At 42.8% G+C, this 122686-nt stretch overlaps 2 protein-coding genes across 3 annotated transcripts; both read right to left on the bottom strand.

Annotated features, from left to right (window-relative positions):
* Positions 1-3862: 3862 nt before the first annotated feature.
* GRHL1 (grainyhead like transcription factor 1) lies at positions 3863-55826 on the bottom strand. Its single transcript, XM_056343345.1, has 16 exons — positions 55723-55826; positions 43350-43536; positions 40256-40326; positions 38294-38684; positions 37400-37476; positions 36419-36575; positions 35793-35904; positions 34715-34809; positions 21677-21835; positions 15947-16034; positions 13581-13720; positions 12138-12175; positions 11947-12035; positions 10063-10148; positions 8230-8294; positions 3863-7037 (listed from the first exon to the last, which is right to left on the bottom strand). Exons 1-16 carry the CDS (start codon positions 55725-55727, stop codon positions 6923-6925), a joined length of 1875 nt encoding a protein of 624 aa, XP_056199320.1. The 5' UTR covers positions 55728-55826; the 3' UTR covers positions 3863-6922.
* On the bottom strand, positions 52918-106407 carry TAF1B (TATA-box binding protein associated factor, RNA polymerase I subunit B). Of its 2 annotated transcripts, none has more exons than XM_056343342.1 (15): positions 106313-106407; positions 105288-105386; positions 104701-104788; positions 101637-101734; positions 101253-101348; positions 100516-100645; positions 96959-97115; positions 90007-90106; positions 68354-68501; positions 66069-66246; positions 65716-65762; positions 62899-62989; positions 62379-62449; positions 60018-60243; positions 52918-55837 (listed from the first exon to the last, which is right to left on the bottom strand). In XM_056343342.1, exons 1-15 carry the CDS (start codon positions 106328-106330, stop codon positions 55645-55647), a joined length of 1740 nt encoding a protein of 579 aa, XP_056199317.1. In that variant the 5' UTR covers positions 106331-106407; the 3' UTR covers positions 52918-55644. The 2 variants fall into 2 exon arrangements, with proteins under 2 accessions (XP_056199317.1, XP_056199318.1); XM_056343343.1 differs by having other exon boundaries at positions 106273-106386.
* Between the last annotated feature and the right edge of the window lie 16279 nt (positions 106408-122686).

Raw genomic sequence — 122686 nt, 5'->3', positions numbered from 1 at the left:
TCCCAGCGCTGCTGCAGCCAGGCAGGTCTCCCCCAGCCAGCTTTCCACCCCTGCACTTTATGGCACTCACAGTCTGTCATGCTGTATTTACATCCGCCTCAGTACCGTTGTCAGGGAGCTTGAATATGCTTCCTAAAAGCCTCAAGATGTACCTTCGTAGCAAAATAACAGCGGGGTAATGGATAGATGTAATGTAGCGTGAAGAAATCCTTGAGGATCCACAGAGAGAGGGTTTTCAAGACAGGGCGATGGGGGGAAATTCTGCCAAGAAATTAAATTTTGCAAGATGTGATGGTGTTGAAGAGCAACATTAACCTGAAGCATTTAGGAATTGGAAGATGGACCTGAAGAGAAAAAAAAACAAAAAGCAAAGGAGAATGGTTAGGGTCATAATCATCTTCTTCATTTATCTTCCTCTTGAGGCATCTTCCAAATTTCTTCTGCAGTCCTGGGTGAGGGCTCAAAATCTTCCTTTGAAAAAGCAGTAAGTCAGCACAGGGTCCTGAGGGTGCTGCTGGCCATGGATGGGGCAGCACCATGGTCCCTGGCCCCACAGCACATATGGACGAGCAGGGATGAGCTGTGCCTCTGCAGAGATCTGGTGGATTTGGGCCCCTCTCTCGCCGAAACCATGGCCCCTGTGGTGCTCCGGGAAGCCAGAGGCATGCAGCATCCCCGCGGGCACAGCTCAGCCCCTGCCGAGGCCAGGCTGGGGGTCACTCGCAGGCAAAGCTCCGCACAGGACTGCCATGAGGTGCCAGCACATTTGGGAACGGCCACGTGGCACAGCAAGGGGTGATTTAAGCAGCAACAGATTCTATTTTTTCAGCTTGCTGATTTTATAACTGTCTCCTTTTGTCTCCACGCATTATCCTGACTTGAGGCTTTGTACGTGGCAAGTCTCGACCAGCCTCTTGCCTGCAACCTGGGCTCTTTTTTAAGCACACAGAGCAGAAGCAAGTGGGTGAGCAAAGGCTGGTTTAGGGCCCTGACACCCACAAGATGGGGGACCCAGCACCGCTGCCCCCTCAAAAGCCCTTGGGCAGCACTGGCTGACAGGCTCAAAGCAAAGTATTTCAAACAAGAAGAATCATGGAGCAGAGACTGTGGAGAACGTGACCTGCAGAGCTGACCACTGAGCAATCATTTTTATTTTATTTACTTATTAATGTTTGCAAAGCTCATGTAATCATTTACTTTAAAAAACAAACAAACAAGCAAACCTTATCACGACAGAATTAAAAGCAGCATCAAACCAAGTGCTGGCAACAACCCCAGCGCCACTGGCACAGCTGCCTGGCAGACCCAGTGCCAAGCCCTGCGCTCCTGTGCCCTTGTCCCTGGTCACCCAGTCACCCCTTCGAGCAGGAGGGGTCCCCACTGATGGCAGCCCCTCTAGCCAATGCACCTGTCCAGGCAGGGGACCGGGCTCTGCCTGGGCATGTGCTGATGGCTGGAGTGGGCAAGTTGGCCCAAGCTGAGCTGCTCAGCAGCAGTGGCAGGACTGCAGCCTCTTTGCCCTAAGCCACTGACCCCAGAGACTGTGGGTGCCGACTCAACAGGGCAGCAGGGCCAGCGCTGCCTGGCCAGGGCTCCATCCAGCTCCCCTCACCGGCAGGGCACTGAGGAACCGTGGGACTTCATTTCCCTGGTGCTGAGGAACGGATTTGCCCACCTTTCCCCTCCTCACTTCACCCCCACTCCAGATTTCACTCCAATTCACACCATCTCTTCCAGCCTGATGGCAGCCAGCCACCCACGCACCATGTTCCCTCATCCCTCGCTGCCATCGATCCCTGAGCCTGGGGCTGTCCCCACCTCCAGGTATCAAATCCCCAAGAGGGACAGATGTTTTTCTACCATGTTCCCACTCTTCCGAGCTGCTGCCAGGCTCCACCATGTACCTTTCCCCTGCCTGGCATGTGTTTCCCACCCATCGAACTGCAGCGGAGGTGACAGACCTGCCGGCCCGCGCCAGGCTTGGGATGCTGCTGGAGATGACCAGCGCTGCAGCAGGAGCATGCAAGTTCGATGCCATTGACAGTGGTCACCAGCTGGCATTTGTGCACTCATCTGCAGCCTGCAGGATGGCCATGCTGGAGAGATGACAAAATAAATAACGCTTAAGCCAGCAGGCATGCCATCCATCCACAAGCTGTGTGTGCAGGCAAACAGGTTGATGGGATAATGGAGCATTGCCCTGTGCAAACAAGGGACTGTAAGACACACCAAAACCCTGAAACCACCCCAGCCACTGAAACTAGCCAAGAAGAAAAGCCAAAATATCCCTTCTACAGTACTGTCAGCTATGCAGAGGTATCCAACAAAGAGTGCTGTGGTATGGTGGGGTAAGACTGTCCAAGGACAAACAGCAAAAGTAGTTATAAGAGCTCGTATTTTTTCACTGGACCAATTAATCTAGTTGAGGTGCGATCTAAAATCTAGTATTAATAATTTAACCATAATAATAAATCAAATCACTTAAAATACCAAAACAAAACAGAGGACCGCGTAAGCTCCTTGCTCTTGCAAAGCCTCAAGAAAAAGCTCTGGCAATGAACAAACAGACCCATCAAGAAGCTGGAGGCTGCTGCAGAAGTTGGCTTTCCCATACGAAAAAAAGATCAGGTCTTAAAAGCTTAACTAAATGTGTTATTACAGCCCTGAGTGCCGCCCCAGGGAAGCAGCATGGATCTCGCTGGAAGGCTGCCTGGCTTGGGAGCTCAAAGCTGCAGCTTCGGGATTTCACCTTCACTTTCTTTAAATTCACTTGAACAGGAAAGGGCTGACAGGGCTGCAGGAGGAGAGGGCTGGCGCAGGTGCACACGCACACCATGTAAAGGCTCAGGAAGACGAAGGTATCCCTCGGCCAGAGAGGGGGTAGCAGCCGTTTCGCAGCCAGCCCCACAGCAGATCCAGCCTCACGCCGATGTCTGCTGCGGGATGGCCACCATGCTGCAAACCAACTGTACCAGGGTCTAAACCCCGCTCAACCTTTCAGCAGGCACCAGCTTGGGTGGAGATGACACTCGGCATCCCCCAGCACCTTTGCATCACCCAGGACACACCATGACATGCCAGGTGATGCCCTGCAGCACCTTCCTACATCTGGGACACAAACTCCACAAGTGCAGCCTGTACAAGAACTAGAAATAAGAAAGCGTTACCAGCCTTTTTCTAGCACAGAAATCTGCCACCCACGCGGTTCCCCACCAAGCCCCAGGCACGCCGATGCAAGCCCAGCGACTGGGAAGGTGCCGGCACAGAAGCCGCCCCAGGGCAGCACCCTGCAACCGCTGCAGGGGCTGGGGAGCCAAAGCAAAAGCTTGTAGAGACATTTCCTGACAGGAAAAAAAAAAAAAAAAAAAACCAACCAAAAAACAAAAGACGTGAACACCGCTCCAGACATTAGAGCAACAGTGACATTAGGATTACCCTGGAGAATTAGCACGGACTTTAACCGAGTGTTTTCATCTTGGGAAAGTCAGTGCCTGCAGCTTCACCCGCTGTGCCCCACACACCGCCCAGGAAGCCCTGGTTTGGACCAGCTCCTCCTGGAAAGACACCCACCCCTCCCTGTGGCCCTGGCAGCTACTCAAAGCACCTCAGCCTTGGCAGGGCTGGAAGACCACAGCTTGTCCCCTCCACACCCACAGTGACGGGAGATCCCCACCCACCGCTGCACAGGGCACAACCCTCGAGGCTTTTGCTCGACCTCCAGCACTGACCACCAGGCATCTTATATGGAAATAAGAGCAAGGCTGGCGCTGGGATTATTTGGGGATTTTGCTTTGTAGACCCCCTGTCAAAGGAAAAATAGAAAACACATGTGCTGTGTCCCCTTTATGTAAAAGGCTCATCATTAGAAATGAACATATAAAATTTAATAGCTTGGTTTAAAATACATTTTCAATTAAAAAACAGCAGGCAAAACAACAAAAAAAAATCAGTTTCATAAAACATACATGACATTGCTGCTACTGTTACAAGACCCGTGTCCCAGAATATCTTATAGTGGAAAACAATCGTCAAGATTTAGTTCACATACTTCATTAAGCAGTAAAAAGAAATAACATTCATGTCAATCTTACCTCTACAGAGATTCTAAATCTACTTCCCTGACCCTAGACTGAGTTTCTGTAATAAAACTTCCTTTTTTGATAAAAATGTGTAAATATATATATGTATTCTATATATCAGGTTTTAAAAAAATTCCCTTGCCATAGTAACGTTATTCCTGTGACCGATGAAGGGAAGCCCAAGCGGTGTGTTGGTGTCGGCTGGGTACAAGTCCCACGGCCACGCTGCTCTGCGGCGGTGGGTTCCTGCACAGGGTGGCGTGTGTAGGTCCCAGTCTCTTCAGCAGCGTGCTCCTTCCGCACCCCCACAGCCGTGGATGCACCCACGCGGAGTTTGCTCGGCTCTGGCCACAGAGCAGAGGGGAGCAGGTGGTGCCCAGCGCGGTGGCAAAGCCTCTGTGGGGCCCCATCAGTGGAGGAGGAGGGAGGAGGGGGGAATGGAGTGGTCTATGAACCAGCTCAGGATTGGTCCCAATACAACTCCCAAAATACTCTATTTCATATAAAACATTAAAAAAATATGGTGGGGAGGGACTTCAAGTGACCACCTTGTATCAGCACCGAGGGAGAATCAACTGTATCTTTCAGTCCAGAGATGCCTTTGCCCAGAGTGGCTCTGAAGACCTCTGACATCAAGCTCCACCGCCTCCCTGGGCAGCCTGCTCTTCTCACCAGAGAAAACCACCGACACCCAACCTGAATTTCTGCAATTTACGCCCACTGCTTCTTGTTGTGCTTGTGATGGACAGGGAGAATGCTTCCATGTCACGGGAGGCTGCTCCCCTCACCCTTCCCTTCTGAAGATGACCCCTCACCAGGCAACTTATCCAGCCCCTCCTCCTCAGAAGCCACAAGCTCCAGCTGAAGGAGCAGGCGGTCTGGCCTCTCAGGACACCCGATAGGACTAGGCTCTGCTGGGAGGGCACCACGCTCCAGCGGAGGCCTCGGCCATGCCAAGTAGAGCAAAAGGCAGGCTCCTATTTCTTGCAAGCCATGCCCCTGTCTATCAACTCGACATGGCATTCGCCTCCCTCTTCCCAACAGCAGCATGACACAGCTGAACGATGTTCCGTTACAATTCGTTAACTGTTAAGTAGAATTGTTAACCATTAAGTAGAATCATATCCTACTGTTCTGGACTATTTCTCCAGCCTATCCTGATCAACCTTCATGTCCTAGGTGAGGCATGTGCAGCTTTGTGCTGCCTGAAAACACGATAAACCTCTCTCATTACCCCGATCCCTAACAAAAGCACTGACACTGGACCTGGTGCTCATGCTCATCTACTCACCCTGCAACGCAGGTTGCCACCTTCCATCCGAGTGCTGCTTAGATGTTCCTCTCTCACTTGCTGCTAACCAGAGGGTGCCTTTCCTTCATAAGCACACGCACATAAGTAAATACTGTACCATCGACTGCAGAGCAGTATTTTTGGGAGGTATCTGGCACTCCCAGCTGGGGCTAGGTTCAGGACACCTGCTACCAGCTGCCCCTGTTTGATCTCTCCGCCTCGGCAGCGGGTCAGTGCGATGTACACACACCAGGGACACCCAGCCTGCTTGCAGCCTAGTTCCTGCTAAGGCTTGGCCTGCTAAGCTGGGATGCCACCTTCCTCTCTCAAAAGCCTTGTGGCTGCACTTCCAGTTGTTAGCATCCTAGGACCTTGCAAGCTGGCTGCAACCCATGGGTATTATCTAGTCTGAGCTGCTGTTGCGGGCAGCATCCAGCTGAGCCTTAAGTACGCTGCTACAGAAAAAAAAAAATCCACCCTCCAGGAGACTGTCTTCCCAACCCCCAGAAGTGCAATTCCAAGGAAACTGCATCTGCTCAGCTCCTCTTGGGACTCAGCTCTCAGACTTGGCCCACATCACCTCCCAGGGCAGCATTACGCAGCTGTTTCAGGGCTCAAAGTGGCAGTTCATAGGAGAAGCCAGGACTGCCGTCACCTGGCTGTGCAGGACGGTTTAGGAGAGAGCCAGTACCTTTCTCTTTCCAGACAGGAAGATTCATGTTGAACAAGCAGGTCTCTTGTGCCTTCTATGAACATACAAACACGTGCTCACCTTTGGTGCGTGTTAAGGGTTTGTCTGTTTTTTAAATAGCTACGTTAAATATCTGTTTTCTCTGTATATGGCATCCTTTTAGATGGGCTTCATTGCATATATTCACGGTATATACAGAACACCATATTTATATATATTATATATCACGTGTATGTACACATTTACAAACCTTCAAAAATATATTGCACTTATATACAATATAGCTTCATCTGATGAGAGTTCACACAGTTACTAAGGCGAGTTCTTCATAAGCAAGGCAGTTTTACATTCCCTCCAAATGACACAAGTGATTTCAACAGTCTGCCCTGTTCACGAGTAAACATTATAAAGACTTTTCTCTAACCTGCACGCAATTCCTGCTAGTACCAATTAGTAGTTTTGCAGCTTTACCTAGCAGAAAACAGTCCAATAAAACGGCATTAGCTGATAACAGGCTCAAACATGGTTACCAAATAGATAAATAAGACATCACCACACTAAAAGGCCACCTTCCAGGAGTTTTCCCCTCCCTCATTTACTAGTGTTTTATACATGCTCTATATTTAATTGCTGATCTTTGCTTGCTCATTTCAAGTGCAAATAAGGTCATGAGCATTACAACGTTCTTTGTAAAGAACAGAAACACAAATGTATTAAGCAAAACCACTGCTCTGCTCCCCAGAACAAGTCACCACCTGGCTTTCTTCTGGAGAAGGTGATTAGCGTTTTGCCCAACATACTAAATTATGGGAAAATGTTCACTTGAGACCTTTGTTCAAAACCCACGGAGGATCTGTGATCTTAGATCTCAGTCAGAGTGAGCTTGTAAGATCCTCCAACTTCTTCAATTTGCAACTGGAAGGTATCTTCATTTGAATAGTGTTTCACGATGTTATCGTCCATGTTGACCAGAATTCTGGAAAAATAAAGTCAGTCAGGGACATATTACAGTTCTAAATACCCAAGACAGCAAAGGCACCCTCAAACCTCGGAGAGCCTGGGCTGTCCAGGGGTAACGCAAGATCCCCGCTCACCTATCTGACTTGTTGCTTCCCACAGCAGATCTAGCTGTCCTTACCCAAACCCTCCATCAAGGCTTGCAGCCATGTTTTTAGGATCTGAATAAAAGTGTAAGTCTGGCTCCTGGATCAGGGAAGGAGAGATATCTTGGAACCGGCAGAAAATCCTTCTGAAGATGCAGGCACCTGGGGAGCCTTGGGGCTCTGAACTGATTGGTTTGATGGTTACAAACAACCAGCACAAAACCCTACAGAGCTTGCAGGGAAGAAACCGCTGATGCTTGGCCACTCCTTTCATTTGCCAGAAAGGACAATACCTGTGTGTTTGTGCACACACACTTGCAATAGCGGTCCTCAGCAGTGGTTTAACTACCATAAATTTGAAACATTTGCAGTTATTCTGGCAGAGTAATTCTGCTCTGAGAGCACAATCCTCGAAACTACATTCCAAAGGTGATTAAAGGACCTAATTTTCTGGCCAGAAGGGCTCTGGGGAAGGGGCTGAGACAGCAAAGTGACTTTAGAGAAAAACCAAGAAAACTACTGAGAGATTAAAAGGAAAAACAAAAGCAGACAATGTTCAGGAACTCCATTATTTATGCTACAAAATAAAAGACAGTGGAGCATGGCCTCTGTGGGGAATGGGCACTTTGCAATAAAGTTCTCCTCAATTTAGCCCACAAAATGACAAGCAGGTTTAACAACTGTAACCAAATGCAGAGACAGTGAGTACAGTTAACCACCGGAACAATTTAACATGGGTTGAAGTAGGTTCTTCATCACTGGGAGTCTTTAAACAAACTGAACTCTTTTTCCTGATATGATCAACTCTGGTTCAAATGGCAATTAACTCAGAGAGGTTCTGTGACTCGTATTTACCCAGGAAGTCAAACCACATATTTCTATAGGACCCTTCCGGTCTTCAGCTCTATGAATGACATTGGAATGTGTGTACATTGCGTGAACATATCCATAAATAGCATTTGCATATGTACAGTGCATAAAGGAATTATAAAGCAGATTTGCCTTCAGGTTTGAGAGGAAAAAAGTTCATATTCTCAGACAGTTGCTGAATAGGTACATACTCACCCTTTTTTACATTTTTTGAAGATTTTTCCTATTTTATCAAAAGGAACGTCGTACTTGTCAGATATCTAGAACAAAATAAAGCAAGCGCTGGTGAAGCAAGGAGGCTGCTGGCATTGTCTTCCACTTACTATCTTACAGAAAAGAACAAAAAAAAAAATGCCTGCAGATGAGAACAACTGCTCTGCTCTATAAAAGCAATACTAAATCCTAAACTATAGCATATACCTACAGAGGAGAACCCCTCTGCAGTTTGCCAACTTCTGTGGAAAAAGTTTAATTAAGTTCTAAACCTGACTACTGACTTCCCATTCAGCAACGCTTTGCCCCCACACCAAAAAGCCCATGCATTAAAAAACCACCCCACACCCTGGTTCTCATTTTCTCGCGGCTGTCTGTTCTCTTAGCATACTGAAAAACATTTTTAAATTCAGTGCCAGAGGGATCAAGTGAAAACTAGACATCACAGTGGCTGATGCAGGAAGAAAACAGCAACAAAGTGAAGACCTCTGCTGCTAAGGTCACTAGCTGATCAGCAGTGTCCCCTTTACCCAACAGGGTGACCTCAACGTGAAACCACAGCCACTAACCATGGCACTTCACTGTACAAATCTCCAGAAAGTCACGAGGTCAGTAACCTTAAGCCAGTTTACTTTGGCAAATTGCTCTCACACACTGACAGGAACTACCAAACAATGTGCCATTTCAGTATGCAAAAGTACAGGGGTTTCATCCAGGCTACAGCTCTGGGCGCTTGCTTTAAAAAGTCCAAGTTGAACAACAAGGATGCAGCTTCACTTCAGGACCACACAAGGTAAGGGAGGACTTCCTAGCCTTCAATCCCCCTCCCCATTAGCCCCCACTTCCAGCCTGCCTGTGCTGGTAAAGCTCCACAGCCAGGAAGAGAGAGCTTCAGCTTATAGAACCATCTGTGGGTCCCAAAGCCAATGGCAAGACCCAGCTGTACAGCCCCAAAGCCTCCATCCTCTTGAGCATCGACAAAGCATAAATCACAAAGAGACAGCCAGAAACGTCGGTTTTGAGCTTGTGCCAAACATTACACCACTCCTCAGAGTTAAGCTCTGTGTTTCCTTTGCAGCACTGCAGCAGCAGGGATAGTGAAAGGCTATTTTGGAAGTCAAGCACCAGACAGCAATTTCACGCATGTGTGCACAGATATGTAAAAGTCTTCAAGCACATTCAGAGGCTGGGGCTTGGAGCTCTTCATAAGCAGGTTATGAAAGGGGAGCAGAAGCCCCCAAATAAGGCTTTGAAAGACTGAAAATAAACTCAAGCCACTAAACACATTCTGGAAATCACTACATCTTGCAATTGAAATACCCTCTCTGACAGGAGGGACATGCATAGTGGAAGTCTGTTGAGTGTTTTTTGATGTAGCTTGGAAAAGACCTACAAGGCTGCTTCTGCAACTTGGCCAAAGCAGAGCTTGCATAAGAAGGGAGCCTTCCATTCCAGTGCCTGTCATTTTGGGAGTCCTTCAGGTGTGCAGTCACCGAACTTGACACACCTGGATTTTCAGGAAGGCTCAGAAACACTTTCTCACACCCAGACCCCACAGATGGGGACTAAGGTACTTAAAAGGGAAGCTTCCTGAAGTCCCTTAATAACAAATTAAAGCATTATTTACATTCATTTCCATGTGACTGAAAGGAAGTCACTCTTACGCTTCTTATCCAGAAGTGCAGGAACACAGGGGTACAAGCTGCGACCGAGAGCCTAGCTCCTGTGACTGCCCAGTGCCTGACGACTGGCCAGCCCGGACTACACTCACTTTTTCTCAAACTGGAGGCAAGGACTGTAAAACCTATTACTTACTGCTTCCATTAGACCTTTCAGAGACGGCGTCTTTAACATTAGTGCATCAAAGACTTCCTCTGACTCTTTTCGGACATAAAGCAACACTGAAAAGCAAATTGGAGAGAGGAATTAATTGCATAATTGCTCCTCAGAGAATACCTGTATATGATAGTGGCTAAGCACACAGTAACATACACTGAGGATCTTGTGAAGAGATACACATACATACATTCAATGTGCATTGAAGACTGCATCACAAACACTCGTAGCTAGATTAGCTCAAACCATACTTTTTCACACAGAAATATGACATGCTCAAACATCTTTACTGTCAAAATACTTTTAAGTTGCTCTTACTTGATATTTTCTCTATTATTTGAAACAAGGTCATATTTGAAACACGAGAAGGAGGAACACAAAACATGGAGCTTTGAGGCTCCTGGGTCCTTCTGTATCTCACAGGTCATTTGCCGTAAGACTTCACAAAATAATAGGATTTGACAGATGCTACCACAGCAGGTGAAACCATCCTGGCCACCTCCTCATTTTTAAATGATTTGTACAGTCCTCTGTTCCTCCTACGCTGTCTCATCTCTCTTCCTACCCCCTGCCATGTTTCAGTAATACTCATACCACCACAGCTGACATACAATGCAGACTTCGTGTCCTGCTAGGAGGGGAATGAAAGAGTAAGAAACCAAATTAGGTAAGCATCCCTAGCATTCTCAAACTAGCAGAGAGTCATTGTACGTAACAACAGCCTCATTAAAAACTGCATTACGGCTGAGGAATAAGCCATGAGAGCAAGAAAGCTTGGACCTTTAACAGCTTTGCTGTCTTTAATCCATCTTCTAATGACTAGGTACTGCAGCCTGGATTATTTACAAGGGTTCATCAGCCACAGCTTTGACACACCTGCAACAGGGAACAAATACTGGCGTATCTAGTTGAAGGTGAACTCAGGACAGCACAGCACCTTGACGGATTTCTTCTGCTAAAAGCAGGTTTAAGAAAAGAAGGACTACAGATTTAAAAAACCTGACAACACCACACACACTCTCAGTTACAGCACAAGTTGGATGATACACCAAGCCAAAGGAGAAAGAATCTCATGGGTCTCATTTTATGGCATATAGCAAAGCCAAGAAGTCAGATTTCCTTTTAGAAAATCCATCCTTCCTTACCAGTTTATCCAGACTACAGAAATGTAGCCCCCATTAAGGTCAGATTCACTAGACTTAATCTTCACCGCATCACAAATTTAATCCTCCCTTTTTTAATTCTTTAAGCTTTGTGGTGGTCCTTCCACACAACAGTCGTCAGGCAGATAATCCTCTACACCATCCCCAAAGGGACCTCTCATCTCCTTCCACAACACCACAGCAACATTCAATCCCATATCAAACTGCAAAGGTTGACAACAGGTTAAAAATAAGCAGAATATTCTCTCAGTTTGGCTCTCAGCAGTGAACAGCCTTTTTTTCCAGCACCTTGAAAGATGCAACAGTTTTGTACCCAGAACAGTTCTTGGCATTCATTGCTTAATCTACTACAAAATACTTCTGAAATCTTCTCTAGGACTTTATGTGATGAATTCTCTCCCCCAATTCACCAAGGAGATTGGTAAGGTGCTCACCTCTCCGAGTCTCTTTCCTTACAGGCTCAAAGCCAATTAGTGTCCGAGTTGGCAGAAAACCGCAGGAATTTTGACATTGTAAAAGATTTGTGGAGCTAAACTACATCCTGATATACAAACTCTTTCTATTACTACTCAAATACAGAAAAATCAGGCTGAAGCATACCCCAAAATAAATTAACAAAACCCCTCTCTAACATCAGCTGCATCTCTCTATCATGATGGACAAATAAAATAATCCAGTCTCTGGAAGAAAAAAATAATACCTCTTTTTGGTTCTTCTATTCTGGCCATCTTATTCGGAGTAGCAATGAAGTCCTCTTCACTGATATAGGCTCCTCTCTTTAGGTTAGAGCTGTCATTGACAGGGCAAAAAGTCAGCAGCAGTACAATTACAGGGACCTACCCCTCTGTCTGAGGGCAGGACTTCAGCAGGCTGAAGTAGTGCAGCTCTTACCTTTCACCCTCCAGTTCTTCTGAAGCAACAGGAAGGACCTTTTAAAACAAAGGGGAGATTTTCTTGACATACACAGAAAAAAACAGGCTGAATTAGCTAGCTAGTGAGAACTTTACATAGTACTTAAAAACACTACAAAGGGCTCTAAACGCTACAAAACAAAACTGCATAAGGACAGACACATTAGCTGGTGTAACACGGTTGTATCAGCAACGCTCTCCCCATGGCTCTAAGTGCTGTGAATAGTGACTTAGCAGTAGCTCCGTCTGTGTTAGAGAGTCAGTCACTGGCACAGAACCACCACCCTGCTGCACCTGGCGTGAGCAGAGGTCCAACAGCATAAAGCTAAAGGAGAGGGAGCCTCTGAGCTGCTGCAGGAGCTGCAAGAGAGGCGGATGCTCACCCACCTGACTCGCTCACAAGCGCATCAGTACAGGACACAGGGGAAACCAAGGCTGTCAAGTAGGGAGTCAGCCACAACTACACTACTAGAAGTAAGATGCATTGGCCCAAGGAATATTGGCCTTTGTTTTAATACACAAATAATACTTGTGCGTAAGGTTGTGAAAATTTTGTCCAGAACTAGAATTCACTTTCTCTTATCTTTCAATCCTGTATCGAAACATCATTTGGCCCTATCTTCTAAAAGCCAGTGAGCACCTTTAACTTTGTCATAAAAGGGAAATGAAAGGATCTCTGATGAGAGAGACAGGAACATACAAGAGCTAACCAGCTTTCTATCTGGACTAATGCAATCTCCTGACATACCTCAGAACCAGAGCCTTTGTAGGAAAACAGGTGGAAAAGTCAGCCTTACAGATACAAGTTTAATCTCTATCCCTGCTAGGAGTTTAGGCAAGGCTCTTAAAAAGTAAGATTTAGATTACGTTAGAGCGTGCCAGAACTCCCAGCACAGCAAAGTTCAAGATTTTGAAACTTGGTTGCACTCTAGTTTTTTTTCCCTTCCAGTTTCCTGTCAGCTGGGACTTTCCAGGAATGCTGAGGCAGGGCACTCTGGCAGCGGATCACAGAGCTGACACACTTCCCAGTTCCACAGAACGGATTTTCACCCTGCAGCAACAGGCTAGAGGAGCCCGTGGTCTACAGCAGCGCCCCAGGAACTCAACGGACTTTACAAAAGACGACCAGTCTGCAGTTCATTCAATGAATTCTCAACTAGACATGCTGTGGAAAAATCCTTTCAGGTTCATGGAAACAGGAGTTCCCAGGAAAATAATTTAATGAGAAAACATCCCCATTTAACTCCAGCCAATGCATCTACAGCAACATCTCTTGCTCACACTAGACTCAGCCTGTGTTTGTTTACAGCATCACTGCAGACAGTCTGGCACTTCATATGTATATACGTACACAGAGCATCCCAGGCTTTTTGCAGATACATCCCACAGCCTCCTTATCCCCACGCCCACGAGCTTTACTTACATGAGCCCCACGCTGAAGATTTGCAAAGTGAACGTCAGGAATGAAAAGGACAGGCTGAGTGTCTAGATCCATGAAGGGCTTGAAGATGGTGATGTCCGTACGTTTGTGTGAGGGAAGCATGGGCACTTTGACATCAGAAACTGTAGAGACCAAAGATTGGAATAAAGGATAGTGAAGGCACTGACGAGGCTACGGCTCTCCTATATAACTTAAAAGGCACATACACTGTTGAATAAGAGTACTCTGTAGTCAGGGTCAAAGGGAGAAGCTCCCGCGGTGGAGGAGTTTGAACCTGGGTTGTCCACCCCAGATGAGGGTCTGGACCCTGAGAAAACAGCTTATTTCACAGAGCTATTAGAATTTTGCTCCACCTCTTCCAAGTGAGTTGCTTGATTTTGTTTATACATTAAACTGGGCTGGAGAATGGTCTGGCCATTCACCCCAACATAGGAACCTAGATCTTTCATGTACCAAACAAACCATCTGAACAGGGCAAAAGCTAGTCCAAGCCTCGCCCTTTCTCCCTATCCATTCCCTCAGAAGGTCATTGGATTTCCCATACCGGGAAGGCAGCAAGATGGCAAACAAAGAGACAACTTGCAACCCCCGTGGTTCCTGTTAGAAGCCTCTCAAAGAGACAGCAGCACAGAAGCACTTTCACACTACAGAGGTAGTACAAATACTCTTCCTTGCAAGATGCTACATGTAGAATTACATGTCAATTCCACACTTTCAGATTTTACATTTTTGTTCAACTCATTGTTCATCCTGGTCACCTCAAGCTGCCAGACCCTAATTCAACCCCCACCAGGACCCGCACTGTCTCCCACAGAGTCACGACACACCAGCTGACGTGATACAAGCCACCAAGGGGACAGATTTCACCCACAAAGACCCCCTTGGGAGACAGCGAGGCAGGAGGTGCCTTAAACTGCACTTCAGAGACGTTCGTGTCAAGCTGACCCCAACTGAAGACTTCATTTTACCAAGTGAAAACATTTCAATTTTGGGTCAAACCAACCACAAACAAAATGCTTCATTTCTCATGTCCCCAGTGGAAAATACACTTTTTTTTTTTCTTTGCAAAACTTATTATTTAAAGATTGCTCCATCCCTGTAAAAATAACTTTGACCAAAAGCCACAAACTATTTCTGCTGTTGGTGAGTCCATGCGCACATGGCATTTGTAAGCCTGGAGGTGGATATAAAAGCTTATGGCTTAAAGCAATCAAAAACTTCCCAACCAAGAACTAAACAGCAACGGATTGTACTTTCCAGGGAAATAAAGGTCACATCATCAGGCTAAGCCCAAGCCTAGGAAATTCATACTGGAAAGCAGCTTTTGTAGAATTGTAAGATGCTGGAAATCTCTGCTGAAACCATACTTTCCAGCCATTACACAAAGGGCTGCATGCAGTAATCTTCTGGGAGCTGTTGAGGCTACTGTATTTGTAAAACACTAAGTGTGCTAAACCTACCTTTCACAATGTACTTTGGGAAAAAACCCCAGCCCTTTCTGCAACTGCCCTTGAGCAAATGGATTCTCTTGTAGCTGCTCCAGCAGCCTGTACCTGCTTTGTCAGGAAAATCCTGCCCAGCAAGCTGAGGTGCATGCTTGTTGAACCAGTTGGACCATTAATAGCACAGCTCTGACAAGCACACAGAGCAGAACAAGGGAGAGCATGCACCCGCCCTGTGCAAAGGAAGACCAAGAAGATGCATTTTCCTCTAAGCAGCTCTGCTGGGGAATAACTAGTCATCCAAACGCAGAATCTGCTGCGGTCATCTGCAGCAGTTAAAGGAAAGATGCTCAGCAGGAAGAAGCTCCACAGCCTTTACATATTACAGTGCTGAGGCCTTCACATGTGCAGAAACAACTTCTATTGAAATTATTTACTAAGGACCATTTACTCTGAAAGAGTGGGTACAGGGCTGGGAGGCTGGAGGCTCAGTCCCAAGGCTGCCACTGCCTTGCTGCAGAGTTGTAAATACATTTTCAGCATACATTAAAGCCCAAGTTCAGGATCAAGCTGGAAACATTTGGAACGGCTCCAGTTCTTGCTGCTCACTGGAGCTGCAGGGGTCCAGCAGCGCCCAAGAAGCCCACACTCACCCTGTCACTTCAACTGCTAAAACCCATACCTGATTGAATACGTAGCAGCACCCCGTCTTGGACAGGAAGAACTATGTAGAAGTCCTAAGTGACCCAGTATATTGCAAAGCACAACTAATGACTCCACAAGCAATGCTTAAAACAAGTGTTATTCCATAGGGAATAAAAATTGACTTAAGGTCTACTGCACAGGCTATTTGTAGCCAAAATAAGTTCTCATATTTAAAATACTGATGGAGTAATTTCTACTTACAGGCATTCAGCTGAGAGCTGGGGTCAGTGCACTTGCCTTTTCTTTTGCTTTGCTTTCGCTCTTCATCCCTGATCTTCCTCTCTGCTCCCTGCCAGACAAGAGATAAGGGAAGGGGAGAGAGAGACAGAAGGTCTTTTTAGTTTTTTGGCTTTTTTTCAGTTGCAGGGGCAGGAACACTGATTCTTCCAGAGCTGTGTTTGTGGAGGTCAGCTCCATGGTACCTGAGCTGCTGGTTTGCCAAAATGTGCCAAACTTGAGATCTGTTTACCTTTGAGTCCAGTCACCTAATGAAATTCAACAACCATATCCAAGATACAAACACTTGGATTTTCTTTCAAGTCAGATGAAGAATATGATGACAAAAGATATCCACAGCTATTACAACTGTATGAAGTGTGAGATCAGATTATATCTGAAGTGTTCAAAACAGCAGCAACAAAAAAATTCACAAGTTCCCTCAGTTTTAAGAGTTCACTAGATCATCATCAAATCCTGATCTGTAAAAGTCACACCACACTTGTATCACCAAGTGCAAGATACCTTCCTGCACGTTGCACATCCAGTTGGCAGCAGCTATGCCAGCCTTTACTGATCTCAAGCTGCAGACATGCACCATTTTAAAGCAGGTATTGTTTCTTCTTTTTTATCAGGGCCAGGCTATGACGGAATCCACAGATACCTCACTGGGTTCATGCCCGCACAGTTCCTGGCCCTCCAAACCAAGCAGAAGTAGGGAGGGCACCATATTTTCTGCAAGGTGCAGGCCGCTATGACAGAGAGGACAGAATGTGGTTTGTATTAGAATTACATGCATTCCTCCAGCTCTGCCCAGGTGCCGTACGTGACTTGGTTAAGTCAGGGATGTCACGCTGCCAGGTGCATGAAGTCATAAGCCCATAGTAGATCCCCAGTACTCAATCCTGGTGCTACTACCAGATCACTGCCCAAACTGGTATACACAAGTTCTACCTGTCTGCCAACACCCTCCCGCAAAGCAAGGTAAAAGGTAACAGTTACCTGGCCACAGGAAGTCATTATTTCCCATTCCCACCTCTGCAAAGCTGCCAAAACATAGCCAACATCCTTGTGTAGTGCTGGGGGAAGGCTAGATTAGCTATGGCAAATGAGAAGTCAAAAAGCACGTGGCAACGAGGTGGGAAATGGTGCCTAGCATTGCATCGGAGAAGGGCAACAGCCTTCCTAACCTTCCAGTAAATTAATACCCTATAGGTGACAGGATGCCTATGCCTGCTAGGTAGCAGTGGGCACGTCTGCACTAGCAATAAAAAGGAAAATTGGCCAAGACATTTGATGTGCATTAACATACATCACCTTTTCTCCCACCTAACACAGCAGGGACACAAGCAGCTTCAGGCCACTGCTGTAAAGCAGAGAAAAAATTATACTAAAGACACAGGAATTGCCAGCTTTGCTTGCCCCCAGTAAAGCTGATACAGCCCACTACAGCGAAGACATCCTACCTAAAACTCAGCACAGCAGGACCACCATCCCTCTGCAACCTCCCTTACCAGAATAATCACATCATCTCAGCTCAACAGCAGAAAGGTCAGATTTGGCTCCAGATCTGTTTTTTACCTTTCACATGGAAATAATAAATTCTGCTAATCAAACGCTGTGCCACAGAAAAGCACCTGCTTCCTCAGGGAGAATGTGCTAATCCACCAAGAATACATCTTTTGATAAAACCTCTGCCCTCCCATACCCACAGCCAGAGAGTTCTGCTCAAAAGTCAATTTGTTCCAGGCTACAGGGGCCCAAGTAAATGCATTTCAAATCCCACATTAAAAAAAAAAAAAAAAAAAAAGGTTATGTCTTGATACCAGGCTTTTCTGCCTTGCCAGCAGAGCTCCGCCACAGCGAGGAGCAGATACTTTTGAATAGACGCTAGCAATCCTGTATTCTGCAATTAGGAATACATAAGCTTTAAGAAAAAAGTTTTCCCCAACTTCTTCATCTAATGAACAGGCTACAGGACACCCCATTCCTGCACAGCCCAAATATTGCTGGGCCAAGCCTGAACGAAGCTTGTGGTGTAACATGCTACAGGATGGCACCATCACCCCCATACTGCTTTACTCGGTTCTTGAAACCACATAGAGTTAGGTGAAAACCAAATGTCCTGGGCACCTGCAGACCCTCTTTCTGCAGAGAAAGTGTGAAGGAGAAGACAGAAACACATGAAGAAAATTGGTCTCAGAGGCAGCAGCCAAAAACTAGAAACAAGTATCAGCTCCTTCCCCTACGGGTACTATAGACTTGGTCCTCCACAAAGAAAACATGGGTAACAGCACTTGTACAGCTAAGAGTGGCCACATGAGGACAAACTCATTAAGTACTGCAACATGTGTGGATACTACAGTCAGGACGGTCCTGTAAACATTCAGGACCAGCTGACTGATTACCTAAGATTCAAAGCAGGGAAGAAAATGGGTGCTCTTCCTGAAATGCCAGTGCTCTTACAGGAACCTGGAGAAGGTGGCTTGTGCTGGGGTCTATGAGCATATGGGGTTTGCATGGCAAGGTTTTGGTAGCGGGGAGGTACAGAGGTGGCTTCCAGGAGAAGATGCCAGAAGCTTACCCTATGTCCAACAGAGGCAGAGCCAGCTGGCTCCGAGACGGACCCACTGCTGGCCAAGGCCAAGCCCATCAGTGATGGCTGGTAGCACCTCTGGGATAACACAGTTAAGAAGGGGGAAAAGTTGCTGTGTGACTGCAATTGCAGCCAGAGAGAGGAGCAAGAATATGCAAGAGGAACAGCCCTGCAGACACCCAGGTCAGTGAAGAAGGAGGGGGTGGAAGCCCAAAGGAGGCTGTGACCCTGTGGGCAGCCTGCGCTGGAGCAGCTCCTGGCAGGACTTGTGGCTCCATGGAGAGAGGAGCCCAGGCTGGAGCAGGTTTGCTGGCAGGGCTTGTGACCCCATGGGGGACCCACGCTGGAGCAGTCTGTGCCTGAAGGACTTGCACCCTGTGGAAATGACATATGGAAAGAACCCACACTGGAGCAGTCTGTGAAGAACTGCAGCCCATGGGAAGGGCCCATCTTGGAGAAGTTTGTGGAGGACTGTTTCCTGTGGGATGGACACCATTCTGGAGCAGGGCAAGAGCATGAGGAGGAAGGAGTGGCACAGGCAACATGTGATGAACTGACTGCAGCCCCCACTGCCCACCCCTCTGCACCATCTGGGGGAGGAGGTACAGAAAAATCAGGAGTGAAGGTGAGACTGGGTAGAAGGGACAGGTGGGGGAAAAGGTGTTTTAAGATTTGCTTTCTTATAACCCTATTCTGATCGGCAATAAAGTAATTTCCCCAAGCTGAATCTGTTTTGCCCATGCCCATCACCATGCCATGACTTGGTGAATGATCTCCCTGTCCTTATCTCAACCCACAAGCCTTTCATTATATTTTCCCTCCCCTGCCCAGCCAAGGCAGGCAGTGACAGAGCAGCTTTGGTGGGCACCTGGCATCCAGCTGGGGTCGACCCACCATGAGTCAGTAACTGCAGCTGTAAGGATGCAGGTCTGCTCACTGGAGCACTTGCCCAACACCTCAAACAAGCATTTGTGTACAGAGTTTAATTCAACATGGTGACAAACAGTATTCAGGTTGCTGGCCTCTGTCCCCAGCTCTCACTGCTGGACCTGGACGGGATCTGAAAGGCAGCAAACTTCAACACCATTTCTGTAAATGCATATTACAGGATCTTCACACACCAACCTCACGTTGGCTGCATGTTTACAGAATGAACAAGAGTCAGGTTAAATACAGAAAAGTAATCTTTTCTCCTTCCCTCCCTCTTAATTCAGGTACAATTCGCAAAGTATCTGAAGGAATAAAGCAGGTAAAAAGGTCAAAATCCCAGAGGAAAATAAAAAGATCCGCTGGCATTACTGTACTACTACAGATTTGCTGAAGTTTATGGTGTAGACTCAAATGGTTTCCTTTAAGCTATGTACCGACAACACATCTGCCCTTTTATTAACTGATCTGTCTCATGAGCATTGGCACAAGCCTGTCAGTAATTTTAGCACAGTATCAATAATTGACTGGGTGACTTATGAGTAAGAGAGCCCCTGCTTCCCTGCAGCAAGTCTATACTCACTGGTGTTATAGAGAATACAGGGTGATAACAAATAAGACTCCCAGACAGTGAAAGAGCTTTAGATGACACATTTGCCTCAGTCTCATTTTAGAGGAGGAAAAAGAAGAAAAAATGAAAAAAAAAAAAAAAAAAAGGCCTGAAGAAAGCCCACGAGACCCAAGCCTCTTAGGCTTACTGGCAAGTCTGTGAGATAGCTCTGGAGAGCATTCGTTAACTCCCTAGTAAATTCTTTGCAGAAATCATCACAACAGGAGCCATCTCAGGAGACACTCGAAGGAAGATGACTAAGTAGCTTTCAACTGGCAGGCAGCTCCTCCCAACCATGCAGGAAAGCAGAGGGGCCTGTTTAAAAGCATATAGACAGACAATAAAACACGGCAGGATGAATCAATGAGAAGCTACAGCAGAGGCAGACTGTAGAGGGCTCCATATATTTCAGGAGGTAAGTGGGGGCAGAGCAAGGGCACGAGATGAATCTTTGTTGCAGCATCCCAGGGGATGACAAGGCAAGATCACACAGTGTGATCTGCTCAAAGCTAGCACGGGACTCCAGAGTGGGGGTTATGAGCCCATCTCAGACCTGCAGCTCCACAGAGAGGTACTTGAAATATCTCTCACAAAAAGTCCATGCTAAGATGACAAAATCTGGATGCAAAGAATAAGAGGCCCTGATCGAGCAGGATGCTGCAAAATAAGAAATTATTTATGTGTGGTTTACAGCAATCAAAAGGAGGACCGCAGAAGCCCAGACAGCATTTATCCCAGCCTAGAAAGATCTTGGTCACTCTGGAAAGAACAACATTGCACATTAATTGCTCTGATCCTTCAAAAGACTGTTCAGGCAGAAACAGGTTACACAGATTGGGAAATGTTCTTTCTTTGCAAACTCAATTAAGCTTTTACAACTGCTTGCAGCTCAGCTCCTGCTACGTTTCTCTCACAGCTTCTGGTGAACAGCAGCTTTGGGAGAGGTGTTAATTGTCTGCATGCTAAATGCATTAGGCAGAGCAGTGAAATTACAGCACCCATCCAGCTTGTAAATGGGCTTCCTTATACTGCTGTATGTCACAGCAGTACAGTGCGAACAGGAACGTTTTCTGCTCAAAAGATGTGCAGTTCATTGTTTTGGGTTTTTTTAATAACGAATGCAGTAAGAATGCACAAAGAAATTTAAAGGGACAAACATAAAATAGCTTGAGCAAAAAGGCAAGCCACTTGCTCCAATTAATTATCAATTACAATGATTTCTCCTATTGAAGGCACTCCGAAGGACTTCCCAGTGCCTGGAATACCAACTGTCAGCCTTCTGCCACTGACTGACCTTTCTCCAAAGTCAGTGCTCAGGAGCACTTCTCAGCACTCGAGCATTTTGAGAGCAGCAAATTTATCTGAGGTCATCATATAAGCCAAGTAGAAAGGGCTGAAGTTTTTTCCTTGCAAAGTCTGAACACAGACAGGAGTTTTCAGTGGGCCAAAATAGCAAGTGGCGGAATTAGAAAAGGAAAACCAAACCATAGCAAAACCAAAACCCCAAACCAAGCTGCTAAAACATGGAACAGCCTTTCCCAAAGAGTCACTTTGGGAAAGTCGCAAATCGATCCAAGCTTACCTTGTCACAGAAGACTTTAATCTGGCAGTAGGCTCTGTGGACAGGTTTGTTACTCCTGTTATTGTAGCTGTAGGTGTCAATCTGAAGATTCAGGGGCAGGCCTTTAACTCCCTTCTGAGAGGAGAAATCGGTGCTGAGGCAGTTCACAGAAATGAAAACCTGTGGAAAAAGAAAGCAGCACCCGTCAGCAGCGACACACATGGCTGCTGAGCGAGGGACTACTCTGTAAGTGCTATGACTTAAATGCTCGTCCTCACTACTACAGGCAGGACCTTCTTTCTTCTGAGAGATCAGGTAAGATCCCCAGGGAGTGGTACAACAGTTCTCTTTGTATAAATCATTACAGGTGACAAAGCCACTTTGTCCAGAATGGATTTCAACAAACTCTCTGAACTTCATGAAGACGCCACGAAGCGTTCCCAGATATTTCTGCCCAACAGATCTCAAATGTCATTATCAAACTTTTAGCAAGGGAAATCCTCCTACATGCAATCCTCACTGCCCAGTGTTTTACCATCTCAGTAAGACCACAACCATACTTTGAAAATTTTATGTTGCAAGTTAAAACAAACCTTTCCATGAGTTTTACGTAAACTGCTATGAGCACAGATTATGCTTGAAACTACTTGGTTGGGGTTTGTGGGGTTTTTGGGCTTTTTTTTTTTGGTTTTTTTTGTAAATGATATTAAAGGCTTTTAAAAAAATATTAGGCAACACATTACCTTTAAACACAGGAATAATGCTATTATTTCAGTGAAAGAGTTTTCAGGCTGTACACTTAAGAAGATGAACACTATTTTGAATATTCCCCAGTAAGACCTACAATACCCTGTTAATGTGCAGATCAAAAGGAGAAGATAGTATTTTCATTATTCTTAAAGAAACTGAATTATGGGGAAAATTAATTAAGAGAATTTAACATATCTAATTTCATTTTCATAACTGCCTTAAGAAAACCACCAAAAAAACCCTTAACACCCCCTCAAAAAAACCCAAACACCAAACCACAAAAAACCACAACCAGATAACAAGTCCAATGCTACTTAACAGAAGGAAGAAATATTATTTTGTGTACATGAACAGACAGACCAGAGTACTCTGTACCCAGAACATGGGCTTGCTGCGTGCCAGACTCTTCTCTAGACACAGTCCTCATTACTGGCATGTGTCAGGAGAAGCTGCAACGATTAATTAGCAGGAATTTACAAGCTACCAAGACCTGCAATAGCTCCTCTCCTCTCTGCCCCAAGAATAAAGGCTGGCAACCTACTGCTTTAAAAAAAAAAAAAAAATAATCAAAGCCTTGGGAGCCAGAAGCACCTTCCCAGAGATTTTGCAGTACTAGCCCACTATCCGATAGCCTACTTCATGTGCAACTACCACAAAGACCCCATGCGACAGTCTGTGCGGTGACCTAGTGCCACCTCCCGGCGCCGTCCCGGCGCTGCAAAGCCTCAAGGTAGGTTTTGAAAAGTTTAGGGGTTTGGGGTGGATTTGTCGTTTTGCAAAATGCTTACCATGCTTCTTCGCACAGATTCTGCAACACCCGTTACTAGTTTTAACAGAAGAGGGGAAATGGAAATGCAATAACTACCACCAGAGTAGGAATGTAAGCTTTCCTTTCCCCTTCTGCATATATAGCACAGTAGTATAAAAAGCTGGGGGTGGGGGGGTGGAGAAGAGAATAAGATAGATAAGCATGTTCTCCAATAACTTGTCTGAATGTTTGAGATTCACCGGCAACTTCTCGCAGCCCTTGTGAGCACCAGCTGCCCCGGAGCGGGGAGACAGCTGCTGGCACACCAGCTTGGCAAACAGTCCCCATCCCTTCCCCTGGGTGTACGCACCATCTCACAGAGCTGGCAATGCCCCCGCTGGGTCCCGCTTGTGCAAAGGGACACGGAAACATGTGAAACGACATTAACTCACACCAGCACGGCACGCCAGCAGAGCCCCATCCCCAGCCAACCTGACCTGCGCTGCTTGTTCCATGGTGGCCCGAGCCAGGAAAACACGCAGGGACAGCAGCACCAAAGGGAAGCCAGTGCTCAATGCCTGCTCGCGCTGCAGCCTGTGTCTCAGCATCCCAAACCCACGTTGTTCCAAGATGACTTTTTTTTCAAAGCATTAAATACATCTCAAATCTCAGCCAGGAAAATTCTTTTAAAATCAGCCCTTCTCAACGTTCCCCCAAATTGACCCAAATGATGGCTTTGCTACCATTTATCCTGGTCCCCCCTTCCCCCTTTTTGCTACCTTTGACTTTACAAGGGCATTTTGCTTGCGGTGCTGGCACACCCCGGGGGGAAAGCTTCAAGGAGTTTGAAGAGCTGCTTTCACCCACTTCGGAGCTAGGTAATCAGATGTATGCACAACTTGAATAATTGTGTTCCTTGAGCAGGGGTTTTGTTTTTTAAAAGAGCCTTGACTCTGGTGTTTGCATATTTTTACATTTTTAATTTTAATTTTAAATGTATTTACCCATACTGAATATTCACACACAACTCTCATTTCTGTTTGAGGAAACGACTGCATTCTTTAAGAAAATATGCCCAAGCAGCCATGCCAGCAGGTCCAACCCAGCCCCAAAATTTCTGTGAAATACCCCATTTGAGTTTCACACAGCTAGATACCCAGTGGACCCAATGTGCAAAATCAGCCATCAGTTCCCTAGCAATTGGTGCAAATTCTGAGAATCCAGGTCCACATTTTCAGTTTTCATGGCTTGTCAGCCACACAAAGCTTACGCAGCATGCTGGGCTGAAGGTAGAGGGGTTGGTCTCAGCATGACAGATGCATGCTACTACGGTGGAGCTGCGTGGGTATCCCATGGGAATCTGGGATTGCCTATCAGATGACAAAGATTATCCTCCTACTTTAAAGTCTCCTCATTTGATTAGCTTTGGCTTAAAGCAGCTGACTTCATTTTCATGCCATTTAGGTCTTCGGGACTCTGGGCAGGAGATGACAACTAAAAACCTAATCACCTCTCTGAAGCAACAGCGAGCCAGCCTGTCTTCTGTTCATATAACACCATGTCAGTTCAAAAGGATCATCATCTTCTCCCTACCCATCCCGTAACTCCTATTCTTGAGCAACTTCAGGTTGCCTCAATTTCCACAAAAACAGATTTTTAGCAAACAGCTTTTCCACTCTGAGTGAAAACAGTTTCAGCCAGGTGCTTTTTGTTCAAGAAGAGTTGACTTGCATTAGAAAAGAAACATAAGGCCAAGTGACTATGCCAGCTACATCCCCACCCCAAAATTGCCAGAAGAAAGAAAAACGTAACCACAGAAGTTGCTCTGCGTCTTCAGCCTGCTGAGCAAGATTCCTTTTCATGTGTCCAACCTATTTTTCTAAGGGCAGTTCCGCATTCTCAGCTATATTAAGATTTGTTGTTACTTAAAAAAATATATTTCATCTCACCTCCCAAGATTCAACATAAAGACAGCATTTAAAAACAGAGCATTGTCAAGCCTGAGCACTTACAAACGTGAGTCAAGCCCTCAAAAGTTATGCAGATTTTCTTTAAAACTGAGATTTCTAAAAGGATTAGAAACCTGTTCTCCAGTTATTTCGCTTGCTTGGCAGTTAAGCCTTTAGTCTATTTCAATCATATTTCCAGGCTTTTCTCTCCAACTAAAGCCAGGTTTTATTTTCCTTTTCTTTTTGTTGATTTTTTTTTTTTTTAATTCTTGCTATTGATGAAAGCAGACATTCTCATCAAGACTAATGGCTCCACAATGGCAAGGTTTCAGATAAAACACTGAACAGCGTGAAACCCATGAGCTGGTATGAGCTGCTAACCCCCCACCATCTGACAGTCACCCTACAGAGCCTCCTCCACCCAACAACAGGTTGGGTTTCCTGCAGCCTCTGGGGCAGATGAGCAGCAGCCCAGCCGCACACAACCAAAGACCAAAGGCAGAAGGATTAAAACACCTCCTCCAGGATCATGCTGGAAGTCAGCGTGGGAAGAAGCCAGACCTCATGACTTCCTGGTCTGCTTTAAGCACCCGACCACTTGCACCCCTCCTTGCCTAACCTGGGAGAAACACACCGTGCCTACATTCAAATCTACGAGAAACAATCTTCCATTTTAATAATGCAGAAGAAAAAAATTAATCCGGCAGCTCTGCTGTGTGCCCTCAAGGAAGGGCAGCAGAGACAGCCAAGTTCTTTCCACACAGCACCTTTTTCTAACAAGATCTGCCTTTCAAACAAACCAGGAAAAACAGGCATAATTAAAGGGCAATCAAAGCACTGCAGGAACCTCGCTGTCAGCGAGATGAAAGATGCCTTTTTTAAATGAAGGCTTGCATACCCAGATCTCTTCTCCTCAGTTTATCTTGGATACCGTGCTCTCTTGTCACACAAAAAAGCACCAGCAATTTTGATTAGTCCAAAGGCTACATATGCAGCAGCTTTAGACAAAATGTCATCTTGTACAGCCTCTTCTGACTCACTGCAAAGCAAAGCTGAAAAGGAATGATACGTAGGTACAGTTCGACAGTGTCTGGGGTTGCCATAGGTAATGGCAAGCAACTCAGATGGGTATACACCATAAACTCTGGCCAGTCCCCAGCAAATGCAAGCATGGGTGAGACTGTAATGGCCACGTAACAGATCTCACCATCGTGCAGAGTCTTGTACATCCTTCCGGGTAAGATCCTACACAGATAGACTTGGGACTATCAGTCTGCTCACCTTGCTCCACATGGCTTTAATTTCAATAGAAGACAGGCAAATTGAATTCACCTCCTCCTATTTATGCTCCATTATATTTTTGTACTTGGAGGATGAAGACATGATTCAATAATCCAAGTCCATTGGGTATTTCTTTCTCTATTGATAACTCAGACAAAAACTTCAGCTCTTTTCCAGCACTAGTAGGCAAAATTCTCTCATTTTAATGTTATATTCAACTTAAAATTGTCAGGATGCTTCTGGTTTTGGATTACTGTGTTTGTACAAAACACAGTTTGGAGTCTACAACACAGCCACCAGGGACAGGTTAAACCACAATGAACTTTTCCAGGGAATGCAGTCGGATATTGTTTTTCTTGTTGGTGGCTAAATAATTTCAGTGTTCTGCCCAAAACGCAGTAAGCAAAGGGATTCCAGTGTGTCCTAGGACCATTTCCCCAACACCAAGGCAGTGTCTCCCCTGTTACCAGTCACCACGCATCCTACTTGCGGACCAGCCTGGGGCCACACACAGCCCTTGCACAACTGGACCTGCTGGACCTACCCTGCCTCTTGCTTTGCTTTCCTTTGGATCAGCAAGGCCATTCCTGTGGTCTCTGGAGGGGAGGGCAGCAGCCACTGCGCAGCTGACTTGATCTACAAGTTATTTTCACTTTTTGCAGGACAAAGGGTCACAGAAACCCTCAACTGAACCGGCAGGAAGAGGAGCCTGTGAGGTTACAACAGCAGAATAAAAACCAGAGGAACAGATAAGGTGAAGGATCCATCAGACCTAAATAAAAGGAGTTGGGCTGGCACCAGAGGACACAAACCAGCTCCCTCCGCCTCTGCCTGCGCAGACTCCCTCAGAGAACCAAGGCATGCATCATCCAACACTAGGGAGCGGGAAGCTACACAGCTATGGCAACACCAGGACACAGCCGCTCCCCACCCCAGCTGCCAGCAGGAATTCTGGGAATGTCAATGCACAGCCCAGCAGCTCCCAGGTTGTTTGGTCTCCCACGGATGCACGTGCAATTCAGGGGTATGCAGCGCATGGTCACACACTCCTTGCTGGCTAGCTGAAGGAGCAGCCCTAGGCCCAAATTCCACAACTCATTTATCAACCCTCCACCGAAGAAAAATTATCCGGAAGTTCAAAGGCTGTTATTTCAATACTGACGGCTGAAAGCATATGGTTTCTCTAAAAGCTTGGACAAATATAAAAATAAAAGGGAAAATACAAAGGGTCTTTTCTAGAGATTTGTCCATGTGTGCTTCATTTATGCTGTGAGCTGGCTAGATGTAAATCACCTCCAGCCCAAAAGCTTTATATGTTATACCGGCCCAGCTCCAAGCCCTTGCAAGAGGCAGAGCCATCAGCCTGGGCACTGTGTTGCACTAACATAGCTACGTGGCTTCCAGGATCGGCTCTGGGTCACAGCCAGGCAGCTTGAAGTGCAGGCAGGGCAAGCACAGGTCTGTCTGTACACATCCGCAAAGGCACATCCTAAGAAAGCAGCGCTGGGAAGACTGTTCTGTCTTTAAAAGAAGAAGAAAAAAAAAAACCCTACACTTTGGTACAGATCACCTGAGAGGTGGCTAATCTCACTGCTCTCACATTCATTTCTTCACCTCCCACATGCACCGCAGGTTTTGCATCAGCAGGAGGCAAGCCAGGAAAGAGAGATTAAAAAATTGGGCAATTCATGCACCTGTGGGCTCCCCAGCCACCCTCCTGCCTTTGGGATCGGACGCTCCAAATAAGGCTTGTCTGGCAGATGCGCCACAGAGCCGCATCCGTTCCAGCTCCACTCAGCCAGACCCAGCACCATCCTGCTCACAGCCCAGGGAAGTTAGTTTGCATTCAAACTTACCAAGCCCACTTCGGGTGACTGACACAAAACACATCGCAGGGTTCCATGCCACGCCAAGGAACACCGAGTGGGAAATACGACCCAGCCCCAGATAAAAGAACAGCCTCCTAGCAAGTTCATTCCATGAACAAGACAAAAATGAATGGTAATGAAAGGAAAATACATATGCCTGCTCACAAAGAGCAGGACTAATTGTTATTCCAACCTGTTCTGAGGCAAGGAAATACAGGAATGTCTGTGCTCACAACACGTGGGAAATGTGGCTATAGAGGTTCCCAGTCCTACTGATGCTACCTCCCACCCCACACTCTGATAAGATAAAGGCCCAGGGCCAGGTGTCAGCTTTTTTTAGGTTGGTCGGAAAGAAAGTAAAAAAGAGCAGTTTGGCAAGAAAGTGGCAATATGTAAAAAAACCAAACAAAACAAATCCCACCAAAAAACCCCCACCACCACCCCCGAAACAAACAAACCAAACCCACAAAACAAACACCCCCCCCCCAAAAAAAAAAACACCTAAAAGAATTAAATCTATAAAGGCACAAAAATGGCTGAAAAGGAAGTGTTGCCATCAGATATAAAGGGAATGGAGGAAAGGGCAGGGTGCGTGTGGTGTGGCAGGGATCACCTCCTAGTTTTCTCTATAGGAAAGCTACCATCAGGAAGATTTTTCTTTCAGCTTTAGAAAAGCTCCATAGTTGGTTGGAAGACCAGACGGATGGTGGAGTTTGGCACACCAAGTTCTGAAGAAAAACTCTTGAGCTGAAAACCTGCTTCTAATTCGCAACACTTTAAATCAAAGGCAATGCATTCTTGGTTTTAAGAAAACCCAGGACAGAGTAGGGAGAAATCTGTACTAAGAGGCAGGCAAGCAATGTTTGCTATGACTTTCCTATGTCACTGCTCCAAAAGCTGTGTGTACTTGCACCTCAAAGTACTTGTGGTCTGCAGCCTTGGCTTCAAACCAATCTCTTTTCTTTAAGTATGTTTGACTCATCACATTTCATAGTTTCATTTCTAACTAGCCAAACCTGTACCTACTCAATGCTGCTGAAGGTGGCAACACCTTCTCTTAATGAGGCATATGACTGCTGTTTCATTACAATGGCATCCATATAAATGCATGCAATATTCATCAATCAAAAAAGTTGAAATTCTTCCTACAGTGAACACCAAGTGAGGATTATGCTAGAATAAACTCTTAAAATAATAAATCAGTGGTGTACACCCCAGCCTTATTTCAAGTTGTAGCAAGAGATCCACCCTCTCCAAAAACAGCTCATCTGAACAGAAAGTCCTGGCCAAGAACTTCATTCAACACTCATGAGGATCTGCCAGAAGACCACTCTCGTTGCCCGATTTGCTATTTCAAAAGGCCAACCCAAATTAGCCACAAATTACCTATATATGGAACACTTCCACATTTCTTGGACAAAAAAAAAAAAAAAAAAAAAAAAAAAGAAAGCAGCATTGTTTAGTTGCTCTGTCACTCAGGATATCACTTAAAAGATACCACAGTACCTTTCCTTTGGTGGAAAGAAAGCAGAAAGCTCTACCATGATATTCTGCAGCTCAAAATGCCTGTTACAGCCTCATCACGTATCCCTTCTTAGTAGAAAGGGTCTTTTCACACACAGCATCTGGCTTACAATGCCTTTTTTTTTTTTTTTTTTTTTTTTTTTTTTTGAGGAAAGGAGTGGGAGGACAATAGAGCCCTTAATGTACAGTGACATCATTTTTGGCTACAGTCCCACCATCCAGCCTAAAGCAAGCCAGACAGAAGACCTCCACGGGGGCCCTTCTCTGGGAGCCACTGGAAGCAACACTAGTTTCAGAAGGGACCCATGGGCAAGCATGGAAGGGGTGCCCCAAGCACAACAGCAGGGTCCTCGCACTGTTAGGACTACAAAAATGGGGCAAGGAGGCTCTTGCGATCACCGTGCAGGCGACACCTTGCCCTGTTCGGACAAGAGGTCCCAACTTTCCTGCTCCACGGGGCAGGAGCTCAGACAGGATTCCAACAAGGCAGGATCCAGCAAAGCCAGCTAACCCTGGGGAAACTGATCTGTCCAGATTGTTCAACTGCCACTGACCTGAGAGCAGGCCATGTCCCCAGGCCAGAGTTATGGGATAGAGAATTTGCTTCACAGCCTAACGGGTAACACAACAGAGGTAACAGGACAACGGACAACATTACGAAGAGTAGCCGGAAACATTTGAAAGAAATATGCATTTAACCATGCACGTAGGGGCAATTTTCATTAGAAGACCTCTAACGGGTACCAACCAAGAGAAGGAGAAATGAGTACACTGTACAGACCTGGAGAGAGATGGTTCCCAGCTTCAAAAACTCACGGCCTGAACCTATAAACGCTTCTACCGATTGACGTATGAAGGTCAAAGACATAAAAAAGGCTGCAGGGACAGGACTCCTCTTCCTTACCTTCCCTACCTTTAAAATCCCCCGATTTTAAAGATAGCCAAGCCTGCTCAATCAACAAGAAGGGGCAGAACCTCCATAGAAAACTCCATCTCAGCTCTAGACACCCCATCCCTAATGAAGTCATAGAGGCTAAAGACGATGAGCTTGCCTTCAGACATCTAAAGGCTTCTTTGCAGGAGAAGAACCCCACCTCGACTGTCTGCCCAACACTGCAGACATTTGGGACAGGGTGGGAAACTGTTTGAAGTCTCCACAAGCCTCAGGGTAACTCCAGCATTACCTGTTGCATGCAAGCAAGTATCAGCTACACATCTTTGTCAGACTCATCAGACCACGCTTCCACCCAACCAGGACGGCTCCAGACTGAGTAAGTGTACTGGCTTTCCTAAATACCCTATGCAACAACTCACCAGTTCGTCAACTGACTTCCCAGTTCAACATCTCCCCTTTTCTTCTCACAAAGCATGATTGTGTCCCCATCCAATTATTCCCCTCCCCCAGTCTGTCAGGTGGTGGGAGTCAGACTTCACCTCTAACACAGACACCTGGAAGTCCACCTGAATCCCACTTCCCCACTCCACAGTGTCTCCTGTCCACCTTTCCAACCCTGACCCCCCTCTCCTCCTGATCTCAGGGCAGTCCGCCTGTCCCTCTCGAAGCCTGGCCTTCCACTCCACCCTCAGCTCCCTTCACTGTCTCAGAACAAGGGGGCTTTGGATCCTGGTCTCTTTTCCACCTTGAACACACTCTTGCAAAGGTCAGAAAATCCTTAACCCACCACTCTTCTACGAGGTGGCCACTGCCAGCAGCTCCTGTGATGTCCCAAAGCAACAGAAGAGGGCAGAGAGGAGCTGCCAGAGAGAAACAGCATTTGCTCCAAAACCCACGGACACCGTCTGGCCCCAGAGCGGGAAATCCGTCACGCGTGAAATACTCCTGGTTTCTACACACACCGGCTCACAAACAGCACGCCAGCGCTGCCAGCTGTGCGACAATCCCGTCCGTGCAGAGCCAGACCTGCCTGCTGTGTCCAGCGTCCAAAGGCCCGGCGTTGCCCTCGGCTCTCCCGGCACAACGCGGCTGGGAAGTACGCGTTGCTGAGGGCATCTCAAACATCCTTCTGTTCCCCAACTCCGAGCTGCAAAACCCGCACATTTGCCTTGCTACAGAAGGAGCACGGGACCTGTATTGCCCAAAAGCAGCATTTCTTCACCAGAAAGCTGTGTTTTACAAAATCCCCGAAGCGCCCCAAGGGGACTGGCAGACTGGCAAAGCACTCTCTCGGGCAGGTAACACCTCCTGCACGGACAAAGCGGCAGAGGTACGATATTCCTGTGCATCCCCACGAGGGCTAGCACAAGAACGGCGAGTACCTGGTCCCAGAGCTGCTAGGGGGAACTTCTTGTGATAATATACTATTTCTATCTTAAATCTGAAACATCCCCGGAGCCCTGGGTGCCTAAATGAGGAATTACATCAGAAACTCCAGACATAAGAGCCTCGTCACCTCCCACTTCACACTGCTGCACAGGATCAAATCATTCCCACAGCAAACTGGGAGCAACAGCAAGAGGGAAACAGGAGAAGCAGCAACCCCCACAAGAATCACCTGGCTCAGGTTCAGGGCTCAGAAAGCAAATTTCTAATAATCTAATAATCAATGCTTGCTGGCTGATAAAACCTACCATCTATGCAGTACTGCTGCAATTATTACACAGAAGACACTATATTTACTACTGTGGAGGACTTTCTGCAGCATCGAAGACTCAGTGCTCTTATGCCCTGCTCTCTTCATATAATTCAAGACTGAGGGGCAGGGAGGGGGGGAAGAAAAGGAAAATAAAAGAGAGCATGCAAGGTAAATGAACCATGCAATAAAAATTGTTGAAATTGGCTCAGGCATCTACTGATAAGATCACAAGAGTTGAGAAAGAACTACAGCTCTACTGGTGAGAAATCCAATCACTGACAAAACACATCCACTCAGAGGGGAAAAAAAAAAAAGTAAAAAAAAGTAAAATAAAGTTAGACACTTAAACACACAGAGCACTTGCTAAAAATGCCAGTTCTTTGAACACTGAAGTCCAGAGTATTTTTGTCTGAATATGACTCTGATCCCAGGAGCCAACGTTTGCACTCTTGGTATCAACAGTCCCCTCTGCAGGTTCATACAAACCAATACTCAAACCGTATGGATATCACACACCGAGACTGTGAATCTGGAAGCAAATTTCCATCTAGCTACAAAACTAGTTTGGCCTCCCACATACCTCTCCATACCACCTTAGCCCAGGAAGTTCAGCCCTGAGCTGAAGGATCACCATGAGGGTATTTAGACCTTTGCAAGCTGCTATTGGCAACTTCACTATAGGTTGAAACTACTCATTTAGGGGTCTGTGGAGTACTTGGGCCATAAGCACCTGCTGCACAGGGCAGGCCTCTGTCAACTGGTGGGAAGCAATGGCTTTCCTTGGGGCAGCCACAGCGTTCTCAGCACCAGGTCTAAGCCCTGTTCCTGGGTTAGTGGCCCATCCCCACTGCTGTAGGATGGCTCAGCCAGCGGACAGGCAGCTGCAGAGCTGCTAAGTGCCTCCAACTCCTTGGGGACCTGAAATCATTGCTGTCTGCACAGTCCATCCCTGTGTGCAAATCCTAAGCCCTCGAGTACCTTGCAGACACCGTTTACCTGGGTACCTTGAACGTCAGGCTGGTTACGGCAGCAGGATAACATCTCAGGAACACTTACTGCCTCCTTTTGCAGCCCTTCTGAAGCTTCATTTGCTTGCTCACATAGCAAAGTGCTTCATGCTTCAAAAAACTCAGGTCAGCATTTTAGCATCCTCCAAGCAGGTAAGGCCCTCGCTGCCATCCCTCTCAACCCCACTGAAGCAAAATCTGGTGAACAGGGGAGGCTAGCACCCAACACCAGCCTCGCAAGTAATGTCACGCATGCTGCAAGACAGCACTTTCAGCAGCAGCAGCACACACGGCTCCTCGCTGCTGCCTGCCAAGCACCCCAAACCTCTCACAGAGCTGAAACCCAAGAGCAACCTGCACATAATCTCTCCGTGCCTCTTTTCTCCACAGCCCTTGTGCAGCAAAGAGGAAAGCTCATGGTGACAGTGAGCTCTGTGCAGTGACAACACCCCTTGTGCCTCCTGCAGAGCGTAGCAGCATGTACAGCTCCAGAGAAAGACCTTTGCTGCGAGGTCCTATGTCCCCCTAAGCTAGGCTCTCCCTAAACATGGCCATCTGCAGCATCCATAGTTTTCCCCAATTTTTAACAAAAACCCAGGCAGCAACGAAACTCTCCAAAGAAAATTCCTGTACTTTGGCTCCAGCAAGAAACCGATGGGAAATGCCTTCAGAACAGAGATGACTCCACCTGCTGTCCTTGCACCCAGAAGATGCACAAGCCTTTTTCAAAAGCTGGAGTGGCTTCAAACAGCTGCAGTTAGCTACTAGCTAGGGAAGCTGCCCATACTTATGCATCTACCGTAGTGCCCAAAGTTCTGAAAAAAGATCAAACCAGAGTTCACCAGGAGGCTGCTCTAACTTGAAATAGGTCACTGGGTATTGGGATCTGTGGTTTCAGCAATGCATGCTTTGGGAGCTCAAAGGCAGCAGCTACTCCCTCTTCTGCTAAAGGCAAGCCCATTGCCACAGCCTTAACGCCCTCAGGAGCTGCCCCCCTCCCCCCAGCCTCCCGCAGGGATCCTCCAGGAGACTGTGCTCACTGCCAAGCCTAGCTATGCTCCATCACACCTCCTGCACCACTTCATCTGCCCTGGAAATGCTCAGCGCTTCCTTTTGTCAGTACTTGTTTGTCAGGTAGGCAGTTCTGCCAAGAACCTTAAAGCAGTTGCAAAGCTCTCCACAGTTGCACATGTAAACCCTCTTAAGAAATAGCCAGAAGGTTTTGCCTAATGTTAAGAGCGTAAACAAACTTGTTACATGCTAATCACCAGGTAGGCCACACACCCTTCCCCTCCCCCAGCCCTCGAATCTACTAAAAGGGTGATCATGGTCACCTACCTTTGCTTCCTCGTTGATGTCCCAAGTGAAGGATATGGCGTTGTATGCAATCTCCTCAATGTTACTGATGGTGTTGAAGCTCTCCTTGTAGTCCGCTGTTAGAAAGAAGGATGCATGAGGGAGAGAAAGAGGCGATACCATCTGGAGTCTTTAATCACACAAAGCAGCAGAAACTGCAACTCCTCAGCAACCCCTGAGGAGCAAAGGAAGCTGAACTGTACTTAAGAACGGATCATTAAAAAGGCTGGAAATGTTGTTTTTTTCATTTTTTCCCTGAGAATCAAAGAGGAGGAAGGAGGGAAATGGGACTCGGCAGAAATTCCAAACTAGAAACTCCCGTGAAAAAGGCAGATGTCCCAAATACTGCATGTCCTGTGCCATAACCTGCTATGCCCAGGAAACTCTACCCTGTACAGCAAGGGCATAAGCTCTCAATAAAACTCCTTCAACAACAAACAAAGATTTGCATGCGCGTCTACTTTAAGTGCCAAGTGATTAATCCCTGCTTTTATTCACAGAAGGAAGGGACGAGGAGTACAACCCAGCCTTCAGCCAGAGAAGACTGGAAGCCAGCCAGCCCCAGCCTTGTCTGGAGGCAAGTGGAAATTTGCAGTGTTTTCTTTTTTTACATGTACCAAAGACCAGTTGTGAGCAAAGCTGTGGGAAGGAGGATCATTAGCGTTGAGGTATTTCTACAAGGATCTTGTGCTTTGAAGAAACACAATATTTAGGACAGCCACAGACTCTTATAAGCTGCAATTTAGCTACATGCACCAAGATATTGCAAAGCAACCATAGTCTGGAGGCAGGGGGTGTGTTAGATCTCCCAATGCAAAACTCTAAACTCAGCCTGCTCGTGAACCAAAATCCTCCAAAAACCAGCCTCCTTAAGGAATCCTAAAAACTACAGCATTAGCTCCAAGCAATCAAAAGCTCTTTCTGGGCTTTCAGTAAAGCTACGGACAGCACAGAGATGATCCATCCAAAGGTTCCTTAAAATAACAAAGCTGTAGCAGAAAACCAAATCTTGCCAAGGAATTAGGTTTGGAGTTTGACATCAGCAGTGAACGTTCCTTACCTATGTCAATGCATCTTTGTTTGGCTGTGTGCTGTCTTGAGTGCCAGTATTTCCAGTGCCTGAGCTGATCTTCCCTTGTTTTGTCTTCTGCAAATACAACCATGATGACACTCTGAAAGGACAAGGGGAGGGGGGTAAGAATAAAAAAAAACAGAAACAAAAAACCACCACCAATAAAACCCAAACCCACAAACACGTGAAAGAGGAAGGAGGCCAGAGAGTACATTTGTTTTGGACAATCTTGTTGGTATCAGGTTTTCTGCTTTAGGCTTTCCAACTTGACGCACCGCAGTGTACCTGGCACATGGCTGCCAAACAGGAAAGCAGCGCTTTCTGGGTCATAAACAGAGATGAGCAGAACTGCTCTCCTAACTGGAGTTCAAGGATCTCATTCCAGGCATTGCACCACCTTTAGACAAGTGCTGACACCACTTCTTAACAGACTGAGCCAGGATGGGTTGGTCTGGAAGTAGGTGGACAGCAAAGGAACGAACACTGACGTAAGACATCAGGTAAGCTGGCCTTAGTGCTGATGCTCTGGTTTACATTGCTGCACTTTGGGAGAGTTTAAGGCTACCACTGTAGACAGCCTCTTTCCCCAAAAAAACACAAGAGCTGCCACTCACTCGGACTTTACTGATGGGGTGATGGATTCCTTCACTGCTGCTGACTTCTTTCAGCGTGATCGGGTAGAATTGACCTTTATTCAGGTAAGTCATCGTGCTGTCCCCAGGCTTCTGTCGGAGGGACTTGGAGGCTTCCAGAGTGTATTCAAAATTATTCCTACAGAGCGAAGAGGGCAGTGATTGCTAAGGCATTTTCCTGGAAAGCCGATTAAATGTTCCACATCTTAATTTGGAGAAATTCCAAACTCTTTAGTTGACTCACTAAGCCATCAACAGGCAAGGAAGTTGGAAAACAGGATGAGCCCCTTTTTGAACCATTTCCTTCACGAATGAACATTTAAGAGAACTTCTTGGCAAGCTAAATCCCAAGACACGTCAGCAGGCAAGACTGGAAGCTCCCTATTCAGACCAAGAGCAGCAAGCTACTTTCATGGAACAGAATATCTATTAGTAATTAAATTAAATTCACAAGCTAATAAGCCATTCAGTGGCCACCGTCTTCTCCTCTTTCCTCTTGGTCAACTGCAACTAACCAAACAACTAGTTTATTCCCCTCCCTTAAGAGTTCAGATGAGTTTCATACTTCCTATTCCTGCTGTAGATCTCCAGCAGGGAGAGAGCAGTGCCAGCTGACCAGGGAGAGGGACACAGCTAGAAGCCAGCTCTGACACCACCGCAGAGCTGACAGACCACACTGCAACGTCCCATGGGACAGAGAGCTGGCACAAGGACAGCGACTACAACTGGGCAGTATTTCCAGCCCTGGAGGTAATTTCCCTTAAAGCACTTTTCCTTAAAGATACAGGTAGGATTTTCAACCGTGAAATTCAAATGAGCAGACACTGTTGCGGTTTTGAGATCCACAGCCCCTGCAGTGCCTGACAGAGACTCAGCACAGAAGGGCATGAGACGTACTGCTCACTCACGGACAACTGTGAGAGAAAGGCAAGATACGAGCAAACAGGGGCCTTAAAGCATTACCCAGAAATGCTGTCAAAAACATAATCTTCTGAATTCATGTTGGCCATCCGGAGATTCAGTTCAGTAGGAAAGAAAACCTGGGGTAGACACAAAGCAAAACAACACAACAATTAACACAGCAACAACAAGAAAAGTCAAGATTAAACAGATACTCGTTACCACAGAACCTCTGGCAGGCAAATTGATCATCAGATAACAATTGATTTTTTTGTCTGTACAAACAGGGCACTTTAGCAGAGTTTTAATCCAAACCTTTTGGGTGTCAACTAAGCACAACATCTCACAAGCTTCTGAGCCAGCTTTAGGGCAACATTTTACAAGTTTTCCCAGATCTCAAAGAACAGTCATAGCTACACAGTTCCTTGAGGTCTGGCTTAAAAATCAAAACACAGTTATGCTGGTTTTTTTCAGTTGGTACCATAAAACAAAAGAACACGGATTTTCATCCAGGTTTGACTCTTGCTCAAGGCCCCTAAATAAACTGACCATTTTTCACTGACACACACTACTCCTTGAAGCTGGCAGTAAGGAAGCTCACAGACATAGTCACCTCGCTTCAGTACCTGCAAAAGTGCCACGGAGTGCTGAACTCTTGCAAAACCTGGCCTGGTTCTGTGGATCGAGATAACTACTTCCACACTCTGCAAGCCAAAGGCTCTGTCACCAGTGAGATTAATCATTCGCTTTTGATAATGATTTCATGTTGGGAAGGTTTTATTTACCAAGTTGTACTTCTGCACCTTTGCAAAAAAAAAGTCTTTTATTCCTAAATCACTGGGCAGATATCTGGCTCACATAAGAACAACTAAAGATGGAACTGGATCTCTCCACGCAGACCAAGACACACACACACACACACACACACACACACACAGCGACTGCCTCTCTTGGTACCTCTTGCACACCCTCCTTGAAAGTCTCTGAGAAGGTGGAATCTGGCGTTCGCCTCTGGGAGTTTTGAGGTTGGGTGTTGGAACTGAACTGGTCAGGATTGAGGTTCCTGTCGAAGACCACCACCCGCTCGGGGGGCTCCGGGTGGTAGACGCTTGGTGGGATGCCCACTGCAAAGCCATGGGGCTGTGTCTCTGTTTTGATGGAGTGGGTAGGCATGGTTGCAATTGAAACGGTGACTGTTGTGTCAGGGGTTGTAAGATGCCCTCTCTTGTCCATGCCCATTTGGGGCGTGTGTGGAAGGACAATATTGAAAGGCACATTTTTCAGAACCTGGACTCTGTTTTCTCCAGCAGAAATGAGAGACTGTTCTGTCACATTTGGGATGCTGTTCCTTTAAAGGCCAAAGGAAAAAAAAGCATAAATTATACAGCTCATTTTCTCATTAAACAAGATCTAGAAATACTCAGCTTTTTGGACAAGGACAGCTGATACCAGCTCTCCTGCTTGTGCAGAACAGCTCAATCCTAACCTGAAAAGCTGAGAAACTCATTAAAAAAACCCCACCAAAAACACCCCCCCCCCCCCCCAAAAAAAAAAATCACAACCCCAACCAAACAACAAACCAAAACCTCACCCACTGCTAACAACCCCACCTTGGAGATGAATTACCCTGGAGCAAAAAGGTGAGGGTTCACAGCCCAGATCCTCACTGCTTGGAAAAGGGCAGTCCAAAACCAAGTGCTTCAAGGCCCTTCCCACCATACATCAGCACACGCAGGCTCCATAAAACTGCTCTTGGGAGATGGAGCAGGACTGAGAGCAGTTGCTGCTCCTCTGCTCTAGGACTGCACACCACCCAGGAAGCTCTAATAGGGAAATTACATCCCTCTTTCGTGCACAAACCCCCAAGAAAATCCACACCAAGACTCCCAGGAGAAGTTTGCATAACCTCCCACTCCACCACACTAATTTCTGCCAGGACAGCAATAAGATCTGTGGCTGAGCTGACTTCACGGCTAGTAGCCACCGCGTCAGTCTGCCCTCCCTTTCTCCCTCCCCACAACATGGTCCTGCCCTCTCCTTTGCACCAATTCTGACGCTCCCCCATCTCCTTCCCCCGTCTCTTTGGTGAGCCAGTTCGGCTTGTTCCACTAGGAGAAAACTAGCCACTTTTTTTCCCCCCTTGCTAGGTTATGGGTCAGTTAAAGATCAGAACTGGTACGAGGGGAGCAGTAGGAACACATGGCTGCTAACCAGACTGCTCTTCTCAACAAGTTGTTCAATCTGCTCAGCCAGACCACAAAACCTCACCTCACATCCTTAAAGCATTCTAGTTTGTCCAAAGGAAGAAGATGATAGGAGTGGAAGCCTGGGTTGAATAAACCTCACATTCATAATGTTTACCTAATTAATACCATCTTCTGCTTGGGATGCACAAGCCAGAGAGGACAAAGAGGAAGAAAGAAAGGAGTTCCAGAGGATACAAAGTAAGTCCACAAACAATACAAAACCAAATTAAATCACAAGAACTTTCAAGTTCTTCCCTATCAGCCCACGCACAAAGCAGCAATGCCACTGGTGCCCGAGAACAAAATCAGCAGTGAGGAACTGAGGTAACCGTGTGCAAAAGTAAAAGGGTCACTGGCCACCTCCACAGCCTTGGGAAGGGGTGCTTGTGCTACCAGGCTGTGCCTGGTGTTAAAGAGAGCAGTTTTTGCTATGCTGACTGTATGACAGCAGTACACGGAAAGCAGACGGATGGCAATGAGAAGCAGTTTGTGCCTCAGCTCTCCACATCATGGCCCAGTTCCCGTTCTGTTTCCTGGGGCCACACAGTAATTTGGGGCACAGCGTAAAAGCAAACAATTTCTCTCTTCCAGCACAACACTGCAGCGCAGCAAGTTACTCTCCTTCAGCAGCTTTGGTGGCAATACGCAGGCATGCAATAATGAAAACTAATACCTTTTGCTATGGTCTTGGTCAGGATGTTCTACCTCTGGTTTAGCTGTTGAAGATCTCCTCTCCCTGGGAACCTGGGAAATACAAGACACACTACAATTGCATTCTTCTTCCCATATAAAAAAAAATTATCTTCTCAAAACACAGCTATCTGATCAAATTAAGAAAGCATTGCTTTCTGATACCAGTCATTATTAGCATTGCAGCGTGACTGATGTTCACACAGCTTTGGGATGCCAGGCTCGCCCCAGGTGAGGCCCTGCAGATCCCTGTGTAGCTGACTTGTCCCACTGTGCTGGCCCTGGCTCCTGCCAGCACCACGCAGTGGGAAGACCAGTGCAGAAAACTGTCCATCCCTGGCTGGAGCACCAGCATCAGGGTGAACAGGACCAGCAGGAGATGCCCAGGGTTTGCACTGGTGGTGCAGGTTTTCTCCTCTGCAGGCTGGCAGAGTTCAGCTTGCTAAATGTGCTCATGGCTTGTGAAAGGATGCTGCTCCACAGCCCCCCCCTCAAGAACTCTTGCTCTCTAGGTCACCTCCTCAAAAACCACTCAAGGTTCTCCTTTCTCTGTGAGAATCAGGGGATTTGGGGAGGCCCAGGTCCAATAAGTGTATCGGGATGCTACAGCTCATCTCTCTGCACGGCTACATTCAACACACTGGCCCAAACTGTATTAAACCTTTTATAAACAAAAGGCAACCACCCGTGCTCTGTATTTAAGATGGCTCAATACCACTCCTCATATTTTACACCATGGACAGGATTTGTCCTGAAAACACCACATACCGTAAGGTCAGTCACACAAGCCACCTTGTCCACACACCGATACGTGCCACTTCCCTGGCTGCACTGCAAAGCCAAGGCATACGGAAGAAGCTCAACTCTTTGACCTGTGGCAGCTCATTTCACTGGAGCACCCTAACAGTTCTTGCCACTGCTGGCACAAGCCCGTGGTGCTCAGGTCGAGCACACAGCAAGTCCACGCAAGCTCCTCTGCAAGCCCACACATAGTGCCCAGGAGTTTTGTCACCCTCAACATGCGTGCTGAATGAGCAAAGCATACACCTTCTGGTGTAAGGAGCTGTAAACTCCCACCACCCTCCTTCACTGAAGCCTGCTCAGATGTGGCCCACGCTTGCCAGCTCGGGTGCAACACAGGGAACCACCACTTTGCTACTAACTCAAACGCTGATGGCATACCTGTGTGAACAGCACACTTCCATAAACTGCCCCCAGTTAAAACCTAAGTCCTGGCTCTTCTACATAACCTGGAAATCTCCAATAACACCAGAATTGTTGGATTTTCCACAATAACCACCAAAAACTGGAGAACCTCTAGCTTAAGACTGCTAGGAGGCCGACTAACTGGTCATTGAAAAACCAGGGTCTACCAAGCTACATTTGCCCAATATTCCTAAACTCTAGATTTTGTTCAAAAGTTTGTTTCCCCATAAGGCCTCATTAACCACACCTGAGCTATCACTGTAGCCCATTAATCAAATGGAAGAAAACTTGAGTTGCTTGGTTTTGTTGGTTTGCCTTTTTTTTTTAATATGAAGGTGATCTCATCGGCTGTCTTTAATATTGCAGAGGGGGCGTACTAGAAATGCCTAGACGTCGTCCCTTTAGCATTACTTCATAACAGCCCTCAATAAATCCTTCAACATCTAACCATTTTGCTTCACCAAAGTCTGCGGCATACGTGTTCTTCCACTGATTCTTCTGTACGCCCACTGACACTCAAACATAAGAGGAAACCCCAAATTAGACATTAATGTACAACAAATCCCTTCTGCTTTGCCAAGCGTGAAGGATCAGCATCAACGTTTTCTTTGTAATGTACAGGTTTAGAAATCAAAATTGATCCTGTGGATTAAAATCATTCCGGTGAAAGTGTTTTGGGTTTTTTTCCCCAAAAGCATAGCAAGCATGGGCACAAAGCAGAAAGCCAGTTTTCTCACACAACTAACTGAATAACATCCACATCAGTGAGTCTGTGGCATTTTGTCGTGTGTGTGTGGAGTGCTAATCTCCATATTAAGCATTACAAGAATATTTTGATACGTAAGACATGTTCAACTCTTAAAAGAGTAGACAAGGATTTTGTATGCACAAGGCAACTTGTCCTCATGTTTGAAGAACATACTGAGGCTGGCAATTGCACTCACTACTGTTAAGAGACACTAGCCAAAGGGTCAGGCACACGAGCAGAGTCAGCCTCCTGGCTTCCCTGCATGCTGAGCAAAGAAAAGCAGGCATCTCCACCCGGTGAGCCAGGCCACCATAATGCAGGTGTCTAATACAATCAGGATGCCTCCGTGCCTAGAAACACCTGCTGGTGTCCCCCAACTTTGACTGGAGGTAACTACCTTGACTTAGACTTCTAGTATTTAGGAAAGAAAGCTCAGCAAAATGTATTCCCCAGAAACTAGAAGGTTATCTGTTTGACTGCGTTCAGTTCACCTGTGAGCATCTAGGGAGGCTTATGTCTCCAAGCAGACTGTGAACGCTGGGGAAGACAGCAACAGTTGTCAAAGGATTAACAGATTACAGCAGTTGAAGCTCACTTGAAGGTTAGAAGAAAGCAGACAGCAACTCTTTCAGGTGGGCGCTTCCACCACACACACCACCAGAAACCTGTAGTTACAGCTTAGTATCAGCTGAGACTAAGGTAGCACATCAAAGCCCCAGCAAAAGCCAACAGTCCCACCAGAACAGGGATCAAGTGAGCAAAAGCAGCAAAGTGTCTTTCTCCGTGTGTGTACACATTCAGCCAGGGACATGCACCCAAGTCTCATTCTTCACGACTATTTCTATAATACGTTGCCTCCTGCAGAGCCTGGAGTCAACAGGCAGAGTGCTACTGAAGTTTTTGACCCATTATGTTAAGATCCAGGAGATCTTATTTTACCGAGCTAAAATTAAACTAATTTTCAGAAAAAGGAACATGGAACCTTTTCCATTTAAAAGCTACATAGTTTAAAGTCCTTGAGACCTACTCAAAGCTTCTGTAAAAATCCTCTAGCAAATGACACCTTTTCCACAGGTGGAACAAGAGCTCCGCTGGCTGCCAGAGCATACCCACGCCAATCTACCTTGTAGTAATCATAGAGCAGTCCAAGGGCCGCTGCGCTGTCTTCATCACCATTGATGCTCATCATAGCTTTGGTAGCTGCTGTAAGGGGATTTTCAAGAAAGGTTTTCCAGGCCTCATCTTCACTGGTGTAAGGACGTCTCTGAGAGTAGAGAGAGTCATTCTGAAGAACCAACACGGGTCTTTTACTTGAATCATAAAAAAAAAGAAGAAAGGGAAAAAAGCCACCTGTTAGAACGCATGAAAAACATTCCTGAAGTTCTTCAAAATTAGCTGCCCCAGTTTCACAGGGTTCATATTCTGATTCAGTGCGCTGGAAGGATTAGTCAACACAAAAAGCCCAGAAACTTAATTCTGATCTCACTCATGCTCAGTGTAAATCAGGATTAATTTAACCAAACTCAGCTGGATTACACCAGCCTATATAAAGGGGCTAAGCTGTTCAAGAGCAGAACTGACCTCCTCACGCTCTGAATCCAACCCAGAAAGTTACACGCACCCACTGGCCTACCACCTACAAAACCTTTATTACACCCTATGTAATACTACCAAGCCACAACCTGCTCCAGTTCCCGCATGGAACTAGATACATGTGAATTAACAAAATATCTCTTTCCCCATACGTATCAGAGCGTATCTAAAAGCGCCACCTAGAAGCTGCCCATTAGTTACAGACTAGACAAGGAAATTGGTCAAAGGGGCCTCAAATCAATTTGGCAGTGAATTTTTCTGAGGAGGGAAGCCTAAAGACTTACTGCCTGGTTACTGCTGAAGTAAGTGGTGGCACTAGTTTGTAACACCCTCAACAAATGGGGGGGGAGGAGAGGAGGCAAAAAAATAAAAAGGGGGGGGGGAGAGAAAAACTGGAGTTTTCCCCTTTATGTTGTAGTACATAAATATTAAAAAAATATATTTTGCTGGGACCAAGAGAGCTCCAAGACTACTTGGACCTTCTGCTCACAAGAGAAAATCGGACATCTGTAAAAAATGTTATCCTACCAGCTTAGACAACTTAATAGATTTTGGTTCTATTGGTAAAATACACACTTCATCTTTCAAGTCAATTCAAGCTCATGTTGTTTAAATCTGAATGTTAAACTAGTTCAAATAGTTTTATTTTCAGTGCAAGTGTTACTACAGATTGGTGAGGAGAGAAGGGGTGTTTATTTTCTTAAATAATCCAAAACTCAGCATTTGTTAATTAATTGATAAGAGCTTAAAATAAATAAGTATTTTTTTTAAAAAAGACACCAACCAAACAAGAAAAGCCCACAAAAAGCAGTTTCCCACCACCTTCCCTCTGTAGATAAGCATTCTTTTCATTTATCCAGATGCATTCAGAGATCAAAATATACTACAAATACAAAAAGTTGTGAAATACTCTAATCAGCTTAACAATATCCTACATTTATCACCACCTTCTACCAAAAAGATTGCGAAGCACTTTGCAAATTACACGTTTTACACGTTCGATCCTTTATCATTTACACAAGTAGTCTAGAGCTTCAATAGAACAGCTTGGCTGAACTGAAGACACTTCAAGCGAGTGGGAGTTTCCAGGACTTGTAAGAGCACTTTGTGGCTATAAATCAGTATTATACAGTTGGAAAAAAAGCTAACGACGACAAAAAACAGACAAGCCCTTGCACCAAGCCCTTTCTTTAAGTCTTCCTACATATTTGCGTACACACTGGCACAGATACCGAAACGCAGTCACCTCAGGTATTGAGGACATCCATTTTCTATCCAAATGTGGCAAGCAGCAGAAGACAATGCGGAATTTTCTTTAGCGACATGGTACAAGCTCCCATTCTTACACAATGCAATAAAAGAAACCTTGAATATCCATAGCAGATGGGTAAATCCTCCAGTTAAAGACACTCGTGAAGAAAAAGGCAACTGAAATAACCTGGGTACGGTTCACTTGATCCATCCCTGCCAGGCTACAGGGCTAAGTCAGCCCCGCTGGAGCTCACAAGACCACTAAGCCGATTCCGTCCAGCAGCAGCACAATGTTCACAAGGAACGAGAGAACCAAGGGAGAATCAAGAACATCGAGGACTAAAGCAGCCACCAACCAGAAACGTAGCGAATGCAAAAACTTTGTATTTTACTGTGATTTCTTTGTCATTGCAACACCTAAGTGTAATGCGCGTTGCCCTACAGGTAACCTACCACCCTAAAAGCAGCGTGGAAAGAATTATCTGCAGTTAGCGAGAGAAGCGCCGGGCTTGGCAGTAACTCGATCCCTGAACAGAACCACAGTTGTGTTTGTGGTTTGTTTGGGTTTTTTTGTTGGTTTTTTTTTCCCCCCAGAAAAATGAGAAGATATTCATAAAAGGAGGTAAACGTTTATTTTCCATAAGCTTTAGGTCTCCAGATTACCAGCATGTGGATCTGCTCGCAGAGTAGTAGGTGTGTCCAGCAAAGGCTGGAAATAAGTTTCCTACTGCAGCGTTAGTAACTTCTGAACTCCACGTCCTACATGGCCAAAGCTGCAGAGAAACGTTACAAAAAGCAGACAGTCTTTCTCTCTTCGCCTGCAAAAACCCCACAACGTCCTGCGCTGACATGGCAGAATCTACTCCCACGCTCACAGCCCCCCACCCCCACCCCGTCATCCCCCCGCGGCGCCGCGGGACCCCGGCCCGCCCCGCGCACCCACCGCGCCGGGGCAGCGCTCCTGCCGCCGCCTCCGACGTGCCACGACCGGACCTGCTACGGCCTCATCCGTTCGGTGTCATCGGAGGGAAAAACGCGTATGAAACGTCCTAATCACAGGGTGACAGCCAGCGGCTGCCTTCGCGTCCTCTTGCCAGAAGAATCAGCGTGTTACGAAAAAAACCGCTCCGGTAAGAACGCTGTGCTTTCGCTAGGAACGGGGCGCATCCCAGTCACCGGCCGTTCAAGACAACGTAATTTTGTGATCGGGTCCTCAAACCGCTCCGCATACCCCGTTTTCTATCCCCCTACGCCGCCCGCAGCCGCCGTCCCGGAGGGGCGCGGTGACACCGACCACCGCGCGGGGTCCGGCCGCCGCCGCCCGCTCGTCCCGCAGCGACCGACATCGCGCGCGGCTTTAACTCGTGGCACCGGCCCCGCGCCGTGCGGGGCAGCTGCGGCCGCGCTCACCGGCCGACCCCTCGGCCGCCGGCGGGGCGGGGGTGGCCGCGGCCGCCCCCTTACCTGCCGAAGTCCACCTTGCCGGAAGGGTGCGCCTCGTAGAAATCCATGGGGGCCGCTCCGGCCGCCGGGCAGCGGCGCGGGGCTCCGGCGGGGGCGGGGGACACAGCCCACCGCTGCGGCTCCGCCCGCCTCCCTCAGCCCGCCGGAGAGGGGCAGCCCGGCGCTGCGGCGGCGCCCGCTCCTCCCGACGGCGCGGCCCGCTGGCCGCCGCCGCCCGCATTTAAGGCGCGGCGCGGCGGGGCGGGGGGCGGACGGCGACGGCGCTGACCCACGCCTCGCTGCCGGTGTCGGGTTTCAAAGCCGGCCCTGCCTCGCCGCTCGCCGCCGGGCCCCTCCGCCCCCCGGGGGCTCGCCCTCCCCCCCGCCATTTCGCACCGCCCCGCCGCAGCCACCGGTCACTCCTCGGAGAAGATGGAGAGCGGCGGGTGGCCGGGGAGAGCGGCTCCCCCCCCCGGCCCGGCCCCGCAGGAGATCGGGCCCCGGGCGGCGAGCCCCTCTCGCCGCAGCCCCCCCGGGGGGGCGGCAGCACCGGTCGGACCGGACCCGCTCCCCACCCCGTCACTCACTTGTCGTACTCTTGTGTCATGTCTGGCGGAGGCAGCGGGCGGCAGAACTGGCCCGGCTGGTCGGGAGGGCGAGGCGGGGGCGAGCGGAGAGAGCAGCGCGCAGCCCGCCGCACCGACGGGTTTTGTCGGCTTTTCTCGCCCGCTCAGGTGGCTCCCGCAGCCGCAGGTGGACGGGCGCCGCGCGACGCCTCCCATTGGCTGCCGCAGGCCGCGGGGCGGAGCTGCCGCGCCCCCATTGGGCGGCCGGGCGGGGAGGGGCGGTGCCCCGTGCCCGTGCGGGGCTCGGCGGGGGCCGGGGGGCGGCGGCTGAGGCAGGGCTGGGGCGGCCCGTGGGGCCGGGCCGGGCAGCGGGCGATACCCGCCGCGTTACAGCGCGGGTGACGGCGCCAGTCCGGGAGAGTAAAACCTCGCGGGGCAGGTGCTCCCCCGCGCTTGGGGGCCTCCCTGGGGCCCGGCGGCGCACCCCGCTGTCACAGGCCGCTTTCCTGAGGGAAACCCCCTCTTCCCCCGGTTTACCCCCGTCCCCCCTGCACGTATTGCGCTCACGGGGGCCAGGCGCTGGCACCGGAGCCCCCGGTGCTCATCGCCCGGCCGCGGCAGGCGGGGGCTCCCCGCTGGGGCGCGGGGGCCCGGCCCTGGGCGAGGGGGCCCGGCCCTGGGCGAGGGACTCACCCTGGCATCTCTTCCGCGCTAAAAACGCGGTTCCCTTCGCCCTCTCCCGCACTACGTGACCTCCTTTCTTCTTCCTCTGCTCAACGCGTTTTTAGCGAAGTCTGACACCGACACCGGGCGGGTTAGTTCGCCCCAGCACTGCGATACCAAAGCACTGCGGGTCCCGGCGTCCTTCCGCGCCTCAGAGGTGCGCCTGGGCGTACAACCGAGTTACTGCTGGAAACGCACCTAAATCCTCTGGTTTAACAGCAGCAGCAACATTACAAATACACTGGGTATCTCCAAAGTGGCATGGATTGATTTAAATCAGAAAAAATCTTAAAAGTTTCTCCTTGAGAAATAAGGGTGGGAGGTTGCTTGTTTAAGTAACAAGTTGAATCAAACCCATATAGCAACAACGCTCTCTATCATATGTCAAGATGCTTCAGATAGCTACTGTAATTTAAAAGTATGTACGCTAATAAGAGGTCTCTCCTTCTAGGTCAGAATCTCTTCCCCATTTGTTCAGGATATACTCCAGTGCAAAATTATAGAAGGACAATTCAAGCAGCCAACCGAAGGAAACGTGAAACTAAAAGGAACAAACTTTCACTAAGGGTCTAATCCTCGAAGTTGCTTAATATCCTCTGACTGGATTACAACTAGTGTTCTAGAAAAAAAATGTTTTGTTTGGATCTGCAGACGTTGCCACTAGGATGGCAAAAGATAAATATCAATACCGAAGTAGAATCTTGCCCTACAAAGTGAACTGATGTAAATCGTCCTTCATTATATGCAATAAAGGTATTCTGTATTTTTAACCCATTTTAAATCTAATTCGAGATTACACAAAGAAAATTTCTTATCTGTTCTCTCATACAACCCCCCCCCCCCCCCCCGTAATCCAATAAAGATGTCAGAAAGTTAAATTTTTCCAAGCAAGTGTAACTTGCTTCGTTTCTGATACAAGTTACAAAGCCAGCTCAAAATGGGAAGTACTGGGAAGGACTGCTAACTTTCTCAGGTGTCATTCACTCCTCACACTCCCTGCTTCTGTTCATAGAATTCTAGGATGTGCAGACACAATCTCTGCATTTTGGCACACATGCACACTTTTCATTAACAATATAATACTACCCTGTAGCTGTAAGTGACCCAGATGCAGTATGTGCTGCAGTTCAGTCACATGTTTACATTGCACCCAAACTGCTAAAATCTTAGTAATGTGCCACGCTTGGTATTTCTACTGAACTAGAATTTACCATGTTTTTATTCCAAATATGTCAAAACTGTTGCCTCTGCAAAAGGGATGGCTTTTCTTAACAGCCTGATCCGCTGATGAAAACTTAGTTATCGACATAGCGATCACTTCCACATTCAGGAGACAATGATATAAACACCGGATTGTGACACCACTGACTAATCTGCCGGTCACAATCTAGACTCTGTAACACCACTTGTAGGTGTATTTCTGTGATGTCACTATCTGGGTTGCATCATCGCTGAATAAAATCAGGCAAGAAGCGCAAAGGGATTTAGGAGAGCTTTGGCTCAGGCATAAAGCTATGCCAGCCTCGTGTGGCAGCGCTCTGGCAGGGCTTCCCTTGCCATGCGCCGACTGGCGTTCCTTCCACTTCTTCCCTCATTCAGCCCTTTCACCCTGATGTCACTGCTCTCCCCCACCTCTCATGCCCTTCCCTTTACCTTTCGCTCTGCCTCAGGCCTGCCTGCAGTATTCTCCTTCCCTTCTCCTATTCGTTTTCCCTTTTGAATGGATTCCACTTGAAACACGCAAGGAACCCCACCGAACTCACGCGCCATTTGCAACCATCTGGCCGAGCGCTGTCTCAACATGCTTGCACCTCTCCCCAGTCTGTCTTTTGACATCGCTATCTAGAGAACCTGGGATTTATTCTGGACAAGGATTAGCTACTGTTATGACTTACCTAACAAATAAGGTTTTAAAATCTCATACCCGATAATTATCATCTACATGCACTGGCCATTCACACCTGTGTAATAAACAAACAAGTTGCATCATGTTTGTAACAGTACTTTTTGATTTCACAAAATGCAGCAGGGAGTCAAAACAAAATACTTTGCACTTAATCTGAACCCCTGAGATGGAAGGGCCAGGTGACAGAGCTGGCTGTGAAGAGCAGTGAATCTTCTACACTCGCCATTACAGAGCACACCAGACGAGCTTTTCTTTCCAGCAGCAGGCCTGTGGTCCACTAATGACAGAGCTGGAAAAGAAAGCCTGAAGCTGATCACTGACCCCCACAGAACAAGCCTGAAGGCATCAAAGGGCTGAAAAAAAAAAAAAAAAAAAAAGCCCAGGCAGGGGTTCATGAACTCCCTAGGAAGTGAGGTGAAAGCAGGCACAGTGGGAAGAAATGGAAAGACAACCGACAGTGGAAAAGGGGGCTGGAATGGGAAGATGGAAAAAGCTGGGGGGGGAAGGGTAAATAAACAAATGAAAGCATAACGAGTGAAATACAGAATGGGGAAATTAAATAAAGAGTTCGCTTTTCACATCAGTCACATCCCTATACGCAACATTGCAGGCAATCCTTAAAGCTTCCCCTTTTGATTCTGCATTTTGCACTAAAGATAACGTAGGCACTGTTGAGAGCACACAGATTATTCAGAGGCAGGACAGTAGCTCCATCAGCCTGACTGAGGACATAAAACATAAATTAACCAGTTTTGCAGCACCCTGTGTATTAAAAGTCAGCATGAAACCTTGAAATTTATCGATGATAAAATCTTTAGCATGTTATCCAGTCTCACTGAGCATTTATCATCTCTACTCAATATTGCGCTTCCTCTGGGTTTGACTTCTGCGTACACAGGTCCTGCCACACAGGCTGATAGCAGTGCAGCAAGAGAACAGCGCGTGCAGCATTTTCACTGCGTGCTGTTCTCTGCCTAATCTGCTTTGCTCCACAGCACGGAAGCCACCCAGCTGCCCGCTTAGGAGTTACGAACACCACAGACCTCAGTTCAGTAAACAAAAATGTTTTGTCACAGTTTTGTATCAAACGTAAGCACAACTTACTGTGTGGATGAGATCCAGGGCCAGGTGGATTGCTTCACACCCTAGCGTCAGAGCAAACTGCAAGCGGCGGTCACAGCGAGCCCTGCTGCACTGAGCTGCGGGACCATGGTCGAAGTCACGCTCAGAGAAGCACGGGACCCAGCCTGCCTTCGGACGTGAAGCCTGTCTAGCTTGTGAGGAGCTGACAGCTCATCAGGAACTCACTAGCTCTGCAGTTCAATATCTAGACCTTGAGAGCCAGGGCACTTGGACATAGTTTTAGGACGCTCTTCCCTGGGCCTGTAAGGAGGTGCTGTCTTCACCCTTGTCTCTTGCAGCAGCCTCTGCTCCGCACCCCTCAGGCAGCCCTGTCAGAGTGCCATTGCAGGCGTCCGCCATGAAAAGGCAGCACAGAAGCAGCCCAGGATCGAGACCAAGCTACTGGATCACAGCATACACACCAAACACACTCGGTGGCATTCTGATGAGGCAACGGCAGGGTCTGAGCAAAGCCACTGCTAGAACAACAGGGTGGTCTGTGAGCAGACACAGAATATTCCTACGATGCAGAGCAGCCATGCGAGATTATCAGAGGAGCGTGCTTGTATTTCCTTTTAAAACTACCTGATGTCAACTGCTGGAGGCAGAGCGTAACGCTGAGGATCGGGGAGGAGTATTGTGGCTCTGGAAATGCTGCCATTAGCAGTTGTACAAGGGCAGCTACACCCTCACGTGAGAACACAAGCATTCATCATCTCCCGTTCTGCCAATCCTTACTCTCTTGTTCACTGTTTCAGCATCACAAGCAGCAGCGAGGAAAACTCTTTCACGTATGCCTGTTTCCACATCTTGGCATCCCCTTTATGCTGTCCCTCATCTAATCTGGCCAAGAACAAAGGAGCTTCACATGTGAGGAGCAACAAGGCCAGTAACCCCCGAGGAGGTACTGGAAAGCAAGCATTTTGCATTTAGAGCATGAGCAAATGCAGCAAGAGATACTGCTTTGACCAATCTACATACTAACATACTCAGCCAGGAAGTAAGTATGATCATATGTGCTAGGAAGCCCATCTCATTTTGGGTCAAAATACAAGATTCATTAAGCAGAACTATCCTGACTCTTTCCACCTATGAAGCAGCATAAAACTTCACCAGATATGGGGAAAGGACAGATGAACTAGGGAGAAGACACCTTATTCAGGGACTTAACATTTTCAGACTTATCCCAAAATCCCCGTGGGTCCTGGCTCTTTTACTTCCAGCCCTGCAAAAGCACCCTCTTGACAACTTACCACAAATACCCTGAAATAATTTTTCAGGACCATCGACAAAAGTCTTGTTTGTCCATAAAGAGAGAAAAGTCATTTTAAGGAAGGAAGCTTTGAGATTTCCAAGTTATGAGAAAGAGAGTTATTCATTCTGTTGCCTGCAACATCGCACAAAGCTTTCTCAAATCTTCCAACCGTTTCAGGGGTCATGCTAAAAATGGGTTAGGAAGATGTAATGACAGTGAAGCCCGTACAACACACTATGGCCAATAAATTAGACTACCATCGCTTGCAGGCATTGGGCTTTGCTGATTCTCATTGCCTGGTTAAATCGGGTTCAGGGTCCTCACACTCCATGTTAAGAGGTTAAGGGGAAAGTCAAACATCTCTCCTTCGTATCTGGAAAACAGTAAAACCTTTAAAAAGAAAAATGTATTAAAAAGAAAAAAAGACTGAGTCTAAGCTGATACTGACAATGCAGTCACACTGCAGTAGTGAAAAACTAGTAAGGTTTACTAGTAAGGTAAAACATCGATTCTGCTGAAGGCTGTATCTTTCAAAAGAGAATGAGATATCTGCCATATTTCTCCACTGAAACAACAGAAAGGTTGCATTAATTAGGAGAATTCATAAAGCAAGGTTACTAAGAAAAAAACCCGGTGTGTTAAAATATAACACACAAACTAGGAGAAAGCCTAAATTCACTTAAGAAGGCACATCAAGGTCTCAGAATAACTGACTTGCTATTGTCTAACTTAATTGTTTAACTATTCTAAGTCTTCTCAAAATATACTGTTTTAAAAGTTCAATCTAAAAAAAAACCCACTTGCCTTTATACTTAAGAACTCTCATTCAACATTTAAAGCAAGAAAACCCCCCAAACTGATTCTCTTTATTTAAAATTTTCATGGGAAGAGGTACAAAAAAGTAGCTATCAGAAAGCTGAGCTTTATTTGGGCATTTTCAGCAAATACTCACAGAAAGGAGCTGTAACTTAAAAGTAGATAGAAGAGGTGGTTGGAACTGCTGAATTGCAGCAGACACCCTAGCCTTCAGCTATCTGCCGGTAGCTGTCTGTTCAACCAGTGTGGCTCCACCTCAGGGTTGTATTAACTGGACCCAAAGTAGTTGTCCCAAGAGAGCTCTCAACCACACTTCGCTGAAGATAAGGCACTCTTTGTGGCTCGTCAGCTTCTTAAACATCATTACTCCAACATAAGTGTTGATTGATTAAACTGGATAGAACTAACATTAAGTATTTTAGGGGCACACCCTTTACTTTTAAATCTGACTCTTAACCTATGTGTCCAGAAGGCACATGGCTCTTGATGATTAACTGCAAGCTTTACTCCAGTTTATTAAAGTACATCCTTAATTTATTCTAACATCTAAGGGAGCTTTGTTACGTTTGTAACAATGTAACAATGAGCCCAGTATTTTTAATTTATGAAGCTGAGATTTTACTAGTACAGTACTTTTAAAAGAAAGGTGTACCTATAATTAAGTGCATAAGTCTTTCAAATAAAGACTTCTGAATTAAATGAAACCTTTATGTCTAACAGGGTGTCTTTTAGATAGTTAATTCAAAACTTTACCAGATATTGTTGGAAAAAGAATAAGACACTTTCAGTTGCTTAAGCAAGCATTGTTGAAAACAGTGACAATGTGTATTACACTTTTGTAGATTTTTAACTGATACAAATACTAATCCAGAACAAGAATGAATAATTTTACCAAATATTTACAAACTTTAGTAATTCACTCAGGTAAGGTCAAACATAATAGATGGTAGCTAATTTTAAAACACAAACACTAGACACAAGATGAGATTCAAATTGTTGTATTCCGAGTCCATTAACGTAAACATCAGTTCAAGACACGTCGTCAAAGTCTGTTGTCATGTTGTGCTAGATACCTCAGATTTAGACATACTGAACTATAGCTACTTATGAAATCTCGAAAAAAATAGAACACTTAACAACTCAGTCTGCTCTTTCCTCTTCCCCCATCAAGCACAGTTTAGCTCTGTATGGCTAAAACTATGCCTTCTCATTTGCATGTTACAATCACACTATAGGACCATTGCTCTCAATACCTGTTCTACCATAACTACTTAAAATACCTGAAAAAGTAAAAACTCCCACCTGAAGTGTGTCTTCTTTATCACCTTAGATCAGGACACCATGCTTAATTACCTCCTGCCTCTGCTGAGCCAGTGAAGCCTCCTGGTTTGCCAGTATTTCCAATTGACTATTACAATTTACCTTTAATAGTCCTGTCTGCTCTACCCATGCTCGAAACACTACTTTATCACTTTGCTCCAGAGAGGTATAGCAGCATTTCTCCTCCCCTATTAATTCACCTGTTTCAAATTTTTAGACAACCCTTCCATCACACTCAGAGTCTACTCGTTGGACTGATTACCTTCCCAGATTACACCTCACTGAAGCCCTTGCTCAGGAAGGAAGGTATTACTCTTTTATGTCTGCAGACACCATTTTTTCTTGTTTATAATAAAGCTTAGAAACAACTGTTGATTTTGGCTTTGATCAAATATATTTGGCAACTTCTGTACTCCATACTGATGGTCGGAATCACTGAATTTTATTTAATTCAACTGAAAGCAGCATTATTCATCTGGCTATCTACTCAACATCTCTGTTCAACATATGTATATGTTATGGTGTCTTTAATGTAGTGGCAGCACCCAACTTCATTTACACGTTGTCTGGGATAGCTGAAAACACAGTGCATAAATAAGATTGAACATGAGAAACTGGCAGAATGGCTGAGGCACAAGCTACTGAAGATGCTGGATTATAAAGCAGTCAGAAGAAATTCAAATGACAGTAGCCTTGCAAAAGAAGAATGGCAGGAAAACCTGGCAGTCACCGTTGCACAAGAAATAGGATGGGCAGTCCCAGGTATAAAAGTAGCTGCAAAATCTGTGAAGCCTGAAGTGGAACATGGACCTGAAAAGTGTTAACTTGAATGAGAGGCTCAGACATAAAAAGGAGACTGGGAGATACACAAGATGCTAGCAAATTTAGAAAACAGTGCCAGAGTTGCTCCAGAACAGTCTGTTTAGAAACAATGACTAAAAAACTCACTGCAGTGAAAACATCAACCAACTGCTCCTTGTACTTGTTAACACACTATTTCACAACAAAGTAAACATAACTTTCTCAAAATATATTTGCTGCCATACAACAGTAGGTAAAAAAATAGATAATATTTTAATTGCAAAGTCTCACAGTGTAATTAGATCTTAATGTGCTGTCCACAATATATACAATTATACCAAAAAATGGCAAATTTCATAGCTTCCTGTTGGCGCTCACGCAAAGTGAGGAAATAAATTGTGATAAACTGTTACCTTGGTAACTTTCCCAGCTGAAGACCGGTGACTTAAAATACAGATAAAATGACACTACAAGTTAAGTACAGTAGTAGAGCTCAGCGCTACTATCCTAACAAAGAACTTCCATGCAGGCAAAAGGATCAGTGTAGGTTTAGACGTAATACCGTGGCTTGGGATCCAACCAACTAATTTACAAGGGTTTAATACTGTTATTTTTAGTCTTTTTACTTCCTTATACCTGCACTATATTTTGGCTTTTTAAAGACTTTTTTATTAAAAAGTTTCTGTTCTATAGCACAGACCTCATCGTGGATATAAGAGGGTTGTATCCTCAGAAGAAAGGAGAATAATTTTAGTACAAAATGGTAACTCTGGGGGAAGTCCACTTCTCTGTAATGAGCCAGATGACCACACAATCTGAAAAGAAAGAGGGGGAAAAAATGCACCCGAAATTACAAGTGTATTTAGTATTTAGCTAGCATTCATATTTTCGATTGTAATTACAGGAAAATTCTACATGTTTCCAACAACATAAATCACAATTCTGGCCTACAATGTCGATTCTGTGAAGTGATCTCCTCCTGCAAAACCCTCAAGTAGAGGATTGGACCAAGACATGTTCAGAGGTGGTGCAGACACAGTAAGAAGGAAAAGCCTGTAGAGCTTCTTGCACTATGAATCAGGATCACACTCAACCAGTTCAATACATTCTTTGCCTTTCAGGACCAAAATGAACCAGTGTTTGTTCTGCCAGCTTTTAGCAAGCGTAGCAAAGTGTGAAAATGGCTACCTTACTCTATTTTTAAAGTTCCTAAGACTATCCAATGAAGACATCCAGGCTCTTTTCTGTGTTCTTTGCCCACACTCTCCACAGGGTCCCTTCTCTTCTTCTTGACACTATGCCATGAGATTATAACCCATCTGTTTCTTGTCCATTGCCTTTGTGTGCTAAATATAAACTACCTGTCTAAAAACGAAAGAGAAAAGCTAAGTTCAGGTCAGTAGAGTAACACAGGAAACACTGGGGCAAACAATGACCAGGTCGACAGAAAGTAATGAGTGCCATTAGCAGCCTTCTGCTTAATTATTTTGTAGCTCTCATGGTGAAGATATTAATGAAAACGATGAGGTCATTTTATTGATGAAGTATACAATGAAAACAGCAAACTGGACTTGCTGGTAACAAGTGTCAGACTGAACAAAAGATGACACAGAGGACAGACTGCAGAGAGAGCTCTGTAAACATTAAGTTCAGCGACTTAGGTTGTAAAAACACCCTGTTCTGGGTTAGCATCAAATTTGGTTTTATTATTAGTGGGAAGTTTAAAATAGTAGAAGTTCCAGCTGTTTCAATTTTTAAAAAAATCTTTTACATTGATATGGGGATTCAGGTGCTATTCATCCCAAGTCCTATGCATCTTCCAGCTTACTAGGTACTGCCCTGGCATGTGGAGCGGCAGAGTTTAAAGTTTCCCCTCTGTCTGATTCAGAGCAGCAGTCTTAAATATTCACCAGAACAAGGACTAGAATCTGTCTGTCCCAATTTATGGGCAAGTGTGCTAATTACTAGACTATAGAATCATTTGCTTGCTCCCTCTGGCCCAACAAATATTTACATTTTACCTCAAACTGGAGGCACAGACAGACCCGCCTTGGAGTGCCATGCAAGCCACGCTTTGGGGAGCAGAGTCTTCATTTAAAGCCTCCCAAAATCTGGCAGACTGGAAATTTAAAACTAGGTCTCTCACGTCTTACATCCCATCCTCTGCCCTACCTTATGTTCCCTGAAAGCTGCCAGCTACTTCCTAGAAAAACTAAATTAAATCGGACATTTCACAGGCATCAGAATGAACTAGCTGACCCCACAACCCAATGTGCTGGCTAAATTCAAACTTCATTGAGAAACGTTGGCTGCATCAAATCTTAATTTTTGGGTTAAATAAGACACCTTGCTATGTTCTAGTCAACCCTGAGATTCAGCAGTTACAGCTCTTATAACAATTTAGGTGTCAAATCTCAGTTTCCACTGGGAGGGCAGGGGACTGATGATGTATATTCTGAGGCAAATGCTTAATTACATCAATACGGTAAAGCACCTATTTGATTAGCTGGAATTACACTTTTCACAAAAGCACCTAAACACACACATTTTTGCCCCTTCTTGTGCTATTTTTGTGCTATTTTGTACCCTAAAAGCATCTCTGAAGAGCCAAAAAAAAAATTCCAGGCTATTTTAAATTTAATTTAATTTAATTTAAATATTAAGGGAAATCCATTTTTCCTCAACATCTTGCACACATTGTAATACCTCATCATACACAGAATCATTTAGGTTGGAAAAGACCTTTAAGATTATCATGTCCAACCGTAAAATGCCTATCGCCTAATCTTCTATACCAAATCAATTTAGAATCCAGTTTGAAACTGAAAGTTTTAAAATAAAAGAAAATGTAAAAGCATTTCACTATTTGGCTGATCTCAGCTTTGCCAACACTGAAATCATACTTTAGTCCTAGAATTAAAGCATTTCAGCAGTCCCAGTTAAGCTACGCTTATTTTTAGAGAAAGAGAATCTGTACGTTTGTTTTTAGTTCTATTATACATACACACTTGCACAGGATAAACCCTCATATCTGAGGGAGTAGATGTTGTTTTCCAAAGTTAAACAAGTGTCAGATGTATAATTAACTACTTGCATTGCAAATGATATAATGGGAAATTTAACCGGTAAGAATTTAAATTCAAATCTTGTTCCATGGATGCTGTGACAGTTTGCCATTAACATTTTAATATATTACATATGAAAATGTAGGCTTAAAAACAGACTTTGCATGAAAGATTATTCACACAAACATACAGCAAAATATCCACTCATTCAGTGTGTACATAAGATTTACGCAAATTTGTGGTAAAAGGATTATTACCTCTCCTCCCTTCAAAAAAAAAAAAAAAAAAAAAAGGTTCTTATTCATACAAAAGAATGAATCCACACAGCCAAAGCTCTTGTAATATAACACTGTGCTTACATTATTCCAGCCCATTTCTGTCATGGTGGATATGTGAAAGGTAATGTGAAAAAGAAAATAAGGATAAGCAAACAAATCTACTGAGAGACAGAAAAGACTGCGTACATGTAAAAGCCAGTTACTTTCATGGGGAATGTTTAATGTTTAAAAAATCAGGAATGTATCACTAAGACTCTGTAGGGGCTATTCTCTCTTCAGCATGCCCATAAATCTTCATGTTACATACTTCTGAATATCTAAGATGTTAGTCAATGCACTAATGAAATCTCATTTCACTTTTAACGTAACCCAGCCTCCCTTCTGAAAAACATGCTCCAATTGCACACATGAGAAACTCAGGAAAATCCAAGCCATCTGCAAAGTCCCCCTTTTTCACTGATACTCACCGTACATACCTCTTCTGGATTAGGGTTTCATGATACAACCAATGGCAGAACCAAAGGCTGGTGTGTGACCCAGAAGCTGTATCTACACCACCCACTACTCATCTAAACTAGGGAGTTTATGAGAAACACTAATTTAGGTATTTCCTACTCCTTGGACTAACTGCTGCCTAACACCCTACGCTCACTCAGCAGGGCTTTTGCTTTCTGTGTCTGGCCATGGTTGTCTGCCAGCACCCACCAACTAGAAAACTCACCAGTTTCTGCAGAATTTGACACAAGAGGAGTAGGTATCAAAGGAAGAGTGAGAGTTAGAAACAAATCAGGCAAATAGTTAAATATCCATATAACTTTGTACAAGGCTGGATTAGCTGGACTCTCATTCTCCTTGCTACTTAGGTCCTTTAAAGAAAATAATTTTACTAACAAATAGCACAACTGTTTTGATATACCCATAATTGGGGGAAAAGAAATAAATTCCTTTTCAATTGGGAACGGTTCTCCAGTAAAGACACTAAAATTCCTTAGTAGCAAAAAATCTTTTCCCATATTTCTTTTACTTTTCTAGTAAAATACATCTTTTACTTTTCTGCTTGCAAAAAATACAACTGTTGATTGGCGATATGCTTAGAGAAATAGTATTAAAGTCCTTTTCACTTGTAATTTTTTTTGTAAAAAATATGTTCTGGAGGCATTAATTGCCTGCTTATTTGAACTCTGACTGCTAATTTTAACTTTAATTTTGATCAAGGCCACCACAAAAGCAGTATAAGGATTTAGAAAATTCATTTCCTATGTTTTGTGGGGGGTCAGGAAGAAAGCAAATAGAACCATTTTCCCATTGTCTGGAGAGCTGTGGCGCAAGTTTTTTCCAAAATACTGTGAAGAAGGAAGTAAACTGAGTATTTGTATCTAGCTGCTACTCCTGCCATGTGACTCTAGTTGTTAATTTTGTCTCATCTCCTCTCTTCTCAAAAGCTCACTTTGATCACTCTTCATATTACAATTTGTCTACTCCCAATCCAAGATGAACCATTCCCACACACCTCTTTCTACAAATGATTTTAACTATATCTGAATACATAGCTGTGTACACCCCCCCATACCTGTCATTTGTAAAAAATACATATATGGCTCTTTACTTTCAGAACTTTCCAAAATGTATTTAACAAAAATTTGAATACTTACTTCTCAGTACATAGTTTCAGTGTACACAGCCAATAGTCAGAGTTCATGGCTGTAAGTACACCACATTTTTCTTGCAAAATTCCCTTCAGGCTATGCCCGTGAAAACAGCTCCCATCTGTGTTTTCTTCAGACCAACTTAACTGAAAACTTGAAGGATTTGGCTTTTCAGCAGGTTGCACTGAACCAGACAGCTTGCCAAACTGATTTTGTAGATTCACAACCATTTCTGTACAAACAACAACAAAAAAAAAAACACCAAGGCAAAAGTATTAAGTATTAGAATATTTTTTAGAGGTGATTAATACAGGAAGAAAACAGGGTATTTGTGTCTTCCCTCCCCCCCCTTCTTTCTGTTTCTTTTTTTCTTTAAACCTCTGCGTTGAATACTGAGAAACCTTAAAGGTCTGTATGTTCTCTCCCCCATTTAAAGCTCAACTCTGTCACATGTTTTAGGGAAAGATTTTTAAAGATAATTCAAAATGCCATGTCTTTCATACCTAATGACATTAACACTGGGGCACTCCAAAACCATTCCCCCAAGTAAAACCTGTGCAATCCATTTGATACTGCCTGTATTTTTATGCTGATAGAAAACACATGCCAGGATGCCTTTTGCTGTATTTACCTGGTTGTATGCTATCTCTCAGACCTGCTAAGATTTTTTAAGTAGTTTCCTGTGTATCAGAATTAAGGAAGCTTGGTTTCGTACACATCCAGACTTAAGGTTAAGCTTTTCATAGTGAAATTTTTGCTGCAGAAAACTATTTTGTTGGAAAAAAAACAACAGAACTACTCCACCTTTCCCCACTACTAGTGAAAGAATGACAAACTTTCAGAAGTTACTGAGGCTAAGAAGGCAAAGAAGGTGTGATGATAGATGAACACACACAATATGACCACCTAAGACTTGTTCTCCTAGGATAAAAAGCAGTTTAAAAAACACTGCTGTTGGAACTCCAATTTCTTTTTATGAACTGTACCTGAGCAAACTCATTCATAAACTGGTAAAAAAGCAGAGAAGACATCCTGAAGTAATCCAAGGACTGGGAAGCTTATCTTTCAAGAGGACACTAAGATCTACAATCAAAAACAAAGGCTGAGGAAGGTTTCTGAAAACCTGTATCTGGCACATAAGTGTTCTAAGGCCCTCTCTGTCTCTGCTATTTTAAATTTGGTTTAAGATTAGTATCGCCCAGCTACAATGGCATTATGTGATGTTCCTGCTTGCAATAGCCAGTGGTAAAGCTCTGTAATCTAGAGTGGTCCTCTTCTAGCTCAAAGAGAAGCAGAGCCTGAAGAGGAACCTAGAGTGCCAGAAAGTGACTAACAAAAATAATTATTATTTTTTTCTTATAAATACAGGAATTAATGGGCATCTGAGCAAATGATCAGCTTGAAATAAACAAAGATAAACATGTTTTTCCATGGAACATGACTTGACTGCAGGATGACCTCTATCAAATTTTGAAGATTAAGAATATTCAAAAAAATCCCAATTGCATCCTTGAAAGAGAAAACCAACATGAGTTATTCAAACCAAATAAAATTATACAACTTGTTTAGAAGTGCCTGAACCAGTCACTTCCAGAAAATGGAAGAGTACGTAAAGGGAAAAAAACATCACCTGCCACACTGAACACCTCTCTCCAAATATCTGTTACTTAATAGATACTATTAAATGCAGAACGAGGCACTTCAGATCTAATTTGGTTAAATAAAATTCTGGTTTCCTGTATTTCCACAGATAAGTGGGTTTCTGTTGTTTTTCTGTTTGCTTTTATGTCAACCTAAACCCCAGTAATTTCTTCTAAGTACTTCTAGAGCTACTGAAATAGATGTACCTGCATTCTGACCACATATAGCTAGCTATTCAAGTAAAGTCATGTTCAGACAAGCCTTCCTCATTTTCTGTAGAAGACTGCAAGGAGGAGTGGGAGAGAACAGGGACATGCAAGGTCAACTGAAGGATATACTGGGATATCCATACCAAGGAAGTAAAGGAGAAAAGGGACAGGAAAGCTATGGAAAACCAACAACAATTCATGAAGATCGTGATTATATTAAAGGCAGCTGACAAACCAGTGAAGACGAGGACACAGTACCCATTCTGAGATGTGGTTCAGTAGGTCATTAGGAAGGCTGGCAAAGGCAGCTTCAGTTAAGCATGAGGAAAATGTCTGAAGAATTCCAGCCATGGGTTTGTAATAGTACTACATTAATTGTACCCAGAGATGAAAGAGAGAAGAACAGGTATTTTAAGACGTAAATGTTATCACAGTCAGGGCTGCAGATTTTCTGTGATGGGAAAAGTTGGATGGGAAAAGATTTCTGTGTTGCTGGGAAGAAGCAATGTTTACTCACGTCTTCTCTTAAGAACTCTAGCTTTCTTCTCGGCTGAATAAAACAGTGGCTTTTCACATCTCCATAGATGCCTACCAGTAAGAGACATAAGAATTATTAAGAAAAAGAAAGCTGGAGCAAACAAGTAAAAGAATAGCAATTTCTTACAAATAATGCTGGAGCTATTCAATTAAAATCAGAATAATCTAATAGTGCTACTAAAAGCCATTGCCTCCCCAGCACCTCAGAAGTCTTTTTTCAGAATAGGCAAACTGAGGCATGTAAGCCTAGATTTACTGTAATGAGTTAACTGTTCAGCTGTGTAAGCTACTTGTCACAGAAATTGCACATTTAATTAATGTGCTGGATAAGCATTATGAATGTAAACAGAAAATTAAGATCGGGACTTAATTGCTCTATTCACCCAAGCTTGATAGATGGAAATGTGCAGCAAATTCCTAACCTTTTTAATTTCTGTGGGGGTCAGGATTTCACATAAAACTGTCTACCTTAAAGAAAAAAGTACTTAAAAACCTCTTACTTTGCGTTTTCTTCATCTAATTTCTTTTGCTTCACATCCAAGGAACATTTTATCACCTTGTACCACTTTTTGAACTCAAAATATGGACTACCTGAATAAAACATACACATTTCAGTTTGGGAAGAAGTGAAAGAAATGTGTAGTACACAGAAGGTGGTCTCCACACAGTTACACCCTGTGTCTTCCACCTCTACACAAACCTATCCTGAATTTCATGCGCTTAAAGAAAACATACTCGATCTAACAATTCTGTAAGAAAGAGAAATGTAGAAATGCAGCGACAGAACAGCGTGTCATTACAAGTGCAAAGAAGCCCCTCAGCTTAGAAGAGATTTCATAGGTTTAGCACAGTTCAAATCTTTTCCCTCTTTTCTGAAAGTTAAGCATAGAGCCTACTTCCTCTCTACAAAATAAACCTGATATCCACTGTGTGAAGTGTCCTTCGCCTGTCTGAAAGTTGACTTTAAGGCATTAATGAAACTATACATCAAGCTTAGACTTAAACAAGTAAGATCTGAACAAGCTCAGATGTAAAATTTCAAGCAGTTTCATCAACTCCCTGCTACCTATGTCTATCCTACTACCCATGAAACCTTACAGGGCTGGAAAAATATACTAGACAATGGTATTGACTTGGTATCAGCTTTCTGTGTTTTTGAGCACAGTAACTTCATTCGTTGATATGTGAACAGATATTTATCCGCACATGCAAAAATATGAAGGCATATGGCATTCAAGCAGCATGTTTATGATCGATGCTCTAAAGAGGCACAGGACTGAAGTAGACCAACTGGGTACAGTAAGTGTAAGAACTTCGAACAGAACTGTGGTGTAGATTTATATATTTAAAATATAATGAACCCTTATTACCCATGGGTGGATTATCTGCACTGTGAATTAACCAGGCTTTGCATTTCTCCATCACCCCAGCTGCACTGGATGTGATGCTTGCATCGTGCTTAGCTTTGCCAACTAGCTGTTTATACCGTTTTGAAGATGAATATACTGTTCTTAAAATCAAACTTATACACCACTTCTGCATTTTTGCTATTCAGACTACCCTGCTACGGGACAGAAATACAGCAACAGACAAATGAAGAAAGACCCTTCAGTAGTTCTTAAAATTCAAAGGTGTGGAGACGAACTCCTTAAACCCAGAGGTTTAACTAAGTACTCTTAAACCTCTGGGAGGGCAGTTTAGGGGGAGGTGGTGGTGGTGAAAATTTTTATTAAAATTCATATGAATTACTAAGTATCTGTGACTAGCAAAACCATTGTCAGAGACATGATGCTGCACTATAATATCCGTTTACCTGGCCAGTACTGCTAGGTTGACGTTCAGATAGCTGAGCTGACTGGAAAATACACAGCCCTGTGATACACACAGACATATATACAACTCAAGCACAGATTTGGTTTGAACATAAACCATACTGTGTTTGTGGCAGTTCATGGAACACATACACACAAACACGCTAGGTCACTACAGCTGTCTACTGTACAGCTTCTAGTTGGTCTTGAAAAACTGTAGGAGCTGAAATACTATTTTTTTTTTATTTAAGAAATGACTAGAGAAAGGATAGTTAAACTGAGAATGGAGTCAACATAAATTGAATCTTTAAAACTCGGTATTAACCATTATTTATTTCAGCATGCTAACTCGGGAAAATGCCAGAGGCAGTTTTGCGCTCTGGCACTGATCAGTGCTCTAACAGAAATTCTCACATCAGTTCCTCTTTGCAGCTTCTCACCATCACCCATGTCTCCAACATTTTAAGGATAGGGACAACATAACAGAGCATATGGGTCATTTTGCATAGCAGATTTTCAAGTAAAAAAGCAGACTGTTCACTCCCAAGGCCAACGAGACTTGTTAATAAAGAAGAAACCCCATTAAGCCATTAATGACTTTGAGCCTCAGCTTGTAAGCAGTTGCACAACTACTCTTGTCACTATTACGTACTTCAAATTTTCAAGGGAAATAAAAAGGAAAAAACCCCAACAAAGATCCAAAATAAGTCTGAGTATCCACTTGAAAATGAGAATTACCAGTTTCAGTTAACAGTGATGACTACCTCTAGATACAGCAGTAACTGTGCTCGTGCAGTTTTATTACTGTCTTAAATTTTTAGTAAGTAACAGAAGGGTCCCAAAACTGGATGGAAGGCTTAAAAGATAAACTACTCTAATACATCTTTGATCTTATCTTCAGCTGTGATCTGGATCAGGCCATGGAACATCTTCCTGAAGATTTCTAATCTTTGGTTTGGTCTTTTTGCCCTCAAAGAACCATGTTCACACCATTATCTTCTCTATCTTAATTACTGCTAGCTTTTCCACACTCTCTCAGGATTATTTGGACTAAGAAAATAGATTACATCTGAAATACGTTACACACTAAGACATTTTATTCAACAAGACTAAACAAGTTTGGATTTTATCATAAACGTGGTTTGATGCCCCTAATAAGTATCTGCTATTTACGATCAAAGTGCGTTCTTTACTGCGTATCACCTAGTATGCATGAAATCCTAAAACAAGAGGCAAACAGGCACAAGAAGAAGCAGAAAGATACCTAGTAAAATGTGTTCCAAACTGCCCTACCCAGCAAAATAAGAATTATGCAGGTAAACTGAGATGTTTTTACACGAACAGGATCTACTGTTTTCTTCGAAAGAAGACTTACCTTAAAAGAATAAATGACAAAACCACATTTTTTTATATCAATAAGATACATAGTAAGTCTTTCTAAGCTTGATTACAAAGTCATTTCATTTACAAAATCATACGACTGCTTATAATAGAATATTTACATACCTTCTTTGTTATTTTTATTTCTTTCTTCAGCAAAGTCTGAAAGTAACCTGAAAAAAAATTATAAAAGTCAGGCTATTTTGTAGATCCAAATACTGCACTTCTTACAGGAAGTTCAAATACAACCATCAAAAGTTACACCCTAATTTTATTCCAAGTTTCAGATTCAAACTGATGAATTTCAAAAATAAGTAATATTTAATGTCTAAAATGCCTTCACGTGTATGTTTTATGCTACTGAAATTAATCAAAATTCAAATACTACAAATTTAATATTATTAAAGAAAGAATGATCCAGACAAACATTTGGGCTATTTGAAATTTGGGCTTTGCTACAGATTTGCCTGTACACTTACCATTCATAGTTATCATCTAATAAAAACAGTAACTTGAGCACAACTACAATAACTGCGGCAGCAAGAACATCGTATTTCACTTTTCTTGTTGATTTATTTCCAGGCACAAGAGTCAGGAAATCCACTTCTCCAATACAGATCTTTTTCACCACTCGACAAGTCCAATTATGCAATTCATCTGATTAATGTAAATAAAATTCTAAAATTAGCATGGTGAGACAAGCTAGAAATACTTTTACAGTGCAAATATGTTGGTCATTTGGAGAAAATAATGCTTAGGACTTTCAGGACCATTAGACAGCAAATTTTTTCAGGCTGAGAAGTATTTTTAAGAAAACTAGGCAACCTTCACTGTGCTTACATGGAAAAGAATTCTGACATATATTCACATGGGAGGAAGGGAATCACATTTTTAATAGTTTTTTGATGATCTGACAACATCGTTCAAGTAACACCCTGGGCACTGTGATGAGAAAGCTTATCTTAAATCTACATAAATACAGTTTCAAAAATCCCCAAAAGCCAAAAACTTGTCCCAAACTTTTTCCCATGGGTGTTTGACTAAACACCCATGCAAGGATGGATTCAGTACTGCAAAGAGGAGCAGGGGCTAGTTTTAAAGAAGCTGGCTGGGCATGGACAGCAGCCTAATCCCGGCAGGGCAGCACTTGCTGCTACCCCGACAAAACCTGGCTAAGGTACAGACAATGCCAGCCTAGGTTAAAACTGGCTTTACACTATACAGCCCAATGGCACCCGCTAGTGCGGGTTATGTCAAAAAGATACAACTACAGTTCCAAAAGCAGCAGTATGGTATCTATACAGTCTCTTATTACTCTATGCTTATTTTTCTCAGATACAAATCCCCCAAATTTCTCACCTTTCCTGTTCAGCAAGAAATACAGGAGTTGATTACATCACCATCAGATTCCACAAAGGTTAGCAATGTATGACTAAGAACCACCTTAATCCAGCTATACTTTATACTCTCTTGCTGCTTACAGAGTTCAGTAGGAACTGATTTTTAATTCTCTCGTACATAACAGTAAAAGTTAAGTAAAATCTGGAAACCAAATTTTCTCACAGATAACGTCAGTATATTTTCTGTTACTTCAGATACTTAAAATGGCCTTTTCATTAGCATTTAGTGTCCCACAAAACTCTGACAATTCATTGTTTATTTTTTTTAATTGTTAGACAACAACAGTAGTCCTTTTTCAATTTGTAAAAAAACGCTTCTACATGATAAAAAACTTAGTTGCAAGGAAAAAGTAAAGGACAGTATCTTCTTCTACAGTAATTTTCAAAAAGTACCTAGCTTTGTATTTCTTTGTATCAGATCTGAAAATACCAAATTTCTAGCTTTTTCCTTTATTCAACTGATACTTCAAAATCTGAAAAATAACGTGATCCTCTACAGGATCACAACACTGGTGTAATACTACAAAATCAGAATTTCTACTCTGGAATTTTAGCCCTAAATCTGTTGGTTATCTTCCCTTTATCCAACTGTGAGCAAACAGAAAAGCCAAGCAGCTTTTTTCAATGTAACTAATTGAAAAATAAGACAATGCCCCCTCCCCCCAACTATTAACAGTTGGAATGCTCTGAGGAAAAAAAATAATTAATTTACAGGCTATTTGTCTGTACAACTCATCTTCAGTGACAGCAGTATTTGATAGAAAGCATGGTAGCACAACAGACAGTTCACGTATTAGGACTTACTGGACTTCCTTTGGCAATTCAATATTCAAGATATAATTTTAGCATAAACAAAAATATTCAATTTTTATGCAATATGCAATTTCAAAACTAAATCAGAAATTGAGAGAGCAGTTGATTTGTCACATGGCATCACTTGATAATATTAAAATTAATGCTAATATGCAATACTATAGAATATAAAGTCAATATCATATGTGAGAATTCCAGTGCTAAGCAATCAGGTCCCAACTTCAAGAATAATTTAGTTAAAGTTAATAAATCACATGAATTCAGTTAGGGCCTCTTAGTTCACGTGGATACTGAAAGATCTGAAATTAAGTATCCACTCCAGTCTTAGAGAGCCAGCACCAGAGTGCCCCTGCATATCTGGGCCTATAATACATACTCTAAATGTTTGATGAAGGTGCTTTCTATAGAAATTATCTTTCAGTTCAGGCTTAAATGGTTATAAATTAGAAGGAAAAGTGTAGGCACTTTTAAAGTAGTTATTCAAGTCTTTTTGGTAGAGTCTCATAAACCAAAGAAAAATTTTATCAGTTCAGGTTTGGGAAAATATTTACCAGGTAAATTAGCTTCCATCAAGTACTTCATGCACAACATGTCTGGATGAAGAAAGCAGCTGTCTGTTATATCTGGAAAACGAGGTAGGTCTAAAAAGGCTGCAAGCTCTAGCATTTTGTTGTATACTTCTTCATATGCAGGCCAGGACTGAAAGACAGGGTTAGAGGATGTTATAAATTAGCTCTATTACTGCATTGATTAATTATTTTAAATTAGTTATTGACATTACATTCTGCATTATTTAATACAGAATTAACAGCCTCTTCTAGCACTCTCTATGACTAAACACACATGCAAGAATGGAGCCAGACTGCTGTACTGCAGAGAGGAACGTGCTAGTTTTAAAGCCCATGACATAAATAAGGAACAAATAGAGTTGCTGCAGACCTGCAACCAACCCACTATCTTTTCTGTGCAGTGATCAATACGTCTCCAGATGATCCAAAACTGAAAGAGAATTGGGGAAAAAAATACAGGTACAATTGAGGGTGAACTCACTGAAAAGCTAAGAGATCACAGAAGCACAGATGGGTGGAAGTTGGCAGTGACTACTTAAGATCATTGGGTCCAAGCCCCTGCTTGGGTGAGCTAGAGCAGGCTGCCCAGGACCATGGCCAGACAGATTCTGGGTATCTATGTAGATGGCAGCTTCACAAGGTCTGTGGGAAATCTGCTTCAATGTTTCACCACCCTCACTGTACAAAAGAAAAAAAAGATTTTGGTTTTCCTTATGCTTAAATGGAATTACTTGTATTTTAGTGTGTGCCCATTTCCTCTCATCCTATCACTGGAAAACCCTAAGGAGGATCTGGTTTTCCTCCTGTGCACGCTCCTGCAGGTATCACATCACACCCACTCTGAGCCTTCTCTTCTCCATCTCCAGTCTGAAAAGCCCCAGCTGTCTCAGCCTCTCCTCGTTTGTCAGATGCTCCGCTCCATCATCTTCACGGCGCATTACTGGACTAAGCCTCACTATGTCTGTATCTCCTTCGCACTGGGGAGCCCAGCACTCCAGATGCTCACAGTCTTACCAGTGCTGCCTAGAGAGGGTGGATCACCTCCCTTGATCTGCTGCTTCATGCAGCCCAGGATGATGTTGGTCTTTGCCACAAGGGCACATTGCTGGCTCACGTTCATCTTCACAGCATCTTCTCCACCAGAGCTCTTGGGGTCTTCTCTGAAAAGCTGCTTTCCAGCTGATCAGCCCCCCAGCATGTGTTCTGTCTGCGGTTATTCCACAACACATATTTATGCCATTATGTATCAAGAATGTGATGAATATGAGGCTGACAGGCCTTTAGTTCCCCAGATCCTCCTTCCTGCCCTTCTTGAAGACAGGGGAGATGTTTGCTTTCTTCCAGTCCTTAAGAAACTTCCCCAGTCACCATGACTTTTCCAAAATTATTGACAGTGCCCTTGCGATGACACCAGCCAGGTCCCTCAGGGCTTGCGGCAGCATCCCATCACAGCCCACCAACCCTGACACGGCCAGTTTGCTTGTTTATTCCCTAACCTGCTCCTCCTTCACCAAGGGTGAGTCTGCTTCCCCTAGACTTTCCCACTGGCTTCAAGGACCTGGGATTGCTGAAGGACGCTCTTCTCAGCAAAGACAGAGAAAAAAAGACATTAATTGCCTTAGCCTTCTCTTGGTATTTGTGACCATGTCCCCATTCCCATTCAGCAGCAGGCTCACATTCTCTAGAACCTTTCCACGGAATCTTTAATGTAATTTCATTTATATTCATTCCATGTTTGCATGTGTATTGATGAAAATAAATCAGCGATTCTCTTTTCAAAACTACTGACTGCATGAAGAATGTTAGTTCTCCCAACTTCTACTGAAGTTTCGCTGCTAGAGGCGGACACAACTTAGATTTTGACACACTTATTATTCATAATGAACTCAGCAGGACCTGAAGTTTGTGTAAGTATGGACTGTAACATTTGACCCTCATTTCTTCATGCCTGAACTGTTTCATTAAACTTTCTTAATTCTCTGTATTTTAAATGACCACTTGAATTTACCTGTCGAAGTAATAACTTTCAGTTGTTCAAGCTACTTTACCATTTTAAATATATAAAAAGCAACAGTTTTTCTGCTTTAGTTGGTGGCAGAGCCATTCATCATGTATTCATATTTTATGCAGTCAATATTTGCAGAAGGTACTTTCCTTTAACAGGAATTTAGCAGGGGGTTACAATACATTGTGCACAGGTTCAAAACTTTCCTGAACAAGAAAGAATTCCGGTTTCTGGTGTTTTTTTTTATAGGCCAGATTAAAACCAGAGCAATCATGTTTACAACAACCATAATACTGAAATAATGTGTTTTTATTCAATTATATGGTTTCACCTATTTTAATACAAGCTGTGTAGCCAATGCTAAAATCTTGTTGTTTTGTATGATTGCCAACATTTCCATTTCTTTTTCTAAATTATCTCCCCTCAGACTGCAGTTCAGACTTGCTTAACTGCATGAACACATGCATAAGCAAATGAGTAATTCTGCTGTCACTTACTATTACACATGCAACTTCTTGTAACAGTTAGGAAGTTGTATCATGTTAATTATATTTTCTAAACAGTGTTAAAAATTGGCTTAGACTGCTACAGGACTACCTTGAGAAACAAGAAAAACACGCATTACCAGACTTATACAAAAGACCGGGCTCACAGTACCTTCCATGTCTGTTAAATAGCAGTACTGAACTGAATACCAAAACAATCTTCGAACAAAACCTGAATCATATGTAACTTCTCTTGAGTGTATTTGGAGAAAAATTAAAGTCCGAGATAATTCACATAAAAGCATGACATAAATACTATTCCTAATTAGATACTCAGGAAGTATATTTTTCCCTTTAATGAAAAGCAGTTGAATTAGTAGCTTCTTAACAATGTATCACAGATGAAAGTAAATTATGACACTGGGAATTCAGTCATTTGAAGCATTCTCATTCTCAAACATTAAACTATCACTAGTGAAGTTATCTCAACAGTCTAATTTAACACAGAGGTACTTTATATAGGTCTTAAACTGGAGGACTCAAGGCAGATGTCTGCCTGTATGACAGTATATCTGAGCTTCTCTCACTGCATCAGGGTAAGGAGACAACTTTCCTATCCTAGGTCCTAGTGAATCATCCCTCCCTCTTCATGCCCACCACCGACTTCTGTTTCAAAGCTTCTGTTTGCAATTTTGAGAAGGCAATTCAGTTCTTTTTCAAAACGGATAGAAAATGTTCTGCTTTGCAATGACAACTATGCTTTCTTTTTTTGAAGAGCAAACACAAGTGGTGTAAAAACTACAAATATAAATTGATAACAAGAGCTATCACTTGGCTTATTTTAAAAAGCGTTAACAGACAAAAACTGGTTTTAGTAGGTGTGTGTTCAGAAAGAGGTATGAACACAACTGGGACGTGCAGAGCTAGGAAGGGCATACTAATCCACCAGAAAGACCAAATCAATTGCTACTTTCCAGGGCTTAACCCCCTAAGCTCAAAAACACTCACTGTAGTAGTCATGTTTCTACAACACAGTGCTGAGTCATGACAATGCAAATTGAACGGAACACCACACTTCCAGGAGTATGCAGTAATCTCGTGAACTGTACATTGCAGGCATAAACTGGATCCAACACAAGATCACATCTCAGTTGAGCACATCGTAGCAAAGGGCTGAAGGCTGAAAGGTTGAGGACTGAGGAGACTATAGACTTACTACTTCAGTAACTGAGCACTGGTAATTTTCACCAGTCACCACATACCCTACTTATGCTCTGTTTAATTCTGAAAGAGCTGGAGTTCATATAGCAAATCTCTTATTCTGCAAAGTTTCATACGTACTGGGAGGGTTAAAACAGAAAGAACACCCACAATTCACACTACCAACATAGTAAATGCTAGGACAACAGTAAGAAAAAGCAAGATACAGCAAACAAGCAGCTTCAAAATTATTAAAAGTTATCACCTTCTACCTAGCTATGTATCTCTGCCAGAAGAAAAGAACCTGATAAAACAAGTCGCACTGAAAGTCAACCAGCAAGTTAACTAGGAAAGCAGATCCAGAGCTGGGGCCTCCCTCCTTCAGGTGAAAAAACTCTGCCTCCAGCACCCCGTGATTAAACCCCAAGGGAGGAGTACTTGGACAAGAGAGGACAGTGTTAGATCATACGCCACACACTCTCCAAGTGTAACTTTCACTTATCCAATCATAAATTAAAAAATGTTGTGTTGCATATTTTCAAGTTGTATTTCTGTGTTAAATATCAGGACAACTCCCCTGTCCATCAGCACACGGAGTTACTGAGCTCTCACCTTGTTTTGAGAACCTGGGAAACATTCCACATATAAAACACAGTTACAAACCCTTGAGGGCACTTAATAATTTCAGGAAGACTGACAGAAAATCCTTTTAAAGTTATGCCACCTGTTAGCCTTTTCAGGTGTTTCGCAAGCTGGGATTTCTTCAGGACCGATCAACAACGCTGACAGTCTATAACTTGTCTAGATTGGGTACAGAGGTGACCAAGAACTTTTCTTAACAGCTTTGTTTTTAAAATCTTTGTCTTATTCCCACATGTGACAAATAAGGTAGCTTCAGTTCTTCCCCAGAAAGTGGTACAGAAGATCAGTACTGCTTGAGAAGAATTTTTTTACTTTTCTCCCCGCCACCCCTGACTTCTGCTGAGCACAGGAGAACAAAATACACACTGTTGAGTTGGTGAAGAAGTGTCTAGAACAAGATTTTCATGCTGATAAATATTCATTAGTCTATTTAAGTCGGTTGCCTTTATCTTTCAAAGTTACACAGAATTTTTCACCTGTATTAGAAAAGAACAAGCTGGTTGTCAGAAGCAGATGAGCCAAACTATTAGCATGATAATCAGATCATAGTAACAGGTAATTGTTTTGGGTAAGCCAAGATTGCAGCCTCTCCTACTTGTTTGGACAATATCAGAATGTTGCTGATCAACAAGAAGAAAACAGTATGCACTGGCTGGCTTTCTAGATTAACTTGCAGGCTCCATAGTTTCTCGCTTTAAATGTGGTCTGACAGACTCTCTTCTTAGATGACAGTATAGGCCACTTCCTTCTGTATCAGGACAATACCCCAGCAGGCATTGCTTAAGATAGCCACAGTTCAGTTTATTTTATTGTGAAAATGTTCTATCCTTCCTGAAAAGAAGTAATTACCAGAGTTGTTTTAAATTCTCCCCTTCATATTTTTCCCCCTCCACACTCCTCTCCTGTTCAGTACTTTCTTTGCAGCACAGTTCCCTCCTTCCTTGTCATCCTTCTGCCTGTGAATTTCCATCCTGGGAACCCTTTCTTCCCACGCCTGCACATTCTCTAAGGCTCTGCCTTCACCTGTGCTGCTCACATTCAGCAGTGCACATCATTCCAAACCGATTCTTTTAATGACCATTTAATACTGAAATCTAATAAGGTCCAACTTCATTTTTTCATTGTCGGATTTTTGTAGATGTCTGGGAATCTGTGACATCTAGAGTTTGGATATGCTTGCAATGATCCCAAACCCGGCAAGGCTCCATCATTTTTAAGACAACAAATTCAACCTAGATCAAGTTTGAAAAAGAGCATACCAAACTTCTCAGGAAATGGTCTAAGCAAGCAATTTAACATTGGAAAACATCATGATGAGGGTTCAAGAAGGGATTTTTGCAACACAGTCCAGAATTTTGGTTCTATCCTAGCGTAAAGCAAGGCACGTCCATTAAAAAAAAAGGGGGGTATTTTATGTAAAAGTAATAAACAAATGTATGCCCTAATTTGTGTAAACATCTTTGAATGCAGCCTGCATTCCCAGGAACCCAAGCTAACATTAATGTTAAGGTGAAATTAGGTACCAACAACAAACACAGAGTGCCCTATGGGGCCTGGTTCCCCTTACGTTGCTTCTGCTGCTCAACTGGTTCAGATTTAGCTGGTTGTCTGCAGCATAAGCCTGATGTGGGATAACACCAGCCACATTACATAAAAGAATTGACAGTAAAGGCAATAGCTGTATTAGCTGTGAAGTTTACACCCAAATTCGTGCTGAAAACTGAATGAAGTGACCTTGCGAACCAATCGCCCCGTACTAGTTTCTTAATGCAGTTGGCAAGCCCAAACTCCTAGATTACTAAAGACTATTCTTCTTCATGTTTTTAGTTTACTCTCACAGTACCACCGATCTGGCTACCTCCCATACAAACACACACTCCAATGAATCTTGCTGATGCATTTTTTTAAAACGAGTTTTTATTTCCCCCCCCTTGCCTAACCTCTCAGGGACCACCACCATCCTACCTGGAACAGCAGCAAACCAATACAACAGCCATCACACACATTAAGTGTGTTTTAACACTGTGAATTATTATGGATACAGCAAGCTTTAGAAAATAAACAACACTCATGAAAACTTTTTTTGCCATCTAACCTAACTGGAAAAAAAATGAATGTAGACAACTCTGTTGCACAGATTCTATGTAACCTCTTCATGAATGCCTTCTTTGCCAGAGCATAAGGTATATTGAAAAGATGTATGCAACGTTCAACAGGAATCTTTTAAGAGTCCCTTCCAATCCATACCAGTCTACAATTCTATGACATTATAAGCACCCTTACTACTGCTGTATAGAAATGTCCCAGACTTGTTAACTGCTGGTGAGTGTGAAAGTACATGGGAGAGAACCGCTGCACCCTGCTCCTACATCCTTTCCCTGGTCATTATTAGAAACAGGCCAGATTCAATGAGCCTCGAGTCTGACTCGGTGCAGCCATTCTTATGTGGACTAAATGAGCGGATACATTTCTTCAAACCCTGATATCCATGAATCACACACAGATGGTGAGGTAACAGCGAGAGGGTGTGCCTGGAATTATTAAAAGGGAACCAAAAGACAAGAATAAAGACAGGTGAAACTGCTACAACTCCATTTAGGTAACTGCTAAGAAATACACAGCTTGTCAGACTTCTTCCACTAGAAAAGACCCAAAGAGAGCAGGCACACAATTAAAGTTGCTGCTTTACGAGCCTGCCATCAAGTAGAAAGGATAACTTAAAGATTAACACAGGAAAACAAAATCAATTTGTCCACCTTGAAGACAGGCAAATAGGTTGCCCAAGTTATCTGCCTGGCAACAAATAGGCAAAGTTAAAAAAGAAAAAGTCAAGATAACATTTGAAAATCATTCACGTCACACTGGCAGCCTCTCTCTTGCTATCTCCCTTGAAACAGTTTCAGCTGAAACACCTACCACATCTTAAAAACCCAGGCTACTCCTGATCATTGTTGCAGAGGAAATGAGAAAAATCTTTGCATAGAAAAAAAGACTAATTTTAGAAGATGACTCAATAAACAATGTTTATGCATTTTTGAGAGGAAAAAAAATATCTAGGTGTGCTAGGATATTGGACCGCATTAAACTGACACAGGCAGCTTTTACTGAAGAATTCCAGATGGCATGTGGACGAGCCAGCAACCCACACACAAGAGAAAAAGCTAACTGAACATCCAGTACAGATGTACTCCCTTACTGGGGGCGGGAAATAAGAGGTTTTAGTTGGATGCCTAGCAGACCTTTTAACAGGCTGCTTTCAGCGGAAGACACCTTTTTCATTACATGATTCCTGGCTAAAGTGGTTTTTGAATAAATGAGTTTCAATATTATTAAACCAAGAGAGAGAGAGACATGTGCTTGAGCGTTAGCCTGATCATGCTCAAAAGCTAACTGACAAATACTACTTTTCTAAAAATTCAGTCTTTCTACAATGGAGAGAGTAATCCAATAAGGAGCTGAACTGTCACAACGTATTGAAATCTAAGAATCTGGGAAAAAAATTTATGGAGTTCATAAATATTTTGGTAGGTTTGTTTTATTTCTTCATTAAGTAATGCTTAAAGACAGGTATGGACAAGCTAGAGTTTCTGTTACACAACAGCAAGCTCCCATGATAAACTTGATTACAATAACCCTTTCAGCAGTGAACTTCCTCCTCAGCTTTTTTTTTTCCCCTCTCCTTTCAAATAAAAGCTTCACCCTTGCTTCTTTTCATTCTGTACTACCTTCTATCCTGAACAAGTACTGCATGCACCTGTTAAAATGCACAAAACCCCACAGAGTTAGACAGAAAATAAAAATTCCCACAGGTGGAAAGAGACCCACCCCCAAGAAAACTAAGATTACAAGGTTATCTCAAACACCACCAGACCAAAGCAGGAATCACCGCTTATTTTGGAAAGTAAAAGCAGCACAGATGATTAGAAGAATTTGTATGGCTAGAATTTTATACCTCTTACAATATTTTTTAAATAAACAAGAATCACCAGTTTCTGTATTAATTTGAATTCTTTAAATAGTTACCACTAAAAAAAAATCATATGGCAATTAACCTCATTCAAATTTTAGTCGGGAAAAGAGGCTCTTATACATCAGACCTTGAACATTTTGAGAAAAGGACCTCAGCAAACAGAGGAACGTGTCTAAAAGCCAGCCTCATGGATATACTTTCCAGGGAAGCAGAAAGCCACTGTCATTCCAGTCTGAACACTCTGGGAGAAAACAGAGCAAACATTTTGACCTGTATTCATGAATTTATTAATAGATTTAGTCAGAATTTACTTTGTTTGAATCAGACCTAAACTAAACTATACAATCCACCCAAACCTGGTGTGTGAGACAATCCAAACTGCAGCAGTTTCCTATTAACTACGTGATGACTTGAAAACATGGTTATTGGCCAGTAACAGATAATTAAGTGATAAGAAATCCTTTTGAAAAAGCCAGTGTGAAAAAAACATTAAATACAGGGACAACTTTACAGGATTTAGGAAAACTTCAGGTTTCCTCATTGACGGTCCCACAAACCCACCTCGCTGCCTCAGGCAGGTCCTCTCTGTCCCAGTTTTCCACCTTGTGACAGAGCAGCACAACACCAACCCTGAGAGCCCGGCCCTGGAGGCACAGCCACTGGGCAGCTGAAGGCACCATCATGTGAGGAGGGGGAATGACCAGCATCAAGAGAAGAGAAAGAACCAAATACCCTGCAACTGTGCTGGCGTCACGTTGTGTGCACTAATGCAGGCTTAAACTCCCCCCATTAAATGAAGAAAAGAAAAAGATATACAGAGCAGCTCACTACGTTCTGCACACTAAACTAAGATGCTATCTTTGTTTAGAAACAATACAAGATTAAATGATTAATGACTACACCCTAGCGCAATTACACATCAGTCTCAGCTAAAGCAGTTTCATTCCAGTAATTCCTAAATTCCATATGCTTAACTTTAGAACGTTAATCGCTATTCAAAGACATGAAGAGAAGATAGCATTAGCTTAGTCTATTCACAAATGCAAGACCTGTGCTTACTTTTAGGGCCAAAAGAGAACTGTATAGAACTGAAGCCTGTTTAGAAATATTACAGATAAAGCACAAAACCCCTTAAGCTGCCATCTCTGCCGTTCCAGGATGGCTCTCCCATGACCTAGAATTTATTTACTCTTATATGGCTTTTCATGTTTCTCCTCTTGCCACATTTCTGGGCCACACTTCTTGCAAGCGTTCCTTCCTCCTTCTGGTGTTAGGATCATCACTACTACTCAACAGGAAGGAATTTTACACTGTGAGGTTTTAAACACACATTTCCTTTAGTTCCACCACCAAAACAAACCCAAGGATCACTAGAAAAATCTAAGCACACAAAATCTTTTTTCAAAAAGAAATGTTTTTGCTTAAGAAAACTGTAGTTTTCATTGCTTTGGATTCTTTGCCATAGGCTAGAGATACCCCTTTTAAGCAATGATTTTGCATACTTTTACCATTTAATCCTTTCTCAACATTTTTCAAGTTGAGTAAGAAACAACCCAGATCTCTAAATCTGAAACTTTAAAGGACGGTATTTAGTTCACCTAACGAAGACTTGAACTATGACTTAAAAAAAGAGTTGTTGTGAGATAGCTAGTTAATGAAAAGTGAAGTTTAACGATCTTAATAAAAGTCTCCCCAGAACACATAAACCACAAACTGAAACCCTAACTGAAATCCCAGAACAAGAAAAAAGTGGCTATACCACATCAATCCACAACGATCTATTTAACCTTGCACCCAGAGTGAGAGAGGTGTAGGGAGGAATTTATGAATCCAGCAAGCCACGACACTACCAAACGCCTGTCCAGCTTCACAGTTTGTGGCTGAGTCAGCAGTGTGATCTCTGCATTTTTTAGTTCCAGATCCCTTTTCCTTCATGGCATTAGTCCAGTCATTATCTGGCCCTTTTAACATCCAGAACATCCTAACACAAGGAGTCTCATGAGTTACCCACAAAAAGTATGAAACCCCATTTCCTGCTGTTTGATTCTGAACCTGCAGACCAGCAATCTTTTCCAACACTTCCCAGTCCTTGTATTGGAAGAGACATTGAACAGTTGCCTCCTGAACACGTTCTACAAACTATCACCACATCTTCTTCTCAGTCACTTCTTCTTTAGGTTGAAAGGCAAGTAGATAATATTAATTGCTTCTTGTAGGAAAACAGTCCCTACATTTGATGATCCTTGTTGTGACTCTCTGTACCTCTTAGTTCTGCAACTCTGAGAAGACTGAAGTTAAGTAAAGCGAAAAACCCAACCAGAATTCCATATAGTATTTAAGATATGGATGCATAGTAGATTTATACATTAACATAAAGTGGTTTTGATCTCCATTCCTTTATTACAAGTCAGGAATTATTAGAAAATAATTCGAATGTAGCTGGGCTGCAACAACTGCATGTTCAAAAACAGCATCATGAAGTGATCACAGAAAGATCACGCCGATATTTAAAATAAGGCTGGTAGGTGAACGTAACAGCATTGATAACACCAGCTTTTCAGAGAATGCTACAGATCGTATTCTTTAATCACATTCAATTTAACAGCAGCAGCATGGACAAAAGTGTTGATTGACATGCACTTCATGGGTGTGCTTGGACACAGAACAGACACCGATAGAAAAATAAGTGTATCTGTGTGTTTTAATAGCATCTCATCAGTCAATGAAGTATAATCTTTTTTTTTAAGAAAACCAAAAACTAGTGTGCAATGTTTACCCACTGTAATGATGCCACACAAAAACCCAAAAACTTGCATTATATCTGTCTTTGTAGGTCTCCTTCCCTCTCAATTTTTCTTTATTTACTACTATTTTCTCTAAATAGACTCAAGGTATTTTCTTAAGTCAATTGTTGGACAAGAAGAAAATGTGAGAAGTTTCAAGTTGTGTTTGCTCCATCTGTGTTGTCATAACTGTGAAGCTCAGATTGTATATTTCAGTAGATACAGAATGGGGAAAGCTGACCCTTTTTTTTGTTCTCCTCTGCCTTAATAAATCCGATCAAGAGGGCAGCATTTTTTCAAGACTTGTTCCAAACAGCTCATAACATTAGATTAAGAATTTTATCAGGAAAGAAGAGAACAAAAGTGAAAAAACAAGACTGAATAGAATGATGAAGACTAAGCAACTTATATGTATATATGTAGGTATACTTTTGTTTGCAGAGGGATATTTTTGCTTAGAATTATCATTCTTCTTTAAAAATTACTTCTGCAAGTATAGGTGGCCTTTACTTGCATCAATGATACGCATTTCACTTTTTCTACAAGGTTTACTCATAAAAAATGGTCATCAGACCATTTTATTTTAAAAACCGTATTTAGACTAGAAAATTATTTAACACATCAACATTCAAAACAATGTCAGTTTAGAGAATGCATCTACTGTCACCTATCAAATTAGCAATATCAAAGCAGTCTACCAAATGGTATAAATGATTTCTACAGTAAGAATTTCAGTACAGTGACCTCATGCAATATTCAGAATACAAAAGTAGACAGAGGAATTTCACTCCTCCTTAGACAGTGGGACAAAAAACATAAAGCCCTAGAACAGTGATTCACTTCACTGCTCCTCCTAGAAGAGTACTATAATTAGGAGACTAAATCCACACCCACAACTAAAGAAACACCAGCACTTAAGACATACTGTCAAGTTTACAAACTTCTATTCGTATACCCAAACTCTGTAATGAAGCAAATGCTAATCCTTCTGCTTTTAAGTTGATGAAATTATAGTACCATAAATAGCATCTTTGATATAAAACAGTCACAAAGAATGAAATATTTGCTGCATAAAAGCACTCAGCCACATTGCATGCAATTCAGCGTACAAATCAAGGAGTGATACTAGCAAACCTGAGGGAGGCATTAGCCTGAAAAGCAGGACAAATACCTCTATTTTTAGCAACGCTAGAAACAGTCATCATGAGATTTCTAAGGATCTTCAGTAGTCAATATTACAGGTTCATATAAGCTTATGCCATATAAGCTCAGAGTTAACCCAGGACTTCTAGCCCCTGGCTCTACATTTGGAGAAAGGCAGGTACAAGCAGCATGCTCTACAGCTATTCCTAAGTCATGTCATCCTCACAAAGATTGTGATCTTCCCTGAGCACCTCATGGTTTGAGTACAGACCTCACTCTTTCCTGTGCTGCAATAAAGTTCACCGCTCATCTGTTTCACTGTGTGAGAAGATGCTAATTTTTCCCTGTATTCGAAAGAATGATGAAAAAGTACTTGGGCTTTGTCCACAGTGCAAGGTGGGAAGAAATACCACTGTGAGTGAAAGCGGCATGCAAACTCTACTAGCTTGCCCAGCTCTCCAAGAAAAGAGCTGAGTGTAGGCAAAAAGAGAGAAGCTTCAACACTCTCACAAAAGTCCCTCTGCTATTCTTTATCTATCCTTCTTCAGTATCTACATTTAAGTTATCTAATAAAAATGCTCTCAGTAAGTGAGAAAGGTAGCTACTTTTCAAAGCTTCCCAAGGAAGATCCTATCTGTCTAAGTTTAGGCATTTCAAACACAGTAAAATATGTTATGAATTTGTGATATGCTCCTGACTTCAGGAAACAAAACAAAACAGAGAGGCAGCTCAAAGTATCTAACAAGAAAATGCAAACAAGTGTTTCCAACATGAATAAGCCAAGCATACACTTAGATACAGAAGTGATAGACAGTTTCCGCATGTTATTCAGTACTATAAAAAAATCAAAGAACTGGTTTTCAAGAAGCCTGTAATACTGATGCTACTTCTGGTCAGAGCACAGCCAAATTATTCAACCCATCCCAGCAGTATAAATTATACGAACACCTTCACACTTTATAACAAGCAGGCAGAGATTATTAGAAATTAACAAGGAGTGAATGGCAAATTACATTTAAAATTGATCCATTAGCCTCGAAAGCTGAACACTACAACCAAGTCCTAGTTTTGATTGTATACAGTGGGTAATCATCAACATATTGAACAGTCGTCTTTTCTTAATCGTTGAGAAACCCTCCATTTTTATGTTTTCCTCCAGGCTACCTGACAGTTGCTCTGCCCCCAACATTCACAGGGAAATCCAAATCAGGAGGCATCTTAAACTACTTAAACCTGTCAGCTAAATTTACAAAACAAAATGGCTTTTACTATGCTTGAACAATGCTGAATTGATTCAAGTAACATTTTTGTGGCACATCCCATTTAATTCAAACCAGATTTTACCAAGCAACTGAGTTGTTAGATGGTCACAAGACAAAAATGTTTCTATAAAGCAAGTGTTAATAACACTATATAAATTGTAATGGTGCCTGTTACAAAGAGAACCAGAAAGAGGGGCTAAATCTGAGGTTCGATATCTTTAACTTTCTTGCTATAGTAAAACACGGCAACATTTAACTATATTGTAACATAAACAATTAACATTACACCACCATTTTGAACCTGGAAGACACGTCCCACACTGGGTAGTAGCACAAGAATACAAATCCCGAGTTTAAACCATGTTCTCAAGCAGGATAGTAAACAATACAAAAAAATGTAGTTCCTAGATATGAAAGCACACGCTTTAAACCTCTCCAATACAGTCCTGGCAGGTCACTACGCTCCCTGGCAGCTCTTTCATATGCTTCTTTTTGTTGTGGGATAATGGGATAAATGGAAAACCACAAATAAAGGCTCTCCCATTTGAAGCGGAGGGGGGATTTGACTGCAGAATGCTCAGAGACAATCACAATCCCCTGGATAAAAAAAGGCAAGAAACAGCACTACAGATATTCTGCAATGAAACAAGAGGTAAAGGTGACTAAGCTGTAAGCACTAGGGAAACTAAAAAAAACCCCACAAACCACCACGAAAAACCAACCCTAAATCCTGAAATTCAATGACACAGGTAAATGGGTAAGTCATGAAACAAAGATGAAGAAAAAGCAAAATTGTTCAGTAACTGGAAAAAGAATATGAATCCATCTCATTAAAATCATATGTAAGGAAGAGAAAAATTATGTCTGCAAGAAAGCAAACCAGTATCTGATAAAATTGAGTAGCTTACAAAGGAGAGGCCCAGATAATTTACACACAAGAAGCTTCAAGGAAATAACTGAGGAGCTCTCTGAAACACAAATGTTGTTTTTTAAATAATCTTAAGAAATTCTAAACATCAAAGGACTCTCCACATTAATATACAGTATTTAAAGAAAATTTAAAAGGGGAGATTCAGGAACTCTAGAATGATTACCTTGGCACAGATCCTGAACAAAATAGTATAATTGTAATGGGAAAAATAGAAGCTAAAAATATCCTGTCAGTCAAGCAACCTTCATAAGGTCACGAGAGGAGAGAGCTGACTGAAGCTCTGGCTCCCACAAGGAGCTGCTCTGAAAAACCTTTTTGCTGCTTTATGAGATAGCTAAAGGGACCCATATCAAAATTACCATAAAGTCTCACTGGAAGACCGTAACTCCTAATTGTACTCAAAACTCAAAAGCTGCTCTGCTGGAAAGCAAAGTGTGCAGAACAAAGGAGCAAAACAGAAGCATTCCTTAATAGCAGAGGAGTATCTTGGCAAATTCATCTCAGAAATCTGATCTCTAAAATCCTCAGCAGGTGAGATTTGATTGAAACTGACACAGAAGGATGGGTGGCAGAGAAATACAGATACAAAAGTGTTGCCAAGAATAAAATCAAGCAAAATTTAAAAAAAGTAAAGAAAGAAATAGAAGAGAAGAACAAAAAGAAAATACAAGCTATAGAATACTGTAAAAGAAGAAAGCAAAGGATTGGAAAGTTTCCAGACAGCACAGAGAAGAATGATCATCTCTTAGTGTTTAAAGAAAGCCTTTCATTCCTAAATAAAAGGTAAGAAATTTAATAATCCAGGCTAGGGAGGCCGTGGGTGTGTGAACGCATGCGTGCAAGGTATATACTCCTCCAATTCAAATAAAATAAAATAAATCCAAAGCATCATACAGAATAATAGACTCCACACTGTAGTGGCATATTCTCAAAAGAGCTAGAGTTTTTCAGTCTTCTTCATAAATACATTACGGTACCTACTTCAACACCTATCACAGGTTACTTTAAGGAAAAGGAAGACCTTGGATGAATTAGACTTTTTTGGGGGGCAGGAAACATTTATTTTCAAACTCTCCCTTTTCCCCTCAAAGCCAACATCAGTTCATAATGGAGCATGAATTAAAACTCTTACTAAACTGAACACAATAGAAAGCTGCCCAGAGCTACTGGCTTAATCTAACACAGACAAAAATACACATTACAATGACAAGCTATTAAGCCTGAAAGAAAAAAAGTTATCAGGGAGAAGAAAGAAATAAGAAGCCTTTTGGTTGGTGGGAGAAACGGGAGAAAATCCTGACATGCTTTTGAGTTTCATGATTCTTCTTTTGTCCACAGCACCGACTTCTGACAAGCACAGCATATTGCTGCCATTTTACCAGGACGCATTCAAAAATTTTCTACGGTCAATGAAAATCCACCTCAGCTGGAAGTTTAGAAAGCGTTTCTGTATCACGTAAAAATCTGAAGAGTAACTGTAGGAGTTGTCTAAGAATCAAGACATCTAGGAATGGAAATAGGTGAATTATACAGCGCAGAATGCAAACCTAGCAAAGCTTCTGTTAATATGGCTAAGTTGGAAGTAGGACGTGTAAAAGGAAACAAAAAAATAACAATGTGCAATAAACTAAGACAACCGAAAAGTAACTTGGATATTAATTTTCTCACACCGCAAGTTCAAAAGCTGTCTAAATAAGTACATTTCTTGTTATAGACAGCAATATTCAGTGGATTATAAAAAAAAAAAAAACCAACCAAAAAAACCCCCACACTAAAAACCCCCCAAAAACACAGAGGAAGACTGAGAGGAATGGAATTACATAATAACACACACAAAAAAGCATTTTTAAGACATAAGTTCCTAGACAGCAAGGCATATCAACAACACAGTGTGTCAACACTGAAGCATTCAGTGGCCTTGTAAAAGACAGAAGGTTTCAGACAGACTTAGAACTGTGCAGCTACTTGCAGATAGTTTAAAAAAGGGGGAAAAAAAAAAAAAAAAAAAAAGAGAAGAGAAAGGCTATACAGAGGAGCCATCCCATGACCACACTCCAGGGCAGAAGTAGCAAGAATAATTTGGTAAATACCCTTTCCTTTTATCTTCAAGGGCAGGTTGGTGGACAACTCTGAACAGAACTCATCTAATGCCCACCAAGCTCAATTTCTCCTAGCACCCCTAACCCTGAGAAAAAGAGAGATTCTTAATAACTTCAGGAAGAAAGGAATTATTTTAAAGTTGGAGGAGAAGCTGAGAGAAGGGAACTTCACTATAAGATCACATTATCGGGCTCCTCGCCAAGTCCAGATACTTGTGCATCAAAAAAGATGAGCATTCCCAAAGCTCTTTGGAACAACAGGATCTGAAAGATATTTATGAGGCTACACCTATCCTGTTGCACACAGCACATACTCCAAAGTGACGTCTTTGTTATCTTCAATGCTTTAGTAAATCATGTTGCCCAACAGCCATGGGAGTGACCTGCTCACCTATATATAAATGTACATTTAAGTCTGCGTTTATGTGTTAAGAATGTGAGCATCAAAACCAAAAATTAATGTTGAGCATAAAAAAATCAACCTACAATGCATTAAGGGTAAAATATGGCAAAAAGTAATGAGTTTTTATAAAAAGTAATGAAAGCTAAAGGTAAACGAGATAGCAAAGCAGAACCAACTTTAAAGTATAAACAGAATACTTACATAAAAGATAATTAGGTATACAGTCCTAAGTTAAAAAATGTAAGGAAAAACAGATTTACGGCAAGGACAAGAGAAAAGGGACACTTCAATTGATTTTGTATGAGGATAAAGATAAATGCCTAAAAGCAAAACAGAAGGTGCATATCTTAAAGATGTATCCCTACTTCAAGCAGAAATGGAAAAGGGAATTTGTGGGTAGCTTCAGCGGAGGATATACTATCAATAAAATTAAAACAAGCTGAAAGCAAATTAGCCATGGAACTTTATACATATTCCTACTAACTTACAAGTTAGCTTTAACTCCTACACTAACGGGCTTTTAAAGAAACAGATATCGTGTGCATTGAAAAGGAAAGAAAGGTAACGTCCACATAAAAGAGAAATTATGACTGTGCTCATCAAAGACATATTGGCTGCTGGCACAAGCCTCAAGACCAGCCAGGATTTACTGTAGTGAAATAAATTGCAAATAAAAAGAAAAAAACCTTGGTCTCTTGCATAGAACAAACCCCAAAATTTAAGTATCTTACTCTTTCTTGATGCATAATAAAGGTTTGAATCAAATGAAATAAAAATACTTGTTTTAGAAAAAAATTTTGCAGAGTAAGATGAAAACTTGCTTTTTTTCTCTTGTATTGGGAACTTAGCACTTCTGAACTAAGAACCAAGCAGGAGCATCCTGCTACTGCTGCTGTTCACAGGCAAACCCTGTGAACTCTCTGATCGTGCATTTAGGTAAAACCCATTTACCAAAGGCTAACTTCTAACATACACATTATTTTAATAAAGAAAGGGATAAATAGGATGACTAATCAAGTGAAGGCTTAGAAAAGAGATTCGGAACAATGGAAAGATAAACACACATGGAAGATAAACAACTCCTTCTACACAAAGATCTTTTATGAAGTACTTTTATCCTTCCTAAAATACTTGTGAGGTAGCACTTATCTCCAGCTAGGACCTGACACGTGTCTAACAGTTATGCATCATGATAAAGACAATACGGACAAGTGGAAGCTCTTTTCTATTTGTGAGGCAGTCGTGCCCAGAGCTCCCAGACTTCTGGACAGAGCTGTCCAGATATGGTAACATTTGTGTCAGGTATTTTAAATCAAGTTCATTTTGGACAGTATGAAGAATGATGCCCTTCTTATTAGCTGTTCCATTACTAGAATATGAAGGGCTTATCTGCCACCTACACTGAAAATGCGAAACAATATGAGGCATACTATACCATGTGAATCATAGCATACTTGAGGTTGGAAGGGATTTCTGGAGATCATAGAGTCCAACGCCTCTGCTCAAAGCAAGGTCAACTACAGCAAGTTGCTCAGGATTGTGTCCAGTCAGGTTTTGTGCATCCCTAAAGACGTGGACTCCATGATGGTTCAGTGCCACCTGTTCCACCATTCAATCACCCTTACGGTAAAAAAGTTTTATGTTTAAACGAAATTTCCTGTATTTCAGTTTGTGCCCACTGACTCCTGTCCTTCTACTGCACACCACCGAGAGGAGAGCCTGACTCCACCCCTGCTCCTTCCTGCCATGTATTACCGAATGCCCCCCCAGCCTTCTCAGCGATAAAAAAACTATCTCTCTCAGTCTCTCCTTGTATGACAGATGTTGCAATCACCTCTAATTGCTAAATGGTACGCAGGACAGGGAAAAACTGTCAGTGATACGGACTCCATTCCTATATTACACAGCACAGAAGTTCATCAGCCGGAAAGCTTGAGACTAGTCACACTACTTGCATGCTAAATACTACTAAATGACAAGGTATAAAACAACCTCTTGTGCACATACACATGTCACTACATAGAAAGATAGAAAGTAGATGTGACTTACCTTGTAATCATTGCTGCATTTATTTTTTTAAAGCTATAACAACTTCAACCGTGTACAAATTCAACATATTTTGGGTATCTGGGAAATAGTTACTGAAAAAAACCAAACCCAACTTTAAGCCATTGAGAATGTTTTCATACAAGATAAGCCTTACCAAGTTAGGCTTCATCTGATCAAATGACACTTAGTATGACTTCAAATCCTTCAAGCTACTATAACATAACTACTTCTTGTTTCAAATTTGGGCTGCAGGGAATTAGCACAGGACACAATTAAATGCACTAGAAGTCTGTTCAAAATAAAAAGGAGACATACTGAATAGTTCTGTCAGTTACCAAGATTTCTGAACATGTTTACAGCTTATATTCACCAGACTTGAAGCACAACAAATAATGGCATTAGAGCATCTAAACTACCTGGTTATTAACAGTCATAATCTCATACAGGTTTTGAAGATAATTGTCTACAGAATATTACATACAGAATACCAAGGAGAAAAGAATGCATGCTGTATTTTCAGGATGGAGTATTACACAATCTGACTTCCTGCTCCAGGACGATAACCTCATCTCCTGAATTTCTCAAAACTCAGATGTCAAAACTAGATACAGTAAGCTATTGGTAATCTCAGAGCTGCAATGAGCAGCAATATCAATTCTGAAATATAAGATGTAGGAAACGGCTAGTAAGGTTTTTGCAATTATCAGCCCAATGATGTAGTCAAAAATGTTAAAACTAAATGCACTTGAGGATGCATTACTAAAGGAACACTGAAGGTAAAGTAGGGAGCAGATATTCCTAGAAGGAGGAAGTCACAATAATACTGCAGTGGCTGGAAAACAAACTGTACAATAACCTTACAGAACTTTACCTATGTATCTCAATGAAAACAAAGTTAAGAGATTACTTGGTTGGTATGTATATCTATTTATATTTTGGAAGCAAGGGGTGCAGGTGTTAGTATCACAGACAAGCAAGATGGAAGTACAAAAGTTACGCAAATTCAGCTTTTGGATCAGCAATTTCCTGTAAGCTAAATAACAGACCACACTAGATACAGGCTCATCATAAGCAACAGTAGGAAAAAACAATAAATCAGATTTGGGCTTTTTTTCCCAGTTTGTGAAAAGAAGTAATGGGCATATATGCTATAGAAGTGTTTAATACAAAGGGTGAAGTGGCTAGACTTCCTCTTTTATATAAAGGTGGAACAAGATTAAATTGACCAGTTTGTGGCTCTCAAGTTGTAAAGTCCTGCTCCCACATCAGGATGTGTTACAATCCATAGTGGAAGTGTGCTTGTGGAGGGACAGTGGAATAATCCAAACAGACAGCTCTGGGAGAAAGTAAGCTAATAGGGACTGATGACATCACCTTCAGGATTGGCATCAGATCATCCTGCATGCCAAAACCAGCTCTATCCAAAAGAAATAAGTAGGATTATCCAAGGGCAACTGTCATCTCCTCTGCAAACCAGATCTCCCACTTTGAGACATGGTACAAGTTTTTGCAGCTGCAATTCATACGAAAATTTTATCTGTGTGATTTGTAGGATTATGGGGGTGAGGGCGGTATTTTATTTAGTCAGGCCAGAATACAGGTTCTGTGTAACCATTTTTCAGAGACAAAAATACCTTCAAAGGATGGAGGCAAAGAAGGCAGAGAGACTGAGAATTAAAAGAGTTTAAAAAAAACCAAGTTTACACCCACATTTCAACCTAATGTATCTTTTCTATTAAGGAAGGATCTAAGACAGAAAAAGAAATCAAAAGGTTTTATATTAAATTTCTCTCCTGATTTTTAAAAGTTAAGGTCATAATTATTATTTATCCAGACAGGATAGCAGTGGTATTTAAAAAAAATAAAATGCTACGAATTAGCTTCTGAACAATTCATGACCTGCTGAGTATAAACTCCATAATGGAGAACAGTAACGTTACCTGCAGCATCACCACTGACGGCTTGGGCTACAAACACCTCATCGCAGACTAAAACCTAGCTTTTCCTGTTAGCAGAATTGCTGCCTTCTGCTCTTAAAAGCTAAGATTTTATTTGCACACTTCAAAAATGCATAATAAACTTTTTTTCTGCAATACAGACAGCAGTGGGCAATCTTTATAACAATACGTAACAGCCTTAGATAAGGGAAACTTACATTTTACTTAAGACTGTCCATGACTATTCAGCTTCTAGAAGGCCTTATGTAGATTTTAGGTTTGATATATTTCAACCAGTACATCAAGAAACAGAAGAGGTAGCAACTAAGCCATATTTATGAAAAGAATATGGAATTACAATTACAAACAAATACAAGAGACATTTTAAATAAGCACAAAACCCAACTACATTGCCCTTAGACGTGAAGCCAAATCCTATTTCTGAGTGTTTCAAGAGCAGTTCTGAATACATTTTTCTCCGTAAGTACTTATTGATTTCATTTTAACTTAGCTAGTCAGCTTAATAAGACTGGTTAAAGATTAAAGCGCTCTAAGTCATGGGGTGCACTGGTTTCTGCACAGGCTCCAATAAAGTGAAACATGAACTCTACAACATAAGAATATATTTAATTTATTTATTAGTAAAGTGACAAAAAAAATGGATATACCACAAGATAACTAGTTTTGGTCATTTTTCTTAATCTTTCCCTTTAAGAAAAAAATTACCTCTACACAAAAGATCTTAAGATCAACTCCGTGTAATTTCATCTTCTCCGGAAAATGCTGAAAAACATTCAAATATGGAATATGACCTTCCACAACAAACCTGCATTAAAAAAGAAAATCAAATCAAAATAGTATTTAGTATGACAAATGTATATGTTTATTCTAAAATTAATATACGAATCAGCTTGATTTGAAATAACACCAGTATTATACTGCCTAAGCAAGTCTATCTGAAGTTACACACCCCTAAATGCTCCATCAGACAAAATCCCGTTCAACTATTTAACAGGCCTTTAGGTTTAAGCGCAGATACAATTGACAAATGACAATGTTATGGCAGTAAGCTTACAATCAACATGCTTACATGGAGTTTGTTCTGCACATTCTTCAGCTACTGCATTTCTGAAACCACTTTAAGCCTCCTTTGAATGGTATGGAATTTTTTTCTTTTTTTTCCAAAATTCTAAAGCTTTAAGTAAATTTTACTTAAAAACACACACATTCTGCTGGAGGAGTTGGAGTCAGGTAATATGGTAGCGAGGAAAGTCACAGAATGATGAGCAGACACACAGAACTGAAATCCCATTAATTACATCTGTATTCTTATTTTTTTAAAAAAGTCTTATTCGGGTATGAATAGAAATTATTTTGTATACTGATAAATACTAAAATAATCTATTTTTTATTTGCACTCAAACAATGCATTTTTTGTTAAAAACTGGCTTTGGTAAGTCAGTTTTATTGTAAATTGACAGTATTATTTGGGATTTTTCTTGACTTTTAAATATATATGTAATGAAAAAAAAATATATATATGATGGGACTTACCAGATACCAGATAAAAAGCTACCCCCACACCAAACCCCTGCTCTTATCTACCAGCTTAGCTGACACTGACACCAGGCGAAGCAAGCACAGAAAAAGTATGGGTCCTCACAAGGGAACAGACACTGATCTCATTCCAGATTAAAGCACAGTAGCTGTCTCCCATAGAACTAAGCTAAAACTGCCTGCCTGTCTCCTCTTCTCCAAAACAATTTTGTTAAAAGAAAATACTAAACTTGCATAAGTTAACATTTCAGAGAAGACTCTGCTCTGTAAATAATACCAGAGATTTGACAACCACTTTGTCTCCTGCCAGCTGTGTCACCTGCACAGTATCTCTCTGATCTTGCTACATGGGTTAATAACTTCTTAGTCTACAAACTGTGCAAGTGCCTCCTGGGCTCCTACAGTGGCCATAAGGTTGGGCTCTGCATCTGTTCCCAGCGTGGGGCAGTACCTAAACACTTCAATCGCTACCTGGATCCAATCCCACAAGCTGAAACACCGAGTTCCTCATAAAGCACAGCAACGTGCCACTTTCATTCAAAATGTGTCGGCAGGGGGAAAGAAAAAAAAAAAGCGGGGCTGGGGGGGAAAGGCAAGGCAGAACAATGTCATCACTGACAGAGCAGACACTGTTGAGAAGGATTCACCTCCCTCCCGAGTCTACAGCAACTCACAAGCTCACCTTCCTTCTCCCAGCCCAGTGTCCTAATCACCACCTGTATCATGTTATGCAGTGTATATCTATCGACGTTGACTAGAATTCTATTTAAAGGCTAGCTACTGCAAAGTTTACAGTTACATTCTGTTTTTTTAAAAAACATTTTAAACTGAATTTTCAGTTTAATTAAAAAGTTGAATTCAAACTGGGATTAAAATGAAAAGTGCATTTCTTAATCAAACCTCTCTCAGTTAGAATTAACCCATCATTTATAATGATTTATGAAAAAACAGCAATCTGAAAAATCACATTGCCCAATACTTTTCATTCTGAAGCTCTGCATATTAGTCTCTTAAACAAGAAGGTAAAAGTCACTGCACAATCCCTTCTAATCAAATTGTGTGACGTACATTTCTGCTAACAAAATTTCAGTAGCTTTCCTCAGCCAGTGTAAATACTGTTTCCCCACCCTGAGTGGAGATGTGCACTGATCCACACACTTGGCGAGGTTATCCTCCAAACCCAGCACCAGTTGCTTGTCCTTGTCATCCTACCTGATCTGCTAAGCAGCCTGCATGTCAGTTCCTTAGCTCATTTTAGTCAAGGTCATCTTCACTTAATTGAAGAACTTAAACTTGAGCTACGGTTTCACAAAACGTGTTCAGCCAACCTAAAAGCTCAACATAACTAGTAGTACTTCCCTCCTCCTGCTCTGGCTGTGTGTTCCTGTTGCTCACCATCCTCTTCACAGAATCATAGAATGGTTTGGGTTGGAAGGGACCTTAAAGACCATCTAGTTCCAACCCCCTGCCATGGGCAGGGACACCTTCCACCAGACCATGTTGCTCAGAGCCCCATCCAGCCTGGCCTTGGACACTTCCAGGGATGGGGCATCCACAGCTTCTCTGGGCAACCTGTGCCGGTGCCTCACCACCCTCACGGTAAAGAATTTCTTCCTAATAGGTAATCTAAATCTACCCTCTTTCAGCTCTTCCACAAAGGTAACTCACAACAGCAGCAAAAGACCACTGATTACCCTATTGCCAGAAAGAAGGGCTTCTTTACCATCATCTTAACAAACCAAGGAGGCTCACAGATGGCTCCAGCAAAGGCAAGAGTTGGCAGAGGGAAGGGGATGCATCACTCAGGCAGGACGAAAGAAGAAAGGGAAGCGAGACCTTCCTCTTTCAGCAACAGTGACCCATTACTGGCTCAGCTGATGATAAGCTTTGGCTGACACGTGTTAAGGTGCAATCACACGATTAGCTGTCAGATCTGAAGAGCTGGTACCAAGACAGTGAGAGCAGCAACCTACTGAGCCAGCACAGAAGCACCTGGAAGAGGACAAACAATCAGGACCTTCCTTCGGGTGTGGTGTAGTGGTGATTGCAGCCAAACCACCCCAACAGCTTGCTGCCTCTGAAATGAGAAATCCCACCCTCCCTTCAACCCTTAGCCACACACTCCTCCCTGCTGACAAAAGCACTTGTGTGACTTCTCAAACAAAGGATTAGATTGAGAACTAGTCTTTTGTTTTCCAGGGTTTGATCCCAACCATACAGATTTCCAGACTCAGCTGACTGCAGGAACATTACTGCCAGCACAAGGTGGAAACGAACTGCAACGAAGCAAATTAACCTGCACTAAAATGTCTGGTGAAACTTTCTTTTGCAAAATTAGTTTTCTACAGATCTACTTTTTTCAACTAATGTACCATAAACCAGATTAATTCTAGTACTCAGGGCAAGAGAAAGAACAGGAATGTTTATGCAGGACCATAGCAACAGAAACTTGCATCAGCTTAAACTGATGCTGGAACCACATCTTTAAACTGCAAGAAACAAGCAATGTCCACCAATATTTTTTTTTTTTTTAAAAAAAAAGTTTTCACTAACTTGGCTACACCAAGCCAAAGCATTGCAACTGTTTAAAAAATAGTGACATCCTTCCTAGCTTGAAATTACTTTTTCCATACAAAATAATGCTTTTCTCTCAGGTTAAGAGTTGTTTTTACATTCTAAATACCCTGTTATGAATACAGTGTGCTGATGATTCAGGTTTTTAACACTTACTCCAAAACCCCAGATATGGAAGAGCACTTCAGTTTCTTCTGTCTGATCTTCCAAACCTTTCATTTAACAGACAGATGATTAAAACACTTGCAAGACTATGTTCTATCAGTGAAGTGCCTGAAAATTTGACTAGTAGATACAGTACACAGTCCATGTTCTTTTAATTACAGCAGCAGCATACATTAGTAAGGCACAAGTATGAAAAAAATCCTAGGTCTTCTGCATGCTACGAGGAAATGATGCGTCTGTTAAAGCCACACAGTAATGCCACAAACCAATTACAAGTTTAGTCTTGCCAGCACAGCTAGGTATAACCTCATTTGAAAGGCATTAGTTCTCAGAATCTCAAAATCTAGCATCTTGAAACTTTTTCCGCAAGCCAACAATTTTATTATTTAGATAAATAATATGCAGCATACAAAGTACTGTCAACCTCTTCACAATGGAAAAGGATTTAATGTGTTGCAAAATGTTGAGTAGAAGATTGTTAAATATGCTATTTTTAAACCAAAATGTTCCTATCAGAGGAGGTAATTGTAGTGTTTTTCTGTTAAGTGTGTCAAGTAGCAAGGAGGAGTGTATTTTTGGTGTTGTAAATCCTTTAAAAGCTGGCAGATTGCCCTACTATAGTGCCTAAGCATGTATCACAAGGGAGGAGCAGCAGTCAGCTGACTTCAGGGTAGGGAGAAAACCAAACTGAAGAAAAAACAAGGCAGAACTTTAAACACAACTGTAATTCAGCTGGTTTAAATAAAACAATTTGCCTATAAAGATTTAAAAGGTAATGCTTTATGTTTTCTCTGAATAGTTTTCATCTCTGGTCTGTCGCTATTTTGATCTGCATATCTTAATGCATGCAAAAATGTGAACATTGTCTGATTTTCTGAACTTAAATATTCAGAAGTTAGAAAACAAGTATTTTATGGTAGTTCATGCAATTTAAAATTCTTTCTCCTTCTTCATCAAACTTCTGAAAGGCAAAGACCTTAAGGGTAGGGAGGGAAGCATGATAATGTAATTACGGTCTTATATAACTATCGTATCATGGTAAAACTTTGCAATACAAATTACATTCTTTTACACATCACTTTCTGCATTTAATTCAGTTCATACGTTCAGTGCATCTAAAGTCACTGAATCATTCTGATTTACCCACTTTTAAAAGTATTATACCCATAAATTGTATCTAATTAAATGGTATCTCATTCAAATAATCTTATTTCAATTTCCAATTATTAGTTTCTGATTATGCCTTTCTGTGCTATACTTTGTACATAATTTTTTTCTCTCTCCTTTTCCAGCTTTTTTTACTGTTTTTATGATTCCTTTAACTCCTTTGAAACAAATGTGCTCATCTCTTAAGGATCTCAGCACAAAGGATGTTCTCCAGGTTCTGAATCATTTTCCTGGATCTTTTCTGCAGTCTCCAATTTTTAAAGTGCCAAATACAACAATATACCATTAATATGCAAACAACACAATCTACGTTTCCTCTTAACAGTTGACTTTGACAGTTGGGGGGGTTTTGCTGTTGTTGTTTGGTTGCGTTTGTTTTTTTTCCAGACTACACCACCATACTAAAACAGATGTATTTGCCTCATTATTACCTCACATGCTTTCCAGAGACAGTTTCCAAGATACAGTAACCAAAGAATAGACGTTTAATCATTCATTTTTCTCTCCAAACAGGATGGGCTAAGCAATAATTCTTTACTGTGAACCATCTGCTCCATAATTGTAATTTACTAGTTGGATTTTTGCCATATGCAAACATCCCAGACAGGATTTATGTATTTTTGTCAACGATTAGAAAATAAATACAGAGTATGCTATGACAGTTATCACTTTTACAGAATTTTCTTAGGAAGACAGTCAGTAACAAATCTTATTGAAAACTACCTTTGAGTTCTACTAGTTTTTAATCTACTCAATAAATACTTCTGTATTGTAGGATGTTAGTTTGAATTCTGAATACTGTGGCATTTTGCTGAACATTTTACAAGCATCTTTTATGCAACAGCATATCCAGTTATGCAAATATGCAATGGTTTGTGCAATTCTGATCGATGAAGGCAACAGCCACCCCCTGAAGTTAAATCAAAGGGTTAAACACAGTTTTGCATAGAAATAAATTAGCTAGTATTAAATACTGTACTTCGAGACATACAAACCTCCCCTTGTTTTACAAGTACTTGCAAAAGAGGATTCTTCAATACCCATCCTTCTCAGAAAGCTTGAACAAAGCTAGAAAAGCACAGGTGGAAGCTGGCACTCCAGGGGGAGAGAGGCCACAATGGAAGATCAGACTCCGGGGTAAACTTCCCTTGGACGCATCACACCTTCAGCAGCAGTACTAGTTATATGCACCACAGGTGGGGGATGATGTACTCAGTGCCTTGCCTTTTAGCTTACAGGTTATATATTTGAAAAATAAAAATTGAAGAACTGAAATCTACCGTATCAACTGAATTTTGAATCAATGTTTCCTTTATTTTGTCCAAGTTTTCAGTTTGCTTTGCCAATGTAGTTATTTGAGTCTTTCTGTTCCATAAATTTTGGTGAAGTAACATTTTTTCACCATCTTTTTAGCAATACCCAGTATTTCAACACTTGTTAAAAAGGAGTATCAGTATACAAAAAGTCTTCCAAGGAAAATCTAAGAATTCCTGAATTTAAACTATTTGAGCCTGATTTAAAATATTTATTGCAAACAAGAAATATTGCTGAATTATTTTTAATTCCTTAAGTAAATAAGGATTGTGTTCATATCCTTGTTGTAAGGGCGAGAAGGGAACTGCATTGTCAGCAATAGTTTGATGGTCTCCATTTAGCATCAAACCCTATCATTAGAACATTTTATTTCTACTATGTTTAAAGCTGTGTTGTTCTGAACTCTGCTAATTACAGATACAAAGACAAGAAAACAAAAAAGGGCTTCCTACATTAATTTCTCTGCCCAACTCCATTGCGTGAAGCTACTTAGCTACCTTCCAGATCACTATAGACTGCTGGTATTGTTTGTATGATGACACTGCTGTAAGTTCTGGAGAATGTTTAGTCATTTATTCTGGCATGCCGACAAAATCAATATAGCAAGTGTGACCATACAGTGAATCTTATGACATTTTGAAAGAGAAGGGTAAAAACTTTCTTTAACTCCAAAACCTTATCCCTTACACATCTTCGAGATTCATTGCAATCACTGAAGGAGACTGTTCTCCAAAAGCAGCTGCATGAATCGTTATGTCAAAGAAAAGGTAAGACAACCAAATGTAGAGAACTTCTCACTATTACTGAACAAATTACTAAGAGGGCAATAGTAGAGATCTAATTTTTTAAAAAAATTGTTATTTATATAAGCAACAAATATTTCACAAGAGAGTATTCATACCTTAAGAGATCAGATAACGTCATTGGTTCTCTCAACCAGAGTAAGGCCATGTAACAAAATGAAAGGGTCATTGGCATCGTCATCCTCAGTTTCTCCTTTTGGTTCTTCATTAAATACAAACTACCATCTACTGATCCAGAGCACACAGAGGTGCTTTCTTGGGTTTATGTTAAAAACAGGAAAGAAAATAAGTAATTGATATGATATACACATGATCCGTGGCATACAGAAAACAAGATAAAGGAACCTACAGGGACCCTTGTTCAGCAATCAGTAATATTTTGAAATCATTACTTTGAGTAGTTTGGTAGTTAACAGCTTAACTCTACTGTATTCACCTACCACAATATGAGATGACAACCTGTTTCATAAACTGCTACTTCACTTGACTAAGACAGTGGATCACACAAAGAGACAAAACTCCCTCTGGTACCCATCAAAACCGACATTTTTGGGGGAACTACACTTAAACCTGGAGTTCTAGAAGGACATTAACTTCTATACAACATATAACTAGCAGTACTTATGGGCTGGAAATACTGCTTTCCATTTGAGAGATAAGGGAACAGTGAGGAAACAAGGGAAAATATGACATACTTAAATCAATGCCTCAGAGTTGGGGATTAAAACATCAACTTCAATACAGTTGGGACTTTAATGAGAAAATGATTTACATCGCAGAAATTTTACTGAGGTTAAGGCGTGTACATGTAATCTCTAATGTGGAAATGCAGATAGTTTTTTTTAAAAGAACCTAAATTCAATTACAAAGAAACACCTTTAGAACAAAAATGTAGCAAATGGTGAAGAGGGTGAAAAAAATATTCAACAACAACAACCAACTAGACCTCCCTACTTCTTTACTGAGATGAATCACTAAAAGCTAAGAGAAGCAGCAATGAGAAATTTCATTTAGTAGAGTGATTTATGAGTTAGGAACCTTCTCAGCAGTGAAACTTGGGAGTTCAGGAAAGGAGGAATTAAAACCACAAAACTGTCTCTTCTCTACATAGCTAGGATGAATGAAAATGCATTTAAAGCCCACCATACAAAATACCAACATCAATTCTGTAGAGATTTTCTCATTGTGTTTCCCCACAGATTCTTCACCTGTTCAGGCAGGAACAGCAATGGCTCGATCCGCAGCTCCCCAGCTGGGAGCTGCAGGGCCATGGCAAGAAGCCTGCAAAAAAACAGTTTAAGACTTCAGAGAGCTTGGCAGCTCCATGGTTATGCTGGCAGGTGACAGCCAAGCCTGTAAGGCGACAGCGGTCAGTGGTAGGGGTCCAGCACCCATTGACAGGCAGTATGAAGACACTGCAAATCCCGTGTTCCTGAGCCAGAACTGGTCTTTGATGCCACCTACCGGCTCCCAAACCGGCGGCCAGCAGCACCACAGACACCGCAGCACCTTACAGGAACCGGCCCCACCACACACCTGGTACAGGCCAAGACAAGGTCTAGATGAGAGCACCCTACGACATCTGTCACGTATAGGTGCATCAGAGACAGGAGGAGGAACATCAGTTAATCCTTTTAGTCAACAGTTTCACCTTTTACATGGATGCTTCTGTTTAAAGCCAGCTTCGTGACTGAATCTTCGCTATTAAATTCACATTCAACTCAATTTAAAATAATCCTCATTATATTTGTGGCCTTAATGATGGCACACAATTTCCTTTTATTTCTTCCAGCTTATGCAAGGCATGACAACACACAGTTACACACATCTAATAATTTAAGAGTTTAACAGGCTTCTCTAGCAATATCTCAGTGCTACACTAAGTAGAATTTGCTATTAACCCTGCACAAAAATAACCAAAAAAAAAAAAAAAAAAAAAAAAAAGGAGCCTGCCGGTTAGACAAGCCTCTTAGGAAAAAAACAGGTGTTGAGGTTTCCAGTCTGTAGCAATAACAGCTCAGTAAAAACAGCACAGAAAAGGAAACCTATGAATCTGCACAAGAATTTCTAATTGACTAAAACACGTTTAGTATTATTTGTGTTAAATTTCAATATACAAAATAATGTCTTTGTTTGTTTGATTTCACCAGATTTCACCAATTTTGTGCTTCTAGTGTCTTTGAACCCTCGACTAATTTCAAGTGCTTTTAGTGAAATTGGTATAGACTACTTAAAGCTGAATTCAACCTCTGAAACAACAGACCAAGAACATGTTAAAATACAGCCTATCTTAAGACTGTCTAGCTGTTCTAAAACTCTAAGAAACTTAACTCCAAAAGGCACAACTACCAAGGAAGAAAGGAGTTCCTCCTGACATCAAAAAAGGAAAAAAAAAAATCAGTGGAATATTTTCACTAGGAATTTTTCACTCAATTCTTTCCTCTTCCTATAATATGTATTTGTATAATACCCAAGATCCACTGACTACACGTACAAACATAAGGTGACTCTTTACCTGAAAATTTTGTTATTTAAATATATAAGGATGCAAGGTACTTGCATTATATTCACAAATATTTGTGTCACCATTTTTGCACCTTTTTCCGCTCTCTAATTCTGTTTGGGTTTTTAAAAATGTCTTATTTTTTTTTTAATTGCTGCAGATCAAGTTTCTGATACAATTACCATTTCTGGACTTCACAAAATAAAGAGAAAAACATGAAAGAACAAAATTGCATTCTTGTGAAAGCAGACAGGCAATATTACAGAACAGAAATGGGACATAAAGAGGATAGCACATAACAGGGGAAAAAGAAACACTGAGACAAAGAAAAAAGGCAAGCAAAGAATAAAGTAAAAAACAAAACCTATCAGAAGTTTAAAACACAAACAAAAGCTTTCAAATGTGCCTTGAAATGTACTTCCAGCACCTGACATTGCAGCATTGTCTGGCATTACACTTGCCCAAGTAGCACGAAACACTGCAATATTCTATAACATTTTAATTAAAATGTTTAGCATTCTGTAAATATTTTCAGGTTGATATTGTGACCAGAAAAGAGAAACTGATGGAATGCTAAAATTTTTGATAGGCATTATAGGGAAAGTAGTAAAAAGAATGCAGACACAAAAGATACAGAAGTACCAAAAACACTGTAAGGAAAAAAATTAGAAAGCTAAATATTAATTAATTAAATATTAGATAGAAAAAAAATACTCCCCCCACAAAAGAACACACTCATGCTTTTTCACCATCAAAATCATGACTGGAAGCTCTACTATTAGCTAAACAAGTGTTTATTCTTTAAAGCTGCTGTGTTTGTGAACATCTAGCTTTGCAGATAAAACAGCAATATTTTATCGCTCCAAGCAGGATGCATGGAGTAAACTCATTATAAAACAGAACTTCCTCCTGCATTTCCCATTGTATTTCCAGGTCCTGTTCAATGTTCGTCTCCTTGGGCGGGGTTTGGAAGTAATCTAGTTTCTGGTAGAATATAAAGTACTCTAGTGGCAAACAGGACTGAAAACTTCACACTTTCCAACCAGTTCCTCCAGTTCACTGTACATGAATACATTTTTTAATATATTTATTTATTTAGATTAAAAAACTACACAAAAATGTTTTCCAGATAGTTCAGTTCATTGCTCCTACCTGAGATCTTGCCAGCCGATGAGACAAAGCTGCAATCAGTCAGTAAATCCCCCTCACTTTCAGAGACAGACAAGAACTGAAGGCTAGATCTCTCTGGTTCGCTGTCCACATCAGTACTGCTGTTGCATACCTGTTTTTTGTAAATAAGTCATCGTTTCATCTACTGTTAGTTGCTGTTTCAATCTGAAGAAACCAAATAAAGCACAATAGATTCAAGAGCAACAGTAAATTAAGTTTAAACCCAAACTGTTCACATTTTTACTTTCTCTATGAATCACCAATACATAAACCCTGCAAAAAAGCATTCTTAAGGGATTTCTCAAAGATACAAAGACTTTTAGTATTAATTACATTTCAGTCTGCTAGAATGACCAGAAAGTTGGCAATATACAGAATCAAAGCTTGATGAAATAAGTAACTTCAGGAGAGCAGACAGGCAAGGATGGTAGTTGATGATGCATTTTGTATTGCAATTTCTGCTCTATCTACTGACTATCCATGCCAAGACAAAGCATTATTTTTAAATAAGCAGCTTTCCATACTCAGAGAAGTAACTGTCTCTCAAAACAGGAAAAAAAATTAAACAAAATGGACACGTGGAACCCAGTTTAGAAGAAATCCTTCATACTGAAGTGACATTAGCACAAGATAGATATGTAGCTTGAATAAAGAAGGTTTCTGCTGCTGCTTTTTAAAAAGATACCACATATCTCATGGGATTTGAGCTTTTCACTTACTGATAATGCTTTGACAGTTCCCTCAGCTGGTCTGTTGCAATATGCCTGATTGCTCTTCTGAAGGTAACACCTCCAAAAAGTGCACAGAATTTCATCCTGATAAATACAAATGGATAGTGATTAGTACAAAGTTTACAAGATCATTAATTGCTGAGAGAATAGAGTGCAATTTTTAACCTGGGAATCTGCATAATGTTCCAGCTCTAATTTTATTAACTGTGATTTACAAACTATGTTCTAAAATTACCAGAGAAACTAAGTATGTTTTTATAAGCTCAATGTTTTTAAACATGCAGTTTTCAATTCACTTTAAAAATGACTTTTAAATTAACAACTCCTGTAACAGACACACAGTGTGTACAACTCACATTGACACCTACATACCTTCATTTGTGGGCATACTCCTAGCGCTTCTAAAGCTTCAGCTTGTTTCTTGAGTACAAGCTGAAAGCCTTCACAAACATACCATTCATACCCTCCATCTAAATAAAAAAAAAAAAAAAAAGTATGTTGGGGTTTTTTGTTTGTATTGTTTTGGGTCTTTTGTTTAACCTTATGCACACTTATTTCTACTTAATATTCTGTTCCCTTGGTAACAGGACAGAGACATGTGTCTCTAATAATTTCAGATACTAAAGCATAGACCAGCTACACTGAATACTCCATTAACTTCCTTTTATTCACAGTCTTAATGAAGAAGAAAAGCTATTGAACAATCAGTGCTCTCTACACATTTCCCATGAATAACATACTTCACTCTAACTTCCAGTGTGGCATTTGTAATCCAGTGGAGAGTTGTTAAGTGACCAATTCCAAAATAACTGAGAAGGTGTCGTTAAAAACTTAAATATGACCATTTCTTTCCCATCCCTGGCACAGAAAACTGGAACGCATCACAGTGGTGAGTCAGGCAAAAACCCAACCAATATCACCACGTTCTTCACCGTTCTACACCATTCTCTCTCACAGAATCATACACATTTAAATGAAAGAAACTTTCTCAGATATTCTGAGCTTCTAGCAAATCTTAGCACAATATGGTTTCCATAAGGAGTGGGTCTGCTCCAATCTATTCACTATTCCCTCAGACTACATTATGTTTACTTTTCACCCGTACCTCTCTATATTTATAACTCCTTTTCTATACGCTGTTTGTTTTAGAAATTTTCTCTGCATTTCTCAATTTCCTTTTCATTCCCTCCATGCTTGTTCTAATTTTTCCTTCCAATCACACCTTGCATCTTACCATCTTAGAAGCTACCTGCCCAAAGTTTCTGCCCTGCTTTAATGATTGTAACTGGTTTGCATGGCAAGGTGTTTTTTGTGGGGTTTTTTTTGAGGGGGGGCACAGGGGTGGTTTCTGTGAGAAGATGCCAGAAGCTTCCCCCACTTCCAATAGAGCCAATACCAGTTGGCTCCGAGACGGACCCAATGCTGGCCAAGGCTGAGCCCATCAGCAACAGTGGTAGCGCCTCTGGAATAACATATTTAAGAAGGGGGCAGGGGGGAATCTGCGCAAACAAACTGCAGTGGAAAAGAGGAGTGAGAATATGTGACAGCAGCAACTCTGCAGACACCCAGGTCAGTGCAGGAGGGGCAGGAGGTGCTCCAGGCACGAGAGCAAAGATTCCCCTGCAGTCTGTGGTGATGACCATGGTGAGGCAGGCTGTGCCCCTGCAGTCCATGGAGGTTAGGTGAAGCAGATACCCACCTGCAGCCCATGGAGGGCCTCATGCTGGAGCAGGTGGATGCTCAAAGGAGGCTGTGACCCCACGGGAAGCCTGTGCTGGAGCAGGCCCCTGACAGGACCTGTGGACCCGTGGGGAAAGGAGTCCATGCTAGAGCAGGTTTGCTGGCAGGACTTGTGAACCCATGGGGGACCCAGGCTGGAGCAGCCTGTGCCTGAAGGACTGCACCCTGTGGGAGGGACCCACGCCAGAGCAGTTTGTGAAGAACTGCAGCCCACGGGAAGGACTCACATTGGAGTTCATGGAGAACTGTCTCCCGTGGGAGGGACCCCATGCTAGGGCAGGGGAAGAGTGTGAGGAGGAAAGAGCAGCAGAAACAACATGTGATGAACTGATGATAAACTGCCATTCCCTGTTCCCCTGCACCGCTTGGGGGAGGAGGCAGAGAAATCAGGAATAAAGTTAAGCCTGGGAAGAAGGGAGGGGTGGGGAAAAGTGCTTTTTCTGATCTGAACTATAATAAATTAAACTAATTTTCCCCAAGTCAAATCTGTTTTGCCTGTGATAGTAATTGCTGAGTGACCTCCCTGCCTTATCTCAACCCATGAGCCTTTCACTGTATTGTCTCTTCCCTGCCTGGTTGAGGAGGGGAATGACAGAGCAGCTTCAGTGGGCACCTGGCATCCGGCCAGGGTCAAACCACCACAATGATGTTGGCTTTAACCACAGACTGAGCTTACTCCTATTCATGCATGGAAGCTGCCATAATATAATGTAACTGCACTCACAGAAGGGACTGTGCAAATCTAAGGATTTCTTTCTTGAGAAGCCTGGGGGATGGCTAATGACCTTCCTAACAGGAGAAATAAAAAGCACCAAGTGGTACACAGCTCAGACTTTAGAAGCAATACAGAATAAAGACAAGAGAAGGTGTTAAGGTTGTTCCTCTTTCCATTCCTCCCTTCACTTCCACACAATTGTTCTTTTTGAAGGAACATAGCAATCCACTGCCACCACAGTAGAGCAAAGATAGATCACCGTATTGGAGACAAAGCTAACCTCATGCTTCATTTGGTATTGTAATGCATTTTTGCTTTTTGAAAATGGCCACAACAATAAAACATCTATCCAGCCATCACAGTATACATATATAGCTCCAGTAGCAGCCTTACCATAACATCCTTATGGCATGTATCATAATATGTAATGACTACTGCTTGCTCTTCTGAATCATGAAATTAAAAGTATAGAAGTGATTCTGGATGAAAGACGTAATATTGGTTTAGCTATTGTAACTGCTCAAAATCTCTTCTGTGTAGGTTTGTGCATAGGTTACAGGGCCAAGTACCTGTAATCCAAGCCATACTGACATTCTGAGAGCTGGACCACCATCACACCTCACAAAGACAGACAACTTTTCACAAGGAAGGAACAAAGGGATCACCACATCTGAATGCATTCCACCAGTATGTTCAGTGAGCATTAGCTTCCACAAATCAAAGTGGCAACAAGTAACATAAAGCTCTGTTCAATCCAAAAAACAACCCACCACCAGGCTCACAGAGGTCACCTATGGCTCAGAAAGTCAACAAAAGTGACCACTGAAGGTTGTGACAGCATCTAGGAGGTGTGTTTTGTTCCTCTTCTTACAGTCTTTCCTAGCCATCTGCTTTTTGTCACCATCAGAGATACAATGGGCTAGGTAAACCTCGGCTGAACAGATGTTCTTATGCAAAATACAAAGAGAAGCTCATACATACCCTTTTTTTCCTTCTTTCTTAAACCTTTGGAGATTGTCTGGACTCTTGCGTTACAAAGAAAATCAGTGTTTACAACTTCTCTAGTTCTCTGCAAAACAGGAATATATCTTAGCAATAAAAAAATGCCAGGCCTAACATCCATAGATTGCCCCACCATAAACATAACAGAGGAACTTGTTCAAATTTCCAAATTAAAGGGAGACAGAACATTCTGAACTCCTCATTCAGAAATTGCAAAAATACAGAATTACTATCCTGAACATAAGGGTGATGTGCATCAGGGTTTGCCTACACTGGTACTGTACTAAAGCACAGTGGAATACCGAGGCAATACTTTTAAGGCATCTAGACAGCATGCTGGCACTACAGCCACAGCAACATAGCCTCTTAAGGTGGCTCATTTAAAATTTTGTGATTTTAAGCAACATTAGTTTTAAACAGTGTCAAGTAAAGCATGAAAAAGAACAACAACTTCATTAGGAGTCTTTTAACTCCTAATGCCAAAGAAGAAAAAAACCTAGTATTTTCTTAAAACCAAGAAGCAATCAAACCAAACCTTTCCCAAGGCCAGTAGCTTAGCTTTTTACCTCAGTAACATTGTGGCAAGATCTGCAATAAAACCGGCCTCCGTCAGTGAGACCCCAGTTCACTTCCGAACATTGGGCGCAGCGCTCATTAAAATCTCTCTAAAAGGGGAAAAAAAACCCCACAAGAGTTTCAAACATGTTTAAGTAAAACAAACAGCACTATCACTAGGCTATTGGCTCAGCTTTTGAGATTATTCATAGAGATGAATATTTAGGCCTTTTACGTTAGTGCTAGTTGATAACAACTAACGATAGCATTCGCTATCAGTCATAGGTAACTGTGAACAAATAATTTTAGCTGGCAAGCATCAGCTCTTGTGTACACGGACATGAGAACATGGGGCAGAATAACGCACACCTAGTGCACACATGGCACAGCTTCAGAAAAGGCACCACTGGAAATGGGAGCTGGGACAGGAGGCCGAGAGCGTTAGAGGGAAGGAAGGGTAAATGCCCAGAGCTGTGCAGAAACGGGTGCAGCCGAAGAAAGCCTGCACAAGTCGATGAGGAGCCGTCCCGCCAGAAAGAGAGACTTCCCGGAGAAACCGGCGGAGGATGAGGAAAAAAGGGAAACGTACAGATTAAAATAAGGCATTTTTCAGGAGCACGCCCCACGAGCGTGCTGGGCACGCACAGCCCCCTGCACGCCCGGCGGGCACGGCCGGCACCCCCGCGGCCCCTCACGGCCCCCGGCCGGGCCGAAGCACCCGGCCCACGGCCGCCATGCCGAGGGGTCCGGGCAGGGCCTCGCCCGCCACCTCCGGACCCCGGCCTTGCCCGGCGGGCAGGGTGGGCCAGGCCGTGCCGGGGCAGGCAGCGCCCAGCGGCGCCTCCGCTCTCCCGCCGGAGCCGCCGAGCGCCGCCGGACACCCCCCCGGCCACAGCCCGCAGCCGCTGAACGCCCGGCGGGGAAGCGCCTCCCACGCGGCCGCAGCCGCCGCGCTCCGCCAGCTCCCTCCGGCCCAGCGAAACTAGCCGCCCCCACCGTTCCCGTTCCCTGAGCCGCGGAGCCGCCCGGCCCCCACCGTGGCCTCCTCATCCATGCCGGCAGCCGCCCCTGGGCACACACCGCGGCAACTGCGCCGAGTGCCGGCACTGCGGGCCGGCCTGGAAACTGCAGCCCCGGCACTTGCGTTCCGGGCCCGCCGCGAGGCCGCCCCCCCGCCCGGCCTGGGTGCCGCGGGCGGACGCTGTGTTCGCCAGGCCTGGAGCTGGCCGGTGGATCGCCATCTCCCGCTGGCGGCGGGCGCCGCGGGGTCCCGCCGTGTCCCGTCTCCCCTCCCCGGAGAGCTCTCGGCGGGGCGGCTGGAAGGCGCTGAGGGGCCTCTGTGCTCCGGCGCTTGTGGGCTGAGGTGGCGCCGGGGGGGTGTTGCTGGCGCTGGGCCCACCGCGGTGGCCAAGGGGCCCATACAGGCCCCGGGGGGAGGGCGTGGCACCGAGGGAAGGTGAGTGCTTCGCCTCTGAGGGGACATTGGGTGCTTCACTGAGGGGACATGGGTGCTGCACCTCAGAGGGGACACTGGGTGCTTCACTGATGGGACACAGGCACTTCATCTCTTGAGGGGACTTAGGGTGCTTCATTGAGGGGACATGGATGCTTCACCTCAGAGGGGTCATTAGATGCTTCATTGAGGGGTCATGGGTGCTTCACCTCTGAGGACACGCAGGGTGCTTCCCCTCTGGGGGGACATGGGGTGCTTCATTGAAGAGACATAGGGTGTCTCATCTCTGAGGGGGACATAAGGTGCTTCACTGAGGGGACACAGGCACCTCATCTCTGAGGGGACACAGGGCGCTTCATTGAAGGGACATGGGTGCTTCCAGGGGATGTGGGGCACTTCCCTGCTGCGGTGTCCTGGGGACTGGAGGGGACACGTGCTGCTTCAGCCCTAGCCCACCGCCAGGCCTCTGCACTGAGCTCCTGCATCCCCACCTTCGCATCACCCTGGCTGAGTGCACATAGCAGGTGACCGCTGAGGCTGTGCCGAAGCTGTTGGAAAGGGGGCTGCTACTGCGCGTACAAAAGGAAGCCACAAGAACTCATTTAACTATGTAAAGTGCTTGGAGATCCTTCAGTGAGGGAAACTATGATCTGAAATTCGCTTTCAATTAAAAAAAAAACCCCAAACCTCCAGATCTTGATGTAGGTCTCTAATTTCTTGCACACTAATAATAATGTTTAAAGAGGTGTAAACACCAAGATCTGTTATTGCAGTGAATTTGCCCACAAAATTGGAGAACAGGTTTAGGCCCCTTAAAAAAAAAAAAAAAAAAAAAGGTCCACTAAGTGAAAGCATGGGAAAAAATTAAAGCTAAAATATACATAGAAAGAGGTGAGGCTGCCTTGACAGCTGTGGTTATATTGATGTTGGAGGATATGTACAGAGCTAGAGGGTAATTGTTTATGTTCAAGAAAAAAGTTATTACTCATACCAACTGTGATCTTTTTTCAGTGTGGGATGAACATTTGTAACACCCATTAAAGAGCATTATGCATATAATTCCTGACATGTTAAAAAGGTGATTGTCAGCCTCACAGAAATGTAGCATATACTTTGATGAAACAGATCCTACTTGTGATTTTAATTTCCATGGTTTTTGTTTGTGGAAATACTGTTCTGGGAAAGAAAGGCCATTCTGTGTGGCAGAAGGAGTTTGATCTTTTTCTACTGAATTTCTAAGATTAAATACTACCTTGAAAAAAATCAGGGTAGCTGTATCTGTGATAAAACAGGAGTTGTGTTCCAGTTCCAAAGATAAGGCATTGTTCCTACTGAGAGTGGTGCTCTTGTGTGGCTTGATGCTGTGAGCAGGCACTGGGCCTGCTCAGTAGATTTAACTAAATTGAAGAACTTGTTTATATTAGGCATGGAAGTGACTGCTTTGATGAGACAGGGCCTCAGAGTTAGGTCTTCTGTTTTCTAATAATAGCTAGTCAAAAAAAATGTTAAAGAAAGTGTAATCACAGGTCTCTGCCAATTTGTCAAAACCAGAACACTTCATATGCAATGGCAGCAGTTGAAGGTAAGCAAGAAAATAATAATAAGAAGAAAAGTGTGGGTGACTGCATGGGGAGCTATATTGGTGTAATTCTCGGCATACAGGTGTAATGTGCCAGTAAATTTTTTGAATGGGCAAGCACTTACTCTGCTTTTGGACAGCCCACTCTGCTTGTCTGAGCTGCATTTTCCATGCAAGTGAAACAGGTAGGAAAAGCTACCAAACTTTGGAAGGGAAATTGTACGAAGACTAATACTGATATTACTAGTTACTTACTAGTGTCCAGGCTCTATATAAATGGAAAGCTTCTATCAGTATTTCTTAAGACCATCAACTCATTAGCGCAGGCTAGTAATCTAGGAGCAAAAAATCAAAGCACAATAAAGGTAGCAAGCCTTAATATCTATTTCTTAAATATTTTTTTAAATGACATGTATAGAACCGGTTTTTCAGCATACAAAATTATGTGTAACCTTTGTCCCTAATTACAAGTTACCCAAGCGTACTGATAGGGGTATGATAATTTCAAAGCCAGGAGACAGACTGTCTTCCTGCTTTGGCTCACTTTTCTAATTAAGATCATTATGCATAGTAGTCAGATTGATTTGAGGCTTAGATAAATAATACGTCCTGTTGTTTCCATTGATTTGAATTTTTAATGAACCGAGTTCTATTGCTGATGCCACATTTCTGGCTCTTGACTGCAGACCTTCTACATGTGAAAACGTAAAAACTACACATTGGATGGAAAGACATGTCCCTTGGCCTTTCCTTTGGGATATTGCTCATGAAATTGTGCTGGCTCCAGGATACAAACTTCCGTAGCAGAGATTCTCCCCGGAATCTTTACCCATTGTCAGACACTTACTACAAGGAGTTAGAGCAGAAAAGCAACCTCAACTGCTCCAGAGATTGTGCAGATGAACACAGGGCAGATCTAACAGATTCAAGTTTATAGAAAAAACTCATTAATTAGCACCCATAATTTCATTTTTGCACCATCTCTCTGTGGAAGAACTCATGCTTTAAGACAAACAGAAAACAAAAGGCAAATTAGGAAAACAAAAAGCAGATGGCTTTGCTCCAGATCTTTAGAAGAGACCACACTACAGAAAGGGTCAAGGGAAAAAGCTGTGCCAAGCAGAAGGGTGGTGGAGGCAAAGGCACAAAGAGACAGTTGTGCAAGGAGCCAGCAGGAGAAGGGACAAAGGTGGGAACAGCAGCAAAGCGTAGGGGTTGCAGCAAGCTTGGCAGGGGAGGATAACCAGGGAGGGGCAGAGCTCAGTGGAGCTTTAAAGGAAGCGACAAGAAGAATGAATTTAACGTTACAGTTTAGACACACCCAGCGTTGCCTTGCGATAGTTAGTGTTTATTATACAGCTTCAGCTCTCCAATTTTATTTTTAAAATAAATTTCTAGCCCTGCTGTGGAAAGCCTAAAAATATGACCTCAAACAACCAAAACAACAGAAAGCAGATAATTTTTCCCCCCCCAAAGTTTACTCAGGTTTTCTTAAGCTGTACATGTGGGAGCATGAAACTGAATTCTTGACTACCAAAAGCAGCAATACTGCACCCAGGAGGGAGGGCAGTCTTATCCAGTCTTCTGCACCGAATTTGGGATTTGCGAATCAGCAAATTCATCAAATAGAAACCATCAGCTTCTATTTTGCACATGTGCTGCAGCCCAGCCTGTCTCACAAGGGTACATTGTGTTGCCACTTGTTCCATTTTTGCCCGTGACTCTACATGCCACAGAGAGCTGGTAATCACCTGTGATGATCACCCAGCCGGGAGTGTTTGGAGATACAGACCACAGCGGAGGACCTCACATTCAGATGAGGTTGAACCCAAAGAGTTCATCTTTGGGTTCAACCTCCTTGTGTGATCTGAAGCCGTGCTAACATGTGGTCAGCAAGTGATTTGGAAGGTCTGCCTGGGGATGCTGAAGTCTTGGCTGGAGTCAAGTAAAGGCCTCATTGGGGGTCCTGGCCTTCAAAGGCAGGATCTCTTTCCTGAGGACCACCAAGCTGCTATCTTTCTGTCCATAGTAGCAGAGGTTGCACCCCTTAGTACCGGGTGACTATGTTAACCTGATCCTACAGAGACAGAGTAGGGGAAGGACACTTCTAGGAGAGAAGGTGATCTTAGCAGCCACAAAGGAAAAGAGCAGACAGTGGGTATTTGAATGTCCCATTTCACATTCCAGGCATGTATAATGAATTTATTTTCTCCTTTTACAGATTTTATTGAGCAGCTAATGTGAAATGTTCCTTCAAATTGTAATACTTTAATAGGGTTAGAGTTCGTCTAGTTTCCAGCTTTACTGAAAGAAAAATACACAATGTACTACTAAAGGGGATCTTGGGTTCCACTATAGCATTGTGTGTCCATAGAGCCCTGGAAATTGTTCTCCAGATCATTCCTGGATGTGTTTAATCCACAAACACAGTAGTATTTTTAAAGGAATCGAGAGCCACCTTGTGGAGCTGGGATTCATGAAGGGGCTCCAAATAATACTGCTGGGAGCAGCTGCTCACTGCTAGGAATTCAGATCCAACGGGATCCTGGAGGTTGTTAATCTGGTAAACATGCACATCTGCGCATGTTCAGTGAGTGCACAGTGCATCAGACAGCTCCTCTGCTGACTAAAACTAGGCAGCAAAGAAACACACTTGTGGACAGTGGCAGGCAGTAGTGTAAGACTGTCAGAAAAATGAAATCAGCAGAATCAGGCAAGCAAAGGGATGAACTTGTTATGTCCTACACAGCCTGGTGGGGGGTGGGGGGGTGGGGGAGGGTTCACAGGGAATTTTTCAGCATATTATTAATTAAGACCTCAAAAGTGCTGATAAGTTTTGGAATCATGGTGTGTAGATTTCTGTCACAGGCCTGTTTTCTCTTGCAGTCATTCGTTAACATTGAGAATTAGGATTGCTAGAGCCCAAATACATGCCCATGCTCCATTAGCAGAGAAATAGCAAAGGTGGGACCACCGATGGACATAAGACATAACTGGAAGTATTCACCAGTCATTGTTCCTGCACAGAGGTAAAGAGCGGTCTTGGTTCTGAGGTTGCAATAGGTTCGTTTACCATTTCTCTCCCATCATTTCTCATGATGAAGCCTGAGCTGCTTGTCAGTACCAATATGCAGATACCATCCATTTCTTACCGAAAGAAGAGATGTTTGATTTTTTTTAATACCTTTATGCAGCAGCAACGTTATCTTCAGCACATACTGTCATTAGATGATATCTTAAAAATGAATTTTATATAAGCACAAATATTAAAAAGTCTCTGTGAGTGGTAGACCTTAAATATCTAAAGAAACTCACAGAAAAAAGAAGGGACTGTGTTGCTGGAGTCATTCTCCAGGTGCTGGAGAAGCCATTGCTGAGGTAAATGGTTGGTAATCCACTAGTAATCAGTCTGGTTATTGAGTCGTGACACAACTGAGTCCCCAGCAGGACTTGAACACTGAGCAGTATTACATGCTTTTACCCATCTTCCAATGAGCTAAGTTTCAGCTCCAGAAGCTTTTTTAATCAGTTACACACTAGTAGAGCTCCAAGTTAAATTACATTTCAAAAAAGATACCACTCTCAAAATCCTTGTTAGCTGAACAGTCATTAATATCCCAACGCATGCTACAAAGCAAGTAGCATGTGAAAACAACCCGAGAAGTCATTCTTAACAGACAGGCCCAGCATATCCTTTATGCTTAACAGGGTGTAGTTTTCCCTTTTGTTCAAACATTGTTTTGGTAAACAGGAGATATCTATTGCTATCCTTAATGGTTGCTTCAGACTGGTTTAATATTTTCTCCAGGTAATTTAAATGTAACCACATATGACATGCAGTAGTAGGAGAAAATTCATAAAAAGTCACAACAAGGCTATGGCAAGAAGCCAAAAACTTCCATTCTGTTTTCAAAAATATGGAAATCTCAAAAAAACCCTGCACCTTTCCCTATCATACTTCATTCCGTCATGCTTCCAAGAGGCTGTGGTGCATGGATCCATAGAGCACTGGGACCTGTTTTCCAACGTTTGTTCCAAAAACCCCATGATAGATAATCCCACATTAGAATGCATAGAGGTTAAGTAGAGCCAAATCTAGAAGAAGCAGAAACAAGCAGAATGCAAGCCCCTATCTTCAGAACATTCCCAAGCTTTGGACTCAAGTCTATACTTTCCAAGTTGTCTCTGTCAAGGGAACACTGTGGCATTCAGGAGAATCCAGAAGAACCAGTAGGATCACCCTAGCCAGGGTGCTCTACTCTTCAAAACCAACATGCGTGTTCGAGGTTACAAACGATGTTTGATCAATGCTGTTCTAAACTAGACATGGTCCTGGCAAAGTGGATGTTCTGCAAAGAAAATTAAACCAAAAATATTTTTTAATATACCCTTAAAATAAAGACAAAATTATCTTTATCAATGTCTATTTTTCACACACAATACACAGGTATTATGGTATATTTAATTGTAAATACTTGTGCAGGGTTTTGGAGTTCAAATTGAGAGTTTAGAAACACATACTTTACAACTACAATATAATAAAAAAGCAATTAAGTTTCTAGAGCCCTCTGCAGTTCATGAACTATTTCTTAAAGGGGAGGGGGGGTGGCACTATAAAAAATAGTTGTGATTGCAATTACAACAATAAAAATGAAAATACAGTAAAATAGAAGCATAGATTTTTTTTGACTTACAATCTCATTTCCCCAATGGTTTTTGTCTTCCTTTTCTCACCATCTGTTCTTCTGTCCTTTCTTTCTGAAGAAAGAAAAGGTCACCATCGCTATTCAAAACCTGATTAATCCTGTAAGGTACAGCGTGCTGTGGGACCTAGGTAGCCTCACACCAGTGCGAATATATTGTGCTCAGTGAGCTTCAGTCCTATTTTGAGCTCACTTGTGCACTGGGGCATTTGTGGTGGTCGTGTTACTAAATTGACCATAATGACAAGGGGACAGAGCCATGATGGTTCCTTTTTGTCTTATACCTACATAATATCCTTAAAAGAACTTACTCCTGTAGATACACAGAAATGTTACAGAGGAAAGCTTTGCTCCTCTGCTGCTGTAGACTGCACACATCTTCGTTTCAGGTATCAATTATGCAATGGGGACATCATAAGTGAGGAAAGGCTCTGAGAGGCACCTGAGACTCTGTGAGGACCTGTCTGAGTATAAGTTGAATTGCAGCCCTGTTTTATCAGCACCCTTCCAGCAAATTTTTGGATTAAGGGAGTGCGTTTAGCAGTGGCAAAGGGATCAAGCATTATAACTGGGAGCAAAATTCTGAAACCAATTTTTAAGAGCTTTTGTGCAATGAGGATGAGAAGAGGAAAGCTAGGAATGAGTCATGCTTTCTTCGGCTTACTGATACGTTTAATATTAAGACTTTTTAAATAACGTAGTCTCTGCTTGAGGACAGTGATTTAATGATGATTGAAAGTTGTCCATCTGGTGGACTTTTAATGCCATTAAAAGTACTCATTGTGTTCTTGCACTTGTTGTTTTCCTGGTTTTAAACATACAGCTTTTTGGTTGTTCATTAATGTATAAGCTTCAAGTTCTCATCCAAAGCCCATTGAAGACAGTGGGAAATTTTTCACTCATTTCATTGGATTTTTGATCACACCCTCTTGGACACTGACTTGGGCTAGGTGTATGTATGCCTACTGTAGCAATTATCGCAGAAGAATGTATTTAGCCTTAGCTCACCCTTGGGAAACAGAAGTATCACTGTCACCACTTGCAGATGAGATGGATCTGTAGATCTGCACACCACAAGTTCTCTTAGTCAGATCAGCGCATAATCCTGCAGCAGGTAATTCTGGAGCAATAGCTTACTGTTGCATCAGGGATTTCTTTCCCTGCCATGTCTTTGTTATTTATTTATTCCTGGCATGTGAAGAATGTATAATTAATTAATTTTCTTACAGCCCCCACTTCTTGGGTCAGTCTGCACATAGAAAACATTTCACGTTGGCTATAGAGGTTTAAAAAAATAGTAATTCTCTTTTCACTATCCCTGCTGTCTACCTAGAACACCTTTTCAAATGAGCTCTCCACAGAAGACACTTTGAAACCAGGAAGGTAGGATGCAAATAGCCAACACATGGAGTGCTCTGGGAATCCCACCCTCACCCTGAGGAAAATCCAGCACATACGTGCATAATAAAGTCACCTTTGCTTAGTGGTCTGATCACACGCTGAAGGTAGTGTGTGAAATCATGTGGCCTCATGGAGTAGGGATTTGGGGCTTGATTTTACTCAGGGATTTTTTTCGATGGTAGACAAATAGATGCTTGCTTTCTCACATGAATACAATGTGTGGTAAAAAGGCCACGTGCCCAAATTACTGATGCCTTCACAATCTTTATTCCATTTCTTCTTTTTAGCCACACACATAAGACACTGTGCTAATTCAAGCATATACCCAAGATAGGGAAGGGATAAGTTACTGATTTAAAAATTCTAATGTACTCAAATAAGTATCTTTCACAATTGATGGAAAGGAAGAAAAAGGTGATTTGAAAGTCAGACCAGGAATCTTATTTTCATCTTATCCCTGTCCATATGACAAGGGCAAGCAAACCCAAACAAAGGCATAAACAGCATACACCCATCCCCAGAATTGCTCACACCATTTAGGCAATTTAGAGCTGTAAACAAAGATAAGCGATCTGCATAGAAGCAGCTTTAGGTGACCACAAATGGATACCGCTGTTTAATTCATCCCTCTCTCATCTAAACAAGTTTGTTTTCTCAGCAGTGTTTATTTGTACTAGGGAGTGCTAGGGAAAAAATTCCATCCTCCTCCAGATTATCTGCTTCAATGTTGTGAAAATCCAATATTTCCCTAGCCTGAGAATATATTCCTCCTACAGACATACTCTGTATTTTGCGGTCTTGCCAACATTTGTTGGTTGATTGTTTTTTCCCTGTAGCTCATAGCATTTTGCTGGGACTGGAGTTGATCTCCAAAATGGGAGAAGCCCTACAAAGCTCAGTCTGGAAGGGAAATCCCATCTGATCAGCATTTCTGTCTCAACAGGCACAGAAGTGGGGAAAGAAGAGATAAGGCAGAAGTAAATATTGAAAATATTGAAATATTGAAAAAAATATTGAAAAAATAAATTGGGGGATGGTGGCAGGGGGATGTTTTTCCCCTTTTTATAAATTTTCTGCTGCTGAAAAATGGAAATGGTGAGAAAAAGTTGTGTGTGAAATATTATTGAAAATCCACAAAGAAATAATTGCTAATTTAAAAAGTTGGAAATTACACACACTTCAAGTTGTCAAGATGTTTTTCTGTAGCTCATACACATTTCAATCTTTTCCACTTTCCCGTGAAAACATACAGCATTAGGCAATGGCACATCCCTTGTGATGCTGCTGGCCTGGATACTGGAGGCCACACTCAGCTGTCCGTGCTTACCAAGCTCTAACTTGGTTAACCTTTCAGGTACGGGAGTTCAGAGGAAAGAGCCCATCTGTTCTGGGTTGCCTTCATCAGTCCTCTGTCTTGTCTTTCTGTGCAACACCAGATCTGGGAGGGTGGAATAAAGGAGCCTGTGGTGTTTTCCCCCCTGTCTGAGGTTTTATGGACTCCCTGAGCAGGCAGAGAAGTGTACCTGGGGCTGGATGAGTGTGCAGAAGGGCTGGTGTACAGGCTGGGAATGGAAAGGGGAAACAGATGTAGGATGAGAATTTCTGCATCAGGGACTGTGTTCCAGAAATGTGGAGATACCACAGTTCTCCCCTATCTATAACCAAGGACAAGAAAGTCTTGGAAATATCAAGAGACAGATCAAAATCCAAAACTACTTCTCCAAAGAAATTGGGGCTAGTTGCCTGATACTTGGGGCCTGGTGCGTGAGCTTTGAACTTCCAGGGTGATGGTCCTTGAGATATCTCAACCTTTGGCAAGGCAGTGAGAAGCTGGCTGTAGCTGCCTCTACTGCACCCCAGTGCGTTCTTTCATCTGGCCAACAACGGGTCTGCACACATAGAAGGCGAATACATGAAAATGATGCAGAATTAACATCTGAAGTGAAAATCTGTCCACTTTCCACCCTCATTCATTCACAAACTCATGAGAAAGAAGAACACATGGTTTATTAGTTAACTTTGTGATTTCTAAACTTGCAGGAAGGTTCTTTCAACAAGATTATGTAATAAAGTATGTTAAAATAATCCATTCACAAAGCAAGTCTGAAATAACTTTGAAGCACAGGCTGACAACAACAGAAAGTACTCGTATGTGACCCTTAGCTTCAAAAGAGTTAAGAAGGTGCTGGCAGAAGCACAGAGATTACCTCCACCCACACAGGAAAACATACATGGCGGAGTAGCTCTGTAAGCAGCACACAGGGAAACAAAACAGTCTGGCCCAGAATTATCCTTGTGAAGGAAGAAGTGCACTCTGCTGGGTAGCAGAGAGTTTCCAACCTGGCAAACAGATCAGAGACCTGAAGTCAGGTCTGAATGCTCCATACTTGCATCTCCATCGCTGTTTGCGGAACCATGGGTGTAACTGTAGAGAGAAACAATGTCTAAAACATACACACTTTCTGCCTTTAAAATAAGGTGGAAAATATGATCCAGGTTTTTACAGCTTCCCCTGATGTTGATGGTCTGGGTGTCCCACACAGATGTTGTTCACCTGCTGCTGAGCACACACCAACATCTGGGGAGATGCTACTGGGGGGGGGGTGCCGGGCTGGCACAGCTGTGACATTGCTGCTCCCTGGGTTTGCCAGGCGCTTTCCAGACAAATGCTGTTATGCACTCCTTGCTCCAAAGACTTCATCATTAAGGAAGCTAAAGTAATACATGAGGAGACTGAGGAAAAGCGAAATTAACTATTTTTATATATATGTATATTTAATATGTAGCTGCAATTCTCACAGCTCTCCACCCAACCATCACTTTCTGGGCATGAAGTATTAAGTGTTCTGGGTATTAAGAAGCAGGGCTTGAGGATGGATTAACACACAGCTTAAATATTCCCTGGGCCTGACTCAGAAAAGTGTCATGAAGAACATTCCCACTAGAACCAGAAAATGCAGAACATTTTTCTAAGTCTTTGTCTGAGGCAGAAAGATACAGAAAAAATCATATTTGCTACTCTTTTTTTGCAACTGTCTATTCATGAATCATGGATAGATTGTCACTGAACACAAGGGCCTGTCACTGTCTGTCTGGGATGCTTCTCGTCAGGAGAGCGTGAAGTTCATTAGAGATGCGGTCGCTGCAGTCAGTACACAGCAATCGGGCAGGAACCTGTCGTTTGTGGTATGCATATGCCAGACCGGGTCCTCTTTTCCATTCACCTGCCCTACCCTCCTCAGAGGAGGGTGTTCACTCTTTTTCCTTCCTGGTCACTCTTACCAGTAGCACCCCAGAGACACAAAATGAAGCACCTGAAGGAGGCAATTTCTTAACTCTCAGGATTTTCACTATAGGACCCTTCAGGAACAGCTAACAAACCTTTGCAAAGTTTCCTATTTACTCTCATCTCTTACCCCCCTTTCCCCGGGTATTGCTCCATGGAAAAGCCATCTGTGGCTAAGAAGCATTGGTGACAGCCACCAGTATCCCAGTGCTGGAGAAGACCTGGTGGTGTGCTCTGGTGGGGATTGTAGGAGGCTGCTGTGGCAGGAAACCATCTGGCCAGCTGCATTCAGGTATCAGATGTATTGATCTGGTGTATCTCACTGATGCACCTCCATCCAAATTCACTTGTACATGGGTTTCTGTCTTGGTGTTGCCAATAGCATCTTCACCCAGTCTTCTCATTTCAGCTTGTCAGGAATGTCTATAATAAAGTCAAGCTCCTAATTTCAATCATTTGGATCATATTTGGGTTAGATGCCTGAAGTAGGCAGTGTGATAAACATGCCTTGCTCCCAAAATGATAGGAGCTCCTGAAACAATATACCCATATTTCCAGAATTGCATGCCTTCATGCTTTTACTGAAGGACATGTGATAGTTTAAAAAAGAATACATTTCTCAGTTCCCTGTCTGAGAAAGTGGAAAAGATTTCCATATCTGTTCCCATTTCCTTTCCTGAGCTCCCTTAACGCTAGCTAGAGGAGACCAGGGTTTCGTGGAGGTTTGCTGCAGCAGTGTTGCTGCTGTAGCTCTCCGTCTGCCTTGCTGCAGTGCCTGCTGCCAAACCTGCCCCGAGGAAACCCCAGTCCTCCCTTCCCATACCCTATGCTGGTAGCTCCTCTTTGCATCTTACAGTTTCTACAGCATCAATATGGATACACACTGTACACTTTTAAACCACCTTTCAATGCCTCTCAAGAAGCTTTCTGTGCTCTGACAGAAGTTTGGTTTGGCTGCTGTAATGCGCTGAGGCTTGCATCTTTATGCTGCCTTGTTTAACACAGATTGCATTCCAGTACAGCTTACACTTCTACAAATTTCTATGCTTGATCGCCAAATAAGAAATGAGTAAATGTGGTGAAACAACTACAAGCACACAACGGAGTTTTCAAGCTTTCAGATGCAGCCCTGGTTTGCACAAGTCATGCAGCTGTGCCCAGCCCTGGAGCGGAGCTGCAAGGCTGGCTGTTGGCCATCAGCTGCGGCAGGGCCATCAATACAACCGGTGTTTGCTGGGTCCTTTATAAATAACAGCTATGGGAAGTTTGGTGATGACATTCTTGAAGCAAATGTTTAATAGAGACCAGAAGGCTTGCCTTAAGAGAGAGAAAAAAATAAGGGATAATTTGGAGAATGGGAAGCAGTAGTGTCTATATGTGTGCACCTACTTCTAGTTTCACTCCTACAAGCAAAATAAGACATGTAAATCATTCTCTGCATGTTGGAAAAAAGGAGCAGCCTCAGGACTAATAGTGGTGGTGGAACCTATGACTTCAGCATTTTAGCACTACATAGAAACACACATCCTGCTAAAATAGTGACAAGTGACTAAGCCATGTGCATACAACAGCTCCTACAGTTACTGCTGCTCATGGAGCTGCATCACCTGATGTGAATCCAGTCTGTAGACAGGTACCTTTGTGTTACGGTGAGACAGTGAATTAAGTAGAAAATCATGCGGTCTTGTTAAGGTGAGATTCCAGCATCTCAGCTGGGGAATCAGATGGTGGGCAGAAGTAGCATGTGGAGAAGGTGTGCAAGTTTTCCATCAGTTCTTCACAGCTTCCTTTGGTTGATTCAGGTGGTAAGGATGGCAAACAAACCAGACTGCTTGGAGCAGGGCACAGTTCCTTTCCGACTCTGGCCAAAGTCCTTTCCAGCATCTTAGCCAACTGGAATGGAAAAGGCCATGCTCTCCTTTCTATTAGAGTCACCTCAGAGAGAGCCCAGGCCATTCTGGGGGTTATAGCATGGGGGTTATTCTCAAAAGAGAACCTGTCCTGGAGCTGGGAGCTGCATCTGCAAGAGAGATGCAGGTTGAGTTCTCCTAACACATACCTTAATATAAAATGATACCATGTTACTCCCAAGTGATACAAATAAAGATGCTTACAGCATACCAGTTTTAGAAACGTACTTTTTCCATCTCGATGTACACATAAAAGAGTACACACAAAGCGTAATGCATTCTTCAAAGCTTTTGTTAATAATTCTGCTTTTTAATTTGGGGCAGTTAAACCATGTAATAAACAAATTCCTGTGCCTCCAGTGAATGTATGTATCTGGATACCTCCCAGTAAAAAAACATGGATTCACATTAATAGCATACATTGCATTATGCAGGTTAATTTATCCTTGAATAGACCATTAAATATATATTGGGTTTAAATGACATCATTCATACCCACTGAAGTTCTGCTGATAAACTATATATAGCAGAAACAGCTGCATAAATATTTATTAATTGGGCCCCTAAGCAAATGGCCACGGTAATAAATCATCTGTCCTGTGTCCAAATAATAAAATTAGTCTGAATTCCTAACTGATGCAATGCCACCATCTTCAGAACACCCTGTTTAGCTCGTCATCCTTAGATAATTTGTAACTCGCACTTGACAAAACATTTTAGAAGTCTCTCCAAGTGTATGTACAGCTTTACATCCCAGTTCTGGAAAATCTTATGGCTTGTCCTTAACAAAGACCTTTCTGTAGGAATAAGGGGTTTGAATTACGTGTTTCTAAGGGTTCAGTTATTTCAGCTTTCTGGTACATAAATAGCTCAGAGGCTTACTCGAGTGCAGGTAGCTATCCCAATCATTGATGAATGAAGTATGAATGGAAATTTAATCCACTACTGTCATCTTGGTATTTTTTTTTCTTTATTTGAATCCCAATATTGCTTTCACGTCAGTGTCCTGTTAAACATATCATTGATTTATCTGGATTGTACTACAGAGACTGACAGTAGATAATTCATCACGCATTTTCAATACTGTGGGCTTGTATCTGCTGCTTCAATGCTGAGCTATAAACAGCCACTTCTTTAATATATTTGGCTTCCCAGATTTTTTATCAGTCTAGGATTTCCCTTCTTCTAATTTTACTGATTTGCTTTGTAAGTTTGGGAGCCTTAGGATTTTTGATGGCTTCCAGTTTACACATAGTTTTCTCGAGGCAATCATCAAGGAGGGGCCACGGTCATTCTTGTAGGGAAAAAAAACTTTGCCAGACTAGGTAGATTTGGAGGCCTTCTTTCCTAGCAGCGCACAGAGGGAGAAACAATGAGTATTATTCTCATGTCTGGCCAGAATTGCAAACTGTTACTGTTTCAGCAGATTTCATAATCCTGTTATCAGTCTGGGAGCTCGGTGTGATTTAGCTGCCGGTGGGCTCCAGCACAAGCGTGCCCAGCATCCTGACAGCCAGCCCTTGGGGGTCGCTGGGGGGGGGGGGTGCGTGGCGCAGCCCTGAACACAGGTCTTCTCCTGGCCCGTGCCTCTGTCCCATATATATCCAGCCTCTGCTGACAGCTGGGTCCAGACGCGATAAATCCCATGGAGCAGGGAACTGTGCTGGCTGTGAGTCAGAAAGGGAGCTAGAGGCTACACGGCCTCCACATTTATTTCATATTTCTGAATTTACTGCTTGTAAAACTGCAGTGGGGGAGCCCAGCCAGCAAACTCTGCTTGCACCCACCTGGATTAACCCCCAGTCAAGCCCTAAAGCCAGGCTTGCAGAGGCTGCTCTTTTGTATGTCTTCCAGGGATTTTTTTCTTTATGGTCAACTTTCCCTGAACCCAGGAGGAGCAGAATTGCCTTAAATGTGTGATACGATTGACTGCAGGAGCTGGCTTCAGTGGCTGTGCTTTATTTTTCAATAATAACATTCTCAAGGCTTCTTCTGGAATTTAGGTGGTTTATCTATTGATCCCATGAATTTCTGCCTTTGCCAGCTATTTGTCATCTCTCACTACCATTTGAAATATAGGAACACATCTGAGAGAGGGGGCTCATTTTATTTTTACTTTTGGCAGCTTGGTGAAGTCCTTTATTCCAGTAGCAACATGGAGCTGTGCTTGATATGTTACAGCTACCTCTAAGCTTTAAGACTGGGGATGTAAAGATGTTCTTGGCTCAGCATACAGTATCACTGCATATGGAAAACATAAACGGTCACAAAAGCTTCTTGATTTAAAAGGTGGGATTTATTTTCTTTTTACTAAAGCTCTCTAATTTCTTGAGTGTCATATATTTGCTGTGATGAACCCTGCTTTGCTTCTTATTGCATTGGAGAAAGCCATGGCTGGGGATTGAAATTCTTAGGTCAATAAAAGGGTTTTCATGGTGGGATTTGTCATAGCAGGTTGAATAGTGCAGCATAAAGGTGAGGATTCATTTATAGCTGTGGAAAATAGATCCCTTTCTTTGCTCCAAAGCTTTATGCTTAGAATGACTAAAATTTTCCTTAGCTTTACACACCATGAAATCCTGATAACTGTTCTGTCAATATTATTTTGGACAGGTTTTACGTATAGAAATAATTGTTCCGTTTCATTTTTATCCTTAGCACATTGGCTCAGTATGGTGGACAGGACTACATTTTCCTACATGAAAAATTCATGAACTCAGTGGCCTCCATCCCTTTTTTTGACTGTGAACCTTCTGAATTTCTTCCCAGGAATTTCAGTGCTTACCTAACAAGATTCATGCCAGGATTCAACAGCTCATGTAATCTGCAAGATCCTATTGAAAGCCATTAAGGCATGATGCTATTAAAGCCAGTTAGCAGATCTATATGCCCGAACATATAGCTGCTTGGCTTTTGCTACAGTTTCCAATGTGCTCTCACATTTGCAGGGTGAAAGTAACAGCGAAGGGGCTCCATTTTTTGCTGTCCCACCTGGCAGGATCCATCTGAAACCTCTCCTGAGACATGGAGAACACAAAAAAGGAAAGGGTCCTCGGCTTTTTTCAGTGTTGCCAAGTT

This window comes from Falco biarmicus, chromosome 6 (assembly GCF_023638135.1).
Source record: "Falco biarmicus isolate bFalBia1 chromosome 6, bFalBia1.pri, whole genome shotgun sequence".
In the NCBI taxonomy this organism is placed as follows: domain Eukaryota; kingdom Metazoa; phylum Chordata; class Aves; order Falconiformes; family Falconidae; genus Falco; species Falco biarmicus.
The sequence above is the reverse complement of the archived record's forward strand: the minus strand, read 5'-3'. Positions and strand labels throughout refer to the sequence as shown.

Excerpts from the sequence above, each read along its gene's own strand:
- GRHL1 (XM_056343345.1), bottom strand. Across the intron at positions 37,477-38,293 it reads TCAAGGAGGGTGTGCAAGAG|GTTTTCTTTCCTACTGAACT; the intron begins GTACCAAGAGAG and ends TGTCTACCCCAG. Across the intron at positions 35,905-36,418 it reads ACCCCATCAGTAAAGTCCGA|AGTGTCATCATGGTTGTATT; the intron begins GTGAGTGGCAGC and ends TTGTCCTTTCAG.
- TAF1B (XM_056343343.1), bottom strand. The coding sequence starts at position 106,326 with ATGAGGAGGCCACGGTGGGGGCCGGGCGGCTCCGCGGCTCAGGGAACG. Across the intron at positions 105,387-106,272 it reads CGGCTCAGGGAACGGGAACG|AGAGATTTTAATGAGCGCTG; the intron begins GTGGGGGCGGCT and ends TTCCCCTTTTAG. Across the intron at positions 62,450-62,898 it reads TTAGATGAAGAAAACGCAAA|GCATCTATGGAGATGTGAAA; the intron begins GTAAGAGGTTTT and ends TCTTACTGGTAG.